Source organism: Ictalurus punctatus, chromosome 2, assembly GCF_001660625.3.
Source record: "Ictalurus punctatus breed USDA103 chromosome 2, Coco_2.0, whole genome shotgun sequence".
In the NCBI taxonomy this organism is placed as follows: Eukaryota; Metazoa; Chordata; class Actinopteri; order Siluriformes; family Ictaluridae; genus Ictalurus; species Ictalurus punctatus.
Window position 1 is genome coordinate 16,927,618 of NC_030417.2, and position 144,179 is coordinate 17,071,796.

Below are 144,179 nucleotides of genomic sequence, written 5' to 3' on the forward strand. Positions count from 1 at the left end.
TCCAAAGTCACAAGATCTAGCTGCAACATTGTAATGAATCAAAGATATTAAAACACTGAGAAGAGGTCTGTACAAATAATAACCCTGCTATATGCACTGTTACGGCCCAGTCTAGGTTGGGCCACACAGAGTAATCAGCTCAGGATACAATTGGATTGATATTTAAATAAGGGAAGCTAGGAATAACAATACAAACAAGGTTGTGTTATATATATATATATATATATATATAAAGGTTGTGGCATATTGTAGCAGACAATTATATACATAGAACTGTACAAATTAACCAAACCAGGCGCATCTTCAGGGTGGGACAAGGCCAAAATAATAAACTAAAGGATTCTATTATTAGGTAGTTACCTTGCCTAAAAGGAAACGAAAGAAAAATACAAGAATACTTCCCTAACTACCCAAGTAAAGAAACGGAGACAAAGGGAACCCTCTCCAAAAGAAATGGCAGCCACACCCCTACTGCCGGTGAACAAATTGAACATATATACAAAAGTGAAGAGAATGCACAATAACCAATTTAGGGATAACCAAACTTGATGTCAAAAACCAGGCAAAAGTCAAAGCCAGAATAACAGTCAGAATGCAGAATTTGATAACCACAAAGGCAAGCAACACAACCCAGACACCCTGCTAACTCGCACTCGCACAACATCCCACATCTTCTCACTCCGTCTTCCTCTTTAAAAATGGCCGCCAATCAGTGAGGTCATCCTGGGAGGCGGGAGCAAGGCAGGCTAGTGCAGGCTGGAAAGCCTGGGAGGGAGTTCGGACCTGCACACCAAATGTCACAGCACACAAAAACTTCCCGTCCCAAGATAGCGGGTTGTAACAGCACACACGATAGATCCACACTGTATGTAATTAAAATTCATGTTGAACCTAATTTTGTGTCAGAACTGTATTAATTACCTACATTATATTAGTGTAGGCACTATTTTTATGTAATATCTTAGCGGATTAGGAAAAGAAAGTTTAATTCGTTTCATATTACATCACACCCACAAGTATTGCGTAACATGCCTATTTGCATGCTCTACTTATCATTTGTACATGCACACAGTTCATTTGTTTTTAGTCAGCAGAAGAAAAACTCTAGTCATTATTTATTTTACTGGTAGCGGTTGAATGAACATAATTTTAGGTGAATTATAACATGAACGTTATGAGGAGAAATGGTTACAACTCCACAGAGAATGTTCCAAATATAATATCTTGTTAGTTGGGTTTATAAAGTTTATAAATTAGGCTTTACATATCCTCCATAAGATGAACCTCCTGCCCATTTGAAATACGTTTTAAATACAGTACGTTCTTCCTCCATCATCACCAGCAGGTTTGGGGAGTAACACATGTAACATGTTAATACATGTAACGGCGTTACGTAATCAGGATACAAAAAAATAGTAACTGTAACAGATTACAGTTACATCAATAAAGAAAATAATCATATTACAAGTACATTTTGTAAAAAATTAAAAATATAATATAAATGGGAATACTATCAGGATTCCAATTTATCTTCATTTAAAACCAAAGAAATTAAACTTTTACAGGGCTCCAGACTGCGTGTAAAACATATTTGTGACCAAAATATTAATTTGCGAATGATATTTTTGCTGAGATCACCACTGCCGACAATCTAAATCTACACTTCATGATTTAAAATTTTGCATGTAATGTAAGAGTGTTCTATGAGGAGTAGCCTGTCACATAATTTGTTGTCTTAACGTAATAAAATTAAACGCTGTGCATGAAAGTGTCAGTGTGTGTGTGTGTGTGTGGGGGGGGTTCATCCAAATTCATCCAGAGCCAAAATACGCACAGGGAAAGCGAAGATCAACTTTCAGCCTCAGAAAGACATGTGAAAACAATAATAACTTACTTTTTCAAACAACCCTCGTATCTGTCGAGTGCCAATTTTTATGGCACACCTGGTAATAGCTAAAAAAGTAGGATCCAGTTGTGCCAGTATAAGAGAGAGAGAGAGAGAGAGAGAGAGAGAGAGAGAGAGAGAGAGAGAGACAGACAGACAGACAGACAGACAGACAGAGAGACTTGACTTTAAAAGGTCCTTTAATAACCAAAGTTAAATTTTCCATCATAGGAGGAACATAAAGTTCGTTGAGTATCATGTTTCAGCACATCACATGATTACTCAAAAAATAAATAAATAAAAATACATAATAATAATAATAATAATTACAATAATAGTAACAATTAAAAAAATTAAATAATAATAAACATTTTTTTTTCAGATTTCCATTATGATCAACATCACAAATACATTGTTTTACACCCCATTTGCGTTTAAATGATTCAAGATCGTTTACCAATTTATAGTAGGTGTATTCGATTCTTAGTCTTGATCTTATTAGCCCTCTGACAACTAGGTCAACTTCACAAGGTTCTTTGCCACACAGTTTATCTTTTCATGATAGCCAAATGGGCATTTTTGAATAAAAAGTTCAGCAGTATATGAGATTCCTTTCTACTCTTTTTAAAATTAGGTCCATATATGTAAGGCATAGGTGAAAAGGTTTCTCTCAGGGCCTGACACCACCCCTCTATTATTAGGAACAAAGGTTGTAATCTTGTATACTCTAAAAATAAATAAAAAACAGTTTCTTGTATGCCACAGAAGGGGCATCCCTCCCTCACCTGCGGATCAAGACGTGCTCTGCGTCTGTTTGTGGCTATTATACCATGCACTACCCTCCACTGGAGATCTCCAGTTCTCTTCTTAATAGGGGGTTTGTACAAGGTCCTCCAGCTGTCCCTGGGGGAGGCACTGAGTCCAAACACCTCCTACCATTTAGACTGTTTTCCATCTGCAAGAGCTTAAAGATGCATCATCTTTTTACACAATGTGTAAAGTGATTTTTTCCCCATGTTGCTGAAGGCTCCCAATCGGGGTGTCTTGAAGGATAATATTCCACCTTCGGTTTCCTCCCTGCTTTCAATCTTGGCTGCAACTTCTAGTTCTGGAAATTCAGGTGGATCCGTCTCCCCATTATAAGTTTCCAAGGTGAGTCTGTAGCTCTGTGGTAACGACTCAGAAATTTGAGTCAAAATTTTCTCTGCCATTAGGATTGATCTTACACCCAATCTCCTTGCGAAATATCCATTCGCCTCTAGGTATCAAGTGTCCGATTTTTGTGGTTTTTGAAGCCGATAGGCCTTTTCTGAACTACAGGTCTCTAAAAACGTCCAGGTTCAGAGCAGAGTTGAAGAGTAGTGGCTCTTCTCTTTGCCACATGCTGTGGGCATTATTTGATTTCCTAAAAAACTTACAAAGTGTCCATGCTTTTAGGAGCGATCTATAAAAAAGTGTTAGTCCTGACAGATCCAGCTTGTTTATATCCATCAGGAACAAGTGACGATCTAGGCCCATGTTGCTTGCTTTCGTCAATAAGGCACACGCTATCCCAGCCCAGCTCATGTACTTCCCGTAGAGGAGTCTCTGAGCCACTTGGAGTCTGAAAGTTTTCACTCTAGCTCCGATGTCCCCTAGGCCTTGTCCTCCTTCTAGTCTGGGCAGATACAACACTGGTGCCTTCAGCCAGTGTTGACCTGAACAGAATAAATCCACCAGACACCTTTGAATGTGTCTCATGAGATCTTCTGGAGGGTCGAGGATCATCGTTTTGTGCCAGAGAGAGGAGGAAACGCGGTTGTTACATATAAGTACCCTTCCCCTGTAGGACAGCTGGGGTAGCAATCTTTTCCAGTGAGACAACCGTGCACGTGTTTTCTCCAGCAGGCCCTCACAATTTTGCTTTCTGTATTCATCTGTTCCTAAAAAGACTCCTAAATATTTAAACCCCGTCTTTCCCCATTGCAACCCACCAGGAAGTGATGGACTTTTAACAGATTGACCACACCACACAGCATCGCTCTTATGCCAGTTGACTTTTGCAGAAGAAGCTTTTCCATAACACTCCAGAGCATATTTTACCACCTTAACATCACCATCACCTCTAATTAGAACTGTGATATCATCCGCATATTCAGAAAATTTGGTGGGTTTTTAAGAGTTTAGACTGTCGATTTGTAGACCTGTTAATTCTTTCCTGAGTTTATATAGCAGACGTCCAATAATTATGCTGTAAAGTTGACCCGACAGGGGACAACCCTGCCTGATACCCCTCTGAGCCTTCACAGCAGTACTTAAGCTACCGGCCACTTTTATCATAAATGTAGCTTGAGTGTATAATAGCCTTATCATTGAGATAAAATTTTCACCAAAACCAAAAGCCTTTAGAGTGTTAAAAAGAAAAACATGTTCGATCCTCTGTGCCCTGTGAGTAAACACGTCCCTAAACACTTTAATCACCTTTTTATATGCTCAGTATTTCAGTGTCAGTTGAAGTGAAGTGTGTTTAATAGCTTCTGTGTTTTACCACTCTCCTCTTCTTAGATGTGCATGGCATCAGTCTGACCCCGTCTCCTGCTGAGGTTAAACCTCTCGGAGCTTCAGTGAAGTTGTCCTGTCAGATTTCTGGCTATGCCCTCACTAGCTACGGCACAGGCTGGATCAGAAAGCCTCCAGGAAAAGGCTTGGAGTGGATCGGGATCATAAGGGGTGGTGGAGACATAGCCTCTGGAGCTTCCTTTAAAACTCTCTTCAGCATCTCCAGAGACATGAGCAACAATGTGCTTTACTTAGATATCAGCAGCCTGCTGCCAGAAGACACAGCTGTTTATTATTGTGCAAAGACACACAGCTGTACATCACAGTGAGAAGACTGTGCAAAAATTAAACCTCACATATGTGTGAAGTTTATTTTGAGTTAAAACCTAAAAGGTACCATTTATGGAAATCCATCACATTCTATATGCATAAAGCAAATTTGATATATTTATATATTTGCACCCACTTAGAAATTATGAACATTATGCTTTTCATTATGCTTTAAGTCCTTTGAGAGGTGCTCTTTCTCTACTTACACAACACCTACCCAACATGTTGAGGTTAAAATGACTGAGAGATTAAAAGTACTGAGAGAGGACTGATGTCCTTCTGGGATTTCCATCACAGTCATAAAATCTATTTACAACATTGTTTAAAAACTAAGACATTAGTTGGAATTATTTTGATTATTAAAAAATGAGGTTGCAAGAAAAGTAAAAATTAGAGTTCAACTAGAGCATCAGCTATAATAAAGTCACAGGAGCGGGTGGTCAGATATGAAGCATGTGGGACGCACAAAAGGCCAGAAAAATTAACATGGCAGTGGACTGAGTGTGATGTGTTTGCTGTTTGTTAGTATCATTGTCGTTTAATGGACTAATATGTTTACAGTGCATCCGGAAAGCATTCACAGTGCTTCCCTTTTCCCACATTTTGTTATGTTACAGTCTTATTCCAAAATGGATTAAATTAATTATTTTCCTCAAAATTCTACATACAATACCCCATAATGACAACATGAAAGAAGTTTGTTTGAAATCTTTACAAATTTATTAAAAATAAAAAACAAAAAAAGCACACTTACATAAGTATTCACAGACTTTGCCATGACACTCAAAATTGAGCTCAGGTGCATCCTGTTTCCACTGATCATCCTTGAGATGTTTCTACAACTTGATTGGAATGCACCTGTGGTAAATTCAGTTGATTGGACATGATTTGGAAAGGCACACACCTGTCTATATAAGGTCCCACAATTAACAATGCATGTCAGAGCACAAACCAAGCCATGAAGTCCAAGGAATTGTCTGTAGACTGCCGAGATAGGATTGTATCGAGGCACAGATCTGGGGAAGGGTACAGAAACACTTCTGCAGCATTGAAGGTCCCAATGAGCACAGTGGCCTCCATCATCCGTAAATGGAAGAAGTCTGGGAGTCAGCAGGACTCTTCCTAGAGCTGGCCGCCCCGCCAAACTGAGCGATCGGGGGAGAAGGGCCTTAGTCGGGGAGGTGACCAAAAACCCGACGGTCACTCTGACAGAGCTCCAGCGTGTCTCTGTAGAGAGAGGAGAAACTTCCAGAAGAACAACCATATCTCTAGAACTCCATCAATCAAGCCTGAATGGTAGAGTGGCCAGATGGAAGCCACTCCTCAGTAAAAAGCTCATGACAGCTTGCCTGGAGTTTGCCAAAAGGCACCTGAAGGATTTTCAGACCAAAGATTGAACTCTTTGGCCTGAATGGCAAGCGTCACGTCTGGAGGAAACCACGCACCACTGATCACCTGGCCAATACCATCCCTACAGTGAAGCATGGTGGTGGAAGCATCATGCTGTGGGGATGTTTTTCAGTGGCAGGAACTGGGAGACTAGTCAGGATCGAGGGAAAGATGAATGCAGCAATATACAGAGACACCCGTGATGAAAACCTGCTCCAGAGCACTCTGGACCTCAGACTGGGGCAAAAGTTCATCTTCCAACAGGACAACGACCCTAAGCACACAGCCAAGATAACAAAGGAGTGGCTAAAGGACAACTCTCTGAATGTCCTTGAGTGGCCCAGCCAAGCACAGACTTGAACCTGATTGAACATTTCTGGAGAGATCTGAAAATGGCTGTGCACCAATGCTCCTCATCCAACCTGATGGAGCTTGAGAGGTCCTGCAAAGAAGATTGGGAGAATCTGCCCAAAAATAGGTGTGCCAAGCTTGTAGCATCATTCTCAAAAAGACTTGAAGCTGTTATTGGTGCCAAAGGTGCTTCAACATAGTATTGAACAAAGGCTGTGAATACTTATGTACATGTGCTTTTTTTTGTTTTTTATTTTTAATAGATTTGTAAAGATTTCAAACAAACTTCTTTTACATTGTCATTATGGGGTATTGTTTGTAGAATTTTGAGGAAAATAATTAATTTAATCCATTTTGGAATAAGGCTGTAACATAACAAAATGTGGAAAAAGAATACTTTCCGGATGCACTGTATATTGTGGGAGGAAAAGAACCAAGTTAGACTGTTAGAAAATATCACAGTCAAGTCCAAATAAAAATACAGAAGAGGAATTAAAACACACACACACACACACACACACACACACACACACACACACACACACACCTGACTATCTTTTTCTCTTATATCCACCCACTCCTACAATGTGAAAATCAATATCTCTCTCTCACACACACTCACACACACACACAGTGTGAATGCTAACTGATCCCTAACCCTAATTCCCTTTATTATTGATATACAAATGACATAATTGGTAACGAGCTTTCTGTCATGAAAAAGATTTGTTCCATTAAAAAGACATGTTTTTCATAAGATGAATCTCATCCTCATGTTTTAAATACATTTTAAATACTAAAATGTATTTAAAATGTGTTAATATGAGACATTGAACACTGAGACTATATATTATTGTCAAATTCCCAAAGAAGACCAAAGTCTGTGCTTATTGAGTACATACACTACATACACCAAGATTGAAAATGAATCACTGAATGAAGCTTTAACTTTTACTTTTCCAGTATGGAACAAATCAGGATGAACCAGTTTCTCTGTAATAAGCTGCATTTTTTAAATCAACTTTATGGTGGTAACTGTGACTCTGCTTCATCCCACCACACTGTCAATGCTTAATTCCCTGTAACAGTACCCATGCTGTGTTTTATTCCTTACTTAATGTAATGTGCTCCTTCTAACATTATAATGGATCAACAACATCACACCACCCTGAGGCTGAGTAAACCCAACAAGAAAACAATATTCAGTTAATGTGTATAGACACGGGCATACAGTGTCTTAGGGGTTAACAACCTCCCGGGTCCTGGGTTCGATTCATGCCGCTGCCCTGTATCTGGAGCTTGCATGTTCTCCCCATGCTGCAGGGGCTTCCAACAGGTACTCTGGTTTCCACCAAAGACAGGCATGGTAGGTTGATTGGCATGTCTAAAGTGTCCATAGTGTATGAACGGGTGTACGAATGTTTATGTGATTGTGCCCTGCAATTGACTGTCACCCCGTCCAGGGTGTACCTGCCTTGTGCCCAACGCTCCCCAGGATAGGCTCCAGGTTCCCTGCACCTGTAGGATAAGCAATATAGAAAATGGATGGGTGGATGGATGTGTATAGACACATTTATGCATTAAGAGAAAATGAAAATAAATAGTCACATACACTAATAATGTATATTGATTCAGATATGTAGGATTGCATAAAATTTACACTAAGATAAGGAGTGTCTCTATGCAAATGTCCTTCCCTGTTATATATTTAAGCAATGAAGACCGACATCTTTTACTTATTCTGCTTCAACACACACCATGATCTCTACATCCCTACTGCTGCTGCTGCTGGCAGCCGTACACTGTAAGTGTTTTTACATTTGACATAAATAAGGCTTTTGGGCACATTTTTCTTTTATGGCATTAAAATGTTCTTTTCTTTAACAGGTGTTCACTGTGTTGAGCTGATCCAGCCCGGATCCACACTATTAACCCCTGGTCAGTCAATGACTTTGACCTGCAAAGTGTCTGGATATTCATTAACTGATAGCAGCTACTGTACAGACTGGATACAACAACCTGCAGGAAAAGGTCTGGAATGGGATCGGACGTATATGTGGTAGCGGTAGCACATTATACAGTGAGAAACTGAAAAGCAGCTTTCAGGTTTCCAGAGACACGTCCAGCAGCACAGTAACATTAACAGGACAGAACATGCAGACTGAAGACACAGCTGTGTATTACTGTGCTCGTCAACCACAGTGAGACAGATCAACAATAAACCTGTACAAAAACACCTTATACAAAGGCCTATCAGTCCACAAGTGCAACAGTTATCCAAGTCTAACTAAAAAACATATAATCACACAAATGAAAACAAAGAGTTTAAAGTTATTTTCTTAGATGTTTATAATGTAGAATTTAAACCATATTTCTAACATAATAATGCTACTTCTTTAACAATGCTGCACATTATACAAACTATTATAATCACATCGCTTAGAAGAACTTGTTATACTGCAGTATCTTTACCTAACAATAACCACATCAACAAATTAGAATTTTTGTGATCATGTGTGAAAAAGTATGAGAGCGTTTTGTCATGACTTTTAAGAGATGTGGAATTTTTATATTATAATCTCAATATCCTCAAGCACATAATTATTACCATGAAAATTTAGCCTTTAATAGAGAGAGATAGTTTGTATATAATGTAACCTTAGTTTTGACAGGTATAGGTCAAAGGTCAAAAAGATACACATTCTCACTCTCTATATCTAGATCAAAGGTCATGATCATAAAAATATTTATAGTTATGTTAAATCGGGATCACATACATTCGTGACACAAACGTTACCATACATGGTACGGCCATGTGTATTCCAGACACCCACACACGTTGCACACATGGTCTTTCTAACACTCTGTGGTAGGTCATAAAATATATATATAGTTATGTTAAATCTGGATCACATACATTTCTGACACAAACATTACCATACCTGGTACGGCCATATGTATTCCACCCACAAACGTTGCACACACATGTTCTTTCTAACACTCTGAGGTAGGTCATAAAAATATATATAGTTATGTTAAATCGGGATCCCATCCATTCCTGACACAAATGTTACTATACATGGAATGGCCATGTGTATTACACACAGACATCCAAACAAAAATATGACACACAAAAACACACTATTTTCACATTATTTAAAAGGAATTTAAGTGTTATGTACTAAATTACCATAATTATGAACACAAGTTGTTAAGTTGACAACCATTTTTAAAATTACGTTTCTCCATTTAGATTGTCTGCAGTAGAATGCAGTCTTTTAAACCAGAAAAAATGACAGCCTTTAAGTTTTATAACAATAGTAAGTAAAATCCAGTGTGATTTACATTACAAATCTCATACGTAACATCTCTGCAGGATTTATAGACGTTAAAGCACTGAATGAAATTAGCAATATAGACAAAAAATAAACACTCCGTGTCTACTTCTTTTATCTCTCTCATAGAACTATCCACAGTCCAAAGGCTGTGGAGTTAGAAGGCTACGTGTGCGAATGACAAAAGATTTTAAAAAATAAAATAAAAAAATGTATCAATACATGAAATTAGATTACACAACGTAGTTGAGGATTACACGAATAAGCAGAAATGTAATCATGCTTATCTTTCCTATAGCACAAATGAAAAGCCCTCTCTAGATGAGCAGATTTGTCTAATTAAACTTTTTCCTTCTTATCCACTGCTACGGTAAACTAAACAGTAGATATTCAAATTACACTGCTAAATATGACTAGCATTAGCTATGTGTAGTAGTGCAAAATAGTCCATCAAATGTATTAGCAGGTGTAGCCTATACACGAGTCCACTATTGGTCATATCACTATTGAGAACATGCCCCAAATACATTGCTTTAGTAGAATTTAATTGCAAGTGAAATGATACTCACATTGTAATGTCCTTAGTATTTGTTCAGTCTACAGGTCCTCTAACATTCTGTTAAATGAATAAATGTAAATGTACTACAACGTAAATGTTGTTTTAAATCAATTGATGCAGAAATTACACACAATATTAAGTTGATGTAATTATCAACATTATTATGTCAACACAACTCATCAAAATAATGTGTACAACTTTAAATATTTAATTAATTCAATAAATTAGAATTTTTATCTTGCAACCACACATTAAATTTAAATTGTGTGGGTTTGTTTTGTATAGCTCCGCTGTTAGAAAATACATGATGGTTGAATGTGAACATAAATGAGCAGAATGTAAGCTTGTGAAATAAATGAAACTTTATTGATTGCACTTTTGAGAAAATGGCATGACTTTGAATAAAAATTTACTGAAATAAATACTCTAAAACATTGATATACCCAAAGAAATGTAAAAAAGAAAAAAAAAAAAAAAAAAAAAAGTTTTTGCATACCTTCTAAATAGGTCCCTTTAGGAGGTAAACGTTTTAAAGACGGTGTTTCATAAGAAACGCGTGCATGACATGCATTCTAAACCTAACCCTTTAGGATGTAAAATGTTTAAAGTGCTGCTTAAAAGAATCGAGAGTTTTGTTTAAACTAGAAGACACATTTTCCGGGCGATGTATTGTAGGCCTATACACACTGTCCTACGCATGTGTTTTCCTGGGGTGACAGTTCTGTAGATAGTGTAAATTTTACATTTATAAGCTATGGTGACAGTGTCTGAAGTGTGTGTGTATGTGGGTGTACGTGCGTGTGTTAGAGAGAGAGAGAGAGAGAGAGAGAGAGAGAGAGAGAGAGAGAGAGAGAGAGAGAGTCATGTGTTTCTTGGGGGTTTCCTGACCAGAATGATTACAGTGTGCTTATGTTAATGAATTAAGGGACGAGTCGTGTGTTTCAGGGTTTTACGATCCCTACCAATGTGTACATTTGTGGTTTAAGTGAATCTTTGTTTCTGAAATTACTTCTGTGGTAATTATCAGTTTGTGTAACTAATCTATCAGAAAATACTAGACCTGGTGACAATGTGGTAGATGTATTAGAATTGTGGACATGTTATGCATGTGTAGCTCCCTATGTGTATGATCTATGTGTAATCCTTCTGTCAAGAAATGAACAGACTGAGGTTTGTGAAATAATTGAACTATTTATTGGCTATGTTGTTGAGAAAAACATTGTGATGTGTAAAACATTTCTACAGTCCTTCAAGGCTGTATGATGTCTTTGTTTTCTTTTACTGAAAGAAAGGTCAAAACCATCGGTGTAATTCGTTGTGGAGACTGAAGTGAGAATATGTCTGAAGAAAATGAAAATATGTATTACATATCCTACCTTCTAACCAGGTTATTTTAAGGGTGAAAAAAACTTTTTTAAAGACGGTGTTTTAAAAGAGTCGTGCATTTTGTTTAAACTATAAACAAGATTTCAGAAAATGGTTCGCCAACGAGGATACTTACACAGAACTATCGCTAAATACATAAGCTTTTGTCTATGCTTTGACATCCCATGTCCCAGCAGTACATTTATGACCTCTGATGACCATGTGGGTGTGGGTTTGTGAGAGAGAGAGAGAGAGAGAGAGAGAGAGAGAGAGAGAGAGACAGGTGTTCTTTTGGGGGTTTTGCTGACCAGAATTCTTACAAATGTGTTTGTTAACGAATTAAAGGGAGTCGTGTGTCTCAGTGTTAAAATAATGGTTAAGATGTCGTAGTTAAAACACAGAAGAAGCTCTGCAACTATCTGTTACAATGTCTGCCCCGAGAAATACTAATACCCTTAGATGATTGCTGTGTATTCTCCAACAAGAGGACCTGTTGAAATGAGAGAGGACCTGACTTTTGCTCCAAAAAAAAAAACAAAAGGTTAGTTTGACATTTTATTAATGAAGGTAATGTAAAGACGTTGTTGTTTAACCCTGAGCAGGGCGTCAACAACTACAAAGATCGTGTCTTAAGTCCGAGGGTTTAGTTAGGAGGTAGAAAAACATTTAAATATGATGTTTTAAAAGAAACAAGTGTTTCATCCTTAAATGGTAAAAAAGAAAAATGGTTGTACTCCAATATAAATTAAAACAGAGAGACACCGAGTACATTTCTGTTCCACAGTCTATAAGGATCCCCAAACTTCATGTAGTGTGAAACATATATACACCCTCCGTGACTACGTTACTTAAGGTTTAAACATTTTAATATTGTGATGGCAGCAAGACAAAACAGTTGTGCATTTGGTATCTGGTGATTTTAGAATTAGGCCCCAAATGTCAAATATGTTTTGTGTATGGTTTCGTCAGGCAAAGATCACGATGGTATGGAAAGAGTATACAAGAGTAATTGGGGTGATCTAATGCTTAGGACTTGTACAGTACTTCAACTCGGGAACGTCCCAATATGGCATTCAGAGAGGCATTATCTAAAGGTACACGTATATATAATATAAATCAGATCACCAGTCTGTCTTTACCCACCCCTGATGTGGGGGTTCGGGGGAGATGGGAATAACAGTTCAGGCATATTTCCAACAGAACAGAATATTAGACATTTACTGTAAACTAGTGTAAAAAAAAAAAAAAAACTAGTGGTCCATATTTAATGCATTATAGTAGAAATGAAAGTACAGTCTTTGTTGATCAGTTACCAACTCATACTTTATAATAATTTGTTTAGGAGCATCTGAATCTGGCAAATAACTTTTATTGCATTTAGGCATACAATAAAAGTTAATAAAAAAATAGGAAGAAATGACTTGTGCACTACTGCTGCAGATATTAAGTCAAACCATTTTGTTCAAACTTCAGCATGACCCATAGAGAAGCAGAAACTTATGGCACCTTATGAATACCATGTGAAGGATTAAGTTGACTCATCCCTTACAGTTACAAAGACATGTCCTTGTGCAGGATCACCTTCACACCAGCATTGATCCCCTCTTATCCCATTTCAACGTATAAGAAAAGGCAAAAAGTAATATAAGATGTATAAGAATATATTTATAAAATATAACACATTATGAGGAAGAAACATAAAATATTATTTAACAAGGTCTGCCGTTCAGCCCTCTTAACTGTAAGAGCATTATCAGTATTGTACAGCAGTTGGGGAACAGTAGTTAGCTTTCAGATGTCAGATATAAAACAACTTTTTGAGTCACAGTGCCAAACTACTGGTATTATATTTGGATCCTTCTTTTTCAGCATGAAGGACTGGCATTTATTTAATAGACAGATGGTACAGCCATATACTTGGTGAGAGGATTTAGGAATTTCTTTGAGAAAGGTTCATTGTTTTTGTTTTTTTATCATAGCTTCAGTTTGTATACTTACTTTGGTTAGTGACTTAAACTGTTTTATTAGGTATTGACAGATTTCATTAATAGGGAACGATGATAGGTGAAGATTAAGTTGGTATGCGGGTACAAAATAAAACTGTCTATATGTATATTTGTCTGCTATGTATCTGTTTTAACACTGATGTAATGGCGATATAAAGAGAGAGATATCCATTGACTAATTCATAGAACCCCTTTCCACCTTTTCAAGTTCGTTATACATTTTTCTTTTCAAGCATCGTGTTCAGATATTGCATATCATCAGTCTGAAGGTTAAGGGTTACTTAGATTTTTGCTTCTTCAGCATCAAAAAAAGTCTAAACATTAATCTTATTATTAAACTCAGAAACAATATAACTGACTGGTTGTGATCATAATAAAAGGCAACGTGAAAGGTGACTTAATTCCCAGTGAGATTTCTCTATGTTCTATATGACCTTTCTACAGTATATGCCATTATGTCCTAGTTTCCAGCCATCATTACAGCACGGGAGAGGAAATCTCGTTTATCAGATGTGTGATGTACGTCTAGACAATCTGATAAACTACACATAACATTTATGTTGAGAAAATTCAACTTCAAAACAGTGCAATTTACTGCTTTTTATAAAGAAATACAATTAATATTATGCAGAACTGAGTTCAGCCTTTTGGTCCGGCCCTTCACAATATTTTCTGTTTCTCATTTGGCCCCATGGAAAAAAATAATTGCCCACCCCTGCAGTACAACAATGATCTTATATTAGCTGCCCAGTAGTAGTACATGAAGTTTGGAGTGCCATCCCTCCCTTCGCTCAAGGTCTCTGCAATATATGCCTTTTGATCTGTGGTGGCTTTTTGTTCCAGATAAAGGCTGATATCTGATTGTTCAGTTTTGAAAAGAAGGATTTTGTAAGAAACACTGAGAAACACTGAAAAACATAAAAATTTAGGCAGCACATTCATCTTTATAGTATTGATTCTGCCCCCCAGGGAGAGAGGCAGGGGATCCCACTGCTCAATATCTTGTTTCAGATTAGTTAACAGGGGCTGATAATTAGCAAGGTATAGCTCTTTATAACTATGCGTAACCCACACCCTGAGATACTTGAATTTTTTTAGACTAATTTTGAAAGGGAATGAGTCTAGGAGTACCTGGAGTGCCCTCTCCCCAACAGGAATCAGTTAACTTTTTTGAATATTGACCTTATAGCCCGATATTCTACCCAAAACCTCGAGTAGGGTCATTAGTTCAGGGAGACTTTCAAGGGGCTGTGAAATGAACAATAGCATGTCGTCCACGTACAAAGAAACGTTATGCTCTATCCCTGCACGCCGGATCCCCCTAATCTCAGCATTCTGTCTTAGCGCCACAGCAAGTGGCTCCATTGCAATGGCAAATAGCAGTGGTGATAGAGGACATCCCTGTCTTGTACCCCGCTGAAGCTCTGAGTAGGTGGACAAATTATTATTAGCGCGAACAGCAGTCCTCGGAGACGTATATAGAGGTTTGATCCATGATATGAACTTGGGACCAAACCCAAACCTCTCCATCGCGCTGAAAAGATAGCCCCACTCCACCAGGTCAAATGCCTTTTCAGCATCAAGTGAAAGCACCACTTCTGGGGTGCCAGGTGGGGAGGGGCTATAGAGGATATTGAAAAGGCGTCTGATGTTGAAAAAAAGAGTATCGATTCCTAATAAAACCTGTTTGGTCCAGTAATATAATGGATGGAAGAACTCCCTCCAAGTGACATGCCAGAGTTTTAGCAAGGATTTTAACATCGCTATTTAATAAAGAAATTGGCCGGTAAGAACTGCACTCAAGAGGGCTTTTGTCTTTCTTAAGGAGTAAGGAGATAACTGCTTCACGCATAGTAGATGGCTGGTCTCTCAAGGAGAACGACTCCTTGAAAACTGACAGTAACAAAGGGGAGAGTTGCCTTGAAAACTTTTTATAGAAATCATTTGGATAACCATCCGGTCCTGGGGACTTGCCGCTTTGTATAGAGCCAATCACCGATGCTATCTCCCCAACCAAGAGGTCCTCCTCTAACCCTGCGGCTTTCCCTGGATCTAAGGACGGAACATGCAGGGTCTTATAAAAGTCTTCCAATGCAGAAGGGTCTACAGATGGGCCGGAGCTGTATAGTGACATATAAAAAGCTAGAAAACTGGAGTTAATTTTCTTATCCTGTGCATTTTGAGCCCTGCTCATCATATATTTCAGAGATGGACAGATTAGCAGTCCTCTGTCTTAGTTGGTGGGCGAGAATCTGTCCAGCCTTCTCCCCATGCTCATAAAACCCGTATCGTGATTTGGTGTTTGATTAATATCCAAAACAAATAAGGTTCATACAGATGCAATAAAAGTAGTAAAAACATCATCCGACAGGAGCAGAGGATTGAGTCTCCAAGGGCGGTAATTGGATTGCGTATCCGGGATGCGCATTCTCATAGTCAAGGGGCAGTGATCTGAAATAATTATGGGTCCATAACCACATCTGTCTCTGAGGGGAAGCATTCTTTTGTCCAAAAAGAAATAGTCTATACGGGAATATGTATTATGAACAGAGGAGAAAAAGTAGTAACACCTGGAAGCAGGTTTGCGAAAACGCCATACGTCCACCACTCCGTATGACTCAAGGAAGAGCTAGATAGAATGTGCCACCCCCGACAGGGATGAGGATCTAGGTGAGCTATGATCCAACACGGGGTAATGCGATGACATATTCGGTAGGCATGAAAAAAAATTTGTGAAGAACATTGAATCGTCCCAGTTTGGTGCATAAACACTGGCCAAGATGACCGGAAAAGTATCAATTTGCCCTACGACAATAACATAGCGCCCAGCGGGGTCAGCTTTCACAGTCGTCATCGTAAATGGTGTATTTCTATCAATTAATATAGCTGCCCCCCCCTAGCCTTCGAATGAAAATTTGAATGAAATATCTGTCCTGACCACTCCCCTCCCAATCTAGCGTGGTCTGATGACCGTAGATGCATCTCCTGAAGAAATACAATATTTATATTCAGCCGTTTCAGATGTGTAAATACGTTCTTCCACTTCAAAGGATGATTAAGTGCCTTAACATTCCAGCTCACGAAATTAACCATACTGCCATCCGATCCTCTGGGAATACTTAAGTCAGTCATAATGGGAGAAGAGAGGGAAAAAAAAAAAAAAAAAAAAAAAAAAAAAAAAAAAGTTAGATACCTGAGCCCTGCAGGGAACCTAGAATGACCGCAGATGGGCCATAACACAGATGTCTGGCAAATTAAACACAATAAATGACAAAGTCTGGCACACCCTCCCCATAACCCCACCTCCCAGAGCACCAACAGGAACAGGGTGCTCACCATACCCACCCAAAACAAATCCGCACATTCAGTGCTTGTGTGGGGGAACTCTATAGAGCCTACTGCTCAAGCTCCCACCGAACCCCTGGTACGAAAAGTAAATTGAAAAAGTGCATCCTATCACAGTGTAGAAGCATACACCCTATCATAGCGTATATAACAGAAAATAAGACAACGGAGTTGACCATCTTCCTTGTTACAGTAGAAGTCTGATCAAACAGTTATCATCCAGTCAGAGTTCAGAGACGATGAATTAGCCGGGGCAATGTTACTCACTCAGCCCTCTACAGGAATGATATTCTTCTTGACGTAGCTCATGGCTTTGCTTGAGTCTATAAACTCCTTTTTCTCTCCGCCGAACGTAATACGGAGACAGGGTGGAAACACGATGCCATACCGAACCCCCTGCTGGTTACGGAGCAACTTCCTGACCTCATTGAAGGCCGCCCTGGCCTTAGCGACACTCGCAGTATAATCCGGAAAGATAGCAATCATCTCACTATTACGCCGGAGCGGAGCTCGAGAGCGCGCTTGACTCAGTACCTCAACGCAGTCCTGGTAGTAGTGGAGTTTGGCTATGATGGCGCGTGGTTTCCCACCCTTCCTCACAGGACCCAGGCTTCTATGAGAGCAGTCCACAAGCACATCCCTGTCCAGCTGTAGTATTTCTCTCAGTAGCTCCGAGACCGATGTTGTGAAGCTGGATCCATTCGCTGCTGCCACCCCCAGAATTCTGATGTTAGATCTCCTCAGTCTGCCCTCCATGTCCTCACACTTGTTTCGGAGTCCAGTCACCTCCACTGCTAGGTCCTTCACCATAGTCTGTAAGACTGCCACTTCGTCCGACCAGGTCGTTAGCCCACCTTCCACCTCTTTAATTGCGGCTTTCATCTGGTCGAATTCAGAGTGAATTGCGGCCGTATTGTTCTGTATTTCTGCTTTCACCGCTTGCAACTCGTTTTTAATAAAGTCGAACCCTTCAGCAAGTGCACTTTTCAGCTCAGTTTTTATCACCGCAGCAATGTCAGCCCTAAGTGAAAGTAGGATATCCGTCTTCAACGACTCAGTGTCTAACTCCTGGCTGTTCGACGGGGGCGGGGGCTCCGAGCCCGGAGAGGCAGCAGAACTCGCGGCCGAGGCGGTACTGGGCCTAGATTTGGTTGACTCAATGAATTTATACTTCCGCAAGTTTGCCGCCATCTTCACGCAAATATACGCACCATCAAATTAAGAAAACCTGTTAGGAACAGGGTTTGCTAGTATTTAACTATGAAAAAACACTTATTAACTTAAAAAAAACATAAGTTCGACGGGAGCTCAAACGAAACCCTATCTACTCCATTTCCTGCTCGACAGCGCCCCCCAAATGTATCAATTGTGTGAGAAGAAGTGCTCTCGGGTGTCTGGCAAGAATTAAAACAAAACAAAAATTTGTGTGTGTGTGTGAACTATTACATTTATGTTGAAATTGGTACCAAGTTATTGTTATGGTATTTTTATGGTTATGTTTACTACTGCTAAATTTGTTTAATAAAATATTTTGGTAATGGTAATAAAAAAAGTACATTTTGAGAATATTGCACTTTGTTGGAGTAATTTAATGCTCATGCATCCCACCTATGAGAAGACAGTACCAAAAGTGGCCAATTTGAGTTTAAGACCCCTGTTCTACATACACAGTGACATGTTAAAGCCTGTAGTCATTACAAGTGACTGTGCTGATGAAACGTGGAGAAACTCTATTCTAGTCTCTCTGGAGTCTAAAGAGTGATACATTATATAAAAGAGGTCTTAATGGCATAATAAGTACAATTTGGGGTAAACTATTTAGCGTACGCACACGCATACACTCTTAAAGATAGAAGGAGAACTGCATTTCTGAAAAGCTGATAAGCAAGAAATGAATAAATGGTGAGAGAAAAAGTAATGTAATCACTTCTTGATTTGCAAATAAATTGATTAGTAAAATACAGTTGTAATCAAAATTATTCAATCCCCATTGCAAGTCAGGTTTATTGTCAAAACTTACAGACTTTCACCTGTTTGCAATGAGCAAATCAAGCAAAAGCAATTGAAGTAGTTCAACAAAACAAATGCTTCAAATGGTTTCCCCAAATTCAACTGAAAATGCAACTTATTAAAATTGTCAAATAATTTCTCAACATGCAGTAGCATAAGAGGAACAACAAACTAGAGGACATGAAGTGATAAGAAAATAATCACCTTGGGTGCAGTAAAAGCCACATAATACCACCTCTTCATTGATTTTTATCAATGAAAAACTCCTTGTCTTCATTACATACTATGGTTATATTCTAGTATGTTGACTTAATATAATATTAAAACACCTGATAGTGCATAAGCTCAACCATTACCAACTGTCTTAAGATTTTTGTTTATTAAAACATAAAATCAAACAGAATCCATCAAATTTTCCCTAAGATAAGGAGTGTCTCTATGCAAATATCCTTCCCTGTTATATATTTAAGCAATGAAGACCAAGAGCTTTTACTTATTCTGCTTCAACACACACCATGATTTCTACATCCCTACTGCTGCTGCTGCTGGCAGCCGTACACTAAGTGTTTTTACATTTGACATATAATACAGTTTGGATTACTTAAAGCTTTTTTGCTTTTACAACATTAAAATAACTTCTTTTTTTTTTTTAACAGGTGTTCACTGTGTTGAGCTGATCCAGCCCGGATCCACAGTATTAACCCCTGGTCAATCAATGACTCTGACCTGTAAAGTGTCTGGATATTCATTAACTGATAACAACTACTGTACAGGCTGGATACGACAACATGCATGAAAAGCTCTGGAGTGGATAGGACATATATGTAGTAGCGGTGGCACTTACTACAGTGATAAACTGAAAAGCAGGTTTCAGGTTTCCAGAGATACGTCCAGCAGCACAGTAACATTAACAGGGCAGAGAATGCAGACTGAAGACACAGCTGTGTATTACTGCACTCGTTACCCACAGTGAGACAGATCAACAACATCCCTGTACAAAAACACCTCATACAAAGTCCTATTAGTCCACAAGTGCAACACTTACCTATCAAAGTCTAACTATAAAATATAATCAGACAAATCACAACAAAGTGTTTAAAGTCATTTTTAAATGTTTATAATGTAGATTTTAAACCATATTTCTAACATAATAATGCTACATCTCTAACATTGCTATGCATTTTACACACCATTATAATTACATAACTTACCAGAACTTGTTATATTGTAGTATTTTTTCCTAATAATGCTTCCTGTGAATGCTTTATCAAATTCATTTATTTACTACAATAACAATAAATGTGCAGCATATATTGTGTGAGATATCACCATGTGTTTTCCTCCATAGATGTGCATAGTGTTGAACTGACCCAGCCTGCTTCCATGACAGTCCAGCCAGACCGGAGTCTCTCCATCAACTGCAAGGTTTCATATTCAGCGACCATACAGCTTGGATCCGACAACCTGCAGGAAAAGCTTTGGAGTGGATTGGAAACATCTATAGCTGCAGTGCTGCACAAAAACATCACAATTCAGTTCTGTATTTAAATAATAGCTACATTTAACTGAGCAAATAATTCCCACATTATAAACATTTCAGCATAGACACCAAGATAATTATTTATTAATACAAAGATTTACTCAGATCATGCTTAATAAAAAATATTATCTCTTTTTAGCCATTTAAAATTAAATGCGTTTGAATGTCCAGCTAACATACCACTTGCTTTACATGTTTGAAAGCTTTTTGTTTATCACTTCATATATTTAATTCAAATGCTACTTAAAATAATTGGTAATAAATATTAATTGATGACTCAGACACACAAAAATATTTGTTGACTCAATACACAACACATAGAGGACTGCACTGATCATCATCACAACCTCTTTCACAGCGATGTTTATAGTTGTAATAATGTGAGTGATAAGAAATCCTTTGGGTGATGACATTAACTCTGGTTTGATTCATTGTTGATTATTGTCCTCCCAAAGTGTTTTATTCCTTACTGAATCTGTCACTGAGCTCCTCGGCTTCTGTGGAATTTTAAATAAAGCTCCAAGTGGTTATGTTATGTATTTCTATATATATCCATTTCTATGAATTTATAGTGTATGGTACATTTAGTGTTATAGGGTTTTCATTCAGCTTCATTTAATAAAACTGGTTCTTCTAGGAACACTTGATAGTGAAACATTCTGTTGTACACAGCAAAATACCCTAGTGTTTATATAAGTTCATTGGACACAAATGAACACTCTGGGTGTTAATTCAACACTAGGGACAGGGTTCTACACAGAACATTATAATCATGCACTCATCTATACACCGAGCAGCCTGTGATTGTGGATTTAATACATGCATAGTGGTCATGGACACTCCCTATTCAAATAGTCGGGTATAAACAGCATGTTCTTGGCTGCTCTAGTTTCCAGTGAGCTCTGTGATAGATAACACTCCCATACACTTTAAATCTGGATGAAGTAGAACTCAGACAAGGATGATTTTAGGATATTGTATTTTATTTCTTCTCATTTCATGTAAGTTTCAGACTTTTTCCTGTGATGATTACTAGGAAAATTAACCATTCTGATCCCCGATAAGCATTATAACATAACATTACCTAGTTGTACTCTTCTCTTCCAGATTCTTATGGACAGTCCCTGACCTCCTCTGCTTCTGTGGTGAAGAGACCTGGAGAGTCAGTCACTCTGTCCTGTACTGTCTCCGGATTCTCAATGAGCTACTACATGAGCTGGATCCATCAGAAACCAGGAAGAGGACTGGAGTGGATCGGACCCATTGCCGATGGCACTGGCACAACATTCACGCAGTCTCTGCAGGGCCAGTTCTCCATCACTAAAGACACCAGTAAAAAACATGCTGTACCTAGAAGTGAAGAGTCTGAAAGCTGAAGACACGGCTGTTTATTACTGTGCACGAGACTCACACTGACACAACAGACTCCAGAGCTGTACAAAAACTTACACAAGAACGTCCCCATGAGCTGTAAATATTCCCTCAGCAGGAAACTGAACCCAAGGTACATTTATTATAAACAACATCCATTCATTTTAGTGCTCAGATTTATTTCTCCTTTTGTCTTACTCCATTAACAGTCAAAATTCCTTTGTAAAATTCTCAGCTTTTTCTTTTTATCATCTCTGGCAGGTGCTTAAAGCTCGAGACAAACATGAAAGCAACATTAAGTAAACGCAAAGACACTGAATGATAAAACATTTAATTTTATTTCTTGATAAAAACATAACTCATAAAAAATCTTTTTGCTAATTTACTTGTTACTTGATATCTTCATATGCAACAGTGAAACTATTTTTGATTAAATGTAATTAATTTATTTGCTCATTTATTCCTTAAAGAATTTGTCCACACAGTTTTGCAAATGAAAATGTTTGAAGAAATGCTGTACTGTATAAAGTCTGCCGTAATTAACGTTAAATACATAACCCATACTGCATGCAAATCTCCTCAACCTCAGACAGATATAAATACACTGCAGTCTCTGTGTTTGGTCGAGTACAGCAGAGGAATCATGAGCTGGCCTCTTCTTCTTCTGATATCCTCTGTGCCCTGTGAGTAAACACATCTCTCCACACCTTACTCACCTTTTTATATGCTCCATATTTCAGTCTGAAGTGAGTTGAAGTGAAGTGTGTTTAATAGCTTCTGTGTGTTTTACCGCTCTCCTCTTCTCAGATGTACATGGCATCAGTCTGACCTCATCTCCTGCTGAGGTTAAACCTCCCCGAGCCTCAGTGAAGTTGTCCTGTCAGATTTCTGGCTATGCCATCACATCAGCCACGGCACGGGCTGGATCAGACAGCCTCCAGGAAAAGGCTTGGAGTTGATCGGGTAGTGGAAACAAACTCTGTAGCTTTGTGATGTGCTTGCTGCTGGTTAGTGTCAGAGTCGTTTAAAGGACTAATATGTTTATATTGTGGGGAAAAAGAACAAAGTTAGTTTGTTAGAAAATAGCATAATCAAGTCCAAACATATAGACAGGAGAGGAATTAAATGGTCCCACACACATGCACACACACGGAAGCACACGCGCACACACATGTGAATATAGCATAGCCAATCCACCAACCAGTAGGTCTATGGGTGGTGGGAGAAAACCATAGAACCCGGAGGAATCCTGTACAGACACAGGGAGAAAATGCAGTTCCACATAAACAGTATCCTGAGCTCAGGATCAAATCAGGGACCTTGGAGCTGTGAGGTAAACTGGTCTACATGAACCATGCACACATGCACAATATATGGTAAATCCATTGGAGGAAGATGTAGGGATTATAATTGGATGAAGCTGCTCCGTGCAGACTTTTAGCGTTTTTTTATATGAAGCGGTTTTGAAAAACACCTTAAAATATTTTTGCTGATTTAAAATAACTTCTGAAAACATGGCCTTGAGAGTTCAAAGTGATAAATGATGTACTACAGTGGTATGATTTCCCATGTAAAATGGTACAGTAACATCTCCCAGAATTTTGGTCCTCAACAATGAGATTTTCCGACTATAATCTGAAGATTTATTTATTTATTTATTTATTTTTATAGTTTTGCTATGGACACTGTCACGATTCCCCCTTGAAGCAGCGTGCTCTAAGCGCGAGTGCGCGAGCACCTGCTTTTCCGTTGTTGACTGTAATGACATCTGGACACGTGTGTTTTGTTTATGTTTCTGTCTCCTCCCTGTTCTGTCATTGGCTGGGATTTCACGTGGGTCTGAGTTGCTCTCAGCTGCTAGCGGTTTAGACGCTGATCGCGCGCCTCCTAGCACACAACGCGGAAGAGTAAATGTTTAGAGTCAGTTCAGCTCGTGTCATAGTCAGTTCGCGCTGGATTATCCGCTTCTTCCGCTTTCTTGTTTTGTTTATCGACCCTGTTTTCCGTGACCACGACCTAGATTCCTGCCTTGCCCCATGTATGCCTGTTTGCCAATCGCCTGACCTCTTGCATGTTTATGGTTTACGTTTTGGATTTGTCTGCCTGTCTGTCTTTCAAATAAACAACTGTTCATCCTGCACTTGCATCCGTCCTATCTCTGCTCCGTCACGATTCGTGACACACTTAAATGTACATGTGCAGTTCTCAAAGGTTTACTGATTTTTCTACAATTTGGGGCCATCAGCAAATTTCATGAATGTTATGTCATTTTTCACAGTTTCAGAAATTCTTTAAAAAATTATTTGTATACGAGTGAGAAATTAATTTTCTGTTGTCTATCTATATAGACTCGTTGGGCTACTGAAAGGAATAGAGTGATGGGGATAATGATAAAGTACTGAGAGATAGAGTATAAAGGGGTGAGTGTTGAGGGATGAGTGTTGAGGGATGAGGGATGGCCAGCATAGTGTCACTGAGTATGAGTTTGTGAATCATGGCATCAGAAGATATTTGACACTTCCAATAAGCACTGTGAAGTACAGCTCTGCTGTAGGCTCCCACACGTCCACATCCCACATACTGACGAACCCAAACAGGCTCTCCAAAAATCCTCCCTCGCATTTTAGGAATATCAGGGTAAAAATATGGTTAAACAAAATGAGATAATAGTCCATGTTCTGAAACTACATTAAAGCATCACTTTTAAATCTCCTGAGAAGTCATTTACTGCCTCAGGAGCTGAGTCACTTGTGAAGTATCCAAACTGAAGTAGCTCATAAACCACGTCCCAGCAGTTGTAATAGTGGAGCTGCACAGAGGAGAAAATTTGCTTGATATATTAGAGTCCTGTTTTCTATATAATTTTTAAATCTGAAAGATTTTGATCTGTCATTTTACACAGGCATTTGCAAGCTACCCTGAAGAGAGCCCCAAAGAGCTCTGTTACAATCAACTTCTGATTTGAAAGACTTCTCAGGAATTGAATCAGAAACTCCTAAGGCAGCTACACAACCACCACATCATGTTAAAGCAAACAAAAAATCTTTATAACTCACTTTGGCTATAATGTTCAGCATGTCTACTCATTTTAAACCCTAATAAGAAACAGTATGTAAACCTAACATGTCGAGTACTCCACTAAAGTTACACAGATGATGTACTACATGGGCCAAATTTCCAAGTACTGCATTTCCCAGAACCATTTTCATCACATACATTTTATTTTAATATTTGTCCTTAATTCTTAGCAGGCTATTATTACAAAAAGAAAGTTAACTATGAATGCTAGTTATTTCAATAGTTACTGTAGCTACATTGCACTTGTGTCTTAAAGTGTATGCAATACAGTTTTCTTCACTGCCTAATTACCTGTTACTGTTTTTATATTTAACCACTAAAACAGTAACTGAAAGTATGTCGCACAAAAATGAAACAGTCCATCATTCTGAAGTCACCTGGTTGTTAGCTGCTGCCAGATGCATCACAGACTTCTTTCCCACCACAAGCAAGAAGTTCAGGTTGTGGATGCTGACAAGCAGAGTCTGAATACAAGACTGCACACAATATAAGTTAAAGCAGAGTGTAATTTACCTGCACAATGACAGCAGCTAAATAAAGGTTTTACTCACAGAAAACGCCTGACAGAGTGCACACAGCGAGAACCCCTCTCACTGATAAATGGTAGCTAAGAAACAAGAGGTATAAATGTCTAGTGTATGTTAAACATACATTAAAACATTACACCAATAAAACAGTGAAGAGGATTGTACCTAATAAAGGAGACCTCCAACTCCAAAAATGCAAGTCTCTCCTCACTCTCCTGCAGGCCAAATTAGCAATGAATCATTAAATCTGCCCCAGTAAATTCTACAGCCTCACAATGAGAACAGCAGCTGAATCAAATTACCTAAGAATCTGGTTCACTCTCTGAATCACTGTAGGGAGAGTTATAATCACGTTCCTTCATCCAAGTGGAGGTGTCCACCTGATATTACCACATACAGATAAGTGCAGGTCACCTTTTTCACACCCAATAGCCTCCAGATCCAATGCAACCCTGACCAGAATAAAGCTCTTACTGTAAATGTATAAAAGATTATTTCATTCAAATGTGATGTGCTCTCCTAGTTACAAATGTTTGGTATTGACGGATGTCTATGCAGCATATAATGGTCATTTCTAGTACTAAATTTAAATTAATTGGTCTAGCTTTAGTTAATACAAACCATGGTATGCACCAGAGAACATTTCCATTGTGATTAAAACCTGTAGGAGACAGAATTTAGCACTGCTTTTAGTTCAACGATGTTCCTTTCATTTTTGCTGCTGCTGGCAGCTTCATCCAGCGACTTTCACTTCAATAATGAACTCAGCTTCTACTGTAGTAAGTTATTACAGTTATAACCTACTGTACATACATTTGTGACTGAAATTGTGACATCTCTTTTTTCCAGATGTGGGATGTGCAATGGAACTCACTCAGGTCACCTCAGTGATGTTAAAGCCAGGAGATTCTTTAACCCTCAGCTGTAAAGTATCCGGCTACTCTGTTACTGATAACAGCTACACCACAGCTTGGATTCGACAACCTGCAGGAAAAACTCTGGAGTGGAGAACCACATTTGGAGTGGTGACGATAATCAAAGATTCTATAAAGTTCAGTATTTCAGCTCCAGCAGCACAATGACTGAGAGGACATAATGTGAAGACAGAAGAAACAGCTGTGTATTACTGCATCCATTTCACACACACACACCCTCACCCCCCTACTTGGGTGTCAATAGAAAAACATATGCATGCTGTAGTCACACACTGACCTCATTTTCATCAGTGTATTAGATCTAAGGAACATTGAGACTAAACTGAACTCTAACTGTCCTCTATGCTTAGAAGAACATCTGGAATAAGCAACATTTCCTGAGACCCCACTTCTGTAAAATAAGGAGACTGATGGGTGTTTCTGAAGTTTAGCAAGTTTCACCATATCAGCAGTTACACACTTTTTGAAGAGAGTCTGTTTATGTAGAACAGCCACCATACAAGTTGTGTACAAGTTGGAATGATGAAGTATTACAATAAGCTAATTAATATAAACCTGTGATTTGCTTTTCTATAACCGTCAGACCCACTGTTATAGAAAATGAATCAACACCTTCTGACTAATGAGAAACAAGAATTCAGCAGCACTGTGGTTCAAGTGTATTTAATATCTTGCAATTATTTTTTAGTGTAGCAAGTGGCTCGTTTGCAACAACTACACCACCCCAAGAAAATCGGGAAACAACCCAAACAAAGGCACACAGATACGAGCCACTTAGAACAGGCAAGAGGCATGGGTTTCCATACAAAAAATAGTTTTATTTAAATTAATTTATTTTTTAATTTTTAAAGAAAAGCCAGCCAGCACTGTCAGGCATTGGTTAAATAAAAGTCACGAGAGGAAATTAACAATAGTCATAGGAGAACTGAGGCTTCTTGTATGAACGGCAGGCTAGTACGACAGCACCAGCTGTACAAAAGGGAAATGAACCTCACTAATCAGAAATCACACCCACAAAACTCACCGCAAATAAAACACAGCAATAACGACCCTTGGTTAAGTAAATTCTAAGGTGCAGAAACCACCCCAGGAAGCACTCAGCTCCAACAAGGAGGGGGGGGGGGGGGGGGGGGGGGGGTACTGTCACAAAACCATGAGCTCAACTGATTACAGGGAGCAAGTTTACCAAGACTGACCAAAACTACTACTACTACTACTACTACCACCACCACCACTACGTAGCGGTATCAGCATAATTGATAGAGACTGTTACAACAGTTGAATTAAAGAAAACTTAACTTGGTGACAGTAACCAAAATAAAACTAAATCAAAGACCAAACAAGCAGCAGCGTGGCTCCGCGAGTGAGGGGAGAGGCTATACCGAAATGACCACATCTCACTCAGCCCGCCTTAACGCATGCAAAGTCAAGAACCCCAAGAACAACAAATAGGTGTTACAACCTCAATTTGGAAAGCATACAAGATCATTTAGCTCAAATAATAGAACTAAACGATTTACCTACCGTGATCCGATGACAACACTCACAACGGCACATACGGAAGTCATATGATAGCTTCTTTAATAGCTGTAGCTGGCACTCAGACCGGAGCTACGTTAAACTACCATGTTACACAGATGGGAGCCTTGACCGAAAGCACACCGCACTGAAAGTGAGCAGCACACCACACATGCACAGTCTCGGTAGCCCAACGTCACACTAAACAAACAAATCACATGTTGAGTGGACAACGCTAGCATCAAACGGCTGAGCGTCAAACCTAACAACACAAACATCTGTAGTCCATAGCAACGAAAGGAAGGGGCGGGCTGTCAACCGAGGGATTCTGGGAAGCCTAAACAACGGCTTATATACTATGGAAAGAAGAGAGCTCATTGGCCACGTAGTTAATAAGGGTGACGTTTTAATCACAGCACACCCCACTACATTCGGAAGCTTTTTTTTATTATTATTTTGGCTTTAAATTACTTTAGAGAAGCACACTTCACAGAGAGTGAAGAACAAACTATATCATAAAGACAGGGTTATAAATGACTTCATCTCCCTCTAATACTGTATCTGAGTGCTTTCTCTCTTTTAAACTGTGGTGATACAAATACTCTAATGTGGAATTCATATTTTCTTAATTTGTATTGCTGCTCCATATGAGAAGTTTTTATTGACAGCAAGAACATTTGACTCTTTTTCTTTAATATTCCTCATTCTAGTTCTGGATATTTTGAAAACAGGACTTTTGTGCTTCTAGAGGGCAGTCTGTGCAAACTCAACCATCTCAGTCTGTTGCTATCTGCAAATTTAGACAATCTCTCTCTTCACATTCTGCTATGACTGCATCCAGCATCATGACTCTCAGATTAAACAGAATTACATGTAGCATTTTAGCAACCTGTCTTGTGGTGATCAATAATTAAATCATTTTGTTATAGAGAACCTGATTTCATGGAAAGTTAATGAAGATCTGAGTGAGCAAGATCAATTGTTTAATTTTATACGATTTCATTCAGATACATTTTTATTCGAATGGTTTAAGGGGTCATTGGATAATTAAGGTTTCTCAGCTTGTAAAAATGGTTCTACTCGCAAACCTTTCTCATAGTGAAACTTTCTGTTGTAGGGTTCTACACAGAACCTTATAATCATCCACTCATCTATACACCGAGCAGCCTGTGGTTGTGGATTTAATACATCCATAGTGGTCATGGACACTCCCTATTCAAATAGGGTCGGGTATAAACAGCATGTTCTTGGCTGTTCTAGTTTCCAGTGAGCTCTGTGATAGATAACACTCCCGTACACTTTAAATCTGGGTGAAGCAGAACTCAGAGAAGGATGATGTTAAGACATTGTATTTTATTTCTTCTCATTTCATGTAAGTTTCAGACTTTTTCATGTGATGATTACTAGTAAAATTATCCATTCTGTATTGATTAGCATTATAACATAACATTACCTAGTTATACTCTTCTCTATCAGATTCTTATGGACAGTCCCTGACCTCCTCTGCTTCTGTGGTGAAGAGACCTGGAGAGTCAGTCACTCTGTCCTGTACTGTCTCCGGATTCTCAATGGGCAGCTACCACATGCACTGGATCCGTCAGAAACCAGGACGAGGAGTGGAATGGATTGGATACATTGACAGTGGCACTGGCACAGCATTCGCTCAGTCTCTGCAGGGCCAGTTCTCCATCACTAAAGACACCAATAAAAACATGCTATACCTAGAAGTGAAGAGTCTGAAAGCTGAAGACACGGCTGTTTATTACTGTGCACGAGAGTCACACTGACACAACAGACTCCAGAGCTGTACAAAAACTTACACAAGCACGTCCTCATGAGCTGTAAATATTCCCTCAGCAGGAAATTGAACCCCAGAGACATTTATTATAAACAACATCCATTCATTTTAGTGCTCAGATTTATTTCTCCTTTTGTCTTACTCCATTAACAGTCAAAATTCATCTGTAAAATTCTCAGCCTTTTCTTTTTATTATCTCTGGCTGGTGCTTAAAACTGAAGACAAACATAAATGCAACATTAATTACATTATATGATAAAACATTAAATTGCATTACATTTCATTTCTTGATAAAAACATAACTCATAAGAAATCTTTTTGCAAATTTATTTATTTCTTCATATGCAACACTGAAACTATATTTTGATTAAATGTATTGTATTTGTTCCTGTAAGAATTTGTCTATACAGTTTTATGAAAATATTTGAAGGATTTCTGTATTGTAGAAAGACCAACATAATAATTGTTAAATACATAACCCATACTGCATGCAAATCTCCCCAACCTTAGACAGATATAAATACACTGCAAGTACACAGCAGTCTCTGTGTTTGGTCGAGTACAGCAGAGGAATCATGAGCTGGCCTCTTCTTCTTCTGATATCCTCTGTGCCCCGTGAGTAAACACGTCCCTAAACACTAATCACCTTTTTATATGCTCAGTATTTCAGTGAAAGTTGAAGTGAAGTGTGTTTAATACCTTCTGTATGTTTACCGCTCTCCTCTTCTCAGATATGCATTGCATCAGTCTGACCTCGTCTCCTGCTGAGGTTAAACCTCCCGGAGCCTCAGTGAAGTTGTTCTGTCAGATTTCTGGCTATGCCCTCACTAGCTACGGCACAGGCTGGATCAGACAGCCTCCAGGAAAAGGCTTGGAGTGGATCGGGATCATATGGGGTGGTGGAAGCATAGACTGGACCTTCTATGAAACTTGCTTCAGTGTCTCCAGAGACACAAGCAACTCTGTGCTTTACTTAGATGTTGTCACGTAATAGGGCGTAATAGAGGTTAGGTTGGACGCAATTGCAGAGAAGAGCTTAATTAAAGAGAGGCAGACAGACAAATCCAAAACGTGAATCAAAAGCATGGTCAAAACAGGCAAAAAGTAAGGCGATTGGCAAATGGGCATAAACTAGGCTAAATAAAAATGTATTTACCATTTATTTTGAGTTAAAACTTAAAAGGTACAATTCACGTAAATCCGTCACATCCTATATACATAGGGAAATCTTAAATGATTAAAAGCAAGATAAACACATAATAAATAATGAATGAATAGAAAAATCTGCTTTAACATTTCACTATTTTTTGCTTTTTCATAGACAATAAAATTTACCTAAACGTTTGACTTGCACTGTATATATTTATATTTAGTATATTTACCTATCTGCATCCTCTTTAGAAATGAATATTATGTTTTTCATTATGCTTTAACTCCTCTGAGAGGCGCTCTTTACACAACATCTACCCAACATGTTGCGGTTAAAGTGACTGAGAGATTAAAGGTTGTACAACATTGTTTAAAAACTAAAACAAGTAAGTGTTTTTACATTTGACATATAATACGGCTTTTGGGTACATTTTCCTTTTCCAACATTAAAATAACTTTTCTTTAACAGGTGTTCACTGTGTTGAGCTGATCCAGCCCAGATCCACAGTATTAACCCCTGGTCAGTCAATGACTCTGACCTGTAAAGTGTCTGTATATTCATTAACTGATAGAACCTACTGTAGAGACTGGATACGACAACCTGCAGGAAAAGCTCTGGAGTGGATCGGAGAGATATGTGGTAGCGGTAACATTTACTACAGTAGAAACTGAAAAGCAGGTTTCAGGTTTCCAGAGACACGTCCAGCAGCACAGTAACATTAACAGGGCAGAACATGCACACTGAAGACACAGCTGTGTACTACGGCGCTCGTGAACCACAGTGAGACAGATCAACAACATCCCTGTACAAAAACACCTCATACAAAGGCCTATTAGTCCACAAGTGCAACACTTATCTATCCAAGTCTAACGATCCATCAATCCATGCATCCACCCATCCATCTTCTACCGCTTACTCCTTTTCAGGGTCACGGGGAACCTGGAGCCTATCCCAGGGAGCATCAGGCAGAAGGCGGTGTACATCCTGGACAGGGTGCCAGTGCATCGCAGGGCACAATCACATACACACTCACACACCCATTCATACACTACGGACCCTTTGGACACGCCAATCAGCCAATCTACCATGCATGTCTTTGGACTGGGGGAGGAAACCCCCGCAGCACGGGGAGAACATGCAAACTCCGCACACACATGGCCCCGGGGTACTCGAACCCCTGAACCCCCGACCCACTTGTGAGGCGAACATGCTAACCACTAAGCCACCGTGCGCCCTCAATCAAACTAAATATTTCTAACATAATAATGCTACAGCTCTAACATTGCTGCGCATTATATCACTGCTGTCATATATCAGGAAACTCTGGACTCCAGTCCCCATCAGCCACTGCACTGCACTACATGTCACATGACCACCTGCACCTGATTCATGTTTGGTTGTGTGTGTGTGTGGCCATTGTCTGCACTGTTTCTGTCTTTCGTTGTCTTAGACTTTTGTGTTCCATGTTCCCGTGTTTTGTTTCATGCCACAGTATTTTGCCTAGTTGTCTTAGTGTCTTTGTTTTTGTTTGTTTAAATAAACGTTGTAATCTGCGATTGCTTCCGAACCCAACCTTGATTTGTGACAACTGCGCAATATATCACTTATAAGAACTTGTTATACTGTAGTATCTTTACCGAACAATAATCACCTCAACAAATTAGAATTTGTGTGATCATGTGAGAGCATTTTGAGAGGTAGATTTTTTTCTATTATCCCAATATCCTCAAGTACAGATAATAATTATCATACTAAATTTAATATTTAACCCTTGTGCTTATTACACTGACACTTTAATATTTTATAGAAAATTATAGAATTTGATGAGGCACATGTTACAATAAAAATCCACATTCAAAAGATGAATCTATTCTTTATGATTTAAACACATTTGAAATACATTCTCCTCTCATCATCACCAGATATGCAAATACAAGCCTCAGGGCTGGATATCTCTCTATGAGATGTGATGGACTCTGTGAAACTTTGGAGAACAGAGAAGAACCCAGTACAAACATACACCATGTTCTCTACATCTCTACTGCTCCTGCTGGAAGCTGCTTCCTGTGAGTGCTTTATCAAATTTCATTTACTACAATAAATGTGCAGCATATATTGTGTGAGATATCACCATGTGTTTTCCTCCACAGATGTGCATGGTGAAGAACTGACTCAGCCTGCTTCCATGACAGTCCAGCCAGGCCAGAGTCTCTCCATCAACTGCAATGTTTCATATTCAGTTACCAGCTATTATACAGCTTGGATCTGACAACCTACAGGAAAAGATCCGGAGTGGATTGGAAACATCTATAGTGGTGGGAGTACAGCTTACAGTGACAAACTGAAAAATAAGTTCAGCATCTCCAGAGACACTGCTACAAACACAGTAATAATTGGAGGACAGAATCTGCAAATTGAAGACACAGCTGTGTTACTGACACAGAATAGTGGATTCTCCTTACAAATACTTTGAGATGTGTTAGAGACATCCTCTCAATGCAACTAATAAACCATCTGTCACACTTTTACTTTTTTCCAGTGGAATGACATTTTAACAGCTTCTGTTATTTTAAATACACAAACACTAGTTTTTATTAAAGAACTGCATAAAAATGAAAATTATATTCTTTAACAAGTGATCATTTTGAATGTTTATTCATTTCTCCATTTTTTACAGTTAAATTAAAGTACAATTAAAAATCGCGATAATTAATGAATAAAACACTTGGGGTGTGCTGTTATAGGAAATCATGTGATGGTGTAATGTGATGCAGCCCGATGTGAAGTGGACTTACTGTTACCACCTGAATTTACCATCAAGTTTTCCAGTAACAGCACATCCCATGGTTTATTTCTCTTATAACACAGCAATTTTCCAACACTGACAATTATTTGTTTATTTTTTAACAACACTTAGGCTGATACATTCTATCCATTACTGATTACATTTAATTTTGTGGTACATCTGTGAAACAAGTTAAGTTTCCTTTATCACTTATATCATAGAGGTTAGAAACAGTTGTTCCCTCTCCAGTCTCATTTTTGTCTCTCTCTTGAAGTTAATGAGAAAATAAAGAGCAGTTTGTCATGCTGCTGAGAAACCACAAAGTGCAAAGTCCTCTGTACTGAAGAAATGTCTGTGTCTGAAAATTTACTGACACTGGAGACTCCTTCCATAAATATTACATAAACATCTCCTTACAGAAATCTTAACTATACCAGTGACGATACCTTTTATATTGTTAAATAACAGAATGTTTTCTAATCTGTTTATTATTAGTATTAGATTATGTGGAGAGCCCTTCATACAAGTCGCTGCATTGTCCTTTAACTAAATGGAAAAAAATTGACAAAGTTCACTGTATCATTGTGGAAGCCTGGAAACAAGGAACAAGGACCTGGAAACAAGACTGTGGATAAATGTGAAAGAATTAATGATTTGATTTTATTGGTTTTTACTTTGCATTTCAGCACAGCACTTCTGAATTCTCAAATCTGATTGGTCAGAGGTGTTGCTTAATTTTCTATAACAGCTGTGACAGTAGTTCCAGCCAGAAGGCAAATCACAAATTTATATTAATGCACTTATTCTGATATGTTATCATTTTTATGATAACATCTTACACAGAGGTGTGTGGTGGAAGCAGGGTTGGGAGGGTTACTTTAAACATGTATTCTGTTACAGTTACAAATCACTTCATAAAAAATGTAATCGGTAACATAATCCAAGTATCACAATATAAACATAATAAAAGTAATGTAATCTGATTACTTTTGGACTCCACATAATCCAATTTCAAAACTTTTGTAATTGTTTGTGTTTAAATTTTATTTAGCATTTTTTAAAGCAGTCTTCAATATCATAGCTTTTTAACACTCAGAGATAAACCAGTACCTTTAAGTGTTGTTCCATTAAAAAGCCACATATCCTCAACACCAAGAAACTCCTCCCCATTTTTCAAAGACTTTCACCTCCCATCATCATTGCATTGTCATGAGACACATTCAGTATCATTCATTATCTGATACATATCTGGATTTTGTCTCTTTTTTTTTTTAATCAGATGCTTTCACTATGTGCCTAACTTACGATTATTTCTGTTTTTTCGTATCTACATTAACTCAGGATATGTACCATTTTCCAAAGCAAAATAAATAAAAAGTAATAATAAAGAACAAGCCTCCTTTACCGCTTTGTCATCAGCAGGATGATCAGAAATCTCTGCTGGATTAGTGTTTCACAGTAAACACGGTAGATGAACATGATGTGTTGAAAGTTTATTTGCTGTTCCTCTCTGTTACATCATCATGACTCACACATTTATTCCATCATGATGTCATGATGCAAATCCAGAGTGCTGTGTGTCCATACAGTATTTATATACAGTTGAGTCGAGTCTCATCAACACTCACCATGAAGATCCCACTCTCCTTCTTCCTGCTACTAATCAGCCTCATCAGTGAGTTCTCATGCTGAATCTCAAATATAATTTACATTAGTATTTTTTAATACACTAATGTTTTTCTTTTATGTGGCAGGTATTCAGTGTCAATGTCTATTCCCACTGGTGCAGTGGTGAAAAAACCTGGAGAAACGCTGAGTCTTTCCTGTAAAGGATCTGGGTTTACCTTTGGTAGCTTTGGCATGCACTGGATCAGACAATAAGCTGGAAAAGCCCTGGAATGGATTGGGGTTATCTGGAATGATGCCAGTAAAATGATATATGCCAAACACATTGAGGGACGTTTGGAAATTACCAAAGACAACTCCAAAAACATGGTGCATCTGCAGCTGACTGGTTTGAGTGCACAGGACTCCACTATGTATTATTGTGTAAGAGACTCAGACTGACACAACAGACTCCAGAGCTGTACAAAAACTTACACAAGCACTCAGATTTTACTTTTTCATTCCAAACACATCTACAAACCCTACAAGCTTTTTCTGATTAATAATAATCCCATCGAATTAATTATGATATGAACGTATTACAGCATTTAATCATGGATTACGATCATTTGGAAATGAAAGGACAAAGTGTAAATACATTGTTAGCAAGTGTTTTGTGAACATTTAGACAAATACAAGCACAGGGAGACTCGAGGCAAATAAGCTCTAGGACAAATTCATGATTTTTTTCCCATCCTATTACTTCCATCCATCCATGCATCGTCTATACCGCTTTATCCTTTTCAGGGTCACGGGGAAACCTGGAGCCTATCCCAGGGGGCATCAGGCACAAGGCGGGGGACACCCTGGAATCCATCACAGGGCACAATCACATACACATTCATACACTACGGACACTATGGACATGCCAATCAGCCTACCAATCAGCCTGTTTGGACTGGGGGAGGAAACCGGAGTACCAGAGGAAACCCCGCTGCACGGGGAGAACATGCACAGTCTGCACACACAGGGCCATGGTGGGAATCGAACCCCCAACCCTGGAGGTGTGAGGCGAACATGCTAACCACCTAGCCACCATGCCCAGCCTATTATATATATATATATTTATATATATATATTTATATATATATATTTATATATATATATATATTGTAACATCATTTAGCACTAATTAACATCTGTATATTGACAGAATAATCTGATTATTGTTTAAAAATAGGGACATGCATGTGTATGCCTACTTACATATTACTGTCTCACATGTCCATTTATAAATGAATTTGAATTGAAGTTGTTGTAAAGTAACTGCTGCTATTTGTGACAGAAGCTGCAGGAACAGATCTATGGTTATTTTCCTGAATTTATAAACTCTGAATCTGTTCAGCAGCACAGAATCTGACCAGGGATTAAATTAAATGTACATGTTTTGTGCAGCATCACTACTACAAATTGCTGGAATTAAAATCATCTGTAGGGCAGCAGCTCACTTGTTCTGAAGAAGGATTCATGAAACTATTAAATCTATTAGTTGAAGGGTTTTTATGCAAATTCATACTGTTATAAAAATCAGCCTCTTACTTACCCAAAGCTCATTTCACACAACTGATTCAAAAAGCTTGATTATGGGGCTGAGGGTCACTCAGTACTGCATCTTTGTTATAATGTTAACACGAGGTACCTGACAATTCTTTATATGTCTTCATCATAAGAATATCGTCACTATGTTGATGATTATCTTTTATTGCTATGTTTTATCTTCTAGGTGTGAGCAGTGATGAGATCAGACTGGACCAGTCTTCTGCTGTGGTAAAGAGACCTGAGACATGTGAAGATCTCTTGTAAGATAAATGGCTTTGGTATGACTGAGTATCTCATGCACTGGATACGACAGAAACCAGGGAAAGCTCTACAATGGATTGGTTATGTGAACTCCATGAAAGGCCAATTTCTCCTCTCTGAAGACATCCCAACATGCACACAGTTCTTAGAGGCCCAGAATCTGAGGGCAGAGGACACTGCAGTTTATTACTGCACCTGAGATGCCACAGTGACTGGAGCTGAGGAAGCAGCTGTAAAAAAAAAAAAAAACAACAAAAACAAAACAACAACAACAACAACAACAACAACAACAAAAACCAGACACATATTGTAACTGAACTAAGTAAAGCTGCTTCAATTGTAATTCATAGACAGGATAACACCATCTGTATCTGTTTCCTGCTCCAAATACCCATATGTGTATCTGGATTTTTCCCTTAAGTAGGAATGACCTAAACTAGAACTTTTTTATTTATTTATATGAACCCTTACTATGTTCCTAAAACACTGGAAACACTGCGGGGAAAAAGCCCACAAGTAGAAATGTCCGCACTGTCAGCATGGTGTGTGAATTGTGGCTCTGACGGTTCCTCAACAACACACTTATAGGCATTCCAGTCCCATTACACACCTCTAGTCTCAACCAGATTTCCTGCAAGATAACTAAAAATCTAACCTCCTGTTTGTATTAGTATCTGTTCGGATCACATTATCTGTTCATTCCTTTTAACATATTCATACTGTATCCCTACTCCTCACACAAAACATCACTATATCAACAATGCTACATGTGTTTTTTGTTTGTTTGTATTAATCCATTTATCCACATAAAGAGTCCACTAACATAAATATTAAGAGTACATTATATTAGTCCCTGTGTAAATTGTATAGAAACTAAAACACATTAGAGCGTGCGTCTCTCTGTAAACCTTGCAGCTGGAACTACTGTCAGAGCCTCTGTTATAGAAATGTAATTAACACCTTCTGACCGCAGCACCTACTACTTCAGGGAGAAAGTTTTATATTGGATGATTGTTCAGCTATTTAGGATTTTCGCAAAATAAAAATGTTACGGTGTAATCAGTTGATCACAGAGATACGTTAGTGCTTTGTTTATTTCAGGCTTATTTTAAGATGAATTCACTGAGATTTCAGAAGGTTAGGATGTCAACTTATAAATTTGTAAACCTGAGTCTTCAAGTTCATGTATCAGCTGATGACACATTTTATGCAAATCCTCCACTCATGTCTCTTAAATTAAGGAGGTCTGTGTGTGTGAGAGAGTGTGTGTGTGTGTGTGTGTGTGTGTGTGTGTGTGTGTGTGTGTGTGTGTGTGTGTGTGTGTGTGTGTGTGTGTGTGTGTGTGTGTGTGTGTGTGTGTGGTGAGGAAGGAGGAGAGCAACTGGGAAGTTTATTTCCCTTCAGTTTTATACTAAACAAAGATGCTCTCATCAGTGCTGCTGCTGTTAATAGCTGCATTCTGTAAGTCTCCATGTTGTCTGAATGAGTTTAGATTTAATACCTGTTTGTGAAAAGGATTTGAAGACATTTGATGATATTCTATTGTTATTATTCACAGGTTGTGTTGGTAGTGTGGAGCTCACTCAGTCAGCCTATGTGCTCGTGAAACCTGGAGAGTCGTTCTCCATCTCTTGTAAGATCTCAGAGTCGAGCTATTGTATTCACTGGATACGACAACCTGCTGGGAAAGCACTGGAATGGCTCGGATATCTGTGTAGCGGTGGTAGCACTAATCTCAAAAACACAATGAAGAGCAAGATCAGTTTCAGCCAGGACACATCCATCAGCACAGTTTATTTAAGAGGACAAAACTTTCAGGCTGTGTATTACTGTGCAAGACTCACAGCACTACAAACTCACTGCAGAAACATCCTTGTTCATTTTCCTCTCTCTGCAGTACACTTGTCCCCAGGGACGCTTGGTATAAATGAACTAGCAGGGCTGAGACCCCTCTGTATTTCAAAGATAAAAGTACATCAACATAGTGTTTCATCTTTGGCCTCAACATTCATGTATTTGTTGACCTGCGGTGGATATACAGTTAATCCATCATTAATAATATGTCAATCCATTCCAAATCTTTTCTGCAGGTCGTTGAATCTTGTTGAATGCAGGTTGTTGAGCTGTGTAAAGTGGATGTTGGTATCAGTGATAGAAGCTCCACACACAGCTCTGTACAAAACACACATTTGCAAAGAGAGAAACAATGTGTAAATATTTTTGCACCTATAGAGGGCAGTAGCTCACTTCTACTGAGGTAAAATTCATGAAACATTTAAAGGAAACATTTTCTGGAATGAGAAAAAACACAAGTATTATCCCTCAGAATTAGGAGCCAAGGCATCTTCTAAATAACAGCAGCAATAACACACACAACAAAAATCAATTCAGACAGCTTATGTAAATATAAATACAACATGTAAATGTTGAATGAAAGTGTTCAGTTGCCAATTAAAACATTCTGAGGTAATTTATTCATTGTTTCTAATATGTTAATTAATAATTAACAACCATCTCTAAAGTGAAGGAAATTAATAAATCATAAGAACTTTGAAGGTTACTTGCATGTACATCAATTATTAAAAACGAACACTAAGCTGAACTGGCAAACTGTCAAATGTGACATCGCTCTCATCCTTGACACATGCAAAATCAGCCTGTGGAGGTTCATATTATAGATCTGACTCTATTGGTTAAAAGGAAGTCAATGCAAATCCATCCTGTTATTATTTGCTCTACATAAAATCATCTTGTTGCTCAGCTAAAGCTCATATCATCAAACTGAATTACAGAACTTCCATCACAGTTTGATTATGGGGCTAAGCGTCATTCAGCAGTGCATTTTTATACTCATGTTAACACAAGGTATCTGAGACTTCTTTATATGTTTACCACTGAGTGTATGATTTGATGCATTAATGATTATTTTTGATTGTTTTATCTGGCAGGTTTTTGCAGTGCTGAGATCAGACTGGACCAGTCTCCTGCTGTGGTAAAGAGACCTGGAGAAACTGTGAAGATCTCGTGTAAAATAAGTGGATATTCAATGACAAGCTACAACATACACTGGATCCAACAGAAACCAGGGAAAGCTCTGGAATGGATTGGCTGGATGAATACAGGCAATAATAAAGCAACATATGCAGAGTCTGTGAAAAACCAGCTAATTTTTACAGAGGACGTCTCAGCAAGTACACAGTACTTAGAGGCCAAGAGTCTGAGGACAGAGGACACTTCGGTTTATTACTGTGCCCGACAAGCCACAGTGACTGGAACTGAGGAAACAGCTGTACTAAAACCACACACATATTTTTTCACACATCATTTTATTGAACAAGTCATTACTCTTGTCATTTATGTAAATGATGAATATAATCCCCTCTTATTGTGGTAAATAAACTGCTCAATTACATTCATCCGCACTGTCACGAATGAGGAGACAGATGCACTTGCAGATTCAGAGTTTAATAGGAGTTCAAACCAACCACAAACGTCACTAAGCATAGGGCACGGGCGCACATATCATGACGACCTGAAAGAAACAAAGCTAGACACCGAGTGTTGTACAAAAAGTGATTTAAATACACAGGTGCTCGTTAATCGGGATGAGAGTCAGGTGCGGCTGGTCACGTGACTGTGATGCAGAGGTGAGGTGGCTGCTGGGAATTGAAATCCCTAGTTCCTCATGGAGTTTCATAACACCCATATTGTAAACACTTCAGCCTAGACACTTAGATAATAATTTAACAAAAACTAATTAAAAAAATGTACTCAGTTCATAGTTATTAAGAATATATTATATATCTTTTTAGCTGTTTTAAATGAAATGAAATCTGAATCTCTAGTTAAACTTCTACTTTTTTGACACTTTTGAAAACAGTTTTTGATGTTCATATAACTGAATTCACATTGTATAAAAACTACTTAATTTATTATTTTTAAAAAATATTTGTAAATAGTTTATGAAACTATTTAACTGGTGAGGCTGGTTAGGAAACGACTTTTTATAACTGTAATAATGTAATTGATGACAAATACTTTGGGTGGTAACAGGAAATCTGTTTTAATTCATTGTTGATTATTTTCCTCCCGAAGTGTTTTATTCCTTACTGAATCTATCACTGAGCTCCTCCGGTTCTGTTGTATTGTATATAATGCTCCAAGTGTCCATGTCTTTTAGCAGAAATGTTCAACAGCAGTTTATTTTCAACTGAGGTCAAAGTTACTGTAATTTTACATTGAATGGGCAGTCTGTTTAAACTAAACCATCTATGCATAACATTCCTATGAATTTGTAGTGTGTACAGTAACATTTTTGGTGGACTGTACAAAAATTAAACCTCAAATATGTGTGAAGTTTATTTTGAGTTAACTTAAATGGTGCAATTTAAGGAAAACCATCACATCCTATATACATAAAGAAAGATTAAATTACTATAGAACAGATGAAAGCGTAATAAATAATGAATGGATGGATAGAAAAATCTTCTCTTAACATTTCACTAATTGTGCAAATTATTTAGCTTTTTCACAGACAATCAAATTTACCTAAATGTTTGACTTGCACTGTATATATTCATATTTAGTATATTTATATATCTGCACCTACATTAGAAATTATGAACATTATGCTTTAAGTCCTCTGAGAGGCGCTCTTTCTATTCTTACACAAAATCTTCCCAACATGTCGAGATTAAAAGGACTGAGAGAATAAAAGGACTGAGAGAATAAAAGGACTGAGAGAGAGCTGATGTCCTCCTGGGATTTCCATCAAAGTCATAAAATGTATTTACAACTTTATTTAAAAACTAAGACATTACAAATCTGTTATATCCGTGTCTTAATAAACAAGTCTGCACAATCCACACTGTTTGATAAATTAGTAAGTAATTGATAGTAGTTGTTATATTTTGTGAATGTGTACATGTTTTTACATTTTCAGGAAATGTAGTATGACTTTAGTTCTATTGCACCTTTGCAACACCTAAACACTATTATGCAAATCAAATGGTTTAAAGGACTGATATATTTATACTGTGGGGAAAAGAACCAACTTAGTTTGTTAGAAAATATCACAGTCAAATCCAAACAAGAAATACACACAGAAGTGTGCAGGGGGGGGACGGCCCCCACATACACCATGTGAAGTGTACTTATTGTTACCAACCTGAATTTATCATCATGTTTTTAAGTAACCGCACATCCCAAAGTGGTTTATTTCTTTCATAACACAGTAATTTGCAGAAGCAAAGCTAACTTTTTTGTTTATTTTTGTAACAATGCTTTTATACATTTAATCCATTAATAGCTACATTTAATATTGTGGAACCTGCGCAAAACAAGTTAGTTCCCGTCATCACTTACGTTGAAGAAGTTATAAACAGTTTTTCCGTCTCCAGATGCTCACGCTCAAAATGAATAATAAAATAAAATGCAGCTTGTCATGTTGCTGAGAAACCACAAAGTTCAAAGTCCTCTGTTCTAAAGAGTTTCCTGTGTCGGAAATCTTACTGAAACTGGAGACTCATTCCATAAATTTACATGAACAATTACATAAAACTTCATAAAATATGTGCTTCATCCACACATAAAATTCACAAGTTTCCCTTAGCAGCAGTGTTACTTTTGGGCGGCTGTGGCTCAGTTGGTAGAGCAAGTTGTCCACTAATCGTAGGGTTGGCGGTTCGATTCCCGGCCCACATGACTCCACATGCCAAAGTGTCCTTGGGCAAGACACTGAGCCCCAAGTTGCTCCCGATGGCAAGTTAGCTCCTTGCATGGCAGCTCTGCTACCATTGGAGTGTATGTGTGAATGGGTGAATAAGACACAGTGTACAGCGGTTTGGATAAAAGAGCTATATAAGTGCGCCATTTACCATTTACTTTTAAGATCTAAAACTGTTTAAGTCCAATAAGCAAGCTTAATAAATTATATAAATTCATTTTTCTGTAACTGTGATTGTTTTGGTCGTGACATTATCTCTATTAAATATTCAAAACAAAAAGACACAACCAATGATATTAGTTATACCACAGCCCTGTAGAATTCCCAATACTGGTTATTCTGAAGGGCAAATTTGATCATTCTAACATGATGATGGATCAACGGCATCACACCACTCTGAAGCTGAAACAAAACAAAACAAACAAACAAAAAAAGACAATAGTCAATTAGTGTGTATAGATGCATTTATGCATTAAGATAAAATGAAAATCAAGTCACACACACACATTAATAAGGTACATTCGTCGTGATATGTGGGATTGCGATGATCAAATTTCCCCTAAGATAAGGAGTGTCTTTATGCAAATGTCCTTCCCTGTTATATATTTAAGCAATGGAGACCAAGAGCTTTTACTTATTCTGCTTCATCACACACAATGATCTCTACATCCCTACTGCTGCTGCTGCTGGCAGCCATACACTGTAAGTGTTTGTACATTTGACATAAAAATATCTTTGGGGCACATTTTTCTTTTCTAACATTAAAATAACTTTTCTTTAACAGGTGTTCACTGTGTTGAGCTGATCCAGCCCGGATCCACGGTATTAAACCCTGGTCAGTCAATGACTCTGACCTGCAAAGTGTCTGGATATTCATTAACAAGTACCTACTGTACAGACTGGATACGACAACCTGCAGGAAAAGCTCTGGAATGGGTCGGAGAGATATGTTACGATGGTAACACTTACAACAGTGAGAAACTGAAAAGCAGGTTTCAGATTTCCAGAGACACATCCAGCAGCACAGTAATATTAACAGGGCAGAGAATGCAGACTGAAGACACAGCTGTGTATTACTGCGCTCGTGATCCACAGTGAGACAGATCAACAACATCCCTGTACAAAAAGATCCTGTACAGAAAACTGTCTTATTCCTTACTGAATATGTCACTGAGCTCCTCTTCTTCTGTTGTAGTTTAGGTAAAGGTCTGTGTAAACTAAACTATCTCTAATTGCTCATTAATATACATTTAGCTTCTCTCTCCTCACAGACTGCAATGATTTACCATCATCTCACTCACATTAAACAAATGACCTGCACAGCCTCTGGGTTTAACTTTGGATGGCTTGGATCTACTATCTACTTGGATCTACTTGGATCTACTATCTAAGCCAACTTTGGATGGCTTGGATCAGACAGGCGCCTGGAACAGTGCTGGAATTTGTTGCAATTTTCTCAGACACCAGTGGCAGCAAGTATTACACGCGTACACACACACACACACACACACACACACAGGAGTTCGTCTGTCGATTTTGACGAAGACAGAAGTTTCTAATTCCGCCTCCAATTATGGAGAACACAAACACATACTGGGACTCGACTTGCATATGAATTGGATTAAAGTGAGGAAGACTTAGGTCTCACTCTCACTTCCCGGTTACCACCATGATCCAGTGGCAAGACGAAGATGGCCCCCAGGCACAGTGATTCATACACCCATTCATACACTACGGACACAATCCACCTACCATGCATGTCTTTGGACTGGGGGAGGAAACCGGAGTACCTAGAGGAACCCCCTTCAGCACGGGGAGAACATGCAAACTCCACACACACAGGGCCACAGTGGGAATCGAACACCCAACCCTGGAGGTGTGAGGCAAACATGCTAATCACTAAGCCACCGTGAATACACACATGTGCGCGCACACACACACACACACACACACACACACACACACACACACACACACACACACACACACACACACACACACACACACACACACACACACACACACACACACACACACACACACACACACACACACACACACACACCTACCTAGTATGAATGCTAATCGCCCCGTATCCTATATTTTTGGCTTTTATAAAATCCTCAAGCATAGATAATAATTATCAACTTAAATTTAGTATCTAAACCTTGTTATGAGTTTCTCTATATGTTTAATTCCCTCATTATTTATATATAATAACAGAAATTGTTAAAGATGTTTCTGTCATGGAAAAGATTTGTTCCATTAAAAAGCCACATATTCTCTAGCAGATAATTTCAATTCAATTGTATTTGTATAGCGCTTTTTACAGTGGTCATTTTCTCAAAGCAGCTTTACAGAAACATATAAACACAGTGTACAGATTTTAAATGTGCAAATTTATCCCAGTTGAGCAAGCCGGTGGCGGCGGTGGCAAGGAAAAACTCCCTAAGATGTTAAGAGGAAGAAACCTTGAGAGGAACCAGACTCCGAAGGGAACCCATCCTCATCTGGGTAACAACAGATAGTGTGAAAAAGTTCATTATGGTTTTATATGAAGTCTATGAGGCCTTAGAAGAAACCATAGTCCCAGCAATCTGGAACTGGTGTAGACGAGAGCTCCATCCAGAGGTAGGGCATCCGAAACGGATCAGGCAGGTCCGGAGAGCAGAAAGGATCAGGATTTCTAATATCTCCATAAAATCGTGTGTTGCTCTACAGAAGGAGAGAGGGAGAATAGAGATTGTTAGGACTGTGCTAAGCGTAACAGAAAGTCTACTCATGGTAGCCTTGAGTAAACAAATACGTTTTAAGCCAAGACTTAAACACTAGATAAATCTCCTCAACCATGTTTGAAACATGTTTTAAATACGTTCTCCTTCCATCATCATCAGATATGCAAATACAAGCGTCAGGGCTGGACATCACTCTATTTATATGATGTGACGGTCTCTGTTAAACTTTGGAGAACAGAGAAGATCCCAGTACAAACAACACACATCATGTTCTCTACATCTCTACTGCTCCTGCTGGCAGCTGCTTCCTGTGAGTGCTTTATCAAATTCATTCATTTAATACAATAACAATAAATGTGCAGCATATATATATACCATGTGTTTTCCTCCACAGATGTGCATGGTGAGGAACTGACTCAGCCTGCTTCCATGACAGTCCAGCCAGGCCAGAGTCTCTCCATCAACTGCAAGGTTTCATATTCAGTTACCAGCTATACTACAGCTTGGATCTGACAACCTGCAGGAAAAGCTCTGGAGTGGATTGGATATATCAGTAAATAAGTTCAGCATCTCCAGAGACACTGCTACTAACACAATAACAATTGGAGGACAGAATCTGCAAACTGAAGACACAGCTATGTATTACTGCGCAAGATACACAGTGACACAGAATAGTGGATTCTCCTTACAAAAACTTTGAGACATATTAGAGACATCCTCTCAATGCAACTAATAAACCATCTCAGTCAAACTTTTACTTTCTTCCACTGGAATAAAGATTCAACTTCAGCTTGTGTCATGTCAAACACACAAAAAGTAATATCCATCAAATAATTGCATAAAAATTATGGTTAGTGGTTATTTTGAACATTTATTATTTTATTCATTTTATGGAATATTTAATTACCAGTTAAAATAAATATTTATTTGGTGGCTTTAGGAATAAAACAGCATGTCTCCAACAGTTTGTTGTGTTTAACACAATTTGTTTTCACAGGTTGAGGTCCAATACTTTCGGAACACAGTAGGAGGCAACAGAGCTTTTCCAGGCAGAGAAATTCCAGTTTTGTATGAACTGTGGCTCTGGCAGTTCTTCAACAAATAAACTAACAGGCTTCCCAGTCCCAATAAACACCTCTAGTCTCAACCATTTTTCCTGCAAGATTTCTAAAAACAACAACGACAACAACAACAACAACAACAACCACAATAATAATAATAATAATAATAATAATAATAATAATAATAATAATAATCCTATTTGTATAAATATCTGTTCAGAACACATTATCAGTTCATTCAACAATACTATAAGTTCTGTTTATTTTTATCTTTAAAGCCATTAAATCATTGTGTAAATTGTGCAGGAACTAAAACACATTAGAACGAGCATCTCTCTGTAAACCTTGCAGCTGGAACTACTGTCAGACCTGCTGTTATATGAATGTAACACCTTCTGACCACAGCACACCTACTATTTTATTAAGAGGATCATTTTGGATGAGTGTGCAGCTATTTGTTTGTTTTTGTTTATGCATAGCGTTCATAGCATTTTCACAAAATATAGTAGTTGTTGATGCATTTTATGCAGACCCTTCACTCATGTCTCTTACATTAGGGACATGTGTGTGTGTGTGTGTGTGTGTGTGTGTGTGTGTGTGTGTGTGTGTGTGTGTGTGTGTGTGTGTGTGTGTGTGGTGAGGAGGAGGAGAGCAGGTGAGCAGCTTAAATCACTTCAGTTTTATACCATATACAGTTAATCAATCCATTAATACATTAATAATATCTAAATCCATTCCTAAGCTTTTGTGCAGGTTGTTGAATCTGGGCTGTGTAAAGTGGATGTTGGTATCAGTGACAGAAGCTCCGCACACTCAGCTAAGTACAAAACACACATCTGCAGGAAGAGAAACAAAGTGTAAATGTTTTCACACCTATAGAGGGCAGTAGCTCTATAGTAGCTAGAAAAAAGGTCAAAAGGAGGAGCAGAGGCGTCATCTAAATATCAGCAGCAATAACACACCCAACATATCAGTTCAGACAGCTTATGTAAATATAAAAGACAACATGTAAATGTTGAATGAAAAAGCGTTCAGTTGCTGCATGAAATATTACTTCTTAATATCTTACTGCTTACGGTATTCTGAGGTTATATTTTTATTATATACTGTATTGTGCAAAAGTCTGAGGCACCCTATTTTTTTTTTTAGTACAAACTGTTTTATAGATTTTTGTTTTATGACTTCTACATTATCGAGTCAAGAACATTTTATATTTCCAAACATTAGTTTTCCAGCACAAAATTGTTACAGAAAAATGTTTGCATACCATTAAAGAAAGCAGCATATTATGTAAGAGACACTTTTCAGACAATAACACAATGAAGGCTGCTGGGCTGCAAAAATAGGATGCAAAGTCTCTAGAAGAAATGTGACTGGTTCTGCAAGATGCACAATAAATCTTACAGCTCATTTCCTTATAAAACTGCAGAAAGTGTACCTTAGACTATATATTTTTTAAAGCAAAGGGTCGTCAAACTAAATATTAACTTTGTTTCCTTTATTACTGTTTATTACTGAATCCATCCACTTTCAATACCGCTAATATGCCTATCCCAGAAAGCATGGGGCATGAGGTGGGGTACATGGTACCAATCCATCGCAGGGCACAATCACATACACACACCCATTCATACACTAAGGACACTTTGGACATGCCAATCAGCCTACCCTGCATGTCTTCAGACTGGGGGAGGAAACCGGATTACCCAGAGGAAACCCCCACTGCACGGGGAGGCGAACGTGCTAAACACTAAGCCACTGTGCACCCATTTCTTAGTGAACGTTATAATATTTTTTTTTAATGTAGAAACATTTAATTTCTTTATTTTTGCATGTGCCTTAGATGTCTGTAGAGTACTGTAAAATATGTTCAATGCTAATTAACAACCATCTTTAAACTGATGGAAATGAATAAATCATAAGAACTTTGAAGGTTACTTGCATGTACACCAAACACTAAGCTGAACTGGCAAACTGTAAAATGTGACATCGCTCTCATCCTTGACACATGCAAAATCAGCCAGTGGAGGTTCATATTATAGATCTGACTCTATTGGTGAAAGGAAGTTTATGCAAATCCATCCTGTTATTATTTGCTCTGCATAAAATCAGCTTGTTGCTCAGCTAAAGCTCATATCATCAAACTGAATTACAGAACTTCCATCACTGAGTTTGATTATGGGGCTAGTCATCATTCTGCAGTGCATTTTTATACTGATGTTAACACGAGGTATCTGAGACTTCTTTATATGTTTACCACTGAGTGTATGATTTGATGCATTAATGATTATTTTTGATTGTTTTATCTGGCAGGTTTTTGCAGTGCTGAGATCAGACTGGACCAGTCTCCTGCTGTGGTAAAGAGACCTGGAGAAACTGTGAAGATCTCGTGTAAAATAAGTGGATATTCAATGACAAGCTACAACATACACTGGATCCGACAGAAACCAGGGAAAGCTCTGGAATGGATTGGTAGGATGAGTACCGGTACTAATCAAGCAATATATGCAGAGTCTTTTAAGAACCAGTTCACACTGACAGAAGACGTTCCAGCAAGCACACAGTACTTAGAGGCCAAGAGTCTGAGGACAGAGGACACCGCGGTTTATTACTGCGCCCGAAGAGCCACAGTGACTGGAGCTGAGGAGACAACTGTACTAAAACCACACACATATTTTTCACACAGCATTTTATTGAACAAGTCATTACTGTTGTCATTTATGTAAGTGATGAATATAATCCCCTCTTACTGTGGTTAATGAACTGCTCAATTACATTTTGTTTACAATTATTTATATTACAAACCAGAAACAAATGAAAATGTATTATCCCTTGTAATGTTTATTATGGAGTCTTACTGCAGTATTCAGATTCTGTAAAGTCCAGATGTTATGAACATGAATGAGTCTTTATTATTCACATCTACATTACAGAACAGTGAAATTTATTCTTTGTTCGCATATCCCAGCATGTTAGGAAGTTGTGGTCAGAGTGCAGGGTCAGCCATGATACAAGAGAGGTTTAAAGGCCTTGCTCAAGGGCCCAACCATGGCAGCTTGGAACTGCTGGGGCTTGAACCCCCAACCTTCCAATCAGTAACCCAGAGTCTTAACCATCAAGCCACCAATGACCCAACAGAGCAATAGTTTATCATTTTTGATCACACATTATGTCTGTATACTGTAAATTTAAACTGAAAATAAACTGATTAATATTAGTGAGATGTGTAAGGATATATTTACTGTAACTAAAAATATAATCATTTAAATTCATGAGACATCTAATTATTCATTCAGTCATTCATTCATCTTAAGTAAACACTTTTTCCTGGTCAGAGTGGTGGATCCAGAGTCGATCCAGGAACACTGAGTGTACACCTGGATGTAGAGAAGTCAAGTCACCAGCGTCACTCCTGATTTGATTTCTTAAAGCAGATTATTTTAGGATTTTGAGAAACAGAAGTAGGAGAAGAGAATAGTTTCAGTGTCAAGCTACTTAAGGATATTAGATTTTTGCCATCTGGTTACTAGATTTACAGGTTATAGTTATATATATATATATATATATATATATAATTTTAAACACCTGCTTTAGAATCTTATCAATCTGCTACTTCACACTGTATTCATCAGTTAAAGCCTCTAGAGTGCAGATTAAACCAAAATGAAAATGATTTGACTGCATGGGGAATTTTCTATTACACAGTTTGTTTATGTTGTTAAATATAGAGCCCAGTTTTAATGCCAGTAATAAACACGTTTTAACTATATGCTGTTCTGAAAACACTAATATTTCACTGTGAGAGTGGCAATTATGGAAGCAGTTATTCACAGCAGTTACTGTATTTTGTGTGCTATGGCAAAGATTCAGTTTAATTTTCACTATATCCATAACAAGAAGGAATAATTACATTATTTACTGTATGAAATTATTTGAATATAAAATACTTAAGTTATTTAACACAAAATAGTCCTATTATTATGTTGGCTTGAGAAACATCTACTATTTAAGTTTATTGATAATAATAATAATAATAATAATAATAATAATAATAATAATAATAATAATATTATTATTATTATTAGTAGTAGTAGTAGTAGTAGTAGTAGCATTAATTTTATTAATAGAAGTATTAGTAGTATTATCATCATCATTATCATTATTATCATTATTATTAGTAGTAGTAGTAGTAGTAGTAGCATTAATTTTATTAATAGAAGTATTAGTATTATCATCATCATCATCATCATCATCATCATCATCATTATTATTATTATTATTACTACTATTATTAGTGGTAGTAGTAGTAGTAGAGGTAGAAATTTAAACAGAATCTCCTCCTAGGGCTTTCAAGCTCAAGCACCAAACTCGGCTCAGAACTTCAGACTGTTCTGACTTGAGTTGTTATATCTTTCCGAAGTGATTGGAATTCTGGAATTCCCAGTACGGATGGTCAAAGTGGCCAAAATTCCCATTGACTTGCATTGAAAAATTCTGACTTATAACTCTTTAAACTTTCAAGCTATTTCCACCAAACTCAGCACAGTCCTTCAAGCTGATGAAACTGGTCAGGATCTAATTTTCCAAACTGATCGGACCCCCGGTATTCCCATTGCAGACGATGAAAATGCACAAAAACTCCCATTCACTTATACAGAGGGAATGTTCAAATCCTGACTGTAAACTCCACACTCACACACCTCCACTCCACCTGAGTGCAGACGGCCCGAAGCCCAAAAGTACTGAAACGGTGCCTAACTCCAAAAGTATTGGAACACTGCCTGGCTCCCAAACTACTGAAACGCTGCCTAGCTCCAACTGTATTGAAACGCTATCTAACTACAAAAGTATTGGAATTCTATCTAGCTCTAAAAGTATTGGAACGCTGCCTCGCTCCAAAAGTATTGGAAAGCTATCTAGTTCAAAAAGTACTGGAATGCTGCCTAGCTCCAAAAGAATTGGAAAGCTATCTAGTTCAAAAAGTACTGGAATGCTGCCTAGCTCCAAAAGTATTGGAATGCTATCCAGCTCCAAAAGTATTTGAAAACTAGCTAGCTCTAAAAGTAGTTGAACACTGTCTACCTCCAAAAGAAGTGGAACGCTGACTAGCTCCAAAAGTATTGGAATGCTGTCCAGCTCCAAAAGTATTGGGACACTGCTTCACCCTAGCTATACCCTAGCAACACCCCAGTAACCACTCAGAACAATGTATCAAAACCCTAGCAACCACCAAAAACACCCTAACAACTGGTGAGCAACCAGCCAGAACACTCAAGACACTCCCTAGCAGACTTGCTTTCTCAAGTCAAAATCAAAGTTTGTAGTGACGAACTTTAACTATCAAGTTAGTAATAATAGTAGATTCTTAAATTACTTATCACAATAAACTGATGTTAAATAGCACCAAAATTGGATGTGACTGTGATTAACACAGAGCTGGACTCAATACAGCTTCTCTGTAATATTTATGCAAATCCCCCCCCCTTGTAATATTAGCACCATGCTTATCGAGAGAGGAAGCCATTCTCATTAGTCCTCCTTCAACACAAACATGTTTGCTTCAGCTACACTGCTGCTGCTGGCTCTCGCCCCCTGTGAATGTTTGAATTTAAGCTTTATTACTTCATCTGATCCTTTCAGTTCCACATGTGAACCTTTTCTTTTTCTCTTTTCACAGATGTGTTCTGTGCTACTGAACTCATCCAGCCAGACTCAGTGGTTATAAAGCCAGGAGAGACTTTAACCATCACCTGTAGAGTGTCTGGAGCTTCTATCACTGATAGCATCAGCCATTATGGAACAGCTTGGAATCGACAACCTGGAGGAAAAACTCTGGAATGGATCAACATAATTGATTATGATGAGGATAATTCTGAGGAAGATTCACTTAAAGACAAGTCTGTCATATCTCGAGACACTTCCAGTAACATGTGACCTTACGGGGACAGGACATGCAGACTGAAGATACAACTGTGTATTACTGTTCTTGTGATCCACACTGACATGACAAGCTGCAGCACTGCACAAAAACATCGTCTTCATCCCAACATTACAAACACTTCAGCCTGGACAATTAGACAATCATTTCACAAAAACTAATAAACAAAAGTTTACTCAGTTCATAGTTATGGAGAATATATTATTTATCTTTTTAGCCGTTTTAAATGAATGTCTAGTTAATATTCCACTTGCTTCACATGTTGAGCTGGCTTTTAAATTAAATGATAACTCTGAGTTTTAAAAAAAATGTTTCTTAATCACTAATTCCTGATATTGATTTCAATACCTAATGCATACAAGGGGAATTAGAGGAATAAAGCACTTCTGCACATGCTACTGTAGGAAAATAATGAATTTTAAGGTGGAAACAGTGAAACTGCTTCAAATGAGGATGCATCACATCACCCTGCCCTTGATTATGTATAACAATATATTTATAAGAGTATATTATTTATAACAGATTATTTATAACAGCATTCCCCCAAATGTTTTATTCCTTACTGAATCTGTCACTAAGCTCCTCTGCTTCTGTTGTATTTTACGTAAAGTTCTGTATAAACTAAACCACTTCTAACTGCTCTTTAATACACATTCAGCTTCTCTCTCCTCACAGACTGCAACGATTCACCATCATCTCACTCACATTAAACAACTGAAAGATAATTGCTCTTTGTTGCTAACATTATCATAGTATTATTATATATTTCTTTACACTACCCTGCAAAATGAATAATAAATATTTCTAAATGTTATATATTATATCATCATTCACAAAGATTTAACAACAGTGATGATTTGCGACATGCATTATTTCTGGAACTACATTCAGTTTTGTGTCGGATAACCTGGATTAGACACACAGCTGAAAATGACAGTTTCTGAAAGGACTGGACATGTTTGTGTTGTTCAGTGATCAGAAAACTTCATGTCCTTCTGGGTGTTACAGTGATACACAGTGATGTACCAAAAGGACATGATATCTAATGAGTAAAGAGCAATTATGGACTTGACAGCATGAAACACAGCTGGAGTTTCACAGTAAGCTCTTTCTCTTCATGGCTGCTTATCTGTGAATTGTTTTTATGTCTCTAGTGGGCGTGCCATGCAAATGATATCCTGTGTTTGAACCATTTATGCTTATATACATTCAGCTTAACAACATAACAGCAGTTTGTGTTCATTGAGTAATTATTTTAATTATTTGAGATGGGAGTAGGCAGAGTTTTGAGTTACTTTGCTCTAGCATTGTTCATTCAATGTTAGTATTATCATTTATTTTATTATTTAAAAAAAAAAAAAAAAATTTTAACTTTAATACCCATCTATGTGTATTCTTATATTTCAGATTCCTGCAGTCAGACACTAATCGAGTCTGATTCAGTGATCATCAAACCTGATCAGTCTCATAAACTGACCTGCACAGCTTCTGGATTGGACATTAGTAGCTACTGGATGGCTTGGATCCGACAGGCGCCTGGAAAAGGGCTGGAATTTGTTGCAACTAACCACGGCAGTAGCAAGTATTACTCCAGTGCAGTTAATGGCCGCTTCACCATCTCCAGAGACAATAGTAAGAAGCAGGTGTATCTGCAGATGAACAGCGTGAAGACAGAAGACACTGCAGTGTATTACTGCGCCCGTGGCCCACAGTGATACTTCTCCTTAGACATCAGTACAAAAACACATGCTTGCTATAGTCGCATGACAAGATCCCATTTTCATAACCAGTGTATTCATGGAGGTCAAAGAAACAAAACGTTTTAATTGTCTACTGTATCAGTTTCAGAAATTCTTTAAAAAATTATTTGTATACGAGTGAGAAATTAATTTTCTGTTGTCTATCTATATAGACTCTTTGGGCTACTGAAAGGAATAGAGTGATGGATAATGATAAAGTACTGAGAGATAGAGTATAAAGGGGTGAGTGTTGAGGGATGAGGGATGGCCAACATAGTGTCACTGAGTATGAGTTCGTGAATCATGGCATCAGAAGATATTTGACACTTCCAATAAGCACTGTGAAGTACAGCTCTGCTGTAGGCTCCCACACGTCCACATCCCACATACTGACGAACCCAAACAGGCTCTCCAAAAATCCTCCCTCGCACTTTAGGAATATCAGGGTAAAAATATGGTTAAACAAAATGAGATAGTCCATGTTCTGAAACTACATTAAAGCATCACTTTTAAATCTCCTGAGAAGTCATTTACTGCCTCAGGAGCTGAGTCACTTGTGAAGTATCCAAACTGAAGTAGCTCATAAACCACGTCCCAGCAGTTGTAATAGTGGAGCTGCACAGAGGAGAAAATTTGCTTGATATATTAGAGTCCTGTTTTCTATATAATCAAAATCTTTCAGATTTAAAAATCTGTCATTTTACACAGGCATTTGCAAGCTACCCTGAAGAGAGCCCCAAAGAGCTCTGTTACAATCAACTTCTGATTTGAAAGACTTCTCAGGAATTGAATCAGAAACTCCTAAGGCAGCTACACAACCACCACATCATGTTAAAGCAAACAAAAAATCTTTATAACTCACTTTGGCCATAATGTTCAGCATGTCTACTCATTTTAAACCCTAACAAGAAACAGTATGTAAACCTAACATGTCCAGTACTCCACTAAAGTTACACAGATGATGTACTACATGGGCCAAATTTCCAAGTACTGCATTTCCCAGAACCATTTTCATCACATACATTTTATTTTAATATTTGTCCTTAATTCTTAGCAGGCTATTATTACAAAAAGAAAATTAACTATGAATGCTAGTTATTTCAATAGTTACTGTAGCTACATTGCACTTGTGTCTTAAAATGTATGCTAATACAGTTTTCTTCACTGCCTAATTACCTGTTACTGTTTTTATATTTAACCACTAAAACAGTAACTGAAAGTATGTCGCACAAAAATGAAACAGTCCATCATTCTGAAGTCACCTGGTTGTTAGCTGCTGCCAGATGCATCACAGACTTCTTTCCCACCACAAGCAAGAAGTTCTGGTTGTGGATGCTGGCAAGCAGAGTCTGAATATAAGACTGCACACAATATAAGTTAAAGCAGAGTGTAATTTACCTGCACAATGACAGCAGCTAAACAAAGGTTTTACTCACAGAAAACGCCTGACAGAGTGCACACAGCGAGAACCCCTCTCACTGATAAATGGTAGCTAAGAAACAAGAGGTATAAATGTGTAGTGTATGTTAAACATACATTAAAACATTACACCAATAAAAACAGTGAAGAGGATTGTACCTAATAAAGGAGACCTCCAACTCCAAAAATGCAAGTCTCTCCTCACTCTCCTGCAGGCCAAATTAGCAATGAATCATTAAATCTGCCCCAGTAAATTCTACAGCCTCACAATGAGAACAGCAGCTGAAACATCGAATTACCTAAGAGTCTGGTTCACTCTCTGAATCACTGTAGGGAGAGTTATAATCACGTTCCTTCATCCAAGTGGAGGTGTCCACCTGATATTACCACATACAGATAAGTGCAGGTCACCTTTTTCAAGGTTGCTGTTAATTAAAAAAGACAAAAACAAAACAAATACTGACACTGAAGACAAATGTACAACAGACAAAATTCCATAAGTTACTGTCTACACATACACATCATGACAGGGTAATAAATGTACCACATAGTCCTCAAGTGGCACGCTGACAGTCTCCATGCGGTTACAGGAAATTAATTCTGTAACCCTCTCAGATACACACTTAAAAGAACAATTTAAAGTGAACACAATTGGTCACTGCAATTAACAAAATTTTGTGATGCTGCAACGAATAATCCCTTACCTGTATGCCAGTGAAACATTCCTCGGTGTTGATATGATAAAGGAATCCCTGCAAATAATTATCTGAAACTCGATCTATTTCACAAAAGTGTTCATCTAAAAATCATTAATGTCAATTCTCTTCATAAGAGTAAAGACTGATTACCTCCTGATTTGAGTAGCGGGTCTTGGTGGTTGTAAACCAGCAGAACTGACGCTCTGGACCCCTTATCATGTTGAGGAAGTATCTCCTAATATTCACTGACTAGAAATAGAAAAAAACAAAACCAAACATTAGAGCTTATAAAGAAGAAAGTGTGTGTGTGTGAGTGAGTGAGAGAAATAAATCTCTCTAAATGTTTCTTTCAAGTAACTTATTGTATTGTAGGTCTGAGTATTTTGAAAACAGAACATTTGTGCCTCTAGAGGGCAGTCTGCTCAAACTCTGCATCCAGCATCATGACTCTCAGGTTAAACTGTATTTCCTGCTTCACCATCTCCAGAGACAGCAGCAGGATGTTGGTGTATCTGCACATGAACAACGGGAGGACAGAAGTGTATGCAGGGTATTACTGCACTCGCCACAGTATATGGAGTGCCGACACAATGATACAACCCTTACCAAAAACCTGAAGTGTACACAAGTCTTCTAAAAGTAGCACATTTTCTTCTGTTCACTAAAAACTGTCACCATCATCCAACCCTTGTTAGCTGCTTGCTCAGGAATATGGCTATAATTAAAATAATGAGAAAAGACAAGTATTCTATAAGAACAAGGAGCACAGGGATCCTCTAAATAACATCAGCAATAACACATCCAACATATTAATTCAGACAGCTTATGTAAATATATATAAAATAAAAAATAAAATAAAAACACACAAGAAAAATATAACCTTTTATAGAGATTAGCTAAAAAAAAAAATCTAAAACTGAATAGCAGCTGCAGAGCTGCACTCAACACAGCTTCTGTAATATTTTGATTATTTTCCTATAACATGCCCCCAAGTGTTTTATTCCTTACTGAATATGTCACTTAGCACCTCTGCTTCTGTTGTATTTTAGCTAATGGTACAAATGTTCATGTCTTATCAGAAATGAGCAACAGCACTTTATTTTCAATACAGGACCAAGTTAATGTTCTTTTTGTGCCTTGAGAGAGCAGTTTGTGTAAATTTAGCCATCTCTAACTACTCAAATACAAATTCATCTTCTCTCTCCTCGGACTGCAATGATTCACCATCATCTCTGAAAGAGAACATGTCCTTGTTAACATTATCATAGTATTATTTTATTGTTCATTACAATACTCTGCAAAGGGTGTCATAAATGTGAATGTTAAAAATTATACCATCATTCACAAACTTAACGTACAATTTGTTGGCAAGAGCTCTTGACTGAATGAGTCAGTGATCATTTGTGACCTTCATTATTTCTGGAACTACATTAAGTTTGTATTGGATAACCTGGATTAGACACAGCTGAAAAATGACTGGACATGTTTGTGTTGTTCAGTGTTCAGAAAACTTCATGTTCACAGCTGGAGTCTTAGAGCAAGCTTTTTCTCTTCATGGCTAGTCCTCTGTGAATCTTTATGTCTCTAGTGGGCATGCCTGCAAATGATATCCTGTGTTTGAACCATATATGTTGATAAACGTTCAGCTCAACATCATACCAGCAGTTTGTGTTTATTTACAGCAACAGTAATCATTTGAGATGGGACTAGGCAGACTTTTGAATTACCTTTCTCTAGCAACAATTATTCAATGTTAGTAATATTATTTATTACATACAGCTAAATATTTTAATGATTTTTTCATACGTTCTTTTTAACTTTAACAGTTGTCTTTAAGTAATCTTGTATTTCAGATTCCTGCAGTCAGACACTGAGTCTGAGTCAGTGATCCTCAAACCTGATCAGTCTCATAAACTGACCTGTACAGCCTCTGGATTTAACTTTGGTAGCCATTACATGGCCTGGAAAAGGGCTGGAATTTGTTGCAACTACCCACAGCAGTAGCAAGTATTACTCCAGTGCAGTTAATGGCCACTTTACCATCTCCAGAGACTACAGTAAGATGCAGGTGTATCTGCACATGACCAGCGTGAGGACAAAACACTGCAGTCTATTGCTGTGCCCGACGCACAGTGATACTTCTTAGACATCAGTACAAAAACACATGCTTGCTATAGTCACATGACAAGCTCACATTTTCATAAGCAGTGTATTCATGGAGGTCAAAGAACCTAAATGTTTTGACTTTTACTGCATGCTTGTTGTGAGTGTTGTCTGGAATTTTATGCTAGTGTAAGATTACTTAAGTCAGCTCTAAGTATATGCAATACAGTAAACAGAAATACAACAGTGTAAGACATTACTTTGAAAAAGCCTAATATTGAATTCTTTGACTTTCCCCTGTGTTTCCAAGAGTCTGTGTAATGAGCTCCAGCCAATATAAAAGTTCCTACATGCTGTTTTAAACACAGAAATATTTCACAACATGACAGTGAGAACTATGGAAGCAGTTGTTCACAGAGATAGGAAACAAAGCTCAATGCAATAACTCACTTCTGGGCCTATAAAATAAAAAATTATCTAGATGCAATGTATATAGGCAGATAATGACAAAAGGACCGGTTCTCATTAATATGCTTTAGGGCAGCATGGTGGTACAGAGGGTAACGTTGCCACCTCACAGCTTCAGGGCCCTCGCTTTGATCCTGAGGTTCGCTTACTACGTGTGGAATTTCATTTTCTTCCTATGTTCATGTGGGTTTCCTCTGGGATCTCCAGTTTCCTCCAACGGTCTAAAAACAAGCTGGGAAATGGATGACATGAATGAGTATGTGAATGCGTGTGGTGTGTGCATGATAGAATGGTGTCCCATCCAGGATGTCATCCTGCCTCACACCCAATAGCCTCCAGATCCAATGCAACCCTGACCAGAATAAAGCTCTTACTGTAAATGTATAAAAGATTATTTCATTCAAATGTGATGTGCTCTCCTAGTTACAAATGTTTGGTATTGACGGATGTCTATGCAGCATATAATGGTCATTTCTAGTACTAAATTTAAATTAATTGGTCTAGCTTTAGTTAATACAAACCATGGTATGCACCAGAGAACATTTCCATTGTGATTAAAACCTGTAGGAGACAGAATTTAGCACTGCTTTTAGTTCAACGATGTTCCTTTCATTTTTGCTGCTGCTGGCAGCTTCATCCAGCGACTTTCACTTCAATAATGAACTCAGCTTCTACTGTAGTAAGTTATTACAGTTATAACCTACTGTACATACATTTGTGACTGAAATTGTGACATCTCTTTTTTCCAGATGTGGGATGTGCAATGGAACTCACTCAGGTCACCTCAGTGATGTTAAAGCCAGGAGATTCTTTAACCCTCAGCTGTAAAGTATCCGGCTACTCTGTTACTGATAACAGCTACACCACAGCTTGGATTCGACAACCTGCAGGAAAAACTCTGGAGTGGAGAACCACATTTGGAGTGGTGACGATAATCAAAGATTCTATAAAGTTCAGTATTTCAGCTCCAGCAGCACAATGACTGAGAGGACATAATGTGAAGACAGAAGAAACAGCTGTGTATTACTGCATCCATTTCACACACACACACCCTCACCCCCCTACTTGGGTGTCAATAGAAAAACATATGCATGCTGTAGTCACACACTGACCTCATTTTCATCAGTGTATTAGATCTAAGGAACATTGAGACTAAACTGAACTCTAACTGTCCTCTATGCTTAGAAGAACATCTGGAATAAGCAACATTTCCTGAGACCCCACTTCTGTAAAATAAGGAGACTGATGGGTGTTTCTGAAGTTTAGCAAGTTTCACCATATCAGCAGTTACACACTTTTTGAAGAGAGTCTGTTTATGTAGAACAGCCACCATACAAGTTGTGTACAAGTTGGAATGATGAAGTATTACAATAAGCTAATTAATATAAACCTGTGATTTGCTTTTCTATAACCGTCAGACCCACTGTTATAGAAAATGAATCAACAGGCATTGGTTAAATAAAAGTCACGAGAGGAAATAAACAATAGTCATAGGAGAACTGAGGCTTCTTGTATAAACGGCAGGCTAGTACGACAGCACCAGCTGTACAAAAGGGAAATGAACCTCACTAATCAGAAATCACACCCACAAAACTCACCGCAAATAAAACACAGCAATAACGACCCTTGGTTAAGTAAATTCTAAGGTGCAGAAACCACCCCAGGAAGCACTCAGCTCCAACAAGGGGGGGGGGGGGGGGGGGGGGGTACTGTCACAAAACCATGAGCTCAACTGATTACAGGGAGCAAGTTTACCAAGACTGACCAAAACTACTACTACTACTACTACTACGTAGCGGTATCAGCATAATTGATAGAGACTGTTACAACAGTTGAATTAAATAAAAAACTTAACTTGGTGACAGTAACCAAAATAAAACTAAATCAAAAGACCAAACAAGCAGCAGCGTGGCTCCGCGAGTGAGGGGAGAGGCTATACCGAAATGACCACATCTCACTCAGCCCGCCTTAACGCATGCAAAGTCAAGAACCCCAAGAACAACAAATAGGTGTTACAACCTCAATTTGGAAAGCATACAAGATCATTTAGCTCAAATAATTGAACTAAACGATTTACCTACCGTGATCCGATGACAATACTCACAACGGCACATACGGAAGTCATATGATAGCTTCTTTAATAGCTGTAGCTGGCACTCAGACCGGAGCTACGTTAAACTACCATGTTACACAGATGGGAGCCTTGACCGGAAGCACACCGCAAAAAGGAAGCCCAGATGGAAGCACACCGCACTAAAAGTGAGCAGCACACCACACATGCACAGTCTCGGTAGCCCAACGTCACACTAAACAAACAAATTACATGTTGAGTGGACAACGCTAGCATCAAACGGCTAAGCGCCAAACCTAATAACACAAACATCTGTAGTCCATAGCAACGAAAGGAAGGGGCGGGCTGTCAACCGAGGGATTCTGGGAAGCCTAAACAACAGCTTATATACTATTGAAAGAAGAGAGCTCATTGGCCACGTAGTTAATAAGGGTGACGTTTTAATCACAGCACACCCCACTACATTCGGAAGCTTTTTTTATTATTATTATTTTGGCTTTAAATTACATTAGAGAAGCACACTTCACAGAGAGTGAAGAACAAACTATATCATAAAGACAGGGTTATAAATGACTTCATCTCCCTCTGATACTGTATCTGAGTGCTTTCTCTCTTTTAAACCGTGGTGATACAAATACTCTAATGTGGAATTCATATTTTCTTAATTTGTATTGCTGCTCCATATGAGAAGTTTTTATTGACAGCAAGAACATTTGACTCTTTTTCTTTAATATTCCCCATTCGAGTTCTGGATATTTTGGAAACAGGACTTTTGTGCCTCTAGAGGGCAGTCTGTGCAAACTCAACCATCTCAGTCTGTTGCTATCTGCAAATTTAGACAATCTCTCTCTTCACATTCTGCTATGACTGCATCCAGCATCATGACTCTCAGATTAAACAGAATTACATGTAGCATTTTAGCAACCTGTGTTGTGCTGATCAGTAATTAAGGCTCTTTGTTAATGAGAACCTGATTTCATGGAAAATTCATGAGGATAAGAGTGAGCAAGATCAGTTGTTTAATTTTATACAAATAAACCCCTGCTTAAACTTTTAATTTCAAATGTGAATTTGTTTTGATGTTACAATGTATTCACAAACTTTTTTCTCCATTCAGAGACATTCTTCTTCAAATGGATTAAGGGGACATCGGATAATTAAGGTTTCTCAGCTTGTAAAAATGGTTCTACTTGGAACCCTTTCTGATAGTGAAACATACTGTTGTAGGGTTCTACACAGAACCTTTTAATCATCCACTCATCTATACACTGAGCAGCCTGTGGTTGTAGATTTATCCATCCATAGTGGTCATGGACACTCCCTATTCAAATAGAGTCGGGTATAAACAGCATGTTCTTGACTGTTCTAGTTTCCAGTGAGCTCTGTGATAGGTAACACTCCTGTACACTTTAAATCTGGGTGAAGCAGAACTCAGGGAAGGATGATTTTAGGACATTGTATTTTATTTGTTCTCATTTCATGTAAGTTTAATTCTTTTCATGTTATGATTACTAGTAAAAATTAACCATTCTGTCCCGATAATCATTATAACATAACATTACCTAGTTATACTCTTCTCTATCAGATTCTTATGGACAGTCCCTGACCTCCTCTGCTCCTGTGGTGAAGAGACCTGGAGAGTCAGTCACTCTGTCCTGTACTGTCTCTGGATTGTCAATGAGCAACTGGATGAGCTGGATCCGTCAGAAACCAGGACGAGGACTAGAGTGGATCGGATACATTGACAGTGGCACTGGCACAACATTCGCTCAGTCTCTGCAGGGCCAGTTCTCCATCACTAAAGACACCAATAAAAACATGCTGTACCTAGAAGTGAAGAGTCTGAAAGCTGAAGACACGGCTGTTTATTACTGTGCATGAGAGTCACACTGACACAACAGACTCCAGAGCTGTACAAAAACTTACACAAGCACGTCCCCATGAGCTGTAAATATTCCCTCAGCAGGAAACTGAACCCCAGAGACATTTATTATAAACAACATCCATTTATTTTTGTGCTCAGATTTATTTCTCCTTTTGTCTTACTCCATTAACAGTCAAAACTCCTCTATAAAATTCTCAGCCTTTTCTTTTATTATCTCTGGCAGGTGCTTAAAGCTGAAGACAAACATGAAAATAACAGTAAGTATACGCAAAGACATTAAATGATAAAACATTCAACTGCATTACATTTCATTTCTTGATAAAAACATAACTCATAAGAAATCTTTTTGCTAATTTATTTGTTTCTTCATATGCAACACTGAAACTATATGTTGATTAAATTTAATTAATTTATTTGTTCATTTAAGAATTTGTCTACACAGTTTTATGTATGAAAAAGTTTGAAGAAATGCTGTATTGTAGAAAGACCACCATAATAAATGTTAAATACATAACCCATACTGCATGCAAATCTCCCCAACCTTAGACAGATATAAATACACTGCAAGTACACAGCAGTCTCTGTGTTTGGTCGAGTACAGCAGAGGAATCATGAACTGGCCTCTTCTTCTTCTGATATCCTCTGTGCCCTGTGAGTAAACACATCTCTCCACACCTTACTCACCTTTTTATATGCTCCATATTTCAGTCTGAGTTGAAATGGAGTGTGTTTATTTTTTTCTGTATGTTTTACCGCTCTCCTCTTCTCAGATGTGCATGGCATAAGTCTGACCTCGTCTCCTGCTGAGGTTAAACCTCCCGGAGCCTCAGTGAAGTTGTCAGATTTCTGGCTATGCCCTCACTAGCTACGGCACAGGCTGGATCAGACAGCCTCCAGGAAAAGGCATGGAGTTGATCGGGATCATATGGGGTGGTGGAAGCGTAGACTCTGGACCTTCCTATGAAACTTGCTTCAGCATCTCCAGAGACACGAGCAACAATGTGCTTTACTTAGATGTTGTCACGTAATAGAGGTTAGGATGGATGCAGTTGCAGAGAAGAGCTTAATTAAAAAGAGGCAGGCAGACAAATCCAAAATGTGAATCAAAAGCATGGTCAAAACAGGCAAAAAGTCAGGCAATCGGCAAATGGGCATAAACTAGGCTAAACAAAAATTGTGACAGGTATCAGCAGCCTTCATTTATTTTGAGTTAAAACTTAAAAGGTACGATTCATGTAAATGCATCACATCCTATATACATAAATATTATATGATTAAACGCAAGATGAACACACAATAAATAATGAATGAATAGAAAAATCTGCTTTAACATTTCACTATTTTCTGCTTTTTCATAGACAAAAAAATTTACCTAAATGTTTGCCTTGCACTGTATATATTTATATTTACATATCTGCTGCAGGAAATTTTGGGCCACTTGAGCCTGCACTGGCCCTGCTAGCTCACAAAATTAAACTATGAAATTAATTAAGCAATCTGACTTGTATTTTTAGAGAAATAACATAGGAGATTAGAAGAAGCAGGTTTATTCAGCAGTCAGCAAAACAGCAAAATGAACCCGGCTGGGCCCAGGGTTACACGCTCCACTCAAAAAGCAGAACATGCAACAAAATACAATCATTTACAATGTGTCCTATATACAATTAAAGCATCCATGTACCTTTAGGGAGTGCCCTTATCTTAGCTTGCACCTTTTCTCTTACGTCTTTTCTGACGGGCCCTTGAGTTTTTTCTAGTGAAAACTTTTGCCTGCATCTGCTCTTCTCTTTCAAGCGGACATCATTAACAGCGTCATAGTAATAAAAAGCCAATATCTGTTTTCTTTATTATTTACTACACTTGGGAGGCCTCCTCTTATCTCCTACCAGCATGAAGACCCCCCCCCCCTTCCCCCCGCATCTCTCTCCCTTTCCCTGAGCCATGGGTAAGTACAGCCTTTTCCTTATCTATCCTCCCTGTTGCGCTCTGTCCAGCCCTGTGTATATTTTATATGCATTTATGTATTTTGATATCTCTTATTTCTAGATGCACGATCCAAACCCATCGACCCGGGTTCTTATAAACAGAACCCTGGATCTTCTATCAAAAGGAAAATGGCGACAGTTCCCTCCCAGACCCACTTCACCGGGCCCCCTCTGAAAAAGGCATAAAGTAGATTCTGGTACTCAAACATGTTTAACCGTGCTGCCCCTCATTAAAAAGAGAACGGAGGTATCCACACAGACACGCATTGCTGTTCCCCCCTCAAAGAGAAGAATTAACGCATCCACTCAACATCTGTTTCGGTGCCATTCATGAAGAAAAGATATTCAGATGCGGCTGCCCAAACGTACCACAGAATGTCATATGGCATGCAAACTCCCCAGATCCCTACTGCTTCTAAGGCACCCAGGCTACCCAAATCCACTGGGCCGTGAATAAGAAAACCATGCATCCCCAAAAATCTTACGTAAAACCCATGCTTGTTAAAAAGTAATACTTTTATGTGTTTTTATTAAACTGCATGAAGTTTTCCAAACCCTTTTTCTGTGTGCGTGTGAGTGTGTGTGTCTATTTTACATATGCACGACTTTTATCTACCACTGCGAGCTCACCTTGCTCGGGCCCCTTCGACAATTAGTTTTTTCAGCTCTAGAAAAAAGAGTTTTTCCTTTTTAATTTCTCAATTTTCCATTTTCTTTAATCTGATATAATTTCCCAACACTGCACCCTCATTATAAATAAATAGAAATGAACATTATGTTTTTCATTACTCTTTAAGTCCTCTGAGAGGCACTCTTTACACAACATCTAATCATTTTGCAGTTAAAGTGACTGAGAGATTAAAAGTTGTACAACATTGTTTAAAAACTAAAACATTAGTTTTATTTCTACATTTAATGTTGTGGAACATTTACAAGAAAAGTTATTTTCTTCTGAATTGAGAATTTAACAGCACTGTGTTTGTAAAGTCTTTTATTTGCACTTCAGTCTGTAAATTGAATATTACCTTCATTCTAAAACCTTTAACAGCACAAATGTCTATAAAATGGAAAGAAACAATGTGGTTGGAATTCTTCGGATTATGAAAAAATGAAGTTGTGAGAAAAGTACAAACTAGAGGTGTGCATCAGGACAAGCATCAGCTATAATAAAGTCACAGGAGCAAGTGGTCAGATATGAAGCTTGGGGGACCCACAAAAGAATGAATGAATGCCTTTATTGTCACTATACACATGTACAATGAAATTAAAGAGTCACTCCTTTTTTTCTGTGCCAACATGTACATAAAATAAATACTATAGACCAGAAAAGGCCAGAAACATTAACATGGCCATGTATTTCTGCTTCATCCTTGTTAGTGTCACTGTGATTTAAAGGACTAATATAACTTTATAGTGTGGGGAAAATAACCAACTTAGTTTCTTAGAAAATATCAGTCAAGTCCAAACAAAACAAAACAGGGGAGGAATTAAAACACACAGTACAAATACTAACTGCCCCTTAACCCTAATTTTATGATACCAATATCTTCAAGCACAGATAATTATTACCATAAAATCCTTGTTGCAAGTTTTTCTATATGTATAATTCCCTTTATTATTACCAAAGTCTGTGCTTACTGAGTACATACACTAAGTGTAACGACACAGGGCTTGGAGACAGGAAGTAAGTGCAGGAGCAATGTCTTTATTTACAACACAGCAGACAAAACACAGGAAACGCGGTCTAAACTGGACAAGGTTAACTGGGTTAAACATGGAACTTAATGTCTAGGCATGGAACGAGAACCATCGAAATAAGACCACTAGCACGCTAAACATATTTGTGTATGCTTGAACATAGTAGCGAATAATACTGTGCGCTGTGCACAGCAACAGGCCGAGCACCACCCCCAGCGGGACTGGGACACTGGACGACGCCCCCAGCAGGACTGGGACGCAGGACGACACCCCCAGCAGGGCTGGAGCTCGGAGGGACATCCTCAGCAGAGCTGGACAACGGGACAGCCCCCTCGGCAGGGCTGGATGACAGGACAGCTTCCTCGGCGTGCGGGAGCTCCACAGCTGAGACTTCCCCGTAGGCCTCAAGCTGAAGCTCTGAGGCCACCAAGTTGACCTCAGACGGGGGCCCAGAGGTCGCCAGGTTAACCTCGGGATGGAGCTCCACAGCTGAGACCTCCCCGTAGGCCTCAAGCTGGAGCTCCAAGGGTGCAGTTACCCCCCAAAAAATGTTCCAGGCCAGCCTTTGGTTCCGGATTGGGCAGCGTGACTGGGTTCTCAGCAGAGCCGGAAGGTGGAACGCTGTTCGGCACTATGGGACGGGGGCGAAGCGCTTCCTCCACGTTGCGGAGTATCTGATTTATTTCATCCTCCCCACTGCTTCCACTGCAACTCCTCCTGCCGCCTCCTTAGCACAGCTTGGTACTCCTCTTGCCGCCTCCTTAGCACAGCTTGGTACTCCTCCTGCCGCCTCCTTAGCACAGCTTGGTACTCCTCCTGCCGCCTCCTTAGCACAGCTTGGTACTCCTCTCCTCTCTGCATCCCTGCTGCTGCTTGCAGCCATACACTGTAAGTGTTTTTACATTTGACATATAATACAGTTTTGGTTACTTATAGCTTTTGTTTTTGCAAAATAAATTTTCTTTAACAGGTGTTCACTGTGTTGAACTGATCCAGCCCGGATCCACAGCGTTAACCCCGGGTTAGTCAATGTCTCTGACCTGCAAAGTGTCTGGATATTCATCAACTGATAGCAGCTACTGTACAGACTGGATATGACAACCTGCAGGAAAAGCTCTGGAGTGTGTTGGATGGATATGTGGTAGCGGTAGCACTATATACAGTGAGAAACTGAAAAGGAGCTATCAGGTTTCCAGAGACACATTCAGCAGCACAGTAACATTAACAGGATAGAACATGCAGACTGAAAACACAGCTGTGTATTACTGCGCTCGTTATCCAAAAGGTAGACAAATCAACACCATCCCTATATAAAAACACCTCATACAAATGCCTACTAGAACTTCTGAATGAAAAAAATGTGTACATTATAACAGAAAGACACACAAAGACAACAAATTTTCTATCCAAGTCTAAATGAAAAATAATCAAATAAATAAATAAATCACTTAAATGACACCTAAAAGGTTAAATTCAGTTAATTTTATGAATAGTTTGTAGTACAGATTTAAACAGTGGCCAACAAAACCATAATCTCCAACGTAGCTGCACATTTCTACTTTTTTATCATCTGGATTTTATGTTTTATAGGGTGATGTTACCAACACAGAAGCTCATCTTTTGTTCCTCTTATACCACAGCAGTGTGCACACGATTGGAATGTTTTATTTATTAAAGAATGACACATCATGCATTTTATTCAATTATAATACGTATTGTTGGCACAAAAGATAAGTTCATGTGATTAGCTACATCATAATAGCTATAAAAAGCCATTCTCTGAATGCAAACTCCTCTGTCGTGAACACTTTCCAGTGGCAGAAAACATTTGGGATTTTTTTCCCTATGAATGTTATAAAATGTAGACACTGGAGACTCCTTCCATAAATGTTAAATAAACATCGCCTTACATTTACTGTGTCAACAATTACCCACATATTTAAAATCGGTAGTGAATTTAAACGGAGCACTGCCATACACGTTCCTGTATACAAGTCATTACAACAGAAACAATACTGTATTTCAATGAGCTAATTAATATGAACCTAAAATTAATCAACAAATCAAAATTGAAGATTCAGTGCAGTGGTATGAAGTCATTAAGTTGTAGTTCACCTGGTGATTTTTATACTGTGAAGAACCAGCTACAATCATTTAAAAATATCCCAAGTAAGTACAAAAAACAATGTTTTAATCCTTACTAAATCTGTCACTGAGCTCCTCTGCTTCTGTTGTATTTTAGGTAAAGGTCTGTATAAACTAAACCATCTCTATCTGCTCATTAATACACATTCAGCTTCTCTCTCCTCACAGACTGCAATGATTCACCATCATCTCACTCACATTAAACAAGTGACAGATAATTTATCTTTGTTGCTAACAATATTATAGTATTATTATATATTTCATTACACTACTCTGCAAAGGTAATAATAAATAACTCTAAATGTTATACATTTTATCATCATTCACAAAGCTTTAACAACAGTGATGATTTGTGACCTGCATTATTTCTGGAACTACATTCAGTTTTGTGTCGGATAACCTGGATTAGACACACAGCTGAAAATGGCAGTTTCTGAAAGGACTGGACATGTTTGTGTTGTTCAGTGATCAGAAAACTTCATGTTCTTCTGGGTGTTACAGTGATACACAGTGATGTACTAAAAGGACTTGACATCTAATAAAGTAGTAAAGAGCAATTATGTACTTGACAGCATGAAACACAGCTGGAGTCTTACAGTAAGCTCTCTCTCTTTGGGGCTATTTCTGTGTGAATATTTTTGTCTCTAGTGGGCATGCCATGCAAATGATGTCCTGTGTTTGAACCATTTATGCTTATATACATTCAGCTCAACAACATACCAGCAGTTTGTGTTCATTGAGTAATTATTTTAATTATTTGAGATGGGACTAGGCAGAGTTTTGAGTTACATTGCTCTAGCAATGTTCATTCAATGTTAGTATTATCATTTATTTTATATTTTAAACAAAACAATTTATTTCTGTCTTTTTTTAACTTTAACACCAATCTTTGTGTTTTCTTCTTTTTCAAGATTCCTGCAGTCAGACACTAATCGAATCTGATTCAGTGATCATCAAACCTGATCAGTCTCACATACTGACCTGCACAGCCTCTGGATTTGACTTTAGTAGTTACTGGATGGCTTGGAACAGACAAGCGCCTGGAAAAGGGCTGGAATGGGTTGCAACTATAAGATATGACAGTGGTAGCAAGTATTACTCCAGTGCCGTTAATGGCCGCTTCACCATCTCCAGAGATGACAGTAAGAAGCAGGTGTATCTGCACATGAACAGCGTGAGGACAGAAGACACTGCAGTGTATTACTGCGCCCGACACACACAGTGATATTTCTCCTTAGACAACAGTACAAAAACACATGCTTGCTTTAGTCACATGACAAGCTCACATTTTCATAAGCAGTGTATTCATGGAGATCAAAGGACCAAAACTTTTTGATTGTCTACTGTATGACTGACATGTTTCAACTTACTGACTTTTACTGCATGTGGCTTGTTGTGAATGTTTTCTCGACATTTATACTGCTGTAAGTTTACTTAAGTCAGTTCTTATATATGAAACACAACACACATTACTTTGAAAAAGAATATTATTTAATTATTTGACTTTCCTCGGTGCTTCCCAGTGTCTGTGTAATGAGCTCCAGCCAGTATAAAAGTTCTCCCTGCATGCTGTTTTAAACACAGCAAAATTTCACTGTGTGTCAGAGTCATAACTATGGAAGCATTTATTCACAGAGATAGGACACAGAGCCCAATGCCATAACAGACACACACTTGTGGGTTTATAAAATAAAATAAAAATACTCACAATACATTATGCTCAAATAAGCAAGTTTCTTTGGATTTTAATAAAATAATTTCCTATGAGACAAGTGTGTTTATTTAGGCAACTAGCTACAGTATCTCACAAAAGTGAATACACCCCTCACATTTTACAAAGACAACAAATTGGCGACGAGTCTAATACAAAGACAACATATTGGCGACAAGTGAATTACGAACCTGAATATCATCGGATACACGGTTATGAGATGTCAGGTGGTCTCTGGAGGAAAATAGAAGAGGAATAGTGAATCACGGCAGGCAGTCACTGCTAGCAAAATGGTTGCATAAGTAACGTTAACTGTGCATGGCACACAGTAAAAGACATACACTCAAGGTAAAGTGGAAATAACACAATAGCTTTCATCGGGAAAATAGATGGGAAGGGTATATTGAAAGGGTTGAGCTTTATTGTGAAGCAAAGGATGTGGAGGCAGAGAAGAAAGTTCTGTAGTCCTTAGTCTAATGAGGACTAAAACACAATCTTTTACACAACCTAGTAACCCCTGCAAAGCCAGCAAACAAGACATTCAAACAAATTGTTGACATCTTACAAGGTCACTTGAAACCCAAACCATGAGTGATAGCAGAAAGATTCAGATTTCACAAAAGAAACCAGTCAAAGAAGAGCATTTCTGAATACGTGGCAGAACTACACAAACTTTCACAGCATTGTGACTTCAAAGGGAGACTTTCTGACATTATGGGACAGGCTGGTATGTGGCATGCCTTGTTCAAGCACACAGAAAACTCTATTGTCAGAAAAAGACCTGGACTTAGAAAAAGCACTGTCCATTGCCATTTCAATGGAAACAGCAGCCAAGGATGCATCTGAGCTACAAAAGAAGAGTGTAGAAAATTCAATGCACAAAATGTCACTAAATGGTGCAAAAAGGGAGAAATGTTATAGATGTGGTAAATCCTCTCATGATGCAAATGATTGTTGGTTCAAGGAAAAAGTCTGTAGAAAGTGTCACAGACAGTGCCACATAGAAAGAGTGTGCAAAACAGACAAAAAGCATGACCAAAAAGGAAAACCAGGTAAAGACAAAGGTTTCCGATACAAAACGAAACAAGTGCACAATGTGTCTGAATGTGAAAGCAAATCAGAGAGCACAGGCTCTGACGAAGATGATTTGTCATGTCTAGAACTGCATGGCATGATTGAAACAGACAGGAAAATAATGTGGATAACAACAAATGTGTCGTGTAAAACTGAAAATGGAGTGATTGAGAAAAATCCAGCTTGACTGGCATACCATTAAAGCCCTCAACATATCATCAACAGGCCTTAACAGCACGAACTGTAACTCTAATCAAAGATTGTCACAGCTCCTGAATACTAATGCAAAAGTGTTTGAAAAGGCATTGGTAAGCTTAAAGGTATGAAGGCCAAAATTTAATTAAATGAAACAGCAACTGCAAGATTTCATAAAGCCCTATGCACTACGTCCTAAAGTAGATGCTCAACTTCAAAGCTTGGAGGCATCTGCCATTCTCTCCAAGGTTGACTGGAGTGATTGGGCTACACCCATCATGCCAATTATCAAGAAAGGGAAAGGTGGAGGTGTTCACATATGCGGGGACTTCAAAGTGAGCATTAACCCTGTACTGCACACTGTGTAGTACCCCTTGCCACGAATTGAAGACATTCTCTGATATATGGCAGGAGGGGAGAAGTTTTCAAAGGTTGACTTATCACAGGCATATGTCCAAATGGAAGTTGAGGAGTCAAGTAGGAAGTTTCTAACCATCAACACTCATAAGGGACTGTACCAGTACAATCGTCTTGTGTTCAGTGTGGCATCGGCTCCAGCCATTTGGGAAAGAGCAGTAGATCAGGTTCTTCAAGATATACCAGGATCACAGTGTTATGTTGACGACATAATTGTGACAGGCAAGAATGATGAAGAACCTCTCTAAAACCTCAGCAAAGTGCTTACCAGGCTAAACGAGTATGGTCTATGGGCAAAGAGAGAGAAGTGTGAGTTTTTCAAGCGTGAAATCTCATAGTGTGGACGTGTCATTGGCAAACATGGCTTACACAAATCACAGGAGAAAATTGAAGCAGTGCTGCAGGCACCTAGACCAGAAAACGTGTCGCAAAGTAGATCATATTTAGGCCTTGTAAACTATTATCACAAATTTCTCCCAAATCTTGCTACTGTGCTGCACCCACTCAATGCACTGCTGCAGACAGCAACAAAATGGGAGTGGTCAGAAAAATGCGAGAAAGCATTCAAAGAGACAACCTCAGATAAACTCCTTGACCACTATGACCCATCACGACCCATCAGACTGGTATGTGATGTGTCTCCAAATGGCATTGGTGCCGTTTTGTCACACACTATGGACCTGATATGGATCTGAGCGTCCGATTGTGTTCGCGTCAAGATCTCTGACCAGTGCAGAATGCAATTATGCACAGATCAATCGAGAAGCCCTTAGTCTAGTATGGGACATAAAGAAGTTCCATCACTACCTTTATGGCCAAAAGTTCATCTTAGTGACAGACCACCAGCCCCTTGTGTCCATCTTCAACCCCAGGAAGGGAATTCCAGTGATGTCAGCCACACGGTTACAACACTGACAAAGACTATTTCTGTTTTGAGGAGTATCTTCTCCAGATACAGCCTACTTGAGCAAATTGTGAGTGACAACGGACCACAGTATACTTCAGATGACTTCAGATTTTCATGAATAGAAATGGCATTAAACACTTCAAGTCAGCACCACAACACCCGGCTACAAATGGGTTAGCTGAACAGTTTGTCCAAACATTCAAAAAGTCCATTAAAGCCATGGAGAAAGAGAACATTCCTCTGAAATATAAGGTGGACAACTTTCTTTTTGTATACCAGAACTGTGCATGTAACAACAAACCAGACGCCAGCACTGTTGTTCATGAATAGACAGCTGAGATCTCGCTTTGACCTTCTAAAACTTATGGCGGAAACTGCAGAATAAACAGTTCAGCAAGTTGACAAGTAAAGCAGCAAGGAGTTTTGATGTTGGACAGCAAGTTTTAGTATGTGATTATCAAGAGAACAAGTGGACACCTGGGCGGATTGCCACGAGAGCTGGACCAATGAAGTGGACTTTGGAGAGCATACATGGAGATGTCACGTTGATCAAATCCTGGATGCTCAGCCAAAGAACACCCCTGAACAGTCTGCATTCAATAAAACAGACAGTGTGTCCACCAGACTTATCACTTGATTCTGATCGTGACAATAACAAATGTATGACACCTGCAACAGAAACAGTATCCCTTGAAAAGAACCTTCATGTTACTCCACAGATACAAAGGTGCTACCCTGAAAGGAACAGGGTGCCACTCAAAAGACTGGATCTGTAAAGAAATTACTTGGTTTTGTAACTGTAGTAGCTATAGTTTGTATCATAGACTGTTATAGTTATAATCATAGACTGTTTAAAAACAAGATCTGTACAGAGCAAATTATAATGTTTTATTTTCTATTCATATGTGTTGCATACATGTGAAAGGGGAGGAGTGTATTGTTTAGAGTGGATCTATTTCTTTAAGTGGAATCACTCCCCTTAGCATTGCTTTCTCATTGGTAATTAGCCATGCGCATTGATATGTCTCTCTCTCTTGCTCTGGTTATTACACGAGTTAACTTTACCTTCGAATGTCTACTTTTTTTTTCTCAGGTTGTAGTCTAATACAAAGACACACTTGTCCTAAAATGCATAAGAAAAGTGCTGCTATCTAGCCGGTGATGTGGTGGATACAGTGAAGTGATGTACATATTATTTTTGCAGCATAATAATTTGAAGTATAATAATTGTAAGTGTTTATAGGTGTTCTACTTAAGTAATTATGGTAGTTTGCTATTTATTTATTTATTTATTTATTTATTGCTTGGTGGTAGCATTGAAAGTAACAAAGTTGTGATAGATGAAATTACAATTATACATCAGATTGATGAAATAAAACATATACAAGAACTTAGTTTTTACTACTACTTCTACTACTACTAATAATAATAATAATAATAATAATCATCATCATCATCATCATCATCATCATCATCATCATCATCAACATCATTATCCTTATCATCATCATCATCATCATCATCATCATCATCATCATAATGATAATAATAATATCTGAACCCTGTATTATATAGCTGTGTTTTGCCCAATACATTTTGTTACTATTCTAACACAATGGATTTTCACCAAAATAAGAATAATAATTTAAAAAAAAAAACATTTAAAAGGGGAGTGCTGTTATGGGACAATAATCACTGAGGAGGTGGTGTAATTCAGCCCAACACAAAACTGAGTTACTGTAGCCACCCTAAAGTTGATTATTTTCCCATCACAGCATGTACCAAAGTGTTTTATGCCTCTAATACAATAATTCCTTTGTCAACAGTAACATTTTCTTAGTAATTAGAAAATTAACAGTCATTATTTTTGTTCTGGATTGACAAAGTAAAACAAACCTAATTCTTGTTATCACTTATGTTATAGCAGCTATAAGCATTCCCTCTAATCTCTTTTCTCTCTCTCTTGAAGTTAATCAGGGAAAAAAAACACATCATGTCATGATACTGAGAAATTGGAAAGTCCTGTGTACTCAAGAGTATCATGGCAGTAAAATAAATAAATAAATTAATAAAAATAAAAATACTGATCATTGCAAAGGATTGACACTGGAGGCTCTATAAATGCTCTATCAACTGGATCAGGTGTGTGTGGAGTAGGGAAAACTCCAAATTGTGCAAGACAGTGAGCAGAGATCAGAAGTCCTCCTCTGTGCATATTGTATTATATTATATTATATTATATGTAATATAATTTTGTGTCAGAACTGTATTAATTACCTACATTATATTAGTGTAGGCACTATTTTTATGTAATTTCTTAGCAGATTAGGAAAAGAAAGTTTAATTCATTTCATATTACAGCACACCCACAAGTGTTGCGTAACATGCCTATTTGCATGCTCTACTTATCATTTGTACATGCACACAGTTCATTTGTTTTTAGTCAGCAGAAGAAAAACTCTAGTCATTATTTATTTTACTGGTAGCGGTTGAATGAACATAATTTTAGGTGAATTATAACATGAACGTTATGAGGAGAAATGGTTACAACTCCACAGAGAATGTTCCAAATATAATATCTTGTTAGTTGGGTTTATAAATTAGGCTTTACATATCCTCCATAAGATGAACCTCCTGCACATTAAATACGTTTTAAATACAGTACGTTCTTCCTCCATCATCACCAGCAGGTTTGGGGAGTAACACATGTAACATGTTAATACATGTAACGGCCTTACGTAATCAGGATACAAAAAAATAGTAACTGTAACAGATTGCAGTTACATCAATAAAGAAAATAATCAGATTACAGGTACATTTTGTAAAAAATTAAAAATATAATATAAATGGGAATACTATCAGGATTCCAATTTTATCTTCATTTAAAACCAAAGAAATAAAACTTTTACAGGGCTCCAGACTGCGTGTAAAACATATTTGTGACCAAAATATTAATTTGCGAATGATATTTTTGCTGAGATCGCCACTGCCGACAATCTAAATCTACACTTTATGATTTAAAATTTTGCATGTAATGTAAGAGTGTTCTATGAGGAGTAGCCTGTCACATAATTTGTTGTCTTAACGTAATAAAATTAAACGCTGTGCATGAAAGTGTCAGTGGGGGGGGGGGGGATTCATCCAAATTCAGAGTCCAAATTCATCCAGAGCCAAAATGCGCACAGGGAAAGCGAAGATTGACTTTCAGCCTCAGAAAGACATGTGAAAACAATAATAACTTACTTTTTCAAACAACCTTCATATCTGTCGAGTGCCAATTTTGATGGCACACCTGCTAATAGCTAAAAAAGTAGGATCCAGTTGTGCCAGTATAAGAGAGAGAGAGAGAGAGAGAGAGAGAGAGAGAGAGAGAGAGAGAGAGAGACAGAGAGAGAGAGAGAGAGAGAGAGAGAGAGAGACTTGACTTTAAAAGGTCCTTTAATAACCAAAGTTAAATTTTCCATCATAGGTGGAACATAAAGTTCGTTGAATATCATGTTTCAGCACATCACATGATTACTCAAAAAATAAATAAATAAAAATAGATAATAATAATAATAATTACAATAATAGTAACAATTAAAAAAATAAAATAATAATTAATTTTTTTTTTCAGATTTCCATTATGATCAACATCACAAATACATTGTTTTACACCCCATTTGCGTTTAAATGATTCAAGATCGTTTGCCAATTTATAGTAGGTGTATTCGATTCTTAGTCTTGATCTTATTAGCCCTCTGACAACTAGGTCAACTTCACAAGGTTCTTTGCCACACAGTTTATCTTTTCATGATAGCCAAATGGGCATTTTTGAATAAAAAGTTCAGCAGTATATGAGATTCCTTTCTACTCTTTTTATAATTAGGTCCATATATGTAAGGCATAGGTGAAAAGATTTATCTCAGGGCCTGACACCACCCCTCTATTATTGGGAACAAAGGTTGTAATCTTGTATACTCTAAAAATAAATAAAAAACAGTTTCTTGTATGCCACAGAAGGGGCATCCCTCCCTCACCTGCGGATCAAGACGTGCTCTGTGTCTGTTTGTGGCTATTATACCATGCACTACCTCCACTGGAGATCTCCAGTTCTCTTCTTAATAGGGGGTTTGTACAAGGTCCTCCAGCTGTCCCTGGGGGAGGCACTGAGTCCAAACACCTCCTACCATTTAGACTGTTTTCCATCTGTGAGAGCCTGAAGATGCATCATCTTTGTACACAATGTGTAAAGTGATTTTTTCCCCATGTTGCTGAAGGCTCCCAATCGGGGTGTCTTGAAGGATAATATTCCACCTTTGGTTTCCTCCCTGCTTTCAATCTTGGCTGCAGCTTCTAGTTCCGGAAATTCAGGTGCATCCGTCTCCCCATTATAAGTTTCCAAGGTGAGTCTGTAGCTTTGTGGTAACGACTCAGCAATTTGAGTCAAAATTTTCTCTGCCATTCGGATTGATCTTACACCCAATCTCCTTGCGAAATATCCATTCGCCTCTAGGTATCAAGTGTCCGATTTTTGTGGTTTTTGAAGCCCATAGGCCTTTTCTGAACGACAGGTCTCTAAAAACGTCCAGGTTCAGAGCAGAGTTGAAGAGTAGTGGCTCTTCTCTTTGCCACATGCTGTGGGCATTATTTGATTTCCTAAAAAACTTACAAAGTGTCCATGCTTTTAGGAGCGATCTATAAAAAAGTGTTAGTCCTGACAGATCCAGCTTGTTTATATCCATCAGGAACAAGTGACGATCTAGGCTCATGTTGCCTGCTTTCGTCAATAAGGCACACGCTATCCCAGCCCAGCTCATGTACTTCCCGTAGAGGAGTCTCTGAGCCACTTGGAGTCTGAAAGTTTTCACTCTAGCTCCGATGTCCACTAGGCCTTGTCCTCCTTCTAGTCTGGGCAGATACAACACTGGTGCCTTCAGCCAGTGTTGACCTGAACAGAATAAATCCACCAGACACCTTTGAATGTGTCTCATGAGATCTTCTGGAGGGTCGAGGATCATCGTTTTGTGCAAGAGAGAGGAGGCCACGCGGTTGTTACATATAACTACCCTTCCCCTGTAGGACAGCTGGGGTAGCAATCTTTTCCAGTGAGATAACCGTGCACGTGTTTTCTCCAGCAGGCCCCCCCAATTTTGCTTTCTGTATTCATCTGTTCCTAAAAAAGACTCCTAAATATTTAAACCCCGCCCTTCCCCATTGCAACCCACTAGGAAGTGATGGACTTTTAACAGATTGACCACACCACACAGCATCGCTCTTATGCCAGTTGACTTTTGCAGAAGAAGCTTTTCCATAACACTCCAGAGCATATTTTACCACCTTAACATCACCATCACCTCTAATTAGAACTGTGATATCATCCGCATATGCAGAAAATTTGGTGGGTTTTTAAGAGTTTAGAGTGTCGATTTGTAGACCTGTTAATTCTTTCCTGAGTTTATATAGCAGACGTCCAATAACTATGCTGTAAAGTTGACCCGACAGGGGACAACCCTGCCTGATACCCCTCTGAGCCTTCACAGCAGTCCTTAGGCTTCCGGCCACTTTTATCATAAATGTAGATTGAGTGTATAATAGCCTTATCATTGAGATAAAATTTTCACCAAAACCAAAAGCCTTCAGAGTGTTAAAAAGAAAAACATGTTCGACCCGGTCAAAAGCTTTCTCCTGTTCTAATGATAAAAACCCCATATCAATCTTGTTGTCCTAGGCATAGTCATAAAAGTCCCTTACTAGATGCAGATTATCTGTAATAGATCTGTCTTATATACAGTATGATTGGTCTTTGTGTATGATTGTGTGCAGTACATCATTTGCTCTGTGTACCAAACATTTTGAAAAGATTTTGTAGTCTGAACACAAAACTGCTACAGGTCTCCAGTTCTTTAAGTGTGTCCGATCCCCTTTCTTGGGAAGCAGTGTTAAAATTGCACACTGGAAGCTCTTGGGAAGATTTTTTTTGGTGATACTTTTTTGAAGAACTTCAAGATAGTCATGTCCGAGAACAGGCCAAAAGGCCTTTTAGAATTCAGCAGGCAGTCCGTCTGTTCCAGGTGCTCGGTCTACAGAGATCCCATTACTGCAGCTGTGACTACTTCGGAGGTTAATCCAGTCTCTAAGGAGTTTTTCTGCTCTGACTATAGAGCTGGAAGGTTGCAAAGCAGTTCATTCCTACATTGTTCGTTTGAATTTTCACAAGCATATAGGCTTGAGTAATAATCCACAGCGATCTTTTGCATCTCTGTAGGGTCCGAGGTGGCTTGAGCATTACAGTCTTTTAAAACGTACATAATTTTCTCTTGTTCTTTTTTATGCTCAAAGTTAAAAAAAAAAAAAAAAGAGGTGGGAGCGTCCATGTCACATGTCATTAAAAAGTGACTTCTTACAAGAGCTCCCTTTACTCTTTCATTTAAAATCGAACTCAGCAGGTTAGACTCTTCAGTCCACAGGTCTTTAAGGTGTGTAGAATCATTTTTTGTCATGCATTGTTCTATACTGATAATCTCTCTCTCAAGACATTCCACTGACTTCCACTGACACTGATAGGTATTGTTGACAGAAATTCCTTATTTGTACTTTCCCTACTTTCCCTACTTTCCCTCCCTCTACAAGATTGTATGCAATTTTCATAAAAGATTCTCTTACTTTTCTATGACTCCCAGAAAATTTTAAAAAATCTCACAAAAACTTTTATCTTGTAGTAACTTGATATTGAAACACCAATAATAACTTTTTTTGTTTTGTTGTTTGTAAGGTACACTCCATTGTGACAAGTTTATGGTCAGATATTGGGATGGAGCAGATGGATTTTAGAACCCTGTTCCTCATATCATGTGATATATAGAACCTATCCAACCTTTCATCAGCAATCTTTCCATCACTGAATTTTACCCATGTATACTGACATGTAGAGGGGTTATGTTCCCTAAATACATCAGATAGGTTTAGGTTTTTGATCATATTGTCTAAACGAGTGGCACTCTACACGTGAGGTTCCTCACTATTCCTGTCGTGTGTAAAATCCAAAGTGCAATTAAAATCTCGTCCTAAGATTATGAGGTTTCTGCATGTTGTTGTTGTCTTAAAAATTCTCTAATTTATTAAATAGACGTATCCTCTCTATGCCTATGTTTGGAGCGTAGATGTTCACAGAGAGAAAGTTAAGCTTACTGATTTCTGCCCTCACAATCAATAGTCTCCCTGGGTCAATTTCGTTTTTTTGACAGAATTTTTACTTTTGACAGTAGGAGAGATAAGAACTGCCACTCCACCACTCAGGTTGGAGCTATGACTGAGGACCATTTCTCATTCACACCATAGGCCCCATTCAGCCTCATTGCTTAGGTCACTGTGAGTCTCTTGGAGTGGTAATACCACGCTGCATGCTTACCTTGGATGTGTAGGCGGAAGCACAAGATGTTTCCAGCTCAGTTCTTCGCTCCAGCAGCTGAGCCTGCTTGTCGAGTAGGCCGCAGATCTGTTCTCCACATCTTCCAGTTCCAACTGCACCATGTGCAGCTCTAGCGAGTCCTCATCTGCACTCTGGCATATTTGCTATAAAAAACAATGGTAAATGAGATAAATGTGAAATGTAAGCAAGGCTAGCGGTAAGGTGATGTTACGATTGTTTTTATCTAAAATAGTATCAGTGATATAGTATCAGTGATATTTGTAAACTTTATAAAGGTAAAAAATTATATTTTTAAAGTATAGAGATTAGAATAAAGTAGCGTCGGCTCAAAGGACACTCGAGGGACACTGCTTCCTGCGACACTGCTTCCTGCGACACTCCACCATATTCACCATATCAGAAATTACACACATTAAAAAATGTCTGTTAATGTGGAACGTCCACCATACAAGTCATGTGCATGGGTACGTTGTTATTAAAGGAATGATAAACTATTACAATTATCTAATTAATATAAAGCTGTGATTTGTCTTTCTATAACTGTCAGACCTTCTATTATAGAAAATTAATCAACACCTTCTTACTAATCAGATTCGAGAATTCAGCAGCACTGTGATATAAGTGTATATAATATCTTTAAATATTTTTTTTAGGAAGCTTTTTTATTTTGGATTTAAATTACTTTAGAGAAGCACACTTCACAGAGAGTGAAGAACAAACTCCATCATAAAGACAGGGTTATAAATGACTTCATTTCCCTCTGATACTGTATCTGAGTGCTTTCTCTCTTTTAAACCGTGGTGATATAAATACTCCAATGTGGAATACTTTCTTAATTTGCATTGCAACTTCATGTGAAAAGTTTTTATTTAGAGCAAGAACATTTGAACCCTTTTCTTTAAAATTACTCATTCTAGTTCTGAATAATTTGAAAACAGAACTTTGTGGCTCTAGAGGGCAGTCTGTGCAAACTCTACAAAATCTCAGTCTGTCGCTCTGCACATTTAGGCAGTCTCTCGCTTCACATTCTGCTATGACTGCATCCAGCATCATGACACTCAGATTAAACAGAATTACATGTAGCATATTAACAACCTGTGTTGTGCTGATCAGTAATTAAGGTTCTTCATTATGGGGAACCTGGTATCAAGGAAAATTCATGAGGATCTGAGTGCAAAAGATTAGTTGTTTAATTTTATACAAAAACCCCTGTTTAAACTTTTAATTTGAAATGTGAATTTGTTTGATGTTACAGTGTGTAAACACAATTTTTTTTTTTTTTCCAATTCAGAGACATTCTTCTTCAAATGGTGGTTTCCTATAACAGCATGCCCTTCAAATGGGGCGGCTGTGGCTCAGGTGGTTGAGCAGGTTGTCCACTAATCGTAGGCGGTTCGATTCCCAGCCCACATGACTCCACAAGCCGAAGTGTCCTTGGGCAAGACACTGAACCCCAAGTTGCTCCTGATGGCAAATTAGCACCTTGCATGGCAGATCTGCTACCATTGGTGTGTGTGTGAATGGGGGAATGAGACACAATGTACAGTGCATTGGATAAGTGTGCCATTTACCATTTAATTAAGGTTTCTCAGCTTGTAGAAATGGTTTTACTTGGAACCCTTTCATTGTATTTTATTTGTGCTAATTTCATGTATGTTTCAGATATTGTCATATGAGGTAATTACTAGGAAAATGAGCCATTCTGTCCCGATAAGCATTATAACATAATGAACATGCAAATGAGACTTTCCCTTTATATGCACAGACTCCAGCTGCAATATTTAAACTTAGTTTAGACTTTTATCAGGAACAGCCATGCAGCAACAAATGATTAACTGTTTTATTTTGACATGAATGACTATAACCAGTGAGTGAAAGCATGTTTTTGCATGTATCACTAATATAAATTGTGTAATTCTGTAAGACTATAAAATGATTAAATGTATTTGACAGGTCACGAATGTCAGACACTAACTGAGTCTGAGCCGGTGGTCATTAGACCTGGAGGATCTGATCAACTCACCTGTACCTACTCTGACCCCTAAACTTGATATCCGTAACACGTTGTCAGTAGTGACTGAGAAGGTGGATGTGAAAGCTGACCTACAGTCTCATCAACATAACCCAGCAATTCCTCTCTGTATCAGTTAAAGCCTCTAAAGTGCAGACTAAACCAGAATTAAAATGATTTGACTGCATGGGGCATTTTCTATTGCACAGTTTGGTGCAGTTTGGTTCTAATACACTGGGTTCTAGAGCCCAGTTTTAATGCCACCAGTACAAATGTTTTAGCTACATGCTGTTCTGAAAACACTGCAATATTTCACTGTGTGAGATTGGCAAATATGGAACTTGATTATTTTCCTATAACAGAATCCCCCCAAGGGTTTTATTCCTTACTGAATCTGTCACTGAGATCCTCTGCTTCTGTTGTATTTTAGGTAAAGGTCTGTGTAAACTAAACCATCTCTAACTGCTCATTAATACACATTAAGCTTCTTGCTCCTCACAGACTGCAGTGATTCACCATCATCTCACTCACATTAAACAACTGAAAGATAATTGCTCTTTAACACTGTCATAGTATTATTATATTTCATTGCACTACTCTGCAAAGGTAATAATAAATATCTCCAAATGTTATAAATTATATCATCATTTACAAAGATTTGACAACAGTGTTGATTTGTGACCTGCATTATCTCTGCAACTACATTTCACTTTTTATTGGACAAACTGGATTAGACACAAAACTAACAAATGTCAGCTTCTGAAAGGACTGGACAAGTTTCTGCTGTTCAGTGATCATGAGTGATCAGAAAAACTCATATTCTTCTCTGTGTTACAGTGATACACAGTGATGTACTAAAAGGACATGATATCTATTGAGTAAATAGCAGTTATGGACTTGACAGCATGAAACACAGCTGGAGTCTACTTGGCTATTCCTCTGTGAAAAATTTTTATGTCTCTAGTGGGCGTGCCATGCAAATGATGTCCTGTGTTTGAACAATTTATGTGAAGTATGTTCAGCTGAACAACATACCAGCAGTTTGTATTCATTTATAGCAACAGTAATCATTTAAATTAATTGAGATGGGACTAGGCAGAGTTTTGAGTTACTTTGCTCTAGCAATGTTCATTCAATGTTAGTAACCTATTATTATTTATTTCATACAGAAAAACATTTTAACATTTTTCCATAGATTCTTTTTTTACTTTGACACTTACAGTATCTCACAAAAGTGAGTACACCCCTCACATTTTTGTAAATATTTGACTATATCTTTCCATGTGACAACACTGAAGAAATGACACTTTGCTACAATGTAATGTAGTGAGTGTACAGCTTGTGTAAGTGTAAATATTCTGTCCCCTCAAAATAACTCAACACACAGCCATTAATGTCTAAACCGCTGGCAACAAAAGTGAGTACACCCCTAAGTAAAAATGTCCAGATTGGGCCAAATTAGCTATTTTCCCTCCCCGGTATCATGCGACTTGTTAGTGTTACAAGCTGTACACTCACTACTTTACATTGTAGCAAAGTGTCATTTCTTTAGTGTGTCATATCTCAGCCCAGCCAGGACTCGGGTTCCCGAGAAGCAACAACCACTTCTAACATTACCGCTAAGGACTACACTTCCCACACACGCATGCGCTCACCCTCCCCGGATTCTGATCACACGCACCTGCAGCCAATCACCTTGCCTACTCATTTTTTTTGAGTATTTACAAAAATGTGAGGGGTGCACTCACTTTTGTGAGATACTGTAGATACAAAGCCTAATATTGAATTCTTTGATTTCCTCCATGTTTCCAAGAGTCTGTGTAATGAGTTCCAGCCAGTATAAAAGCTCTCCCTAAATGCTGTTTTTAACACAGAAATATTTCACGGTGTAACAAAGTTAGAACTATGGAAGCAGTTGATCACAGAGATAGGAAACAGAACTCAATGCCATAACACTCACACATCTGGTTATAAAAATACAATAAAATTATATACATACAGCCTGTATAAGCTGATAATGACAAAGGACTTATTAATATGCTTTAGAGCAGCATGGTGGTACAGAGGGTAACGGTGCCATCTCACAGCTTCAGGGCCCTTTGTTTGAGCCTGACTTTGGGTTACTGTCTGTGTGGAGTTTCATCTTCTCCCTATGTTCATGTGGGATTCATCTGGGTTCTATGCTTTCCTCCTACTGTCTAAACCAAGCTGGTAAAGGGATTAAATAAATGAGAGTGTGAATGTGTGTGCATGGTGCCCTGTGATATAATGGTATTCCATCCAGGATGTCTTCCTGCCTCATACCCAGTATTTACTGGAATAGTCTCCAGATCGACTGCAACCCTGACCACAATAAATATCTTACTGTAAATGTATAAAGGACTATTTCATTCATTGTTGTTTACTAGTGACAAATGTTTGATATTGACTGAAGTCTATGCCCATCTAATAAAGTCTATTAAGTATTGTTTGTTTGAGACAAGTGGGAGATTATTATTTATAGTACTAAATTTAAAAGTAACTGTTTGGTCTTATTTAATAAAAACCAAGTTCAGCACCAAAGAACATTTTTCATTGTTATTATTAAAACCTGTAGAAAACAGAAACCAGCCGGCTCTTTTGAATGGACCAGTATAACAATATGCAAATGCATAACTTACCCACTTCAAAGCTTCTTTGCATACCAGAGCACAGGGTCAGCCATGATGGGGCACCTCTGGAGCAGAGAGGATTATGAAGCTAATAGTGACAGCTTGGCAGTGCCAGGGCTTGAACCCCCAACCTTCCGATCAGTAAGCCAGAGCCTTAACTGCTAAGCCGCCACTGTCCCACTCTGTTACTGACAACAGCTACGCCACAGCTTTGATTCGACAACCTGCAGGAAAAACTCCGGAGAGGATAAACCATATTTGGAGTGGTGGAGATACTTATCATAAAGATTCTCTAAAGTTCAGTATTTTGGCTCCAAAATCACAGTGACTCTGAGAAGACAGAATCTGCAGACAGAAGAGACAGCTGTGTATTACTGTGCCCACACACACTGATGCTTCTACTTAGGTATCAATAGAAAAACACATGCATGATTGTCACACACTAAGCTCATATTTTCATCATCAGTGTGTTAGATGTAAGGAACATTGAGACTAATACTGAACTCTGTAACTTCCGTCTATACTTAGAAGAACATCTGGAATAAGCAACATTTCCTGAAATCTTACCTCTGTAAAATAAGGAGACTGATAGGTGTTTCTGAATTTTGAAGTTTCACCATATCAGCAATTACACATTTAAAAAGTCTGTTTATGTAGAACATCCACCATACAAGTTGTGTGTAAGTTGTTATTGTGGAATGATAAAGTATTACAATAATTATTGTAATAATTGTAATTGTATAGTAATTAATGTAAACCTGTCATTTACCTTTCTATAACTGTCAGACCTGCTGTTATAGAAAATTAATCAACACCTTCTGATTAATCAGATTCGAGAATTCATAAGCACTGTGATATAAGTATATTAAATGATTTTAAATTATTTTTTGGGAAGCTTCTTTATTTTGGCTTTAAATGACATTAGAGAAGCACGCTACACAGAGAGTGAAGAACAAACTCCACCATAAAGACTTAGACTGAGTTATAAATGACTTCATTTCCCTCTGATACTGTATCTGAGCAGTTTCTCACTTTTAAAATGTGGTGATACAAATGCTCCAATGTATAAATTTATACTTTCTTAATTTGTATTGCTGCTCAATGTGAAAAGTTTTTATTGACAGCAAGAACATTTTAACCTTTTTATTTTATATTACTCATTCACATTCACATGGATATTTTGAAAACAGGACTCTGTGTGCCTCTAGAGAGCAGTCTGTGCAGTCTGTTGCTATCTGCACATTTAGTCAATCTCTCTCTTCACATTCTGCTATGACTGCATCCAGCATCATGACGCTCAGTGTTGTGTTGATCAGTAATTAAGGCTGTTTGTTATGGAGAACCTGATTTCATGGAAAATTCGTGAGGATCTGAGTGAGTATGGTCACTTGTTTAATTTTATACTTTTTTTTATTTAATTCACATACATTTTTATTTAAATGGTTTAAGGGGTCATTGGACAATTAAGTTTTCTCAGCTTGTAAAAATGGTTATATTTGGAACCCTTTCTGATAGTGAAACATACTGTTGTAGGGTTCTGCACAGAACCTTATAATCATCCACTCATCTATACACTGAGCAGCATGTGGTTGTGGATTTAATACATCCATAGTGGTCATGGACACTCCCTATTCAAATAGGGTCGGGTATAAACAGCATGTTCTTGGCTGTTGTAGTTTCCAGTGAGCTCTGTGATAGATAACATTCCCATACACTTTAAATCTGGGTGAAGCAGAACTCAGAGAAGGATGAATTTAGGTCATTGTATTTTATTTGTTCTCATTTCATATAAGTTTCAGACTTTTTCATGTGATGATTACTAGGAAAATGAGCCATTCTGTCCCAATAAGCACTATGACATAACATTACCTAGTTATATGCTTCTCTTCCAGATTCTTATGGACAGTCCCTGACCTCGTCTGCTTCTGTGGTGAAGAGACCTGGAGAGTCAGTCACTCTGTCCTGTACTGTCTCCGGATTCTCAATGGGCAGCTACTGGATGCATTGAATCCATCAGAAACCAGGACGAGGACTGGAGTGGATCGGATACATTGACACTGGCACTTGCACAACATCCGCTGAGTCTCTGCAAGGCCAGTTCTCCATCACTAAAGACACCAATAAAAAGATGCTGTACCTAGAAGTGAAGAGTCTGGAAGCTGAAGACAAGGCTGTTTATTTCTGTGTACGAGAGTTACACTGACGCAACAGACTCCAGAGCTGTACAAAAACTTACACAAGCACGTCCTCATGAGCTGTAAATATTTCCTCAGCAGGAAACTGAACCCCAGAGATATTTAGTATAAAGATCATCATCCATTCATTTTAGTGCTCAGATTTTACTTTTTCATTCCAAACATATCTGCAAACTCCTCAAGCTATTTCTGAATTATTAATAATCCCATGCAAATAAATGTGATATATGGGCATTGCATACTTTACCGGTAACTGACATATGAAAGGACAAAACACAAACACATTATTGTTATTTTGATAATTTCAACAAATGCATGTTCAGTGGAACTAATGAAAGCTTTTATTTATTTTGTGTCTTTATTGGATTGTATTGGATAACCTGGATTAGACACTCAGCTGAAAAATGACAGTTTCTGAAAGGACTGGACACGTTTGTGTTGTTCAGTGAATATCAGTAACCAGAAAACTTAATTTTCTTCAAGGTGTTACAGTGATGTACTAAAAGGACATGATATCTAATGAGTAAAGAGCAGTTATGGATTTGACAGCATGACACACAGCTGGAGTTTTACAGTAAGCTTTTACTCTTTGTGGCTATTCCTCTGTGAATCTTTAAGTCTCTAGTGGGCATTCCATGCAAATTATATCCTGTGTTTGAACAATTTATGCTGATATACATTCAGCTCAACAACATACCAGCAGTTTGTGTTCATTTACAGAAATAATAATCAGAGTTCTGAGTTACTTTGCTCTAGCAACATTCATTCAATGTTAATATTATTATTTATTACATGTAGCTAAACATTTAATGATTTGTCATAGTTTGTTTTGTTGGTTTTTTTTACTTTAACACCGATCTTTGTGCATTCTTGTATTTCAGATTCCTGCAGTCAGACACTAATTGAGTCTGATTCAGTGATCATTAAACCTGATCAGTCTCATAAACTGACCTGCACAGCCTCTGGATTTGACTTTGGAAGCTACTGAATGGCTTGGATCAGACAGGTGCCTGGAAGAGGGCTGGAATTTGTTGCAACTATCTACGATACCAGTAACATATATTACTCCAGTGCAGTTAATGGCCGCTTCACCATCTCCAGAGACAACAGTAAGAAGCAGGTGTATTTGCAGCGTGAGGACAGAAGACACTGCAGTGTATTACTGTGCCCGATACACAGTGATACTTCTCCTTAGACATCAGTACAAACATTAGCATTTTTGGGGACAACAATAGTTGCCTTATACCCACCCCCTCCCCCAATTTTTTTTAAATTAAATAATATTATAAGTATGTGAATTCTGTTGCTGTGACATTGATATAATTCAAATCATTACTTATTTAAAATGACTATACTGTTTAAAATGAGTACTTTAATTTAGCTTTAAATAAGTATTTGTTGCAGTGGCCAAATCACAAAATACGGCTTAAAGACATAAATACTGGCTCTCTTTTTCTCAGTGATAAGCGGGTGTCAGAAACAGAAAGTGCAGTGCCACCTTGGGTACGGTGGTATTTCTGATTTTCAGTAAGCGCTATCTACTGTCAGGGAGTGAATTTACATTTTCATTCAGCACTTCGAGGCATTTTACACCTAGGTGTAAACATACACTCACAAAAAAACTCTGCAAAAAACGTCCCAGTGTAAACAGGCCCATTGAAGATGCAAGTAAGTAGCAAGTTGAATGTTGAGCTGCTGGTGTCTTTGGTGTCTGAAGGCCGAGAGCTTTATGATAGTCACAATGACTACAAGAATGTTGGTAAGAGGGAGTTGTTGTGGCAATGAATTATGAGACAGGTATAAATGGAGGTCGGAGCCAGCTCCAAATGGGAGGGTCAGCTCCAAATGGGCTGTACAAACCCCCATTGTGCAGTTTCTCATGCATGCAGTCCAGCTGTGCTAATGAGTAATGTCATGTATAGGCAGACAAAATGCATAGTAACTTTTATCAATATGAACTGTACATAAATGTAAAATTATGTTTTTATTTCTGAGTAACTTGTACATATTTTGTAGATTTAGTTAAGAAGGAATAGTTCACCTAAAAACAAAATCACTGAGCAATAAAAAATTGTTGGTTATAATGTTGTAACACATTCACCTTACTGAGTGCAGTTATATCTCATTTTAAGTTTGTTTCCATCTTGAAACTGTTGAATTTTAAAATGAATATTTAATATTAGAAAATCATTGTATAAACTTCAATCTTCAAATAGAATGGCATTGGGAAAAAGTGTTGATATTTAGTTTTAAAACTGTGTTTTTGTCATCATTTACCACCGCACGCATTTTCGACCTAAATTCTGCCCATTTCTGAAATCCCACCTTTTTGCATTATAAGTGGACAGGCTGCTAAATATACATATAGGCCCTATATTGTTACGATACGGTGGCGGAGACAAACGCGGACTGGCGATTGAGATAACGTGGGACAGACGAGGCCCCCTCCTCTATTCTCTACAAAGAAGAACTAGGGGATGTGGAGGGTTGAATGTACCCTTGTCGGAGAGCTTCCTGGATGTACTCCTACATGGCCCGCTGTTCCACTTGGGAGAGTGGGTACACGCAGCCCCGAGGTGGGTTGGCCCCGGGTAGGAGGTCATTGGCACAGTTATAGGGTCTCTGAGATTGGAGACAACTGGCTTTCTCATTGCTGAACACCTCATGGAGGTCGCGGTACTCTGGGGGGATCTTGACTGGGACATGAGACAGGGGACTCTCCACAGTCGTGGTGGCCACAGGGACCATGGGACCCCTCAGACAAATTTGCAAACAATACGAGGACCATTGGGTGAGTTGTTTGTCTGTCCAGGAGATTTGGGGATTGTGCCATTCCAGGGGTAGTCCAAGTATGACGGGGTGTCTGGTGGAGACCGTGAGGTATAGGACCAGAGTCTCATGGTGGAGGGCGCTAATTGAAGGTTGATTGGGAGTGTGCTATGGGATATTATACCTCCCCCCATAGGTAACCCGTCTATGGACTGAAGTTCACGAGGTCGGAGTAGGGAACGTATAGGGAGGCCGAGCTTCTGCACCGTCTTCTCATCTCTGAAGTTCTCCGCCACTCCGGAGTCGACGAGCGCTGAAAGAACAAAAGACTGACCTGAATGTTCTATCACGACTAATAAAGAAAATATGTGTGATACATGTGACTGGCTAAGACTCACCCGGACGTGACAAGGTGGGTTGTCTGTGCTTCTCTCGGTCCCTCGAGGACTCCTTTTGGGGGGCATTGACGGACGACGTGGGTGCCCTCGTCACAATAGAAGCACCGGGACCCGTTACGTCTTCTGTCCCTCTCCTCCTCGCAGGTCTGCGCATGTCCAAGCTGCATGGGTTTGACCGGTGCGACCATGTGGTACAGGGCGGTTGGTACGGTGCAGACGATCCAGTCTTATGGTCAGATCAACGAGGTCATCAAAAGTTAGCTGTTCTCCCCGACAGGCCAGCTATTGCAATAACTCCGGATCTAGGACACAATGGAACGCTGTCTTAAGGGCTGGTCCGTTCAATCCGCTCCAGACAGCAATAGTACGAAACGCTAGTGCGTACACCCTCACGGTACGTGAGCCCTGTCTGGTTATCCAACCAATTTCAATAAAAAGTTTTCAAGGCGACTCTCCCCTTTGTTATTGTCGGTTTTCAAGGAGTCGCTCTCCTTGAGAGTCCTGCCATCTACTATGTGTGAAGCAGTTATCTCCTTACTCCTTAAGAAAGACAAGAGCCCTCTTGAGTGCAGCTCTTACCGTCCAATTTCTTTACTAAATACCGATGTTAAAATCCTTGCTAAAACTTTGGCTCGTCACTTGGAGGGGGTTCTTCCATCCATTATATCATCGGTCCAAACAGGTTTTATTAGGAATCATTACTCTTTTTTCAGCATCAGACACCTTTTCAATATCCTCTATAGCCCCTCTCCTCCTGGTACTCCAGAAGTAGTGCTTTCACTTGACGCTGAAAAGGCATTTGACCGGGTGGAGTGGGGCTATCGTTTCAGCGCACTGGAGAGTTTTGGATTTGGTCCCAGGTTCATATCAGGGGTCGGATTTCTATACGTCTCTGAGGACTGCTGTTCGTACTAATAATAATTTGTCCACCTACTTCGAGCTCCAGCGGGGTACAAGATAGGGATGTCCTCTGTTGCCACTGCTATTTGCCTCTGTAATGGAGCCACTTGCTGTCGCGCTAAGACAGAATACTGACATTAGGGGGATCCGGCGTATGGGGATAGAGCATAAAGTTTGTTTGTATGTGGACGACATGCTATTGTTCATTTCACAGCCCCTTGAGAGTCTCCCTAAACTAATGGTCCTACTTGAGGCTTTTGGCAGAATATCGGGCTATAAGGTCAATATTCAAAAAAGTGAACTAATGCCTGTTGGTGAGGGGGCAGGCCAGGTACCCCTAGACTCATTCCCTTTCTAAATTAGTCTAAAGAAATTCCAGTATCTCGGGTTGTGGGTTACACATAATTATAAAGATCTATACCTAGCTAATTATCAGCCCCTGTTGTCCAGTCAGAAGCAGCATATTGAGCGGTGGAACACCCTGCCTCTCTTCCTGGGGGGCATAATTAATACTATAAAGATGAATGTGCTGCCTAAATATCATCCTTTTTCTGGAAAAAAAAGCCACCACTGATCAAAAGACATATATTGCAGAGACCTTGAGTGAATGGAGGAATGGCGCTCTCAAACATCATGTACTACTACTGGGCAGCTAATATAAGATCGCTGGTGTACTGGATGGGGGAGAGTACAGCAGCCCCTGAATGGACAATTATGGAAGGGGCGTCCATTATGTCCACCTCCCCGGTGGCCCTATTATGTGCTAAATTATCATTCGCACAACCTCTGTCTAGCTTTACCTCTAATCCAGTTGTTGTACACTCAATCAAAATTTGGAATCAGTTCAGAAGATCCTTCTCTCTTGAGGACTTGTCACTCATGATGCCAATTGAAAATAATCATCTGTTTATCCTATCTTTGTTGGATAAGACTTTCTTAACTTGGTCTAGAAAGGGGGCTGTCTTACTGTCTGATCTCTATGTTGATGGAGTTTTTGTCTCATTCAAGCAGTTAATGCAAAAATATGACATTCCCAGATCACATTTTTATAAATATTTGCAGCTTAGGAGCATTGTGATCTTAATTTAGACACCTTCCCATTGTGCCCTTCCAATTTGCTGTTGGATGCAATTTTAAATGTAAACTGGCCAGGAAGCAGACAATAAGGGTTATCTATGACCTACACGGCATGCATGATTCGACATCCTTAGATCTCCTTAAGAATAAATGGGAGATGGATTTAGGTGAATCAATTCCGGATAATGATTGGCGCAAAGTAATCCAGGGGATTTTCTCCTCCTCCATATGTCTCAGACATGCAGTTGTCCAATTTAAAGTTGTTCATCGTCTGCATTGGTCCAAAGCCAGACTCTCGAAGATTAATTCCGACATAGATCCCTAATGTGATCGATGCAGACAGGCTCCAGCCACTCTGTTGCATATGTTCTGGACATGTCCAAAGCTATATACATTCTGGCAATCTATATTTGAGACTTTCACTAAGATATTGGGGAGAGTAGTACAGCCGTCCCCTCTTATTGCGATGTTTGGGGTGACCCCGCAGAATACTCCTTTTAGATGGAATGAGATCAGTATGAGGTCCTTCTGCACTCTCCTGGCCAGGAGATTAATATTGTTTAGATGAAAGGATCCTGCTCCACCAGTGTATAGTCATTGGGTCAGAGAAGTCTCAGTGTCATCTTAAGTAGGAAAAGATTAGAAACACTAAGGGGAGCGACTGGGAAATTTTACAGAATCTGGCAACCTTTTGTGTTCTTTGTCAGAGACATGGATGCTGACAATATTATGTTACCATTATCTATAATTTTATTTCTTTTGCTCTCTTCTTTTCTATGGTGGTCTGGCTTTATATTATGTAATATGTATGTTCTATGTCTGGCACTGGGTGGGGGGGGTTTGTTCTATTTGTTTGGTTGGTGTTGTATGTTTAATTTGAAAATACTAATAATGAAACCTTGAGCAAAAAAAAAAAATTACTTTTCTTTAATAGGTGCTCACTGTGTTGAGCTGATCCAGCTCGGATCCACAGTATTAACCCCTGGTCAGTCAATGATTCTGACCTGCAAAGTGTCTGGATGTTCATTAACAGATAGCGGCTACTGTACACACTGGATACGACAACCTGCAGGAAAAGCTCTGCAGTGGATCGGACCTATATGTTATGTTGGTAGCACTTACTACAGTGAGAAACTGAAAAGCATGTTTCAGGTTTCCAGAGACACATCCAGCAGCACAGTAACATTAACAGGGCAGAACATGCAGACTGAAGACACAGCTGTGAATTACTGTGCTCGTTATCCACAGTGAGACAGATCAACAACATCCCTGTACAAAAAGTTCTTGTGCAGTAAACTATTTACATCAGAAAAAGCAGAAATACAATATTTTATCATTTTGGTGTGTGTTGTCATGTTCCTCCATGAACTGTGGACAAAAAGCCCTTTGTCAAAGCCCAGTGCTTATTGTGCTTTAAAACTATTTTTAGTTATTTTATTTTACAGAAAAAAATAAATTAAATGGGCGTAGGTTTGGTCTCAATATTGGGAGGAACACCCACCCACTCACCCTGGAAAAAAAAGGACTGTTTAATGTTGACAACCAACTGGTTGGTTATTTATGCTTATTAAAATATAACATCTATATTTACAATAAGATCTGTATTTGCATTTAAAAACAAATTATACAAAGCAACAGATCAAAGACTAAAAGAAAGTAAACTATGAAATTAATTGTTAATGGAAAAGAGAGAAAAAAACAAAAAAATGGCACCCATTATTTTCTCCAGACAGTGCCTCGCCTCTTCCTGTGTTTTAGCCCATGCACTTAATATTTGTGTGTGAACTGAAGTTTGCTCCTGGGCATTTATTGTAACTACATGGTGGTGTGCTTTGCTGGCTTGGTGGCGACTAAAGCTACCTGTGGCATTCTTCCAATTATTGAAAGAAACCCTTTGTGCAGAAGGCAGGGTCATTCTTTTTTTTCCAAAATGGTCTTTTTTATGGTGTATGCTTTGACACATTCAAAACAAAGAACCTTTTTCAGTGTCAGACTGTAGTGAAGCCATGAATACTGACTGTACCAGTTCGCCTGAAACCGCAAAATCTTGATTGGAAGTTGCTGTACTTCGATGAAGTTTGGATCAGGCTGGTACACTGCTACACTGACTTGCTTCAGGATCATCCTCACTCACACTGACTGTCTCCTAAAGAGAAAACTAAACTTAACCTGGTCTGTATCAACATTTGCAAATTATTCTTTTGCATCCTGTGTTATAATAAGTTGCAACTAAGTTAATATTAAAATAGGTAAACTATGGTACTTACAATACATGTAAATTGGTCATATACAATTAATCCATAAAAGCATATGAAGAGTTCATTTGCAAAAACAGATATCCACCTTTTTAATTAATTTTCATAAATCATATTTAAATTGTGCATTCCAGGTAATACAAATCAAGCTGCAATTGGGTTGTTTTGATTAAATTTATTTTCACTTAATTAAAACAACCCAAAAAAAATAATGATTAAAAAAATAAATAAATATTTGTCCACTGATCTATGATAGAAATGTAATTGTTGTATGATTCCAATCATTCCAATGATTTTTATAGTCAATATCGCTGAACTTGTGTATTTTCCTGTTCAAATATGGGGGAAAGACGCGAAGGGAGGCAGCGACGAGCTGAGCCTCCTCTCGGATTGCGCAATGCCTCACAAACTGGGTTGAGCTGCCTTTTTTTTTTTTTTTTGCTCAACTTGAGCAAATATATCCTCACATTCCATAGTCTAGGTCATGTATTTCACGGATGTGTATAATTTACTAGTCTCACTGATCTGACATAACGCCACAGTGAAAAAGCAGGAGGGGAGGCAGCCAGTACCTCTACCTCCATGAAGGGGCGTGTGTGAGCGTACGGGCTTGTTCTTCTTCACGTATTACAGACAAATTGCATTGTGGGTAATATGCTAGCTAAAAATGTCAAGTAGAATAAGTTAAATGCACCACATCAGTCCGTTTATTTTTTTTGCCCTGACTGCAAAAATGGAAGATTATATATATAATCTAAAACATTTCTCAAAACTGGACTTTCAATCAAAACTGGAAGTGATAAATGATGGAAGACCGATGCTGGAACAAAAAGATTTGCTTCAAACGACGGGACAGAAGATAACACACTCTTTTCAAACGGAAGTGGTACACCCGAAAAAGACTGTCTTTGTACTTGTGCTGCGAGAAACCGCCTTTTCTGTTTCCCTGCCTTTTGTTCTCAACAAATGACAATGTCTGGACTAAAACAGGATTTTGTGACTTGAAAAATATACCAAGAAGCCACAAATATTAATATTAATAGACTAAATATTAATAATAATATTAATATTATTTCCACAATGCTAAGGTAAACGTAAACCAAGAGATTTTAAAAGCCCTCATTAATGCAACTTGCTTCCTAGCCAAACAGCAATTAGCATTTCGTGGTAACGATGAAAGTACAACCTCTTCTAATCGTAGCAACTATGTAGAACTATTACATGCTTTTGCTGAGAAAGATGATAGGTTAGCTAGATATTTGGAGACATCCACAGTGTTTTCTGGCTTATCAAACAGAATTCAGAACGATTTAATTGAAGCAGTAAGTGATGTGATTAGAAATGATATTTAAAAAAAGGAGATTAATGCAGCCCTTTTTGTTGCTGTAGAAGTAGATGAAACAACGGATGTCACAAACAAAGCCTAGATCTGTCATTTTGTGTTATGTGGCAGAAAGTGAGGTGTCCTGTGAAGTGAGGGAGGCGTTTTGGGGATTTGATGATATGAGTAATGTCAGACAAGTAAAGGTAAAACCATGCATACACTGCCATCTATACAGTCCACGACAAAAAAAAACAAAAAAAACAGCCCTTTTTTAATAATACATTTTTAAAAAATTATATAAAACAAGATAAGATAAAAAAAATTAAGTTATTTGAAAGTATAAAACTACATTTGTCTTTTTGTTGTGGACTGTATATACTTTCATTTGTATTGAATGAGTATCAATTGTGGAATTGTGATGGCAAATTTAGAACATACGGAGGGCACAGAGCAAATGTGCACTCTCTGGCCAAATATGTACCTTACCTATGTGTATGTAAAGAATTCTGATATGGGATATGAAACATAACCAGTAGTCACTGTGCAAGCAGCCAATTGAATGGTGAATTTATGCTACTCTGTTGAATTCATGTATTTGTAAATCTGACTTTGAAAGAGTCAGTGCCTCCCCAGCCACAAACCTCACCGCACGTCACTGGAATGGAGATATCTGTTTTTGCAAATGAACTCTTCATATAGTTTAACCATAGTATCATTTTAAGACCTCACCTGAAGCCCTGAAGGTCCAGCTGCTTCTCCCTCAACCTGCCCTACAGCATCTTTAGGCCTACTTGATTTCTGAGTTTCCTGTGTGTAATAAAATTATGGATTGATGAAGATACATAAACATACAGTCAAACTTTGGATCCCATTTATTTTTGAGGGAAAGGTTAATATTGATTGAATAGAATCTTATGTTGTTTTGATGTAAGATTTTTTTCAAAACAAACTCATGAACAATATGTTGACTTTCAAAGGTTATAGTGTATATTTGCTGAACATCCTAAAGGCTGACTTTAATGCTGATGCCTCCCTACATTTCCAAAATATAATTCATAATTAGGACCTCACTTGAAACCCTGAAGACACAGCTGTTTCATCCTGCTCTACTTCAGCCTGCTGCTGCGTTTCCTGCATACAAACTAATTCATTAAATGATGACATTTTCATGGGAATTGTAGACTAAAATTCAACTCAACATAATTTCATATATGCACCTATTTTATGTTCCAGCTAGCAACCTGACTGCTAGCTTGCAGATGACAGAAGCCAGGGTTAGTTTGCTAGTTAATACAGTTAACTAACAACAGTTGACATGACTTTCCGCAGTGCGATTCTGGTGATGTTTGGTCACTAACAGGTTTTCATTTTAAATCAATGTGGCTACTGCACAGATAGTTTACTACCTATTACTTACACTTTGGGTGGGGAAAAAGCTCCTGATGTCTCGTCATTTTTTTGGTGGCATGATAACTACAAAGTACAAAACGTGTTGGCATGGGAAAAAATACTTTATGTATGCTGTGCCATGCAGGCAATAGAGGACTGACAGCCTTGATCAGCCCTTGCCTCCGTGTCTGTACTCTACACTGGCAGTTCGATATTTGCACGTAATGTGAGCCTTCAGATAGCCCCTCCCTTTCAGCCAATCAAATGCTAGCATGACTAAATCCTGGAGCTTCTGGGAGAGTATGCTATGGAATTTACATGACTTCACTCCAAAGATAATGTGAACGAGTTAGTGCAAACATTAGTAGGGACATGTCCCTTCCCTCCATGTCATAGTTACTGTTATTTTATACCTTGAGGGGGCAGTCTGTGTAAACTAAACCATCTATGTATAACATTCCTATGAATTTGTAGTTTGTAACATATTTTTGGGGTCTTCACCCAGCTAAATTGAGTAAAACTGACCTTCTCAATTGGCAGCAACTGGACGAGGACTGGAACGGATACCTTGACAGTGGCACTGGCACAACATTTGCTCAGTTTCTGCAGGGCCAGTTCTCCATCACTAAAGATACCAATAAAAACATGCTGTACCTAGAAGTGAAGAGTCTGAAAGCTGAAGACACTGCTGTTTATTACTGTGCACGAGAGTCACACTGACACAACAGACTCTAGAGCTGTACAAAAACTTACATAAGCATGTCCTCAAGAGCTGTAAATATTCCCTCAGCAGGAAACGGAACTCCGGAGACATTTATTATAAACAACATCCATTCATTTTAGTGCTCAGATTTATTTCTTCTTTTGTCTTACTCCATTAACAGTCACAATTCACCTGTAAAATGCTCATTTGTTCATTTTGGACGAGTGTGCAGGTATTTATTAGTTTTTTTTTATGTTCTTAGCATTTTCACACAATATAGTAGTTGATGATGCATTTTATGCAGACCCTTCACTCATGTCTCTTACATTAGGGAGGTGTGTGTGTTGGGGGGGGGTGGTGTTGAGAAGGAGGAGGAGAGCAGCTGAGTAGTTTATATCACTTTAGCTTTATACCATAAACAGTTAATCCATCATTAATAATGTCTTTCTATTGCAAAGCTTTTCTGCAGGTTGTTGATTCTGAGCTGTGTAAAGTGAATGTTGGTATCAGTGATAGACGCTCCACACACTCAGCTCAGTACAAAAAATACATCTGCAAGAAGAGAAACAAAGTGTAAATGTTTTTGTGCCTATAGAGGGCAGTAGCTAACTTCTACTGAGGTAAAAGTCATGAAACTTGCTTTTAAAAGAAACATTTTCTGAAACTAGAAATGACATAAGTATTATCTCTCAGAATTAGGAGCAGATGCATCCTCTAAAAAACAAGAGCAACAACACACCCAACACATCAATTCAGACAGCTTATGTAAATGTAAAATACATTTAAATTATAACCTTCAGTATATAGACATTGCTTTAAAAATCTATGCAAATTAAACATTTACATTAAGTATTCGCGTGTTGAATGAAAAAGCATTTAGTTGCTAATTGAAGTAAAACATTCTGAGGTTATTTATTCATTATTTAAAATATGTCCATTAATAATTAACAACCATCTCTAAATTGAAGGAAATTAATAAATCAGAACTTTGAAGGTTACTTGCATGTACACCAATTATTAAAAACAACCACTAAGCTGAACTGGCAAACTATAAAATGTGACATCGCTCTCATCCTTGACACATGCAAAATCAGCCTGTGGAGGTTCATATTATAGACCTGACTCTATTGGTTAAAAGGAAGTCTATGCAAATCCATCCTGTTGTTATTTGCTCTACATAAAATCATCTTGTTGCTCAGCTAAAGTTCATATCATCAAACTGAATTACAGAACTTCCATCACAGAGTTTGATTATGGGGCTAGGCATCATTCTGCAGTGCATTTTTATACTCATGTTAACACGAGGTATCTGAGACTTCTTTATATGTTTAAAAATGAGTGTATAATTTAATGCATTAATACTTATTTTTGATTGTTTTATATGGCAGGTTTTTGCAGTGCTGAGATCAGACTGGACCAGTCTTCTGCTGTGGTAAAGAGACCTGGAGAATCTGTGAAGATCTCGTGTAAAATAAATGGCTTTGATATGACAAGCTACTACATGCACTGGATCCGACAGAAACCAGGGAAAGCTCTGGAATGGGTTGGTAGGATGGATGCTGGCAAAAATCAAGCAATATATGCAGAGTCTGTAAAGAACCAATTCACACTAACAGAAGACGTCCCGGCAAGCACACAGTACTTAGAGGTCAAGAGTCTGAGGACAGAGGACACTGCGGTTTATTACTGTGCTCGAAGAGCCACAGTGACTGGAGCGAAGGAAACAGCTGTACAAAAACCACACTCATATTTTTCACACATCATTTTACTGAACAAGTCATTACTGTTGTCATTTATGTAAATAATAACTATAATCCCCTCTTACTGTGTTTAATAAACTGCTCAATTACATACAGTTTTCAATTGTTTATATTACAAACCAGAAAAAAATGAATATGTATCATACATTGTAATGTTTAGTTATTATGGAGTCTTACTGCAGTATTCAGATTCTCAGATTCATTTCTGATCACACATAATGTCTGTATACTGTAAATTTGGCTTTAACAGCTTCAATCAGTTTATTTTCCAGTTCTCTAAAGGTTTGTGTTCAGGAGCCCACAAGAGAACAAATGTCTGTGCTCTCATTAACAGATAACCAACTCTACTGGAGTGAGATGTGTAAGGATATATTTACTATAACTAAAAATATAATCATTTGAATTCATGAGACATCTAATTATTCATTCAGTCATTCATTCATTCATCTTAAGTAAACACTTTTCCTGGTCAGAGTGGTGGATCTAGAGTCGATCCAGGAACACTGAGTGTACACCTGGATGTAGAGAAGCCAAGTCACCTGCCTCAAACCTGATTTGATTTATTAAAGCAGATTATTTTAGGATTTTGAGAAACAGAAGTAGGAGAAGAGAATAGTTTCAGTGTCGAGCTGCTTAAGGAAGTTAGATGTTTGCCATCTGGTCACGAGATTTATAGTTATTTTTTTTATAATTTAAAACACACGCTTTAGAATCTTATCAATCTGCTACTTCACACTGTATTCAAAAGTATTAGAATGCTGCCTGGCTCCAAAAGTACTGAATCACTATCTAGTTCCAAAAGTATTGGATCACTGCCAAGCTCCAAAAATACTGTAACACTGCCTACTGGAACACTGCCAGCTCCAAAAGTATTGGAATGCTGCATAGATGCAAAAGCATTAGAACACTGTCTAGCTCTAAAAGTATTGGAACTCTGCCTAGTTATAAATGTATTGGAATGTTGCCTAGTTCTAAGAGAATGGGAACGCTGTCTAGTTCCAAAAGTTTTGGAACGCTATCTAGCTCAAAAAATATTGGATCGCTGCCAAGCTCCAAAAGTATTGGAACACTGTCTGGTTCTAAAAGTATTGGAATGCTATCTAGCTCCAAAATTATTACAATGCTCCCTAACTCAAAAAGTACTGGAACATTCCCTAGCTCCAAAAGTATTGGAACACTGTCTAGTTCTAAAAGTATTTGAAAGCTACCTGGCTCCAAAAGTATTGGATCACTTCCTAGCTCCAAAAATATTGGATCACTGCCTATCTCCAAAAGTATTACAACACATGTTGGCTACAAAAGTATTGGAACACTGTTTAGCTCTGAAAGTATTGGAATGCTGTCTAGCTCTAAATTATTGGAACGCTGCCTAGCTCCAAAAGCATTGGAAAGCTGCCTAGATCCAAAACAAATGGAAAGCTCCATGGCTCCAAAAGTATTTGAACGCTCCCTGGTTCCAAAAGTACTAGAACGATCCCTGGCTCCAAAAGTACTGGAACGATGTATGGTTCTAAATGTATTGGAACACAATCGGGCTCCAAATGTACTGGAACAATGTCTGGTTCTAAAATTATTGGAACGCTGTCTGATTCTAGAAGTACTGCAATGCGGTCTACCTCCAAAAGTATTGGATTGCTGACTAGCTCCAAAGGTATTGGAACGCTGACTGGCTCCAAAAGTAATGGAACACTGATGGCTACAAAAGCATTGGAACACTGTCTGGTTCCAAAAGAATTGGAACACTGTCCAGATCCAAAAGTGACGCTGCTACACCCAAGCTACACCCTAGAAACACCCTTGCAACCACTCAGAACACCCTATCAGCTACCCAGATTACGGTAGTGTTGTGGATAAAAATGACATGAAATAAACACGAGGGAGACTGAGCATGAGTAAAAATGTAATTTTATTGGTAATTCACAGGACGGGTGGTTGCGTAGTTTGGAGGAGAGTAAGAGGGGGAAGAAAATGGGGTGCGTCCTGGGGACATGGGGTGGGTGAAGTGAACGGACCACTGAGAGTCGGGCGGACTGGTGGGTGAGAACAGGGACGGATGGTCGGGGCCCGGATCAGAGAAGACAACATCATCCTCGGATTGGAAGCTAGAGGGGGGTTCTGGTTCTGACTGAGTAGAGGCGTCAACACGCACGTTCGTGGGGCAGATTCTGTACCGAAGAAGAGGGGGGAACCCCGGATCTCTATTCTTAGGGGGGGGTGCTGCGAAGATAGTTAAGTAGCATCATGATATCAGCCGTGAGATGCACAAGCTGGTAATGAGTGTCCAGATCCAGATCCAGATCCAGGTCCAGTAACGGAGAGAGAGGGGACTGACGACGACGGGCACCGGCACCTAGACATACAGAAGCGGTTTTAGTCAGAGGTGGATAGAGTGGTGAAACACTTTAAAGATCTTTATGGGTTGTTAGTCAAAAAAGCCAAAAAGAGGTATACGAGCTGAGCTGAGGAGTGCTAATACACACACACACACTCGTACAGTCAAGGGCGGCAAGTAGACACAACATACACACACTCTCTCTCTCTTTCACATACACACACATGAATAACTTTAATAATATCTTATAGTAATAGAGAAACTCTATAAAAAACAGAATAGTAGGATACGCAGGACAGTAGAACTGTAATGATATTAAGAAATTGGAAGTACAGTAAACTGCTTTTCAAGTAGTATAAATATATATAAAATAAGAAATATAGTGCAAATATGAAAATAAATTATAAACTAGAAATACAGGAAAATGTAAACTTACTCATGACTCGAATGGTGAGGGTTCGTGGCTCGCAAGGAAGGCCTCAATCTTAAGAGAACCATGAAGAGAGCCAGTTATAAGGGTGGCTGGGTCAAATTGCCCCCCCCCCGAGATAACGATAAGACCAAGGTCCCTCCCGGTTGTTTAGTCGTCTTGTCTACGTCATTTTATTTCCCTAGGTAAATGAGAATCCTGGTTTCTGACCACCTAAGTAACTGAAAAATTCTGGTTTCTGATCCTCTGAGTAACTAGAAACTCTGGGTTTTTATTTTCTGGGTTATTAGAAATGCCTGGGTTCTGATTTTATCTGTAAATTAAAACCCCTGGTTTCAATTCTATGTGTAAGTGAAATAGGCCTTTTCTGGAACATAAGAGTAAGGTAAATGAGCTCTTTTTTAACCCTATTGGTAGTGAGATCATAGTCTTCTTGAAACATATGGGTTATCTAGTGTGTAAATACAGTATAAATACTGGAGCTTAAGCTCAGGGTATCAGATCACTTCTGAGAATTCTCATTGGTGTGGATCTCGTGTGGTGGAATGGAACAATAAAGCTGGACCCTTGCTTCTTCTCACTCACGGCTGGTGGATTTTTTCTATCTCTAACTGGGCTCAGAGGTAGATGTGAGTATTGGCTTCTAAGTTGAGTTTTAAATGTTTTTGGGTAATAGGCTAAATTTGAGCCAACAGTAGCAACCACCCAGTACTCCCAAGCAACCACCCAGAACACCCTTGCATCTGCCTAGCAACTCCTTAGCAGACTTGCTTTTTCATGCCAACATCATAGTTTGTTGTGACAAACTTTAAATATCGAGTTAGTAATAATAGTAGATACATAATTACTTATTACAATAAAAATGATGTTAAATAGAGCCAAAATGTGACTGTGATTAACAGCTGCAGAGCTGGACTCAACTCTGCTTCTCCTTAATATTTACGCATATTTATTTATGAATATTTATGATTATACACAAGTTGAGGCATTAAAAAAGGATGGATAAAAATGCCCATTTGGACCAGTATTTGTCCAGTAGTGCAAATTATTTTCAGATCTGAAAATTTTCAATCAAATTTACTCAAACATTTTACTTGTACTGGATATATTTAGCCTCGATAGAAATGTATAAACATTGTGCTTCATTATGCTTTTTGGCTTGTGAGGGGCACTGTTTCTCTATTTACACAACATCCACCCAACATGTTGAAGTTAAAAGGAGAGAGAGAGAGAGAGAGAGAGAGAGAGAGAGAGAGAGAGAGAGAGAGAGAGAGAGAGAGAGCAATAAATATCAGCACCTGTCTTCCAAGTCACAAGATCTATCTGCAACACTGCTATGAATCTAAGATATTGAACACTGAGAAGAGGTCTGTAAAATTACTTACCCTGCTACATATGAACACACAATAGATCCACACTGTATGTAATTAAAATTCATGTTGAACTTAGTTTTGTGTCAGAACTGGATTAATTACCTACATCATATACGTGTATGCACTATTTTTATGTAATTTCTTAGCAGATTAGGAAAAGAAAATTAAGTTTAATTCATTTCATATTACATCACACCCACAAGAGTTTTGTTCCTTGCGTAACATGCCTATTTGCATGCTCTACTTATCATCTGTACATGCACACAGTTCATTTGTTTCTAGTCAGCAGAAGAAAAACTGCAGTCATTATTTATGTTGCTATTAGCAGCTGAATAAACACCATTTTAGGTGAATTATAACATGACCATTATGAGAAGAAAAGGTTAAAACTCCACAGAGAATGTTCCAAATATAATATCTTGTTAGCTGTGTTTATAATGTTTATAAATTAGGCTTTGCATATCCTCCATAAGATGAACCTCATGCACATTAAATACGTTTTAAATACAGTACGTTCTTCCTCCATCATCACCAGCAGGTTTGGGGAGTAACACATGTAACATGGTAATACATGTAACGGCGTTACGTAATCAGCATACAAAAAGTTTCACTGAGTTCAAAAGCGAAGATCAACTTTCAGCCTCTGAAAGACATGTGAAAACGAAAATAATTGACTTTTTGCAACAACCCTCATCTCTGTCGAGCGCCAATTTTGATGGCACACCTGCTACTAGATTTAAAAAAAAAAAAAAAAAAAAAAAAAAAAAAATTTTAAAAGCAGGATCCAGTTGTGCGAGAGAGTGAGAGAGAGAGAGAGAGAGAGAGAGAGAGAGAACGAGGACGCAGAGGATCATATTTCTGTGCCAATCAATGAACGCCCAAGTAAAATTACAGAAAGGCATTTTAAGACTTCTTGAATTCAAGAGTTTGCATGGCTCAGTTATGATTATCGCACACCGAAAATGTTTTGAGACTTTTGTTCCTAAGCGGGCAGAGAAATAGTGGGGAAAGCGGATTTCATTACGGGAACGAACCATTTCAAGAAAGAGACTGTGGGAAAATAGGGCAATAGTCAAAAGCATAAAAAAAAGCTCGTGCCTATGTAATCGCAGAGTGATTTTTTTAATAGTTTTTTTTGTCTGGCTTTTGACATAACACAATATAGACAGCTGCATGATTATGGTTCTGGTTCTCCATTACCGGTTGTGACTCACATGAGCAACACATTTATTTATTTAATTAAAACAAATCCAAACATTTAACATTTCTCTTGACTTTATTTACATATGTGACCTTGAAGTAATCCAAAAATAATCAGATTACATTACTTTCCTACTGTGATATTTGCATTACCTTACTGAGTACATTTTTATGAAGAAATTTGTACCTGTAACAGAATACATTTTTAAAGTAACCCTCCCTTCCCTGATCACCAAATATGCAAATACAAGCGTCAGGGCTGGATATCACTCTATTTATGAGATGTTATGGACTCTCTTAAACTTTGGAGAACAGAGAAGACCCCAGTACAAACACACACCATGTTCTCTACATCTCTACTGCTCCTGCTGGCAGTTGCTTCCTGTGAGTGCTTTATCAAATTCATTCATTTATTACAATAACAATAAATGTGCAGCATATATTGTGTGAGATATCACCATGTGTTTTCCTCCACAGATGTGCAGGGGGAAGAACTGACTCAGCCTGCTTCCATGACAGTCCAGCCAAGCCAGAGTCTCTCCATCAACTGCAAGGTTTCGTATTCAGTTACCAGCTATTATACAGCTTGGATCCGACAACCTGCAGGAAAAGCTCTGGAGTGGATTGGATACATCAGTAACAATGGGGGTACAGTTTACAGTGACAAACTGAAAAATAAGTTCAGCATTTCCAGAGACACTGCTACTAACACAATAACAATTCGAGGACAGAATCTGCAAACTGAAGACACAGCTGTGTATTACTGTGCAAGATACACAGTGACATAGAATAGTGGATTCCCCTTACAAAAACTTTCTCAATATAACTAATAAACCATCACACTTTTTGCACTGAAGTTTTAACAGCTTGTGACATTTTTAAACACACAAACAGTAATCTTGCTTCAGTAAGACTTGCTTCATTTTTCATTCTTAACTGTACACAATATTTATCCAACAGTTGGAATCAATGTTTAATCAGTAGATTGAGGAATTATATAGCATGTTTCCAGCAGTGTGTTGTGTATAACACACAGTCTGTCCTCATTGTTTGAGGTGCAATCATTGAAACAACTGAAAGATGTGCAAATAAAGTGCAAAAAAAGCTGAATCTACAAACTACATTCTTATGAGACTCATTCAGTATCACTCATTATCAGATACATATCTGAATTTTGTCTTTTAACAGACAATTTTACTAGTACATTATAAAAGATTATTTGTGTTTTTTAACTCAGGAAATGTAACATTTAAAAATAATAATAATACATTAAAATTTAAAATAAAGAGCAAATATAACAAAATAAAATATACATCCTACCCTCCTTTATCCCTTCAGCAGGACAATCAGAAATCTCTGCTGGGTTTGAGTGTTTCACAGTAACACAGTAGATGAACATGATGTGTTGAAGGTTTAGTTGCTATTCCTCTCTGTTACATCATCATGACTCACACATTTATTCTATCATGACGTCAAAGACCAAAACTCTCTTCCATTTTAATGAGAGATTTATAAGCAGAATTGTTTAAATAAGGTTTTAAGTATTACGAATTAAATTCTCATTGTATAAAATGGATGTACATTGAATGTTTTTCAACAGGGATTTAGCTCTTTAAAAAAAAAAAGGTTGATCTTGTTTTGAAGACTGTTGGAGTCTTTCAGTCAGGGATTATTGAATACATACAGCAAGAGTATTGAAAATGAATCATTGCCTTGTTGCTTCGCAGTGTCACTCTGATGGATGTATTTCTTTGTAGGAGACTACATTAATGTTGAGTTTGCACATATTGAGTGGTACTAGATAGAAGTGGAAAAGTGGAGAAGAAAGGAAAAATTTGTTGCACTGGAGGAATAGGTGGGGTAACGAACCTTTAACTTTGATAATGTAATAGCAAACATTTTCATCTTTAACCTAAAACTACTGTTTTTCATCATCAAATCCTGAATGAATCTAGCTACATGTTTGTCTTTTAAGCTGAGGAGTGTTTTCTTCTAGAAGTTTCTCTGTAATCTTGAGATGAGGATATGAGACTAATATTATTGTGTGAACATTTTCTGTGTCCACGTTTGATAAAAGCTGACTAACAATTAAGACATATCTGTAAACTGGTTCCACTTTAGCTTCTCTCTAGAAACAGAAAAAGAGCTGATAGTCAAAGACTCTTCTAGTGGTTCTACTGTTTTTCATTCACCTATTTACACACACACTTCAATGGCAGCAGAACTGCCATCAGGAGCAACTTGGGGTTTAGTGTCTTGCCCAAGGACACTTCGATGTGTGGAGCTATGTGGGCCATAAATCGAACCACTCTACCACCTGAGCCTCACTTGCCCCTTTAGTGATTAAAAATAAAGTAAGGTTGCTTGTATGGCTTCATCACTTCATCTGATATCAGTATGGAGGAAAATCCACAGCATAGGCTGAGCAAATTAAAACACTATAAGGACAGAAACTGAAATTTACTGTAGGCTAATTGTCTGTGCAGCCTATACAGGGTCGATAAAGTCACTGTTACGAAACGGGAGTAGAGGCAGAAGCAAGCGCAGATCAACGTCTTTATTTTCAAACATACGTCAATAAACTAGACAGGAATAGATTATCTAGGTTTAAACATGAACTGGATGCGAGGCATGGAACAGAAATCCGACACGAAAACAAGACCGCTTAGCATACTTAACACATTCACCATTACATTCACTTGTTCAAGGAGTACTGCGCAACGTGCGCAGTAACACGAGGGCTTTAAATAACAAACATAATCACTCTTGACCATAGACAGCTGGGACCAATAATGACACACCCTCGAACATCAACCAATGCTTAAACAGGAAACAAACAAAACCAAAACAAAGGCACGTGTCCGTAGGAAACAATTCCTTCCATAATCTCGTGCACGCACATGCTCTGCAGCCGCCCGTGCACGTCGACGCCGCAGCACCATCTGCTGACGAGGTTGTGACAGACACAAAGGATTGTTCTTCTAATAATTATTTTTATGTATTATGGCAAAGATTCAGTTTAATTTTCACTACAATCATAATATGAATAATTATTTGTTTGTTTGTTTATGTAAATAAAATATACTTAATTTAACAGAAAACATTCACATTATTAGTAATAATAACAAATAATTACATTATTGACCACATTAGATTGATATTAAATAGAGACAAATTGGGATGTGACTGGGATTAACAGCTGCAGTGCTGCACTCAACACTGCTTCTCTGTAATATTTATGCAAATCTCCACTTCCTCTTGTAATATTAGCACCGTGCTTATCTAGAGATGAAGCGGTTCTCATTAGTCCTCCTTCAACACAAACATGTTTGTTTCAGCTCCACTGCTGCTGCTGGCTCTCACCCCCTGTGAGTGTTTGGATTTAAGCTGTATTACTTTATCTGATCCTTTCAGTTCCACATGTGAACCCTTTCTTTTTCTCTTTTCACAGATGTGTTCTGTGCTACTGAGCTCATCCAGCCAGACTTGGTGGTTATAAAGCCAGGAGAGACTTTAACCATCACCTGTAGAGTGTCTGGAGCTTCTATCAGTGATAGCAGTCACTATGGAACAGCTTGGATTCGACAACCTGCAGGAAAAGCTCTAGAATGGATCAACAGCATTTATTATGATGAGAGTATTAATAAGAAAGATTCACTTAAAGACAGGTTTGTTGTCTCTCCTGCCACTTCCAGTAACACAGTGACCTTACATGGACAGAACATGCAGACTGAAGACACAGCTGTGTATTACTGCGCTCGTGATCCACACTGACACAACAAGCTGCAGCACTGCACAAAAACATCATATTCATCACAATTCAGTTCTGTATTTTTTAATAACTAGCTACATTTAACTGACTGAGTAATTTCCACATCACACCTCAATCTGGGTAGATTTCAGTCATGAAAGTACAGAAAAATAAAGTAACTGTATACAGAGAGAGCTGAATGGTTGTTCAGAAAAAGAAAAAAAAAACAGTATTTCATGCTTTTTGAACCCCTTACTTAGTTCTGGTGAAAGCAATTGCTGATTACTCATAAATAGTTGAACAAAGTTCAAACAGAGTTTGTTAGAGATTATATCTTAACAAATAGCCTCTTCAAGACAAAGAGCTATCAAAACAAGTCCTGTAAAAATATTAATCTAAGTTTGGTTTTTAAAATTATCCTAAAGTACTCAATTTTTTTTCTTTAATACTTTGTGCTTTAGCTTCAAATGAGACTTTTTTTTATTTACAGGAAGAACATTTTACAGTCTCTTTAAAATGACTTTCTGAATATCTTTTAAATCATTTGTACCTCTAGAAGGCAGTCTGTGCAAACTCAAATATCTCAATCTGTTCATATCTGCACATTCATTCTCTCTTTTCACAGGCTGCTATGACTTCCTTCAGTCATATTATACTGGATATTTTGACCTCTTCAACCTGCACTGGCCCTGCTAACTCACAAATTTAAACTATGAACTTATTTAAGCTATCTGACTTGTATTTTTAAAGAAATAACATAGCCAAACACACGGAGACTGGATTCAGAAGTAGCAGGTTTATTCAGCAGTCAGCAAGACAGCAAACCTAACCTGAGCTGGGCCCAGGGGTACACGCCATACAAAAATGTAGCATGCACCAAAGTACAGTCGTTTACAATGCTTCTTATGTACCTTACAGGCATACATTAACATTTGGGTGTGTCCTTATCACAATTTTTCACACATGTCCCAGTTACATAATTTCTCACTATTTCCTAGCAGGCCCCAAGTTTTTTTTAGTTACTGCAGTTGTAGATGTATCTGCTTTCTCCCTCACGCGGATGTCATCAATGGCGTCATAGCACTAAAGGGTCTATATGTCTTCTCTTTTTGTTGAGTCATGGGTATGTGAGTTCTTTCCTTATCTATCCCTATGCAATGGCCTCTCTTTATCTCTCTTTTCTGCTGTGTTCTGGGTTGGTGCTCCATATATGTTTTATATGTTTAATGTCTTTATATGTGTTCCTACTTCTAGATATATGACCCAAAACCATCAATCCTGGTTCTTCTAGGCCAGGGGCCTCAGACTCGCGGCCCGGGGGCCAATTGCGGCCCACGGAACGATATTTTGTGGCCCCCTACTTGAAATTAAAGCTTGCTGTTAGTGCGACCCGCCCCCACTAACTTTTTCTCACATGCACCTGCGTGAGTCATTGCCCTGGGCGTTTTATATTTTTTAACACTTGTGGGCTACCATAGCTCAGGCTCGTAACAACAACACAAATTATCAACGTTGGTCACTTGAAACGTGTTTTGGGAGTGTTACCCAGTGCAAATAAGTTTTTTTTTTTGTCACCCAGTTTTGAAATGTCTTTTTCAAAACCTGCCGTGAAGAGAAAGGTTGGCGATGAACACAGACAATTACAGCAGACGTGGGAAACGGAATATTTTTTTGTAGAGCACAGAGGCATTCCGACGTGTCTAATATGCACAGATAAAGTTGTGGTGCACAAGGAGTATAACATCAGACGTCATTACTCAACTAGACATGCTGAGGAGTATGCAAAATACCAGGGAGATGAGCGAGAGGACCGGGTCGCCAAACTTAAAACATGTCTACTGAGGCAACAAGATTTTTTCAAGAAAGCAAGCAAAGAGAGTGATGCAGCAGTCGAAGCTAGCTACATGGTGAGTGAGATGATTGATAAGGCAGGAAAGCCATCCAAAGACGGCGAGTTCATCAAACAGTGCATGTTACAGGCTGCAAGTATAGTCTGTCCAGAAAAGAAAGGTCAGTTTAGCAACATCAGCCTTTCAGCCAACACAGTGGCAGATCGCATTTCTGACCTGTCAGATAACATTTACGATCAACTGCGTGAGAAAGCTAGACATTTCCATTCATACTCAGTCGCTCTTGATGAGAGCACAGACGTCACTGACACTGCGCAGCTCGCAATATATGTCCGTGGTGTTGATGACAATTTTGAAGTGATGGAGGATTTGCTCACAGTAATAACAATGCATGGCCAGACCACCGGTCAGGAGATATTCCACCAGCTGTGTAATGCCATTGTGGATGCCGGCTTACTATGAAAGAGTTTTGCTGGAATAACAACCGACGGAGCACCATCAATGACAGGGAGGAGAAATGGACTGGTGGCACTTGTTCAAAGAAAACTGGAAGAGGAGGGTGTGGAAGAGGCCATTGCTTTGCACTGCATTATCCATCAGCAGGCCCTTTGCAGCAAATGCCTTAAGTTTGACAATGTGATGTCTGACGTTGTGAAATGCATCAACCATATCAGATCCAGGGGCTTAAAGCACCGGCAGTTCTGCACCTTTTTGGAGGAAATAGAGTCAGCATATGAGGATGTGCTCTACTTCACCGAGGTACGTTGGCTTAGCAGGGGGGACGTCTTGAAGAGGTTTTTTGAGTTGAGAGCAGAAGTGAAAGCCTTCATGGATAAGGATGGGATGGCTGTTCCTGTACTAAGTGATCCCAAATGGCTAACGGACTTAGCTTTTCTTGTTGACATCACACAGGAGCTGAATGTACTGAACAAGAAGTTACAAGGCCAGGGCCAGCTTGTCAGTGTTGCATATGACAGTGTCAGAGCATTCTCCACAAAACTTGTGTTATGGAAAGCCCAGCTTTCTCAGACAAACCTCTGCCATTTCCCAGCATGCAAGGCACTCATGGATTCAGGCACACCATTCAGTGGTGAGAAGTATGCTGATACCATTCTAAAGCTACAGGAAGAATTTGATCACAGGTTTGCAGACTTCAAGACACACAGAGCCACGTTTCAAATTTTTGCTGACCCCTTCTCCTTCGATGTGGAAGATGCCCCCCCTGTGGTTCAGTTGGAGCTAATTGACCTGCAGTGCAGTTCTGAACTCAAAGCCAAGTTCAGGGAGGTGAGTGGAAAAACAGACAAGCTTGGACAATTTATGAGAGAACTGCCCCCCACGTTCCCTGAGCTTTCCAAGATGTTCAAGCGAATCATGTGCCTTTTTGGGACCACCTATCTGTGCGAAAAGCTCTTCTCCACTATGAACTTTAATAAATCAAAGTTCAGGTCCAGACTTACAGATGAGCATCTTCGAGCTATACTGAGGGTCTCAGTTGCTCCCTCCCTCAAGCCAAATGTGGCTCAGCTGTGTAAGAGGAAGCGCTGCCAAGTCTCTGGCAGCAAGGAGTAGGAGGAAGTAAGAGAAACCTATGTTCTGAAGAACCGTTCATGTTCTGCATGTTCTGAATAGTTATTACTAAAGATTAAGAAGATTGGATCGGTTGTACTGTTTTTGGAATACTTGAAATCCTTTTTTTGTGGAATACTTGATGCGGCCCAGCCTCACCCATACTCTACCTCCAGCGGCCCCTAGGTAAATTGAGTTTGAGATCCCTGTTCTAGGCAGAACCCTGGGCCTCCCATTAAGAAGAAAAAGATAGAGGCATCCTCTCAAACATGCTTCACTGGGCCTCTACTTAAAAAGAGGAAGGTAGAGGTGTCTACTCAAACACACCTTAGAGTTTCTCCTTTCAGTAAAGGAAGAACTGATGCATCGACACGGACATGCTCTACTGTGCCTTTTATAAATAGAGGAGAATTGATGCATCGACTCAAACATACTTTACTGTATGCACACTCTACACTCAGATTTTACTTTTTCATTCCAAATGCAAATTTAAAATTCTCATGTTATTTCTAGTAATTGAAAGTGTAAAAAGTATAAAAATAAAAAATAAAAAAAGTGCAAGAAAGTGTAAAAATTGTGACATGTCCCACTAACAGTATGTTGATATTACTGAGCAAATTAATGATAAGATAAATGTAAAGGTCACAAGGCAAACATTATGATGTGCTATGTCTTTACAATGCAATCGTAATGATGATAAAGGCATGAGGCTGATCTGAGAGGTTTTTGTACAGGCACTCAAGTGATACATATCACTGTGTTACGGTATCGCACACAGTAATACACAGCTGTGTCTTCCATCTGCACATTTTGACCTTGTAGTGTCACTGTGTTACTGGAAGTGTCCTGAGTGATGCTGAACCTGTTTTTTAGTGAATCTGTGTACCCTGTGCTTCCACTGCTACAAATGTATCCAATCCACTGCATGTTTTCCCCTGTAGCATGTCGGATCCAGTTTGTACAATAGCTGTTATCAGTCAAGCTATATCCAGACACTTTACATCCAATGGTCAAAGCCTGTCCAGGCTGGACAACCACATGACCAGGCTGAGCAAAATCAATTGCACCAAATACAACTGCAATAAAAATAGAAATTAAAATAAAACAGTAATCTAATTTCTCTAAAAGATCTCAACAACAAATAGACAGTACAACAACGGATGTGTGAACTTACAGGATGCAGCTACGAGCAGCACCAGGAAATAAGCTAGCAACATGGTTGCAGTTGAGGCTGTACTGGTGGGATCTGCTCTCTGGTGGTCCAGCTTTATTGAAGAAAGGTGGGGACAGAGTTTGCATAATTTAAGGAAGTGTAAAATGAGTGTTTTACTATGTTGGTCTACATATTGAAGGAGCTGTTGGATATACGGTAACTAGTGACATTTGCTGTATGGTTAATGTAACAGGTAGACTACAGCTTGGGATCATAAGTAAAAATGTAGTTATTTTTACCTTAGACACTTCAGTGTACATAATGTCATGATTACAAATATTGGAATCAGGAATTTTTTGTGACTGGAAGTCAGTGGCAATTAAGACAATGGCAAAATACAACATTTAGATGCCTGGTAGTTTCTCCTTTGCATTTATCAAGGAGTGCCAAAATGCCAGTGATCTTATGTATGTGATTGTTTGCTGTCAATTGTTTTTATTAATTGTTCTAATTAATCATTTTCATATTGTGTATTTAAGTTATTGCTAGCCAAGCAGGTGCATTTCTTTTCTGTTAAATGACGTAAACGAAGTCACTGATCCCTGTCACTGATCCCTGCTTGTATTTTTATGCCTCTAGAGGTCATTGTTTGTGAAGAAAACATTCTCAATATATTTTAACACATTCAGCTGCTCTCAGTTTACATACTGTAATCATTTTCCAGCTTTATTTAACTAGACTTTGGACAGATAATTGTTTTTGTTGTTTTTATTTCCGCAAAAGTGATACATATTTAAATACAATATTCTATGTATGTTATAAATTTTACAATTATACTCACTTTTTTGTGGTTTTATAGAGGACATTGAAAACGATTGTTTCTTAAATGAGCAGTATCAGGAATGTTCATGTATTTACGCATAGCACAGTGTATACGCAGCAGGAGTTGTAGGGCATGCTAGCAAATGACTACAAAAATAGCAGTTAATGACCTGACAGTGTGAAACTTAAATGGCTATTCCTCTGTGAATCTTTTAATGTCTCTAGTGGGTGTGCCATGCAAATGATATCCTGCATTGAACCATTTATGCAGTTATATACGTTCAGCTCAACAACATACCAGCAGTTTGTGTTCATTAATAGCAAAAGTTACCTTGAGATGGGACTAGGCAGAGTTTTGAGTTACATTGCTCTAGCAATGTTCATTCAATGTTAGTATTAATATTTATTAAATACTTTTAACAACAATAACTAACTTTTCTTCTTTCTATATTTAAACTTCAACACCTATCTTTGCGTATTCCTGTATTTCAGATTCCTGCAGTCAGACACTGATCGAGTCCGATTCAGTGATCATCAAACCTGATCAGTCTCATAAACTGACCTGCACAGCGTCTGGATTTAACTTTGGTGGCTCTTGGATGGCTTGGATCAGACAGGCACCTGGAAAAGGGCTGGAATGGGTTGCAACTATCACAGACACCAGTGGTAGCAAGTATTACTCCAGTGCAGTTAATGGCCGCTTCACCATGTCCAGAGACAACAGTAAGATGCAGGTGTATCTGCACATGACCAGTGTGAGGACAGAAGACACTGCAGTGTATTACTGCACTAGAGAAGCACAGTGACACATGAGGTTGCAGAGCTGTACACAAACCCCTTCATAAATATGAAAGCATTTTTTTTTTCTTTTTTCTATCCTACAGAACATATTTCCAAGGAAACATTTTTCCAAATATTAAACATAAAAAGACACTCCACATGACAGCTTTCTCTAAAATATAAAACAAAAAGCATTTCTGTATTAGTAAGGAGAATAATCAACACTTAGTTTTCAGTCACGTGACTGGCGCGGAGCCCTCGAGGGCAAAACATCGTTCCAGAAACGCAGCCAACACTGGACACTTCACGGAATTGCAGTACAGGTCTATCAATTAGCATCTGTTTCAAGCCACGACTATTTTTGTAGAAAAAAAAAACAAAAATACAAAGTTATTTGAAGGAACTGCAAGTTTTGGGCACTTGTGATCCATACAGCATCCACTGCAGTATTTTAAAAACATGACAGTTCCTGCCAGAATTCCACTTTGGCGATGTTTACACATATCTTGTGGAGAATCCATCCCCTTACACTGCCCCCAGGATGAAAGCGTACAAAAGTACAGACAGTTAACTATATTTTCGATCTGGATTGGTCAATAATGCTGCCGTATGGGACGTGAAGGACAAGAAATTTTTCGTTGTCAGAGCAAAGGAGAGTGCTAATTATCTAATATTAATTTCAGGTTCACTGTAGTCTGTGCTCTAGGGCAGTAACATTTTGGCTAGTTTAACACAATATGTAATGACATAAATCCAGTCAAAACTTTTTTTCAATGTCAGGTAAATCATTACTACAGTTTAAACTGTTAGTGCATCTGACCGAACAACAACAAGGCTATCCGGCATTTTGGCTACCAAATCTAGTAAAAATAATAATAATAATAATAATAATAATAATAATAATAATAATAATAATAATAAATTACAGGCCGGAAGCGGATGAAAGCCGTTTTGCCCTCCAGGTGGGCATTCCTATAAGAATGTGACGTCACGTGAAAACCATTAATAGGGTGGTGTTACGTTGATTAAGTTCCTATAACTGTAAGTGAACGCGCTACACCGCCGGCAACCAGCAGAGGGCGACAGCGGTGCAAAGTGAGCTCGGCCATGCAGAAGAACTCGGTTACCCAGAATTCTCCAGACTGATTAACCTGGATTGCCTGCACCTGGCAGGCAGGATATTTAAGCCAAGTTTTGGACGCAGCTTTGTAGAGGAGGGATTAGTTGGATTAGTTGGATTAGTTGGATTAGTTGGATTAGTTGGATTAGTTGGATTAGTTGGATTAGTTGGATTAGTTGGATTAGTTGGATTAGTTAACCATTGTGCCCAGGGGCTGCTGAATTCTTAATCCAGGTCTGGGTATAGTATGTGACGGCTTTCCCCGAGGTAAGATGAAAATGAGAATTAAAAAAGAACTTAAAAGAAATTGACAATAAAAGCATAATTGAAAAGAAAGCAACTGAACAGTGCACAAAACACACCAAACTCTTTCCTAAACCTTCATCTTACTTATAAATAAACCCTGCTTGCCCTTTTATTTTATAAGCTAACAGGGTCGCTCTGTGATTGGGTCCACACTGAACCGTCCTGTAACATTAACAGCACGTCCCAAACTGTTTTATTCCTTCTATCACAGCACTCTGGGAACCAGGGTCGCCGCACGAGCCCCAGTAAAATATTCCTGATAAATCATTGATGAGGTAGATTGCAATGGATACGTTTTAAACAGGCTTTCATATTCACTGAATGTAATCAATTTATATCATGTGAATTGTTTAAAGCATGAAAGCTGATTGTAACTCCAACTGTAGTGAAAATATTCTGCACATCCTCTTCAACCATAAGCCCCGCTCCCTCGATGTGTTGCTCCTCCATGCCCTTTTCCCCATGGAAACCTTGACTTACAGTCTGACAATAATTCATAATACAACATTGTAGCTGATGAGAGGTAACTACCAGGCTACTGTTATGGCTGTATTAATGAGTAGTATGTGAACTTGTATTTAGTTGAATAATGACATCCCATTTTCCACATCTAATTTCTCTGGCACAGATTTTATTAATGACGTTAGCTTGTTAGCTCAGTGGTTTTCAAAGTGGTTGCCGCCAGGGGGCGCACTGGGGGCCTCAACAATTTGGTGTGGAAAACAAATAAATACATTATATATATATATATATATATATATATATATATATATATATATATATATATATATATATATATATATATGCACTACTATAACATGTTATTTGTAACCATACATATTAAAATCCCATTTGCTATATCCAACTTTCTAATTGTTAAACAGACAAAACATCAACGTAATAAAGGGGGATATATTCAGAAGTCTGTATTTTATTTTATTATTAGTGTTTTAAAGACATCTTGCAAAAGGGGGGCCTCGGTCAAATGTTAATGCCATTTGGGGGGCCTTGCCCTGGAAAAGTTTGTGAACCCCTATGTTAACTGTTAAAAGAATGCTTGCTTATCTCTTTAATTTTCATTCTGCCACCATGTGGTTTAGTCATCATCAGTGAAAGCTTTTTGTAGTGATTTGTTCATTTAGGGGGCTAGTTAGTTAGATTACTCACAAAAATGCTACCTGCCTGATATTTTCAAGAGTTTTATGAATTTTTTCAGGTGTGTGTGATTCATGATGGAGCTAAACTCTGCAGAACAGTGCAGTGTCCCTCAGGACTGGAATTACCCATTCCTGGTTTAGAAGCTACTTTTAGTTTCACTGGTCTTTTCCAGTATATTGTCTGGTATGTGAACAAAAATGTTAATCTGTTTTGGGGGCTCTGATGGACTAGGGTTGGAGAGGGTGGATTTTAAAGTAATGAAAATGTTTATATATTTGTTTTACATATAGGTTATTTCGAAAAGACACTTCTGATTTATTGTGATTAGATTTCAGGTTCTAGCTTTGTATTTCAAAAAATCCTTTCTTCTCTTGTCTTTTTGAATGGAGTGTATACCTATGTGTATTTATTTCAGGAATTGTAATAGCAATTAGACATGGTCAATTATCAATTAAAATGTAAACTTGCATTAATGAAGTTAATGTTGTTAGTAGTTGTTTACAAATTACCAGGGTAAAACAGAGTTCAAAGGTAGAAAAATATGTTTGTCATCAACCAAACAGTAACCAGTTTTGATGCCTAAAAAAGTTTATGTAGGCAATTTTAGGCTCTGATCAAACGCCCCTGCTGGGAACAATTACTTTTTTTTTTATTAATTCAAGACAATCGTTTGTCCTTTTATTCTTTATAGTTACAAGTAATATGAAACATTCACAAAACCTTGCAGCCAGAACTATTAGCTGCTGTTACAGAAAATTTATCAACACCTTCTGACCAATCAGAACTGAGAACTGAGAAGTCAGCAGTACTGTGGTTTAAGAGTCTTTAATCAACTCCTTCACTGTGTCTGGTGGCACAGAGCACAATTGTAATGAAATGTAAAGCACAAGGTTTTAAAACAACTTAGATAATTCTATTGAATGAAGGACACTTATTGTAGAACATGCCACAAAACTAATGATGAGTAAACAAAAAAATCAAAGACATTAAAATTATAAAATAATTAAATGGTGTCACATTAATTGTGCAAAAATTACTAAATCTTTATTAGTTTATTCTTTTCATATCTGACCATATTTGTTAATTCGTTTATTTGTTCATTTGTTCCTTAAGAATTTGTCTACAGAGTTTTGTGAAATGAAAATGTTTGAAGAAATGCCGTCCTGTAGAAAGACCACCATAATTAATGTTAAATACATAACGCATACTGTATGCAAATCTCCCCAACCTCAGACAGATATAAATACACTGCAAGTACACAGCAGTCTCTGTGTTTGGTCGAGTACAGCAGAGGAATCATGAGCTGGCCTCTTCTTCTTCTGATATCCTCTGTGCCCTGTGAGTAAACACATCTCTCCACACCTTACTCACCTTTTTATATGCTCCATATTTCAGTCTGAGTTGATGGGAAGTGTGTTTAATAGCTTCTGTATGTTTTACCACTCTCCTCTTCTCAGATGTGCATGGCATCAGTCTGACCTCATCTCCTGCTGAGGTTAAACCTCCCGGAGCCTCAGTGAAGTTGTCCTGTCAGATTTCTGGCTATGCCCTCACTAGCTACGGCACAGGCTGGATCAGACAGCCTCCAGGAAAAGGCTTGGAGTGGATCGGGATCATATGGGGTGGTGGAAGCATAGATTCTGGAGCCTCCTTTAAAACTCGCTTCAGCATCTCCAGAGACACGAGCAACAATGTGCTTTACTTAGATATTAGCAGCCTGGTGCCAGAAGACACGGCTGTTTATTATTGTGCAAAGACACACAGCTGTACATCTCAGTGAGAGGGGTGTACAGAAATGTATTTAAAAAAAAACATTTTAACTTAAACGCTCCTTCACCAAACATATGCAAAGCATCTAGAGGGCAACATTGCAGTATATACACACACTAACATTTTTACTGTGTTTTGTGTTTAATGTGAAGATGTAATTTATACTTTGAGTCATTTAAAATAAGTATCAATTATTAAATTAAGTTTCAGTAAACTTTTGGTTTTGAAGTTGTGCCAAAGCAATCCGAGTTTATCTAATTTAAATATTAAAGACAACACGAGCCTCTAACTGATATATATATATATATATATATATATATATATATATATATATATATATATATATATATATATATATATATATATATATATGTTTAAGAGATGAAGTGAGATGCAGTGTCTTAATCAGCAACAGTGGAATTGTTCTGTGTTGTATTGGTGACGTTATGATCTGTGCAAAGTTATGCTACAACAGCAGCACTTCCTGCGTGTGGCATTCTAGAGATGTGTTCCCTCATATGTAAAGTCCAGCACATACAGCACTATTATAGAGAATCCTCACAGAGATGTGTTCAGAAATGGCTTAACTATACAATTTGCTGTACATGTTGAGATACATACCACTGATTCTCACTGTAGCAACAGGTAAATAATAATCCTCAGTCATTTAAGTCAGCAGTTTGATCACAAAATAAAACTTGACAGACCCATTTCTTTATGTTCTACTTTACAACAGGCAGTTTCGCACATACAATTGGGCTGGCGGATGAAGATGCCAATCTTGTCGGGAAAGAAACAGATACTGTTACTCTGAGATGTTCATATGAGTCAGGCAGCAATAACATTTATCTTTACTGATTTAAACAATATCCCAACAGCGCACCAAAGATTCTGCTGTATAAAGGTACAAGGCCAAATTGTGCTTATATGAGCACTCTTACTGACTCTCGATTAGAGTCAAATATAACCAGCGACTCTACTGAACTTTACTACAGCGCTCTTAGTAGTAGCACAGTAATACAGAGTCAATGAAAGGCTGGACAAAACAATAAACATATACATAAAACATAACAAATATATTTGGTTTCTAAAACCACAGTGGTTCAAAGATACTCCTTTTACCAATGTGTTATCAGTTAACTATTAACAGTTAATGCACACCTCGCAACAAGGGGGAGAGAGGGCTTCTCATCAAAGATTGCCCACTCTAGTTTCTTACCTTCCCAAAGAAGAAGTTGAATATCGCCCTCCTGAACATGCTGCACAATACAGCTGAGATCACTGATTATGAGGACAGGAAGCCAGCAATCAACAACCACAACAAAGGACAAAGCATGGACAACCTGGACAAGGCGATTTGAACTTACAGCTGCAGGAGGATGACTGCCTGCTGGCACCTGGTCATCTTCCATTACATCATTGTGTCCTAATACAATGTCTTTGTGATCTGGACCCAGATCAACCCTACCTGGATGCCTGATAATCAGAACAAAAGGAGGGTGGTCCTGGAGCAGATGGGAAAGGCACTTGTAACCCCACACATTCAAAGAAGCACAGCAGCCTCTGCAGTTCAGAGGACTGAATCTTGTCCTGATCCACCTGAGGCTGCAGCTGGGGCAAGCCAGAAGAAGAAATGTCAATTCTGCTCCCCAAAGAAGGGCTCTAAAACAAATACTATGTGCTGCACATGTGAGGAATACATCTGCAAAGTTCATGCACACACTGTCCTACATGTGATAGAGTTGGGATAAACCTACTTTCGTAAAGAAAACAATTGACAGGTGTGTCGTAATGAAAACAAGCAGTGTCCACTGATTAAATACAGTTTTTCTGCACTGTAAAAACAACAGGTGATGAATAACGGTTGTTTCTTCATGATTTGAGGGTTAATTAAATTTAATTAAGCTGCTTTATTTTAGAGATTTAATGAAGGCAGGTCACTTTTGACCCTTATGACAAGGGGAGTATACATCATAAGACTACACAAGGGTTAAAGTCACATGCATGTGCCACTTTTCATCTACTCCAAACGTACTATGAAGTAAAATATTTGTCGTTAAATTAAAAAGAAGCACACACCACTTGTCACCTTCCCCAAAGCAATTACATCAAAATCAATTGGTACATCCTCAGCTTGTGTCTGAGGATTTATTGCATCCATAGTGATCATGGACACTCCCTATTCAAATACAGTCAGGTATAACAGCATGTTCAGGGTTGGTCTGGTTATCAGGGTGCTCTCTGATAACACTTCTATACGCTTTAGAATTGTGTGGAGCGGAATTTGAGAATGATTTTAGGATACTGTATTTTATCTGTGCTAATTTCATGTACGTTCCAGAGATTTCCACATGATCAATCACTAGAAATTAGCATATTTTCTGTCTCAGAGCATTATATTGTTTATTCATAATCTTTTTTTTCAGATTCTTATGGACAGTCCCTGACCTCCTCTGCTTCTGTGGTGAAGAAACCTGGAGAATCCGTCACTCTGTCCTGCACCGTGTCCGGACTCTCGCTTAGCTGGCTCCACTGGATCCGTCAGAAACCAGGAAAAGGACTGGAGTGGATCGGGCGCATTGACAGTGGCACCGGCACTATATTCGCTCAGTCTCTGCAGGGCCAGTTCTCCATCACTAAAGATACCAATAAAAACATGGTGTACCTAGAAGTGAAGAGTCTGAAAGCTGAAGACGCGGCTGTTTATTACTGTGCACGAGAGTCACACTGACACAACAGACTCCAGAGCTGTACAAAAACTTACACAAGCACGTCCTCATGAGCTTTAAATATTCCCTCAACAGGAAACTGAACCCCAGAGACATTTATTATAAACAACACATCCAACTCATATGTTGGAAGCTGTTTACAATTTAAGGCTAAGCAAATCAAAAACATGTTGCTATTAAATTAATTACTCGTACGGTGAAGTTTTCAGCAAACAGGCTGCTTATACCTGCTATAACATGAATTTAACTGGAACTTGTTTTTTGAATTTTGCACAACATTAAATGTAACTACAGTCTCTTTAACACACCCCTGTTAAAATGGCAGGTTTTTGTGATATAAAAAATATTAAACCAAGATAAATCCTGTCAGAATTCTTTCCACCCTTACTGTGAAATTACAACATAAAAACAAGTGAAAAACAATCAAACATTTTATGGGGAAAAGGAAAAAAAACATATAATAACGTGATTGCATAAGTGTGCATACCCCTAAAATAATACTTTGTTGAAGCACCTTTTGATTTTATTACACCACACAATATTTTTGTCTAAAAGTCTATTGATGTGGCAATATTTTCTCACTCTTTCTTGCAAAAACATTCTAGAGCTGTCAGATTGTAAGGGCATCTTCTGTGCACAGCTCACTTCCTGTCACCGCACAGATTTTTAGTTGGATTCCGGTCCAGGCTCTGGCTAGATCATTCAAAAACATTGAACTTTTGGTTAAGCTATTCCTTTGTTGATCTGGATGTATGCTTTGGGTCATTTTCGTGCTAAAATGAGAAATTCCTTTTCATCTTCAGCTTACTAGCAGACGCTCACTGATAGCACTTCCATACGCTTTAGAATTGTGTGGAGCTTTGCTTCATCAGTCTATGAAAGTCTGTAGCTAGTCTCTGGTCTGATGAGCTGAATTTTACTATCATATGATTGGATAAACTGCAACAGAAGTTCTACCAAAGAAGCAGTGAGATAGTTCATGTTTTGAGTTTCTGAATTTCTTTTCATATGCCTATCAGGTCTGCAACAGCATTTTTTTTTTCCAAGTAGGCCTACTCTCCCTGCTGTGGGAAAAAAAAAAAAAAAAAAAAAAAAAAAAAACTATCACAGAAATTCTAATGGTTTCCACTACAAATACCATTTATTACAAACCATCAGCTAACCATTAAAACCCTTACCATTATTGGTCCTTAATGATATCTACTAGATATAACATGCCACCTATAGAAGAAAACAAATGACCAGTAGAGACCCACAATGACCATTATAGTTTCCATTAAAACCAATAAAATTTCCATTATAGCTATTAAACCATAACAAATCCTATTAGGGTTTCTATTTTGTCTTTCTTTCTTTCTTTCTTTCTTTCTTTTAAAAGTAGGACAGTTAAAATACTTTGCTGCATCCACATCCAACAACCTCTGGTATACAGGCTGCTGCCAATACATTTCATGTGAATGTTTTTTTCTGTGAGAATTGGTCAGGTTTCCTAAAGCAAATTGGACTGATCAAGTACTCCCTTTCTTTGTCAGATTAAATGTACATCCATGCTGCCAATATTTGTTTACATTGGTAATTCCTTTGCACAGTATTGCACTCCATTCCATTAGCTCTAAAAATGTTGGGTTACTTTTACAACTCACTTGCTGGGTTTAGCTTGTTGAGTCTGATAGCTATGTCAACATGACCAAAATTAGGGATGGCAATGGGGAACCCGCAGATACATTTAATCATAGAGTAAAGTTCTAGGCACCTTTCTTGGTTAAAAAAAATACACAGGCTCCTAAAGGTACAAAGGGTGTAGGCTTGAGAGTAATATCACCCAACATGTTCAGTAGCTTTCATTCTGAGAGTACTGACCTTTTACCGCAGCATGCTGGGTTGGGTATGCAGACCTGAAAGATTCATTTTCTGGAATTTTCCACTGCACCTGTGGAGACAGAACATTAACCAGAAAAGGTCTGAAGTAAAATGAATCACGTGCAACTGTAAGAATGTTTTTAATCACATATAACTTGTTTTTTTAATTTAGTTGAACCTTTCTGAAATGATGTTTTTGGATTATTAAGACATTGTGTAGGCAAAAACATTTTAACATGTAGGTCTTAATAGGCAATGATAGCCTGCTGCCAAAATGTACATCAGCTAGAGTTATTTGAGGGGAAAATTTTATGCAGCAACCCTAAATTAGATAGCCTGGTGTTAAAAATTAACATTAATTTCGTGCTGCTGTATAACTAGTAAAGCTACTTCAAGCTAATTCAAAAATTACCTTGCATTTTCATTTACATGAACGTACAGTGTCTGCCAAATTTCAAATGGAAATGCAAAGTCGAAATGTATGTTACGCATTATGACCCTGTCATATTGAAATAGCAATAGCAGTTACCCCATTCGCTATTTCATGTCCTCAGTCAATACGTTTACATGGACAACAATATTCCGATATTAACCCGATTAAGATAATACTCTGATTAAGAAACTACCATGTAAACAGCGATTTCTGATTACCTTAATCCAGCTAAAGTCACACTCAAAGTAAACACAAATCAAATTGAGACATGTGGAGTATTCCTATTTTATAATATTTTATATATTTTATATAAAATATTTTATATATTTTATAATGCATGTTGCATTATCGACATGCATTATAGACATGTACACACCTTAATTACACTATTAAAGTTATGTGGGAGTTTTCGCCACATTTTGCGACAGGACACATACACACACGGCAGTGCTCAACTGTTTGACGACAAACAAGAAAGCATGTCTCCGTCTGAAACCGCATACTTACCTATTATATAATCAGTGAAATATATGTATTTCAGCTACTATATTGTAGGTAAGTATGCGTTTTAGCAGTCGTCTATTTGCACGTATAGCATAATAAATAATTAACTGCACTTAAAGCTTTCCTAAAATTAAAAATGAAACACCCAAAACTGTATATGGTACCATAACGAAGACGAAATGTATGTTGATACATGAAATTCATGAGGGAACATCGGACGGCGTGGCGTGTGGACGTAATGACGTGTGCCATTAATCGATCTATGTTCTATAAACAGAATAGCAAATCCCTTTGTATTTGCATTTCCTGTGCCTTGCACAGAAACCTGCCAATCAGTGTTGGGGTGGGAGTATACTATGGGGCGTGTTTGTATTTGGAAGTGACGTCACTCACAATCGACCGCATGTTAGACTGTGCCACATAAAACCCTGGGTAATAAAAACCAGGCAAAATGCTGTAAAATAAATAAATAAATAAATACTTGTTTTTATTGCTAAATTTTTTCTGCAAACAAATAGAAATGAAACTCGACAAATGTTATGATTCACACTATATTATATTCCGTTGTTCATTGTTCCTATCAGAGACACAAATGAATTTTGAAAATAAGGGGGGTTTTTTTATTTTAAAAAAGAGTGAGAAATATAATTAAAATTCAATAACGTTTTGCTTAAATCAGTTACTCATGTAAAACACATTTCTTTTAAAATAATAAAATAATACATTTTTTTAAAAAATCTATTTGCTATAGTTGATAGCAATAATAAAATTTATAACTTTATCCTCGTATAGCATATTTGGTTTTACATGACTAACTCCTACAATCAAAAAGTTATTGAATTGTAATTAGTTTTGTTTTTTTTAAATAAAAACAAAACCAACATTATTTTCAAAATTGAGTTGTGTCTCTGAAAGTACACTAGCTAACTTATAGTCATTTGAGGGGAAAATATTGCTGACGTTTGCTTTTTACATAATTAAATTTACAGTTAACATTAAGCCACCTAATTTAGGGCTGCTATATAATCATTATTGTAACTATTATCTCGTTAAAATTGTCTCACGTTTTCTTAGTATCTGTTTATTTTACAGTTTCTTTGTAGAGTTGAATTAATGCTAATTATACTCCGTTTGTATAATTGTCTGAAAAAAAGCATTGTCTGAAGCTTCCTTTGTGCTGATAAAAAGCTGCTCATGTAACCACATTTTAGCCATAATAACTTGCTACAGCAAGGTAGATATTTTTTTATTATTATTAAATCAGCCTGCTGAATCATCCTGATGAAACCGTTCTGTTATTCAGATTATATGCCACATTTTAGAAAGAAAGAAAAAAGCCTTTGGTTGTAGGTTGCCACACATTTGTGATACATTTAATCATAGAGTAAAGTTCTAGGCACCTTTCTTGGTTAAAAAAAATACACAGGCTCCTAAAGGTACAAAGGGTGTAGGCTTGAGAGTAATATCACCCAACATGTTCAGTAGCTTTCATTCTGAGAGTACTGACCTTTTACAGATATCAAGTTCACAGTACATCTCTGTTCAGTAGTCACATTGCGTAATGAATTAAAGGACTTCTGTACCTTGATGGCTGGATTATATTGCAAATATCCAAATGTTGCACCGATTTCCTTTCAACTGTTTGGAAAAGAAGCTGCTACATCAAATTCAAACCAAGTGCAACTCACAGTCCAGAACTGACAGTCCATCTATTCTGTCTTATCCTATTACCAGAAAAGCAATCATTTTTCTTTCGTCTGTTGTTCTCTCTCTTCCCTGTGAGCTAACAGAGTGCTCATGTCACGCGTACAGCGTGATGTAGGTGTAACGATTCCACGAATCTGCATGTTACGTTAGCAGGGGGGGATTTAGTGATTTGGGGGTCCGAGGCAAAATATAGGAATGGGGCCCTCCTTTCAGTGTTTTAACATGGATATTTTCATTTTCAGCATACGATATTTAGCATTAATAGTAGTAACCAGGGGTGGCCAGGGACCAAAAAGTGGCTCTGGACTTTCTGGCCTTGATACACTCGTAAATTAAGCATTCTTATGGCATTTAGGCGTTTGGGTTTTTATGAAAACATAATTAATTAGCGAAAAGTAAAAATAAAACTTTCTTAATCATATGTTTATACAGCGTTTTGGGGGCCCTTGTAGTGGTAAAGTCCGCCCCTGCACTTTAAAAAAGCCTTTATTAATATAATGAACACTAATTTAAGCAGTATTTATTAATTTATAATTTTTTACAGTTTTAATGTTTTATTACCAACTGTTGTTAGTAGTAGTGTTTTTAAATATATTTGCTTTCCAATACTGCAGTGCCTCAGAACAACCCCTTTTTTATCAACTACACATTAATATAAACTTATAAATATTTTGTCTCTGTTACTGGTTAATACTCTTCATGGTGGTAATAACTAGGCTATTGAAAGCGCACAAAAATGCTTGGGTTAAAACGGCTCAGTTTGCTCCACATAGACATAATCATGTGCAACTCGGTCTCACACTGCCAACTCGTAACTATTTTCACGACTTCATTAGTATTAATTTTATAAATTTAGAGGCGTAGTTTGAATTCGTATAATTTTCGATTTCGTTCTTATGATATGCGTTTCAATTCGTACGGATTTCTTACGAGAGCTACAAAATAACTAGGGTACACACACGTATCCATTGCCTGCTTACTTCAATCTTACGAGAGGAAATGGTTTATAAATGTATAACAATTCCACAACCGGAAGACTCGTACATTTCTAAGCAATTTGCATCTTATTATCCACCCAAAATTGAATTATAATGTGATAGTCAATATGCATATGAACAATTAGTAAAAAAAATAAAATAAAAAAAATAAATTAAAAAAATTCTCGCTCCTTTTCTTTTTTTTTTTTTTTTTACATCGTTTATAGTAGTCGGTTTAATTGTTTAAGATTCTCTCATATTTTGAGGTTTGTAAAGATATTCTTTTTTTCAAAATACTTACGAAGTCATTGGTCATTAGTCTTTTCCTTAACCCTCCTGACTATGATAATAATAATAATAATGAAACACTTGAAAGTGCACTACCTAATAAGCGATAACGAGGGAAATTTACTAATTATATATATATATATATATATATATATATATATATATATATATATATATATATATATATATATATATATATATATATATAGGCTTTTTTAAACTCAAGCAAATTCATGTTAATATGTGATGACGAGAAAATCGAAAATAAACCCTCTCATACGATATATATATATATTTTATTATTATTATTTATTTCCCCAAAAGTGCGTCCATATTTAAGCTTTACTCGTCTGAATTTTGTGTCTGCCAGAAGTGAAACACTTCTGGTGGTTTTTGTCCAGCAGTATATCGTCGTGATAACTACGGCCACGCTGATTTGCACAGGCACAAAAACCTCACCAGCAGTTTCACCTCGGCAAAAACAATCAGATGAACTACTACAAGCCTGATAACGGCTAAAGTTTCTAATTCCCAAGTCCTCTAACTGTGCATATCGCTCTGTGTAGAAGGCATTATTTCATATCTGATCATGTACAACACTAAGCATCAACCCTTAGAGAAACATCGCATTTCTCGGGTGATCATATGATTTTTCTCGTGTGAGTAACGTAATCCCATGTGAAAAACAAAGTAAAGTTGATTTCAACACGTTATACTTTAAACTGAAGCAAATTCATGTTAATAATATGTGATAACGAGAAAATGAAAAATAAAACCCCATATGTGCCAAATTAAATTACAAAATAAATGAATGCTGTTAATCACATGCTCAAAAATGAGAACACATTCATTATGTGATTAAAAAAATAAACTGTGAAACACATAATGTGCTGTGTCTAAAAAAATTGATTATTTACATGTGAAATTCGTGTTGTATTTCTGTAAGAGAAACGTACGCAGCAGAAGAGAGGTGCATTGGCGCGTCCGTGTTTGTTGTATTTTAAAGATCTAAAAAAAAAAAATTCCAAATGATTAAAGTATTAATTAAATAACTGTCAGTCAGTAATTGTCTTTAGCCTGTATCAGCCAGATTTAAATGCAATGATTTAAATGTGGCGACAGATAAATGCAATAATTGAAGTACAAAAAGACTGAAAATGTTGAGATAAAAAGTATTTAATGTAACACATTCAAGTGTAGCCCGTTTAGGGGCTTTTTGTCGACTTGGTGTTTTGAACACTGAGGATTTAAGGTATTTGTTATGGTATGAATCACTGTGCAATATAGCGGGTCACAGTGATAACAACCATGACAAAATCCTCTCTATGAGATTTGTGATAGAACTCATCAATATACTGCAAACTGTTCAACTAAGATCAACACTCTCACCAAAAGTAGCATCTATAGATGAACACAATAAACATTTCCCCAAGTTCAGTCTCCAAAAATATTTTCTAATTTGTTTCAAACCTTTCAGAAAATCCAACATGATGCAACATTGCTGCCTCACAGCTCCTGGGCACCAGGTTCAATCCTAAACTCGGGTTACTGTCTGTGCAGAGTTTCTGTGCATTTTTTCCACGTGGGTTTCATATGGGTTCTCCAGTTTCCTTCCACCTACCAAAAAACATGCCAGCAGTTGGACTGGCCGAGATAAATTTCCCCTAGATTTGTGCAAATTTTGTATGTGTGTAAGCATGCATGGTTCCTTTCGGTGGATTCGTGTTCCATCCAGAGTGTATTCCTGTCTCATTCCCAGTGTTCCTTGGATAAGCTCTGGATCCACCGGAGCCCTGGACCAGGGTAAAGCAATTGCTGTGAGTGAGTGTGTATTGTCATACATGGTATATGGTCATATGTATTTATAACCCATTGAGCTCATGTTTGTCAGACGATATTTCTAGATGAATGATCCTAGGAAAACTTTCACACAAAAAAAAATTCACACACAATGCAAACTGCTTTGAAAGTGCCCATTAAATTTTTTTTATGATAATACACAGTTTTTTCTTAATGCATTAGAAAATGTGAAAAAGGCTAAATTATATAAAAGTAAAATGCTTTAACAATGTTTAAAATAGTTTATTAATATAGGCAACAGTAGGCCACAATTTGTATTTTTATAACTCTGGTACTAGAAGAATAATTTTAAAGCCACAGTTTATGTATCAAAATGGAGAGGTGTTTTTGTAGCAGGGTGCATCACTGTGTACTGGGGTGGCACCACAGTGTTTTAAGCCCTTACAAAAACTTGCTGCTGAAACCGAACTTCTGTGGACTAATAAAATAATAAAATTCATGTCATCAATTTTACAAGAGCCCCTAACCCACTATCTGCAAAATGGCCCATAGCACCTTCATATTTTCCAGCAGTTATCAGGTGCTTTTCTTTCTATGCAGTCCATTTTTAACCACCTATATCCAAAAAGTGTGTGTGGCCAAAAAGTTTGAGGTTTTTTTTTCCATCTGACATGATTCCTTTTTTATTTCCAGTTATGCTTTGTGAATTACGTTTGTTTTTGAACATTTGTGAACCCTTTTAGAATGTCTATATATTTGCATAAATATGAGCTAAAACATCATCAGATTTTCACAGCTGAAAAGTAGACAAAGAAAACCCAATTAAAGAAATGAGAACAAATTACACTTGGTAATTTATTTATTGAAGAAAATGATCCAATATTACATATCTAACATATCTTACATGGCAAAACTATGTGAACCTAGTTCACGTAGGATTAGCAGTTAATTTGAAGGTGAAATGAGTCAGGTGTTTTCAATTAATGGGATGTCAATCAGGTGTGAGTGAGCTCCCTGTTTTATTAAAAATTTATTTAAAGAACAGGGATATATCATAGTCTGATCTTTTTTGTGGAAGTGTGCGATGGCATGAATCAAAGAGGTATATGAGGACCTCAGAAAAAGATTTGTTGAAGCTCATCAGGCTGGAAAAGGTTCCAAAACTATCTCTAAAGAGTTTGGACTCCACCAATGCGCAGTCAGACAGATTGTGTACAAATTGAGGAAATTCAAGATCACTGGTAACCTCACAAGGAATGGTTGACCATCAAAGATCACTCCAAAAGCAAGACATGTAATAGTCCATGAGATCACAAAAGAACCCAGGGTAACTTCTGAGCAATTAAAGGTCTCTCACATTGGTTAATGTTAATGTTCATGAGTCCACCATCAGGATAACACTGAACAACAATGGTGTGCATGGCAGGATTACATGGAGAAATCCACTGCTCTCTAAAAAGAACATTGCTGCCCATCTGCAGTCTGCTAAAGATCATGTGGACAAGCCAGAAGGCTACTGGAAAAATGTTTTGTGGACACTTGAAACCAAAATAGAACTTTTCAGTTTAAATGAAAAGCATTGTGTTTGGAGAAAGGGAACTGTGTTCCAGCATAAGAATCTTATACCATCTGTGAAACATGGTGGTGGCAGTATCATCATTTGGGCCTGTAAATAAATAAAATTAATGTTTTGGATAGGCCAAGTCAAAGTCCTGACCTTAATCCAACAGAATTTTTTGGAAGGACCTGAAGCAAGTAGTTCTTGTGAGGAAACCTACCAACATCAGAGAGTTGAAGGTGTTCTGTACTGGGGAATGGGCTAAAATTCCTCCAAGCCGATGTGCAGGACTGATCAACAGTTACTGGAAATGTTTAGTTGAAGTTGCTGCACAAGGGGGTCACACCAGATACTGAAAGCAAAGGTTCACATTCTTTTGCCATTCACAGATATGTAATATTGGATCATTTTCCTCAATAAATTAATGACCAAGAATAATATTTTTGTTCTCCTTTTTAAGTCCTATTTGTGCAGAAATTTAAAACAAAACAATCTAAAGGGTTCAACTTTCAAGCACCACTATATATGCACTACATTTTGTGTGTTGCTATGCCTATCTGTCTTTGTATTGAAAACCCGTTCATTTTTCACATGGTATTGGATGGAAAAGGATTTTACAGATGTTCAACTTCAAATTTATAATTCAAAGAAAAGTATAGTATAGTTCCTGGAGACTGAGAGCAATTTTGGGAACAAAGAATTAATCTAAAATATGATAACAAAAATAATAGATTAAAATGAATCCTTTAGTATGCCAATAATTTTCTTAAACTTGCAGTATTTCTAAATTATTTTCAAGAAATTAGTACAATAATATTAATGAATTTATAAATAATAAAAATTAAAAATTGAAAAAATACAAAATGAGAATCTTTTTTGTTTTGAGTTAACATTCTGGTGGGGACTGTATGTGTTGCTCAGTTAACATCTTGAAGTTGTTTTTGTAACTGAGTGTATCACTGTGGTGGATGGAGCACAATGTTTCATGTCATTATAAAAACCTATAGGTCTGTGCAGCTCAGGTTTTAAGTCGATTTGTGTTTAAAATAAAAATAACTAATATTTTAAAAGAAAATAATAATACAGCAGTTTGAATAACATTACAAACAATAATTTCAATAGACTATTGAAACAACTTGAATTTTGACATTTTTATTTTTGCGTTAAAAATATATATATTTTTAAGTAAGTTCTGTCTTGCATAAAACTTTTATTAGTGACTTTCCCCGAGACTGCATATCGCTAAGGTCTATATACAGTAGTTCTTTTTTTTTTTGTATAGAGTGACAATAATTACTGTATTATTATGAACTGTAAAACTATCCATCCATCCATCTTCTACCGCTTACTCCTTCTTCAGGGTTGCAGGGGAACCTGGAGACTATCCCAGGGAGCATCAGGCACAAGGCAGGGTACACCCTGGTGCATCAGTCCATCGCAGGGCACAATCACACACCAATCAGCCTACCATGCACATCAGTTTCCTCCACCTTTGATGGAGGAAACTGGAGTACCCAGAGAAAACCCCCGCAGCACAGGGAGAACATGCAAACTCCACACACACGGCCTGGAGGGAATCGAACCCCGGCCCTTGGAGGTGTGAGGCGAAAGTGCTAACCATTAAGCCACCGTGCGCCCAACTGTAAAACTAATTATCTTCAATTGATTTAATTCTTATCTAATATTTCTGTAGTTATTTAAGCAACACCATGAAGCCATAGCCATTATGGTAGAAAAATTAATCTCCGATGGGACTTGCAGAGTATTCACAGTTACATTACTGTAATGCCAGTGTTTAACATTGTCTTATATAGTTCTTAAAATTACTTCTTGGTTTTAAAAATATTTTATACAGTAAATAAATTAAGAATTACTCTTGCTGTACACTTATGCTTACAGCATACACATTGCTTTCAGGGAGATTTAAAAAGGTAATAAATCTTTCACTAAATGTCTGACATACAAAAGTAAATATGCAAATAAACGACAAAATCCTGCTGCTAAAATGGTCAGTTAACTATATGTGTTATATATGTAATATTAGTGAGCCTGCAGGACATTCAAAATTCTGCTCTCCATGATGCAGGTGTTTCCTTATGTGGACTTTAAGCCCCTTGCACTAAGCCCTAACTGGAAAGTACCATAAAGTATACAGCACCTGTGCCCTGCAGCCCTGCACCCTCACTTAGGTTTAATGGTCATGATGCCAAGAATAATATCTTTTTGGTTTGGGGTAAAAAAAAAAAAACACAATATATATCGATCAGGCATGAAGGATACAAAAAAATAAGGATCTAAAGACAACATGGGCTTAGCGCAGACCTTGCATTTCGGGGGCTATGAATCAACTGGGAGAGGGTTTTTTTTTTCTCTGTGTCGAGTCTAAAAATTTTTTGCCACGCTGCTTGTGCTGTATTAAAGTGCCAGTACACTGTTGAAAGATTTAAATGAAGTTGAGTTGACAAAAAAGGTATATATTGCACAGAAAATATATTTGTAGAGTAGTATATTTCATATCCAGTTAATGTTACTATATAAAACAGTTTATATTATATATTACCAGTTTGATGTTCAGTGATGAAGTAGAAATGTTTTTGTTTGTGGTGAGTGAATGTGAGACTAACAGGAGGTTTTTAGAATTCAGTCAATGTAAATAAGAATTAATAACATTCAATATGTTAAGAAATCTTACTTTAATCTTCAGAATTTAGTTCATGTGTTCATGTTAATTAGAGTAATGTGTTTTCTGTTTATGAGACCAGTTACTGTGAAACAACTTGTTGAAATGGAGAGAATAGAGTTTCTATTTGCATTTCTTTCAGAATTGGAATTAATTATTATTAATTTAAAAGAAGGCATAAAAGGCAGAACTATCGGTTATCGTTATCGATATCGGCTGATATCACTCTGAATAATCGGTTATCAGTATCGGCTGTGAAATTTAGTATCGGTGCATCTCTAACAATAATTAATAATAATTGCTTAGCTTTATATAGCACTTTTCTAGGCACGCAAAGCTTCAAAGATTCTTGTGATTCGATTCATATAAACCATTTCAAGATACAATCACAATAGCAGCTACAATCAACGTCTCTGTCAGACCACCGACATAGGACCAAACATTTACGAAATGGAGGAAACTCACCTATGAAGCTTCATAGTTCTCACTGATCTATAACATCCTGACCAAAACAGTCTTGTTACACTGACAAAAGTCTAAACAATCCAATTATGTAAAAATATGAAGTCCACCTTTCAAGAGACCAAAACCATGCATCTACGCCCAATGGTTCAAGAACAGTTTTAATTTTACATTGGATATGCCTTGGACAGGCGTTTTAGGGTAATTTTACAGGAGCTTTTATGTTATGAGAATATACAGAAAAATGCACTAACAAGATGCTTATGGGTTTGATTATTTTTACAGATATACCCTGTATCACAGCACACAAGAACTAGAAAACTACAGCCAAAAGCAGCACAGTGTGCCATTCTTTTACTGCTGCGGGGGCTAGTAGCTAATTCTTTTTGTTTAATGGCACTATGCTGGAATGTGGTTCAGAGTACTCAAGTGCAACAATTTTACGTCGACTCAGAGTGCATTGCACATGTAACGTAATGGTGGCCTCCATAGGTTAAATAAGCATTAAATTTTAAGAATTTTTAAAGTAATATTTCATGTGTTTCTAACAATGTATTGTAGTAGGAGAGGGCAATTATTGAATGTTAAGGCCTACAAGCCTTCATAGTCTGGTTCCTTTTAACAATTAAAATTGTCACAAAGCAAGAAGTACCAAACCATTTTACCAAAACACTTTATGCCCATGAACTCTCCAGATCTGTACCTCTGTACACAAGAGAAAAGGTCTTAACAAAATGCTTGAATAACCAAAAAGGTTTTCAACTTACACTGAGATTGTGGAGGAAGTTGCTTAACATCCAGTGTCTAATGACCTTTGCACATTTTTTAACTTTATTAAGCTGTTGTCTCTCATCTGGCTTTGCTGAAACATACAGCTCTGTGTCATCAGCATAACAGTGGAAGCTAATACCATGTTTTTGACTAATGGTACCCAAAGGGAGTGTATTTTTTTTTTTTTTTTTTTTGGGGGGGGGGGGGGTAAAGCAGTGGGCCTAATAAAGAACCTTTTGGAACAACAAACGTACTTTAGTGTGCATAGAGAAGTCACCATTTACATCTACAAACTGATAACGATCAGTCAAATAAGACCTGAGGGCTGTTCCCTTAACATTTTCTAGTCGATCTAGGAAAAACTATATGATCAATGATATCAAAAGCTGCACTAGTCAAGCAAGGAGACACAATAATGATCAGAGGCCAGTAGTAGGTCATGTACCACTTTATGAGCACTGTCTCAGTACTGTCATGAGGCCTAAATCCTGATTGATATATCTCAGATGCTCTCTAATATTGGACTTGACAACTACATGAATCAATAAAGCTGTTCAATTCTGAATCTATGTTTTGGAAAAGCTCATGTGCACTTCAACCCCGTTTTTTGAAAGCTTTCATTTTCCATGCTGTATGACAATGTTTTTACAGGTGTGCAACTTTATCTTTATACTTCATAGATACAGGAAATGGCAATGATATAGTTACTGGAAGCAACGGGCAATAAAAATAAATGCATATTATTTTATTATCTTTTTGGGTGTCAATAACTTCCAGTTATTTTAATTTATTTTTCTTACAGAACAATGTATAGTTTTTTAATCAAGTAAACTTAATTGTGAATAATTGTGTATAAATTAGTTTATAAAATCTATTTAATTTAAGTAATAATTTTGGTGGTGACTGTAAGACATTTGCTCAGTTAACATTCCGATTTATTTTTGTAATGGAGTGTATCACTGTGGTTATAGCAGCTGGAGTAGCACAGTGGTTTATGACATTACAAAAACCTGTTGCTGAAACTGAAGGCCTATGAATATCAAACAGTGAATCAAACTTGAACTCATGTTTAGTATTTGAGAATTGCCTATAATATTTCAGAAAGCCAGATATAGTTTGAAGAGGTCACACCTGATGTATGTTTAATATTAAAAAAAGATATCCATAAGACTAGTTCATGCTGAAATAATACAGAGGGTCTCTGGCTGCTGAAAGAATGAAGTGTCTTGAGGCAGGTTACCAATAATAACTTTATACAAGAGAAAATTATTTTATACAATTAATTGATTGTCCTGTCACAGAAGCTTTAATTTGAACATTTTAGCATTTTATACAATAATGCTTTAACAGATGCTAAATACATTCATAGAAAAGAGACACAAAGAAGGCAGGAAAGCACAAAAGTAAATGTTATTCATTAATTCATTCTTTTATTCATTCATGATTTATCCCGGTCCATGTTATGGAGAATCCGTAGCCTATTCCAGGAATGCTGGACATAAGGCAGGAGTATTCCTGGAATACAACCTAGACGGGCCACCACTCCATTCCAGGGCATCGTACATGTACACAAATTCACAGGGATGATTTGGAGTCCCAAATTGACCTACATTCATGTTTTCAGGAAGAAATCCATGTGACAAGAACCTTCAAAATTGTGCATGGACAGTAACCCAAGCTCAGGCTTGAACTAAAGACTATTGTTAGCTATGTCAACTTGCACCTCGATGTGAATGAGTGTGTGGATGTGTCTATGGTGCCATGTGATTTGAACATTACTGTATATGATTATGAATTGTAAAATATTATCTTGCTTAATTCATTCTATGAGGAACACAACAAAAATAAAAACACTGGAGGAATCAGCTTTCACAAGTATTATGTGTACTTTTTCTCAGAAACAATTAAGAAATTTAGGGAAGTGAGTGTCCTGTTATTCTGCTAGAGGAAACCCATGCTACGGTATCCAGCATTTGCTTTATTTAGTAAAGAGAGTAGGTTTGCGATACTAAACTTTGAAGTATGCAGCTTTTTCTTCTGGTAGTCTCTGGCAATGGCTCATAGGAAAACTGGAACTGTTCTTTAATACTTTATATAAGCCTTTCACATCACTTTTTCCACTATTAACATTTATTGGTTTTATTTTTCCATTCAAGAAAATAAATAATTACTGTTGCTGTATACTTTGCTTCTATAATTTCTACTGTTTTGTTTTTTGTTTTTTTTTTAGGGAAAAGAGTTTTAATTAAAGTTTAAAGTAAATTTTAAAGTAGTTACAGTGGTGTTAATGTGGTACGTTAACTGTGGGTTATTCATGTAATATTAGAGTGTGCCAGAAACAGAGACGCTGCTCTCCATGATGCAGGTGTTTCCTGATAAAAGCCTATGAGCCACTGAGCACCAACTGGGAGTACCAATGACCATGAGTTATACAGAAACAGTGCAGGCCATATTATTAGCCCCCTTACTTTATGGTCATGATGCCAAGCATACTTTCTCATGTCAGGATAAGGGAAAACACCTAACAAATATGTATATCTAAATATATATATATATATATATATATATATATATATATATATATATATATATATATATATATATATATATATATATATATATATATATATATATATATATATATAAGCTTTAGGTACCCTGTTAATTAGAAAAAACAAAAAGTCAGTACAAAAAACATTTTTGATCCCCAAACATTAACTTTCCAGCACAAAATTAAATGGTACAGAAAAATATTTGAATGTCATTAAAAAAAGCAGCATATTACGTAAGAGACGACTTCTCAGTCAAAAAACACGATGAACGCTGCTGGGTTTTGCTGCAAAATAAGTAGCAACTGCAACAGTCAAAGTCTCCAGAAGAACTATGGCTGGTTCTGTAAGAAGCTCAATAAAACTTACCAGATCATTTCCTTAAAAAACAGCACAAATTTTACCAGAGACTACTATTTTTATTTTTATTTTTTGGTCACACCATATATTGACTTTGTTTCAATTACTACTGTTTACTGCTCTTTACATTTAATTTAATTGTTTTGAAGGCATCTTTGCTCTACAGCATTTCTTTGTATGTGCCTAAAGCTTTTGCACATTATTGTATACATATATACAGCTATAATCAGAGACCACTGCAATTTTTTCTTCAATCAGCATCTCTACATGTATGGCAATCATTCCATTCCAGTGTCTGTTGAATTCCAACACACGGATTGAGGTACTGATTAAGTGATCACCTGAACCATATCTTATTTAATGAAGAAAAGTATAAAAACTTCTGTGGTCATCAGTATCCTCTTGCAATAGGACCAGCTGGATGGCAAAGGTAGTGCTAGTAGTACCTCAAAAGTAATTGGAATCAAAAAATAACTATTGACCATGCCAAAAGAGTTGACAAGAAAAGTTTTGAGTGAGTAAAAGAAGGGTTCAATTCTGACTTTATTAGTAGAGGGATACGGTGAGGATGGTTGCTTCCATCCTTAAAATTCAAAGATGGCGGTTCATAAGAACGAGATCAAGCAGCAGACATTGAGGACAACAAATCTACAGACCGGCAGAGGGTGAAAACAACTCTCCACTGACCGGGATGACTGCCAAATCATGTGAATGTCACTCAACAACCGTAGGATGACATCAGCTGGGGGCAAATGGTAGTTGGGGTAAAGTGCACAGCGAGGAAGGTTCAAAACAGGCTCCTAGGGGCAGGGTTGAAATCATGCAAAGCTAGAAAAAAGTCCTTCATCAATGAGAAGCAAAGAAGGGCCAGGCTGAAGCTTGAAAAAGGCCATAAGTATTGGACCGTAGAGGACTGGAGTAAGGTCATCTTCTCTGATGAGTCCAATTTTCAGCTTTGCCCAAAACCTGGTCTTCTAATGGTTAGACAGAGACCTGGAGAGGACCACAAGCCCCAGTGTCTCGCACCCACTGTGACATTTGGTGGAGGATTGGTGATGATCTGGGGGTGCTTCAGCAAGGCTGGAATCAGATTTGTCTTCGTGAAGTATGCATGAATCAAGCCATGTACAAGGTTGTCCAGGAAGAAAACTTGCTTCCTTCTGCTCTTACAATGTTCCCCAACTCTGAGGACTATTTTTTTTCCAGCAAGACAATGCTCCATGCCACACAGCCAGGTCAATGAAGATGGAGGATGAAGGACTATCAAATCAAGACCCGGTCATGGCCACCCCATTCTCCATACCTGAACCCACTGAAAACCTATGGAATGTGATCAAGAGGAAGATGGATGGTCACAAGCCATGAAACAAAGCCGAGCTGCTTTAATTTTTACGTCAGGAGTGGCAAAAATGTGAAAGACTGGTGGAGAGCAAGCCAAGTTGCATGAAAGCTGTGACTGAAAATCAGGGTTTTTTCAACAAATATTGATTTCTGAACTCTTCCTAAGTTAAAACATTAGTATTGGGTTGTTTAAAAAATTAATATGAACTTATTTCCTTTGCATTATGCAAGGTCTGACAACACTGCATCTTTTTTTGTTATTTTATCCAGTTGTCATTTTCTGCAAATAAATGCTCTAAATGACAATATTTTTATTAGTAAAATGGGAGAAATGTTGTCAGTATATTATAGAATAAAACACAAATGTTAATTTTACCGAAATACATACATATAAATAGTAAAACCAGAGAAACTGATAATTTTGCAGTCGTCTCTTAATTTTTTTTTCCCCAAGAGCTATATATAATATACATTCAAGGAAAACCAAAGAAAATATGTTTTGTCTAGTTAAATTTTTGTTTGTTTCAGCACTATGCAAATACATGCCCTCAAACTTTGTGTACTGTTAAATTTTTTAGCACTCATGCTAGCTAAGCAGTCAGCCATAGAAGTTACTTTTGTGTTAGGTAGATAGCACAATAGATAAATACTGCATGGTCAGCAAAGAAGAAGCATGAACAGGTAGCACTGTTAATCCAATGCAATTGCTCTTCTATATGCAGTGAGAACTTACAGAATAGCAATATGCCTAGCAGTTAGCCACAAAACTGGCAAACATGGACATTGACAAGGCAAAAGGTATGCAAATTAGTGTTCGGGATGGAAGTGCAGTAACAACACATAGCAACCCCCCCCGCCCCCGAGCCACCTGACAATTGCAACATAACACAACTAGTCCTATACTATGTCCAAAGTGGGTTCCTGGGGCTGATACAAGGTGAGTTGATCCTGGAACACCACTACAGACCTCCGCCCTGTTCAACACTTTGGTGAGCCTGCTCATCACTACACAGAGCCCCTCTTAGTCACTCTGAAGATTGGAGCAGCATCCCTTGTGTCACTGGGGGGTAAATAGACACATTAAGTTGCCAAAACACATGCGTGTCTCCCCTTGGCACACAGTGTCATAAACCTGCTATTTGCTGCCGTCTTGCAAGGGAGTGTACAGTCTCCATCCTGGCATCTAAGTTTTGTACATAATCCAACAGTATGTCAGATCCAGTGTGTGTGTCTGGTGTCATGCCCAACACCAGGTCCATGGAGGGACCTAGCTCCTGCCCAAACATCAGCACTGCTGGCATGAATCACATGGACTCCTGCATGTGCAAGCGGGACTCCTACAGCACAAGGGGAAAATGTTTGTCCCAATTCCATTCATGCCAGCTAGTATCAATAGCCAGGTAAATTGTGATTGTCCTGTTAAATCACTCAAAAAGGCCATTGCTCTGTGGATGCAGTGATAATGCAGATGACAGCCTGGGATCACGTCCTCCTGGTGCTGATACAGAAGGTGCTCACATCCAGCCAAGGAACCCCATTGCCAGTGCTATGCCTTTATGGAGGGGATTCTGTTCTCTGCACCTTCTTGAACCAACTACGCAGACTCACCATCTCTACATCTTCCACTTGCTGAAGCCCCTCTTCTGAAGCCTTAAACAGTTCTATCACTCAGTGCAATTTCTTCATCTTTTGTTCTTGCTTAGATTCCAGGTACTCATAATAATGGGAATGCTCTTCAACATAGGCCTGCCAGCACACTTGGTTATTAATTAAATAGAACTGCCCCACCTTGTGCTGGATGGCAGACATGATGATCCTGCATGCTATCTGTCACTCTCACTGCTTCTGCATCTGCCAATTTAGGGATGCATGGGCCATGTGCAGGGTGAAAATGGGGACATGGATGAGAAGGTCATCCAAGTACACGAGGAAGTAGTCCTTCAGCAGGTTGGCCAGAACTCATTCTGTTGACCTCTTAGAGTACATCACTCACTGTCTTTTCTTTCTCTCTGTAGTGCCAACTGTGCAGGTCCAAGGAGCTGAACCAATTTGAACCAGCAACCCAGGCATGGTCATCATTGTGGGATAGTGGATAAAAGCCCTGCTTGGTGACTCTGTGGAGGCAGTAGTAATCTGTGCAGAAGCACATGCTCCCATTTTTCTTCTTGACTAGCATGGCTGGAGACACCCAGGTTTTATTCAATGACTCAATAACCCCTGCTCTACTACTTGTCACTTGTCAAGGAGAGATAATGAGACTGCAGCTGAAGAGTTAAAGTTTACAGTTAAAGAATTTACAGTTAAAGACCCAAGGACCAGATATGATGAACGAAGGCCAGGAGTCAAGAGAATGCAATCAACTGAAAATTTTACTGAAGAATAGTTTGCAGTTTCATCAGCAGAAGTCAGCTTCAACACTCAGTAAGGCGTTCGTAGGCCGCTCTGCGTATATATATATATATATATATATATATATATATATATATATATATATATATACACACATATACATATGTGTGTGTATATATATATATATATATATATATATATATATATATATATATATATATATATATATATAGTGAGATTGATTGATTGATTACAGAGGCAGGGAATGCCAGAATCCACACTTCGGTCCAAACAGACCTTCAGCATGTCCTGACAATCTGTCTCTCAGTATCCCTATTTACTTCTCTGCCACAGTTCTCTCACCTCTTCGCTGGTCACTCAGTCAGCCTTTCTTGCTGCTGCTGTTTTTGTTGCTCAAATCTGGGACTGGATGTTGCCTTGAGTCCACCATGTCCAGACATGTTTCCCAGCAGAAGGCTGGAGTGAAGTTGTTCATTCTGCCTCGTACTCTTCTTCCCCTGTCCTGTAAACTTTTCCCACATTCCCATGGTATTGCATGTATCATTGCCTAGACTTTAGGGTGGTCCCTCACACAGGATCAGAGTGGACTTGCCTGACAGCCACTCCTGTGACATTAGCCTTCTGCCTCTTTTGCTGCTCTGGATTTCCATAAATGAACTGAATCTTTGTTTGACCCATGCACAGTGTACCGTTGCTCAGGTGCATTGCTGCTCTGACTGTGCTGCTCCAATACATGGGTCATTAATGGGAGTGAGGCAGAACTTGTCCTGGAGCAACCAGCTCCCCACTTTAAATACTAGCTGATTGATGACAACAATGACAACAACAATAGGGTGGCACAGTGGTGCAGTATGTGGCATTGCTGCTTCACTGCTTAGGGTCCTGGGTTTCATCTTAAGTTACGGGGAATACTGTCTTTATGGGGTTCTGCATGTTCTCCCCATGTTCCTTTTCCTTCAGGTTCTCTGTTTTCTTCCCACTGTCCAAAAACATGCAGGTAGGTGGATTGGCTACACTAGATTGCCCCTTGGTGTTAATTTATGTGAGAATGGTGACCTGCAATGTTGTCCCATCCAGGTTGAAATCTCCCATCTTGCCATGTTGCCAGGATAAAGTGGTTACTGAAGATCAATGACTGAATGAATATTTTTTTATTATTATAGAAATTAAATACATTTGATTTAGTAGTAATTTTAATTACTGTTATTATTACTATTATAATTCTGAATGAATACTTATGAATACTTTTTGTATTAATTCATGGTAGAGGATTCAGGAAAGTTCATAAGTTAATATTAATTACACTCTAAAAAATGCTGGGTTATTTTTTCTTCCCAAACGCTGGGTTGAGCCTTTTGGGTCATTTAATTGCTGTATTTTCTCAGTCTTGGGTAATTGTGTAACCCAACCGCTGGGTTAGTGGGTGGCTCATTTTAACTGACCGTTGAATCAATGCACCCCTCCCCCGCCCCAACACATCAGCCCCAGGTCCTTGGGTCAAATCAACTCAACACAGACTGTTTGAATTCGCCTTACGTGGAGGTAGCAGTTTTCACACAGACAGACTGTTAGATTTATTTGGAGAAACGAGGTTCATATCAATATATTTATCCATAAAACCATTACTGTACACTAAAATAAGCAAAAATGTGCAACAAATGTCCAGTATACATGACATTAAATGCACTGCTATCTTCGTTAGCTTTGGCATACTTGTTTGTAATGCCCACTGGATCGTAAAGTCCAAAGTATACTTACAGCTTTTACACTAGGAACAACCTACAGTACATGTGACTCAAATTTCATCATCAGCAGAGTATGCACATACTGTACGAACACCGAAAGATTCTTCTAACCATTCGTACTTTGTACGCGTAGGTCACACACACGCATTTAATTATTTGCCACTATTTAGCTGTTCTGCAAAGTGGCAACAGTGACCCAGGGCCATTGATTCTCAAGGTAGTCGAAGAAAAATATAATAATTTTTAAAAATATCTTCTTCCTCTAGTAACAAGAGACACAGCATGTTTTTCTCCTCCATTGTTCTTCATGTTGTTGTGATTCTTCTTCGTTATC

At 38.0% G+C, this 144,179-nt stretch overlaps 1 long non-coding RNA gene, 2 pseudogenes and 13 gene segments (V, D, J or C); 14 read left to right on the forward strand and 2 right to left on the reverse strand.

Annotated features, from left to right (window-relative positions):
• The first annotated feature begins 8,251 nt into the window (after positions 1-8,251).
• LOC108277927 (Ig heavy chain V region PJ14-like) lies at positions 8,252-8,698 on the forward strand (annotated as a pseudogene).
• Positions 8,699-23,686: 14,988 nt separating this feature from the next.
• Positions 23,687-27,685, reverse strand: LOC128629528 (uncharacterized). 3 transcript variants are annotated; one of them, XR_008393857.1, is made up of 4 exons: positions 25,932-27,685; positions 25,795-25,844; positions 25,654-25,709; positions 23,687-25,578 (listed from the first exon to the last, which is right to left on the reverse strand). It is a non-coding gene; the product is annotated as an uncharacterized LOC128629528 (long non-coding RNA). The 3 variants fall into 3 exon arrangements; XR_008393856.1 differs by having other exon boundaries at positions 23,687-25,709; XR_008393850.1 differs by having other exon boundaries at positions 23,687-25,709; positions 25,795-27,685.
• Positions 27,686-29,323: 1,638 nt separating this feature from the next.
• On the forward strand, positions 29,324-30,092 carry LOC124626382 (Ig heavy chain V region XIG14-like). The segment is given in 2 exon segments: positions 29,324-29,348; positions 29,559-30,092. Coding segments are annotated over 2 exon segments (336 nt in total).
• A 279-nt stretch (positions 30,093-30,371) lies between these two features.
• On the forward strand, positions 30,372-31,150 carry LOC128629525 (immunoglobulin heavy variable 1-46-like). The segment is given in 2 exon segments: positions 30,372-30,495; positions 30,612-31,150. Coding segments are annotated over 2 exon segments (300 nt in total).
• Positions 31,151-40,052: 8,902 nt separating this feature from the next.
• Positions 40,053-40,674, forward strand: LOC128629330 (immunoglobulin heavy variable 1-3-like). The segment is given in 2 exon segments: positions 40,053-40,145; positions 40,229-40,674. Coding segments are annotated over 2 exon segments (498 nt in total).
• A 2,980-nt stretch (positions 40,675-43,654) lies between these two features.
• On the forward strand, positions 43,655-44,103 carry LOC128629331 (Ig heavy chain V region 3-6-like). The segment is given in 2 exon segments: positions 43,655-43,707; positions 43,790-44,103. Coding segments are annotated over 2 exon segments (360 nt in total).
• An 8,223-nt stretch (positions 44,104-52,326) lies between these two features.
• Positions 52,327-52,803, forward strand: LOC128629332 (immunoglobulin heavy variable 2-70-like; annotated as a pseudogene).
• Positions 52,804-53,976: 1,173 nt separating this feature from the next.
• LOC108277968 (Ig heavy chain V region 914-like) lies at positions 53,977-54,531 on the forward strand. The segment is given in 2 exon segments: positions 53,977-54,059; positions 54,147-54,531. Coding segments are annotated over 2 exon segments (360 nt in total).
• An 8,080-nt stretch (positions 54,532-62,611) lies between these two features.
• LOC128629523 (Ig heavy chain V region 5A-like) lies at positions 62,612-63,125 on the forward strand. The segment is given in 2 exon segments: positions 62,612-62,718; positions 62,823-63,125. Coding segments are annotated over 2 exon segments (336 nt in total).
• Positions 63,126-99,519: 36,394 nt separating this feature from the next.
• Positions 99,520-103,610, forward strand: LOC108277658 (immunoglobulin heavy variable 1-69-2-like). The segment is given in 3 exon segments: positions 99,520-99,642; positions 99,726-100,066; positions 103,536-103,610. Coding segments are annotated over 3 exon segments (468 nt in total).
• Positions 103,611-105,744: 2,134 nt separating this feature from the next.
• LOC108277816 (Ig heavy chain V region 914-like) lies at positions 105,745-106,220 on the forward strand. The segment is given in 2 exon segments: positions 105,745-105,816; positions 105,910-106,220. Coding segments are annotated over 2 exon segments (354 nt in total).
• Positions 106,221-108,729: 2,509 nt separating this feature from the next.
• LOC124626371 (immunoglobulin heavy variable 4-61-like) lies at positions 108,730-109,206 on the forward strand. The segment is given in 2 exon segments: positions 108,730-108,800; positions 108,884-109,206. Coding segments are annotated over 2 exon segments (366 nt in total).
• A 3,583-nt stretch (positions 109,207-112,789) lies between these two features.
• LOC124626408 (immunoglobulin heavy variable 4-61-like) lies at positions 112,790-113,838 on the reverse strand. The segment is given in 2 exon segments: positions 112,790-113,678; positions 113,777-113,838. Coding segments are annotated over 2 exon segments (381 nt in total).
• Positions 113,839-114,759: 921 nt separating this feature from the next.
• Positions 114,760-115,398, forward strand: LOC124626351 (Ig heavy chain V region 6.96-like). The segment is given in 2 exon segments: positions 114,760-114,966; positions 115,070-115,398. Coding segments are annotated over 2 exon segments (468 nt in total).
• A 2,300-nt stretch (positions 115,399-117,698) lies between these two features.
• Positions 117,699-119,803, forward strand: LOC108277712 (immunoglobulin heavy variable 1-46-like). The segment is given in 3 exon segments: positions 117,699-118,124; positions 119,175-119,279; positions 119,399-119,803. Coding segments are annotated over 2 exon segments (363 nt in total).
• Positions 119,804-121,928: 2,125 nt separating this feature from the next.
• Positions 121,929-122,442, forward strand: LOC128629334 (immunoglobulin heavy variable 1-46-like). The segment is given in 2 exon segments: positions 121,929-122,041; positions 122,138-122,442. Coding segments are annotated over 2 exon segments (345 nt in total).
• The last annotated feature ends 21,737 nt before the right edge of the window (positions 122,443-144,179 follow it).